Genomic DNA, 144,179 nt, shown 5'->3' on the forward strand with positions numbered 1-144,179 from the left:
ATGGTATAGATGCACCATTGGACTTGAATGGTTACATAGATGTAGATTAGACTAGTAATATTTCAGATAGGAGATCTACAATTGGTTTTATGTTTTGCTTGGCAATGGTGCTATTACTTTGAGTAGCAAGAAACAATCGACAGTTGCCTTGTCTAGTATAAGGACAGAGTACAGAGGTGTTGCAATTGCAGCATATGAGGCAGCTTGGTTACACAAGTTACTTGGTGCTTAGCTTTGGGGATGCAGGTGGATAAGAAGGTTATCATCTACTATGATAAACCTTAGTAGCATTCAATTAGCTAAGAACCCAATGTATCATGCGCGGACCAAACATATAGAGGTCCATTACCATTTCATTTGGGAGCGAGATCTAGCAAGTGATATTGACTTGGTTTATGTTAGCACAGAGGATCAAGCCATTAACATTTTCACCAAGCCTTGGGAGTTGAGAAGCTTTAATGCTTCATGACTATGCTTGGAGTTTACGAGCTCATGCTGAGCTCGTGGAGTGTTGACACATTGAGCTCTATATGAGCTAGCATCCACTAAATGGCAATGTGGCACCATATTATTCATTGTCATGTTAGGTGACGGACATAAGAATATGCCAATGATTCTACAGCTGCACTACACCCACATAGTTCATCCTTGGTTATGGCACATTCATTGTGCCACCTCTTCTTTCCTAGCGGGTTCACACTTAGTGACCACATATACAAACATTATGGTACTTACATATTAGTCTTTGTCATATTGTTGACTCAACCCCTTTTGAGCAAAAGAAGAAGAAAATTTCAACCCTATCTCTTTGTGTTCTCAAGTCTCTATTACTTGTGTGCGTGTGCGTGTCTGTGCGCGCGCGCGCGTGTGTGTATGTGTGCGCGCGCGCTTTTAGGTGCTTCATCTCTCCCCTCCTCTATTTTCACCCAAAAAACAACATAATAAAATCCACGGAATCACTAAATTTAACAATTAAAAGGCTAAAAGAGGATAAACAAATACCAATAAAAACACATCAAGACCCAATGTAGCTTCTAGTGAAATCTCAAGTCGTGATCATACTTTTTCAAATACAACCAAAAAGGTTTGGACCCACAATCTCTTCACAACTATCAAGCAACCCCGTTGGAATCAAACCATTGAACTAGGGTTAGCAATGGTCCTATAAAAAAACATATGTAACTCAACGTGAATAATTGTTATATTCAAAAGAGCATCTTAAGCACTTCTTCTTGAATTAGTACTATGCAATGACTCAATGCAACTACTATAGTCAAGTACAATGAATGAATCATGAGTGACTTTATTTCATTTTCCTCAACTTATATCACACCATGGGTCACATCAATACACAAGAGATTGAGATGATGATCAAGATGGAGAAATTCAGACATGTGCATGCATAATCTTTTTGTGGAAAACTGTATTTCAACAATCTAGTTACCCTCACGTAGAGGAAAACATATCAAAGGCCTGAAAACAATCAAAAGTACTTCAAATTGAATGTGTGGAATGCCTCTAAGGAAAAGGAAATTCCAAAGAGACTAGAGCTACAAGACCCAAAGAAGGCATATGATCAATGGAATGCCAATCAAAGAGTTGAGTTTGGCAAGCATGATTAACATCCACAAAGCCCATTACCAATATTAAAGTCAAGAAGTTACTATAAGCAACATGTGATATATAGCATCCTATCATCCAAACTACCAACAAACAACACAAGCCAGTGAAGCAATGCCCCAAGAGTGCTCCAACCATACACCATAGAAAACTTTTTTACTTGGAAAGCTTACTTTTCCCAATGATGAGAGGATATTTCTTCCACCGTGCAAGAGGCTTATGTGAATGCCATGGGTGATCACAATGCTCCTAAATCCATGGCCTTTTAAGTACAAGCCTTTTAGCAAATAACTTGCTAAAGAAAACGATGAAGCAGTTGATATGTCACATGCTAGCTTTGCTTCATTGGGAAACTTCTTTTCTTCATCGAGAAGGGATTGTGTAACACTTGGAAGGGTGCAATTGGGAACATTCTTCATATTGTTACAAAGGGTCGAGTAAACATTTTCTATAGCTCTAAGTAAGATTGCTATGGAATCTTCATTAACTACAACATTTACTAATGCTAGATATACCATTAACACCTTCATGTGTGATATAAACACACCAAGAGAAGTCCCTTTTCAATAGTTGATTAAATAACTCTATCTTTAAGGAGATATTTGAGTTTTTCCTTTTGCATTATTCAATCTCCCCCTCAACGCCATCCATGAACAGCTTATGGAAATGGATGTGCATTGCCCTAGACTTCAGTTACAAGAGTAACATGTTCAACCTCTAGAAAAGGTTTTATGATGTTAAGGAGACTACAAAGTTGGCTTGGCTTGATGCTACATTCGGACATTTACTAGTAATATGATCAATTTGCTTACCTTTGTTACACTTCTTATTGGGATATTTTTCCCAACAATCACTTACAACATGCCCTTTTTTAATGGCAGTTGAGTGCTTTACAATATTCTTTGCTACAATGTCCTTTTCAATTTGACTAGTTGATATGTCCCATGCCAACTTTGCTTCATTGGAAAACTTCTTTTCTTCATCGGTTGTATAACACTTGAAAGGGTGTAATTGGAAAAATTCTTCGAATGGTTACAAGGGTGGGGTAAACATTTTCTATAGCTCTGAGTAAGATTGCAATGGAACCTTCATTAACTGCAACATTTACTAATGAAAGATATACCATTAACCCCTTCATGTGTAATATAAACGCACCAAGAGAAGTCCCTTTTTCGTAGTCGAGACTAAAGAACTCCATCTTTAAGGAGATATTTGAGTTTTTCCTTCTACATTATTCAATCTAGTGAGTTCTTCCCACTTAGCTTTGGCAATTGAGAGTTCAAAATGATGAATCAATGTTTTATCCAAGTGTAGCATAATGATTGATTGGGCTCATTCATCATCTCGACATAGGAAAAATTAATGATACATGTACAAGTGGTGACAAGCTAAAGACCTCAACATCAAAATTTACTAGGATTTGTCAAATATGGAAGCCTTCACAAGCAAATTTTTCAATTTCCACATTCTCCTGGAATATTTCCAGAGGGGTCTTATCACTGTTTATGCATACACAGCAATGTATACTCGTTTACAAATTGGCTACTAATGAAAATACAAATAATAAACCTATTTTCTTGGAAGAAAGTGTTTGGTTAAAAGACCACCAAAAAGAACTTTGTTTAAAGTAGGGCATACACAATTCCCCCCCTTTCTTCGGCAATAACTTATAACCTTATAATCATTGCACGTACTACTACTACAGGCGCTCTTAAGCCAGTTGAGGCCACCACTACATGCTGCTGGCGTTGATGAGGACAACGTGGCTATCAGATGATAACTATGAATAGGCCATCATATGATAACTGTGAATAGGCTCTCCGCTTCACAACTAGATGGCTTGATGAGCATGAGATGGCTACCAACTGAATGACAACGGGCCAGCCAGTTTTAAGGCATGTTGGGGCTGATACTACGCTAAGCCACCACGATACATGATGTTGCTACCTGCGCTACCCAACTTGTTGGAGCTAATGCTGCAGGACGACATGGCTGCCAAATGGTAACTGTGAATAGACATCCCTCTTCACAAGTATACAGCTTCATGGCCTAGTAGGATAAGCAGCTTGTTGGAATGGCAGAGACACTGATATAGTTGCACCACATAGCCCAGCAAAATGAGAACGGTGAGGAGCAAAGTTCAAAGCCAACATACAACTATGGATGAGGCACCCCCACCCCGTCTCCCTTCCCCCGCGCCCCCCCCCCCCCCCCCCCCTCTCTCTCTCTCTCTCTCTCATGCAAATAGGAATCTCAAATGTGTTTCTAATCTCACATAAGAGTGATTAATAACATAACACTTCTATGGTGTAACATAACTGCAACATACACCTCCTTATATACATATGAAATGTACTCACTATATGATAGAGTATGTGAGCTACAAGGAGAGAGATGCATAGGAAACACAAAATCTCTATCCACTTAAACCTTGTTAAGCAAAACCTCATACATTCAATTGAAATATACATGGTGAGTAAACTTGCTAAAGCACTAAAATGCTTATGATGCGAAATGAGAAGACACAAATAGGATCATCGCTCTGATACCATGTAACAATTTTGTGAGTGTGCTTAAGGACACAAGGAAACAAACCAACATGACAAGCTCAAGAAGACACTAATCATGCTAGAGATCAATGGACAACGTACACACTCAGAAGAGATTGGACTTAAAGTTGGTCAAATACAACTAAGCCATCTCCACTCTTTATGTGAGATTCACTCTTGGATCCTTTATATAGGAAAGGAGGAAGTTTAGATTACGTTCACACATGCCCTTGAGAATAGGGCTTCATTTACATACACACGTACCCTTAAGAATAGGGTTTCATATACATGTCCCCTCCTATCCACAAGCCTAAATAACAGCAGTTTCTATGACCACTTTCAACAAGTTTGAGGCAAAGGGGATCAAATACCTTGCTCCCATAAATACTTCATGTGAGCACTGAAATGACATAATCAAAATGACAACCTGACCATAAGAGTTGCCAATCCTCAAGCAATCGTGTATTAAATGGAGAATATGGAATACAACCTGAATTTCCACACATGCTCACACAGAAAACCTTCAACCTGCAGGGTCCATAAGGCTGATTTGTCTGTGCTTACGGCAACATGTGGAAATAACTTTTCATAAGACAATCAATGAAATATCTCCATCAATACTTGATACTTCAACAGTTCAATGCCTCAAGACAATACACAGCACAATGTTAGTTTCACCTTACAAACTGATGAGTGGACCTGCAAGTAGGGACAAGCAATTAGACACCAAAAAGATGTGGACAAGGGCGAAGCTGTATGGCTCCCATGTAGCCTGTTTCAACTGAATGATCACTATGTTCTCACCCAAGTACAGCATAGAATCTCATAAAGACCAAAAGACCCAAGTATAGAGTTCAAAACATATCACCCCTTACCATAGCTAGTCCACCCTTTCATTCAAAGCCTTCCATACACCGCTTGCTACTCGACAGAAAACATAAACCTTAATTAAGAAAATCGTGTTCCACATTTCATCTAGCTGATAACATATTTAAAATAAAAGTACAATGGAAGCTTCAAGAAAATCACACCGTCACCATTTTTCTTGAAAGTACATGCAGTGAAAAATCGCGGTGACATTAAACTATTTAAAGCCATCAACAAAGACCATGGGTGTTCTCTTTGGAAGATAACTTTGCAATCTTATGCCCATGCTTAAATATGTCCATTACGAGGGCCACAAATACTAAATATAATCGTTGCTAAAACTCGAGTTGTATCTCAAAATTCTGTTCTATTCTCACATGGTTTCTACTCACACCAACAGCCTCTACTGTCAACGTAACATAAGAATTATAATCACCAATGAACAATCTCAGCTTTAATTGAGGTGAAAATGATACAAGCTAAAAGTGGTCCTACAATATCTTTTAGCAAAAGGACCGCCCGCACAAACTGTGCCAGAAACATCAAGGTTGAAGACTCCAACCTCCACATAAAATTGAGGTTTATGCACACAGTAGTTTTTTCAGCTAAAGGATGGGTCTAGGATCCTGATAAACTCCAGAAGTCCAAACATTTGGACCATCACCACCTGGGAAGAAAAACATTTAGCAAATGCACTGTGGATTCTCCACATCCTTTCTCAAAAGTGTCCCTTACAATGTAGACCCAGCCTAACATGGGTAGGAGTAATACAGTCCCAACTTTATTGTAAAGCAGTTGGCATATCACCACAGCCTTCCTGTGGTGCCAGTGATACGTAACTAAGAAATTTACAATCCAAATTGATCTCCGCATTTCTATCTACCCCAAGGCACATAATCAAAAGGAAAACATAATACATACAATGGCCTCTGCTTAAGCAACGAAATAGAATCATGTGCGGGGCAGTGAGTTGTCACACAATTTTGGAAACTAAGAAAGCGTAAGACCATCCACCCTGGTTGATCAACACAAGAACAAGCCACCCTGGTAGATCTACTGCTTCCTCATGAACAGCCCACAGAAAAATTGCAAGGCAAGTACTGCTACCGAAGTGGCCGAGGTTTGCAACGAAACTGTGCAAGCAGTGCAATATGGTCAGATGACCATTCAGGAGATGGAAGAGCTGTGTCCCTTCTTAAACTCTCTTCATCAAGCAGCTCCAATAATGACTCCACTGTCAAAGAGTCGGCTGTCCAGGCCATGTTTGATGTTAGTCCTATATACTACAGAGAATCTGAGGTTTGAGAGATTTTAACCTAATTATTATGTAGTGCATATCAGCAAAGAGCCACAGATATATGGAAGTAATTACCAGTATAAAATATGTAATCTAGGGTGCCTAAGAAGTCACGGGTACAGTTTGTAAACAGAGGTTCATCACTAGCAGTGTCCATATGTCGACGGTATCGCTCAATAGCTGATCCTCCTGCCAGTCTGGCAAAATATGAATATGCACTAGCCTGCTCAGAAAAAACACCAGTTTCATTAGATTTTACTGATAAATCCATTCAAACAACTATTGACATACACATACAAAAATCTTCAACTGCTTTACCAATGGTAATTGATGGCAGAGTCTGCTTGTTGGTCGTAGAATTCCCAATGGGTCAGTTGCCAAATCTGGATGTGATATGTCGACTCTCCCAGAAGCAAGAAGAACATGCGGTGCACTGTTTCAAAGGGCTTTAACTAAGTAAACAAGTAAAATGTGTTAATAAAGCATAGTAGACCTGTCATTTCCATAAAAGCCGCTACTACCTGCCAGGAACAGAGTTGAAGTCACCACACACCAACATAGGTATGTCTGCACTCGCTGCTATTTTCTCCAATCCTTTGAGAAGGGTTTGGACCTGGGACCAGATACAACAAATTTGAACGACACACTACCCAAAAAAGTGTGAACTGCAGCATGTCAGTGTCATCAGTTGTATATATTGTGTTAACCGTCATGTACTAACCTGCCACAACTTGACATCCTTCAACTCTGGGTTTGCATGAATGTGGGTGTTGGCCTGGCAACAAAGAGCAATGTTGGTTGTTAAGTCTTGAACACAAACATGCAAACTATGTCGAGCTTGTCAGATTTCCATGAACAAGAGCTGAGAGATCTAGGCAACCTTTTGCCTATTCTTGATGACTATACACTTCACGTGACTCTCCTTGCATTAGAGGACAAACTATTCTGCATCTGCCAGATGCACCCTCACCCCTCTAAACTAAAAAACGAAATATTGTCAGACACCAAACAACTATTCTGTATCTGTCAGATGCATCCCCACCCCCCAAACAAAAAAAAAAAGACAAAAAAATCAAGTTAAAACAAAAAATTTGCACCCATTTGTTATGCAGCTTGAAGTGATCAGCCATTGTCCAAACAAGGCTGACTCATCCAAAGTTGAAGACCCTAGATCTGCCCAGCTATGGCAATAGCCCTTGTTACACTTATTGTGTTCCTCCATTCTTCTAGCTCCCTTATATGGGATGGGCACTTTTTATCTTCAGGCAGAATGGTTTTCCCCCCATGTGAATACCAACTTTGGGTGTGGTACTATAGTACATCAGGCCTGTACTTTCATTTGATCATTCTCACGTTAGTGGATGTGACCTTCCGGCAATCTCTTCCTCTCTTGCGGTCTGCTGTGACTCTGTGCACGCACACGTGCTTGCACATGCAGCTGAGCATTGACCCTAAAGTGGTATTAGAGCTTCCTCTTGGCTCATGGCTGCTGCCTCCACTGTTGCCACTCAGCTTCAAGCTCGGTTCCATCCTTCTTTACCTGCTGATGTTGAGACAACTGCACCAGTTCATCAACCAGCAGTTACTTGCCCCTCCTCCACTCACCCCTGCTGCATCAGTTTCGCCAGGCTGCTCGCCTGCTGCAAAAATCTGCCTGTGTGTCACCTCCAGCCCTGTCTGGTTGTGTGGCACATGCTGCCCATCAGGTCTCCAGTCCTGCCTCCACAAGCTGCCTGTCCAGGCACCTGTTCTGCTTGCACATGCTGCCCCTACCCGTATTCCACAATCTGCCCAGCCAGTTCAGCCATGGCACAGCTGCTCCAGCCACCAGTCTGCAGATTTCAGCACCTGTTCCAGTAAAAACGACCTGCCTGCCTGTCACCTGGTTGCACGTTCCTGTGAACAGCACGTTTTTCACCTGTCCACTGTGTCTACAACATTGCCCTACTCCTATTGCCCCGTGACACACTGGATTACCGTGAACAAGTTCAAGGGGCCTGTTTGCGTGCAACCTCCTCTTATGCTCAAATTTCAGCTGTTTCATCTCACATCAAATTTCACACCAATTTCTTCCAAAATTTTGGGGCTTCTTGTCAAAACCCCTAAATTTCATCAAAAGTTGAAGGGATTTACGGTTCTATGCAAAATTCTCAAATTTTCTTCCTAGGAATTTGGGGGTTTTGCTTTCAAGCCACAATTGCACTGCAAATTTTACCACAAAAATTTGCAACTTCATCCAGAATGGCTCGAGAAGAACGAGAGGGCACTCACCATCATCGGGCTCGGCCTCTTTGACAACCCTCTTCATCACCTTGATCTCACAAAAATGGCAAAACAAGTATGGGATGGTCTTCTAGTCACATTTGGGGAAGATATTAATAATTCAAAATTACTTTTAAAGATGCGATTGTTTATTGTCTTCTACAATCCTTAAGCATCTCAATCATTTAAGACTCTTTCACCAACAATCGACGCTCTCAATAATCATCTAGATAACGACAATAAAAAGGCTTTACTTCTTAATAGCTTGATGAAAGCAGCACAATTCCATGAAGCCGTGACAGCCCTCAAAGTGACTCGGAGATGAAATATAAGAGATGTCGACAAGTGTCGATATTGGAAGCGTATCGGTCACCTTCTTGACCAATACTGCAAGAAGAAAAACAAGCAACACGCCCAATATGCCGCTGCTAATACCTTATCTGATAGTGATCTTGACGAGCCACCTACCACTTGTAACAAGGCCCTTAATGTATCTATTCAGTCATTGTCTCTTGGCAATGATGAAGCCTATCAATATGCATTTTGAATTAAATCATAGATAAATAAATAAATAATGTGTTTCAGAATTAAACACTAACCATGCCAATGCATGTGTTAAGACCTTTCCAAACACATCTATTTATTGAGTGGTACTATATTGGATACTTTGACAAGATTTTTATCCAAAAAAGATTTGTACTTTTGTTTGATGATTCTATTAGGTGTTCTATTTCAAGGGGTTTTGCAACCACCTTAATTATGACCTCTAAGTTTGATCCTGACAGCCATACCCATATATTTGACCTCTTGTCATGTGCCCATGTGCCCATTGCCTCTGAGCCAGCCATGCACACACACACACACATCTCAACCATGTCTTACTTTGACTCCCGGAACTTCTCAGTAGACCATGTCATCCTCATGTTACACCTCTCTCACTTATGTATGTCCTTTTCCAAAATAATTGTATAGGACTACATATTGCCTATTTGCGGTAAGACCTTCCCATTTTCGTTTCTATGTGTGTTTCATGTCACAGGTTCAACCACTCATGAACCAAAGGGGAGTTTGTTAGTTTTATACATGCCCATTTGTGTGAACACACCTTACGTGTGTAAGTGTGTATCAAAGGTGTAAACTAGCATTTAATAAGGACCCTAGGCTTATATAATGAAGCCCCAACCACTATACTTTCATCAATATCTATCACATCAATCTATTCAACTTGTGTACTTGCAAGACTCTCTCTCTCTCTCTCTCTCTCTCTCTCTCTCTCTTGCCAATGCTGAGTATCCTCTAGTGAGGCGGTCACGAGCTGCCTGTGTCATCGAGAAAGTCCCTGAAGCTGCTGTAAAGGTGACAGTGTTATCAGGCACATTTCCAAGAGCCCCGCACCAAGGGGTGGCTCTTTGATACTCTAGTCACTCCAGCACTGATGTATGGAGCAGCTATATGGGGGCCAGGCCTTGCCGATTATGTATGGACATTGATGGAGAGACCTCAAGTGATCATGATATCTAGATTGATTCGCAGCAAGGCCTCAGTCCCACATGACATTGTGCTAGCAGAGCTTGCCACACCGCCCATGCTAGTGGAGGCATTATTTCAGACAGTCTGCTTCCTACACAGATTTCAGGATATGGACAGAGATCGCATTGCATATAGAGCATATATGGCATCTCACGAGATGGCTCGAGCGGGGGATACCACATCATGGTATGCACAGACTAGAGCTTGGTTTGACAGACATGGGCTGGACATTGATAGACTCCCACCTCTTCTATATGATACTCAGGCTCCCACTTACACCCTCTCTCTCTCTGAGAGGAACAGAGTCATCAGACAGGAGATATGGCATATTTATATACAGAGGACATGGGTCAGCCCTGCACAGCCACTGCCATCGAAGATGGCACATTATTATACACAGTTCTTGAGCATATCAGAGCAGGGATTCATAGAGATTCCGAGATATATGCAGATCTATATGCCACATCGATTGAGAGTTCTTATTGGACAGCTCAGGGTATCATCACATTAGCTTATGATTGAGAGTGGCAGAGCCAGTGGCATCCCACGGGAGGAGAGGATATGCCCCCTTTGCAGATTAGAGGTGGAGAGTGAGGAGCATTTTGTTCTCAAATGCCCGGCATACTCAGAGTTGAGATCTAGATACACATTGAGCAGCTCACTTCAGGGATGTATGACTGATATGGATCAGAGATCATTTGGCCGTTTTCTGGGAGAGGCATGGCACATCAGAGAGCAGAGCACACAGCGGGTCCCAGTCAGAGAGGGGCCCACCCAGACGACTATTACACAGTTCTTTCAGACAGACAGAGTGAGAGCTACTATACCAGCCTCCAGCCAGGCTCACACTACAGCAGGCTGAGGACCAGCGTACCCGACGCCGCACGAGGATCCGGGGGTTTCGAACCCCACAGCCACACCGACAGGAGATCCGGAGGATTCTTGATCTACATCGATAGCAGACTGAGATCCGACGACACTCGACACATTGGATCTCAGATCTCCAGTTTGCTCTTTCTCCACCGCCAATGTACCACATCCTGCATCCAGGAGGGATCACCTGCTATTAGCGACTTCGACAACTGCTACTACACCCAGGATAGTATATCTCCCTGCATCTGTTACATATACACATCGCACCACTTTATCACAGCCGACAGTTGTTCCCCTATCACAGCCGACATTTGTTCCCCTTTTGTAGCCATTATCTGGAGTACCAGAGCTACATACGCACATACACATATACGACACTTATCACACTCACAACACCGTATTTTCAGTTTTCAGTTTTTAGCTTTTCATTCAGCACTTTTATTTTGGATAGCTGGACCTCATCAGTTGTATCACAGTTTGTCTCATAGGCCAGTTTTGGTCTTTAGAAGACGTTAATATAACTTTCTTTCTTTCTTTCTTTCTCTCTCTCTCTCTCTCTCTCTCTCTCTCTCATGCTGCTGAACCCAACAGTTTTTGTTGCACAAATTCACCAACATTGAGGCTCAATTCATCATCCTACGCAAACATTAAAGGACAATGGAACTAGCTTTGCTTCAAAGTTTCAACATCCTCTTTAACATTCAACTTCGCATCATCATATGAGCCCCAAATTGTAAGTTTTCTAGCTCCTCTTTACTTTTATTTTGTATTGCACCTACAATCGTACTTTGGACACCAACTAGATAAAATTACCAACTATATATAGCAAGCAATGGTTTAGGGTTTAGGGCTTAGGATGACTTGTTAAACATGTTTGGAGACTCTTGACAAATCGGATGGGACCAACAACTAAAATAAGGATGATCGTTCGCATGCCTTAATTGCCTAGTCGCGCAAAATGCAAATTACCCTGCTATATTACCATACACAACCACCAAATAAGTATGGAAGAAGCTATGCTTCTCCCAACGAGGTGTCTAATAGGGTGTGTGTTGCTTACTAATTGAGCACATGACAAAGGGTGACTATTGATACATATAGCACTCGTATCCACAACTTACAAATATAGATGAAATTATACCAAATGCATTGCAAATGTCTACTATATTGGTTGGTTTGCCTAACTCATATCACATTTTTTCCACTATTCATTTATTATCAAGAAATAATGCAAACTCCTAAATTTTTATGACATGGTCTCTTTGGTATTGCAAGAAGAGGAAGCTCGAGTTAATCATATCATGGATAATCAAGCATTCACAACTGACCATAAAGGCAAAGAGAAAACATAACAACAATCAAATTCTAAGGGTAAATGGAAAATGGTCTCTTATTCTAACTCTCATAACAAGTTATTGTATACGAAAGGGATACGAAGGAATGCAAGAAGCATATGGATAATCAAGCATTCACAACTGACCATAAAGGCAAAGAGAAAACATAACAACAATCAAATTCTAAGGGTAAATGGAAAATGGTCTCTTATTCTAACTCTCATAACAAGTTATTGCATACAAAAGGGATATGAAGGAATGCAAGAAGCATATGGCGAGTGATTCAAAAAAAGAGAAAGAAATTGAGCATTAATGAGGCTGAAAATTCAGCCAATGTGAAGCATGCAACATCATACATGGCCTGGTGCGTTTGGACATACCTCCATCATATGTGTTTGTGGTGTGATGCACTAATGATCCTTCTTTATATGCGCAACGTTTATCCATGACGAAAGCCAAGGATACATTGTACTTTCACAATGGAGCTACTAAGCACATCACTTCCTTTGGTGAGTTCTTTGTCTCGCATGGCTACATCACCTAAACCCATTGCAACATTCTTCCAAGTTTGTTCCTCTTGTCACAAGAGACCTTTCAATTCCACAATTGTGAGGGCCTAAGGCCGCCCCCCCCCCCCCCCCCAAGAACAACATCAACAAGGTGGTGTCCAAGATACAACTCAAGAAGTGTGTCAACCTCATCAACATTCAACAACTATTCGCACAAACCTTGTATGTGTGTGACATGATCTGTCATATTGTCACCCTCATCCATATTTGCATTAGCCAACTCTCTATGTAAATAAGATATCTTCACTTCATTAGGCAATGCAAACATACATTCTAGCACATCCCAAGCTGCTTTTGAGGTCTTACAAGACCGAATATGCGAAATAATTGCTCTCTTTACTGACAAGGCAATCAAAGATAGGGCATGTGTTCTCTTAGCTAACAAGACAAGGCCACCAAAAAATCATAGTCACAAGTAATAGGCAAGACGGACCCTTGGGACACCGTCCCCATAACGGATCCATGACGAGACGCGTCACAAAAGTAACGTCACTTTAACATATGTCACAAAGTAACGGAATGGGAACACAAAATGTGACAGGATGCTTGTTTGTGACAGATCCAAGACAGCATTTGTGATGAGCACATCATCATCATCATCATCATCATCATCTTCTTCCCCCTTCTCACTTTTGTCATCGTCTTCTTAATCCTTACCCTCTTCCTCACCGTCTTGCTCTTCTTCAAATAGTCCCTTCCATAGTCCTTTTCAAGGTTGGCAAGGCCTTCTCTATTCAGATTGTTTTAAAATTATTTGAGGGGAAAACCACTCAACCTAATCTCGTAACGGGGATGGGGACAAAGACACTCGTTTTTTAGGCTGTTAAGGCTTTGTCTATTGAGATTATTTCAGAACTATTCGAGTGTTGTGACCTTGTCTATTGGAACTATTTCAAGCCCCTCGAACAACTAGGGCCTTGTCTATTGAGACTATTTCAAGGCACTTTGAGAGTTGATGTTCTTTGGGTGGCTTTTGAATATTGTAGCCTAGTTTACTAACTCTTGGAAATAATTCTTTGCATATTTCAAGAACTTGATTCCAAGCTTGGCTACAATTGTTGAAGTTATGCCTTTGTATGTTACTTTGATGATGCATATTCCGAATTTCAAACGCAAAAAAAAGGTTTAATCTTTTAAATATATTTTGAATTATTAAATGTCGTCATAGTCCCCTGCCTTGTGCCCCCTATTTTTGGCCATCCCCATTTGTGTCACTATACCCATCCCCTATCACTAGTGACTATGCACAAAAGAGATGTCCAACGGAGTGTAGATCAGCCAAATTAAAGAGCCATACAAAAACCTATAATGACTAGCATCACTAAAGGAATCCCTTGCTACTAGAAGCTTGGACTCTGGGTCCATAGGGCCAAAAATAGGCTGTCACTCACCCATACCAAACTTCACAAAAAGCTCCGAGATGTACATGTGCTGGCAAATAAATATGGTCTGCCCTAGCTGTCCACATCCAACGGACAGGTCAACTCGTCCGATTCATCCTGTCTAGTACGACACGTCTCATCATGTCCAATGAAAATTGTCCAACTATTTTAAGTGCTTTTTTGTGACCATTTGGGGTAATTTGTAGGTGTTATTTAGGCTTCCTCTCCACAACACACTTGTACATACCCCAAATCTCTCTCTCTCTCTCTCTCTCTCTCTCTCTCTCTCTCTCTCTCTCTCTCTCTCTCTCTCTCCTAGCAATATACTCTCTCCCTCCCTTTCCCTCTCTAAATTCAAATTCAAATTTCAAGCTCAACTTTCAAGCTCTCTATTCTCAAACGCTCTCTCCTCAAGCTCTCTAAGCCCACTCCTTAAAGCTCTCCTTCACCATATCTCCACCTTGCCTCCACTTTCAAGCTCTCCATTGGCCATCCTCTCTATCCTCAAGCTCTTAATGTGTCAACTTCTAGTATAAAGTCTCTAAACGTTTGAAGAATATTACTTTGAGTCCCCACATTCAGTATAGGTATTAAAATTACATGTATGATTTTTTTCATCAGACATAGGTCCAAGATTGAATAGTCCGATTCGTACTATACTAGTATCGAAGATACTAATCGAATGCCATCAAACGTGACAACCCTGGTCTATCCCATTTGATAGATCTCCAATCCAAGAAAGAAGTGAAGGATCCCAAGATTCGTCATGCCAAACTCCCGACCCGAGGTCTACTAAGTCCGATCAACATCCTCTATGCCACTCTCTGTAATGATGAGGTCATTAACATAAAAGATTACCAATATAGACCTATCCTCCACAACCTTATAATAAAGGTTGGGGTCATAATCTAAGCGATGGAACCCATTGTCCGAGAAGATTTGATCAAACCGCTAATACAAAGCCCTAGGAGCTGGCCATAGAGAGCCTTCCTTAACTAGCAAACATAGTTCTCCTTCCCCTACACAAGAAAACCAAGAGGATATAAGACATAAATCTCCTCCTCGAAGACACCATTCAAAAAGGCCGATTTCACATCCATTTGATAAACGAGCCAAAAGTGATAGCGGCTAAGAAGGTCTCCAAATAACTGTAGTGACACGTTAGGCACGAAGATCGTGACAATAGGATTTCCTTAGACGCGAAGATACAGAGAGAGTGGAAGAGAGCAAAGCAAAGAGTGTGCACGATTTTAGGTACAATGACAAGTGTGTACCTTTTGGTTTTTAGATAGATATATATATATATGTATAAGTACAAGAGCTAAAAGTGTGTTCACATCCAAGCACATTTGAAGACACAAGGCCTTTATTCCCAACAACCTCCCACATATAGACAATATGCCTTAAGAGGAGAAAAGAATGAGCTAAGCCTAGGTATGTACAAAGCTGAAATACATATATCTATCCAACTCCCATCATCTGTTGGCAATGAGCAAACTGCTCTGCTAGAAGACTCTTCGTAAGAATCGTAAGAAGGTCTGCTGGATTATCATCTGTATGCACTTGGACAAGCTCAATGTTCCTGCTGTCAAGTACATCTCTAATGAAGTGATACTTTACCTGTATGTGCTTTATCTTTGCATGAAAGACAGGATTCTGTACTAGCATGATAGCACTCTGACTATCGCAATGGAGAACAGGTAACTCTGAGATGCCGAGCTCTCCTACTAGACGCGAAAGCCATAAAGCCTCCTTGCATGCCTTAGTGGCAGCCACATACTCTGCCTCTGTAGTAGAAAATGCAACACAGTTTTGCAACCTAGACATCCAAGAGACTACTCCTCTTGTGAAAGTAAACGCATACCCATAAGTGGACTTTCTACAGTGAATGTATCAAACTTATGATACCATTCTCTTGGTGCTTGTCTGGGCCCATACAAACTCCTTTTGAGTTTACATACTATCTTTTATTTCCCTTTTTCCACAAACCCTTCAGGCTACTGCATATATATGTCTTCGTGTAGATCACCATGTAAAAATGCAATTTTTACATCCATCTCTATGAGTTCTATATCTTCAACTGCAACCAAGCCCAAAATGGTTCTCAATGTAGTCATCTTGACTACACGAGAGAAAATCTCATCAAAGTTAATTCCATGCTCCTGCTTCTACCCCTTTGCAACCAATCTTGCTTTTTACTTTGGTGAGGAACCAGAAGTGACCTTCATCTTGTAAACCCATTTGCATGGAAGTGTTTTCTGCCCCTTAGCCAACTGCACCAAGTCCCAAGTGCCATTTTTCTCAAGAGATTCTTTCTCAGACAGCAAGACTTTATACCATTTCTTGCTGTCCTATCTGTCCATTGCTTCCTTGAAGCAAGACGGTTCACCATAGTCTATTAACATGACATAATCAGCCACATTATTTGCACCAGAAACAAATCTATCAGGTTGTCTAGTAACACTAGACGATCTCCTAACCCAATGGTCATTGTTTGCTGGCTGTTCCTGCAAATTTCCATTTTCAGCATACTGTCCTGGTAATTCAGCCTGCAAATCAGCATTAATTGCTTGTTGTCTTGGTTGTTCCTGCACATGTAGTGGCTCATTATTATGGGCAATAGCTAGCTAATCAATTCCAACATCATTTCTTGCATTTACAGGTTCATTTACAGTAGGCATTCGTTGTTTTACAGCGAGCACATTTTGCTGTCCAAAAGGTATTTCTCCCTTGAATACAAACCTATGGACCTCCTCAGTCTTTTCGGTTTATTTGTGCATGCAATCTTCCCGAAAGATAACGTCATTGCTGCGTACTACTTTCTTTTTCTCGAGATCCCACAATTTATATCTCCTTTCACCCTTGTAACCATATCCTAGGAAAATGCATTTACAGGACCTTGGCTATAGTTTGCTGCGTTTTTCTTTACGAATGTGCACAAAAGCCTCGCAGCCAAACACTTTCAAGTGAGCATATGAAATTAGAATGCCCGACCACGCTTCTTGGCGAACTCCTTCCCCCCAAAGACATGTTTCGTGACCGATTAATTAAGTGAACGGCTGTCATGCTAGCCTTTGCCCAAAAACCATGGGGTGACGCAGTATGAGACAGCATCGTACGAACCTTGTCCTATATGGTCCGATTCATACGCTCTACAACTCCATTTTGGGGTGGATTATGAGGGGCAGTGAGCTCCCTCCTTATCCCTTTGTTGTCACAAAATGCCTCAATGGCCTTGGACACATATTCCCTACCATTATCAGATCGAAAACACTTAAGTATCTCATTTGTCTGGTTTTTTGCCAATGCCAAGAATTTTTTAAACTTATCAAGCACTTCATCCTTGCTACGAATAGGGTAAACCCATACCTTCCATGTAGCATCATCGACAAAGGTGACAAAATATTTCTTTCCCCCTAAAGATAATCCTGGCAATTGACATACATCCGAATGTACTAACTCTAGAGAAGACGATTTCAAAGAAAGAGATTTTTTATGAGACGTCTTTGCATGTTTTTCATAAATACAATGATCACAATGCTCAAAATCAACATAACGAACACAAGGCAAGTAACCCAAACGAGAAAGCATTTTCATTCCTGTTTGACTCATGTGTCCCAACCGACCATGCCACAAAGAAACCCTTGGCTGCTCGGTCACGGCAACAACATGGTCACGCACACTAGATACATGAAGTGGATACAAAGAATCACTCTTCCAATCTCTGGCAATAACCCTAGATTCCTTACAGATCTTCCATTTTTCATCACCAAAGATGATATGAAAACCATCATCATCTAGCTGGCATGTCCTAATCAAGCTCTTCTTAAGCTCAGATACATGCCATACATGCTGAAGTGTAAAGACAGAGCCCTGCTAAAACTGTAACTACAAACTGTCAATACTTGCAATCTCACATACATAGTTGTCCCCAAGATGGACAACACCATGTCCACCCCCTGTATAGGCAGAGAACCACTCACGATGAGGGGTGACATGAAAGGAAGCACCTAAATCGAGAATCTAGGTATTCGTGTCATAATCTGTATCTGCAAGTAAAGCATGTGCACCAAAGTGTGAAGAGACAAAGAGTACGTCACTCCCACTATCACTGTGACGAGTAACTACATTCACCTCTCCAATTTTTACACTGCTCTTCTTAGGCTAACTATCCTTCTTCTCTTCCTTGCTATCATCTATCTTTTTGCCTTTTTCTTTCTCTTTCTTCCATTTGTAGCAGTCACGTTTAAAGTGACTCTTCTTGCCACAATGATGGCATTCAACATCTTTACCATGTGATTTATTGCGTCCCTTGCTATCATATATGTCCTTTAGCTGTGATCTGGCCCTAGTATGCAAAGCACTGGAAGACTTACTGGATGCATTGTTCTGCCGATTTATTTCTTCCATGAGTAAAGCACTCTCTACATCAATATACAAAAGGATTACATTAGAATTGCTCATAGCAGTTCTGAATGTATCCCAACTCTCTAAAAGAGTGCAAAGCAATAAAGTAGCCTTAAATTCCTCATCAATCATGAACTTCAAGGCAACTACCTAGCTGAAAATTGAGTTAAACTCACTCAAGTGAGTAGGCGTTGCTGTACCCTCTTTCATACACAAATCCATAAGCTTTTTCAACCAATACACTTTGCTTACAGCACTCTCTGTGCATCTAGTTCTTCCAATCAAGTCCATATAGCATATGCACAATCCAAAACCTTCAATGTTGAAGAGCAAGGCATGAGAAATCGATAGCTCTATGGTTGAGCGTGCAAGCTTATTTAACTCATCCCAATCGTCCTGTTCCATATCTGCAGGCTTGTCCCTTGTGTTTTGATCGGCTTTGCCTGCTTCTTTTGCAACAGGATATTGTAGCACTGCTTTTGCCAAACTGCAAAGTTATGTGCTCCTTCAAGCTTCTTTATGTGCATGAGATTACTGCTCACTGCTGGCAGCCATGATTTTCAGCCCAAATGTGACCAAAAAATTCAGCAAATGCAGACCCAAATTGTCACTCAAGTGACCAAGGTACAAACAAGTACCAACCAGCAATAAATGACCACGTAGAAGCACAGATTTCAGATCTGTAATTAAATTTTCAGAAGCACCAAACCATGTGCTACAGCATTCCACAACTGATTACAGCTGTTCCAAGGGCATATACATCACATTACATGAGAAATCCCAAAATTTTAGCGGCAATTTCTGTTGTACATGTACCCACGGGAATAAAATTTGACACGAATAGTAAAAAGCCCCATTATTTTTGTTCTCAAAGCATCAACCACACATCTGCATTTTCCCTGTCATTCATAGAACAGGCCAATTTTGCCAAAATAGAGCAATTTCAGCAAAACCCCCAAATTTTATCAAGTGTTGATGTCCAAATTGCATGGAATTCAACCTGCATGTACATAAAATGACCAAGAGCTGCACAGATTTTGCACAAAATGTGCATCAATGTCGAGAAATTGGGTAAATTTCAGCCCAATTTGTGCATGTACATGAAAAGCCCCAAATGTCAAGGACAAAATGTCACAAATTCCTACAATTTCTGAGACAGAAATCACTGTTGCGTCTTTCTCACACCAAATCTGGACAAATCCCCAAATTTTCCAAGTCGTGCGTGCACTAATTTTAGTGAATTCTAAAAATGTCAAAGACCCCAAAAATTCCCGACTTTCCAATTTATGAATCAGATTGTCCAATTCGGCATTGAGATCCCCAAATTCGGGAAAAGACCCAAATTTCTGGGCCTAAATGTGCACAGATTAGCACACTGTGCTTGCGCACGCGAACACCCAGAGGAGAGAAGGCAAATTCAAAGGAGATTTTGAAGAAAAGATTTTTTCTTTTTTTTGAAAGGTGTGACGAGGGGTCCGTTGACCCCGTGCAGGTCGCCGCTTCGTTGTCGCCTGCGCCTACCCGCCACGAACCCGTTGTCGCCTGCTCCTACCCACCGTGAGCTAGTCGTGGCTCCCTACAGACGTGGCTTGTGCTGCCCGCTAGTCCCACCGTGAACCCCGCTACTGCCGGTCGCTGCCCACTGGTCCAAGCTGGACCTACTGTCGCCTACTGAAAGTGCCGTGATCCTGCCTGCATGGCTGGACCTATCGCTTGCTAGCTTGACTCATGCCGTCAACTATCTGATGTCTCCCGACGATGCCTGCAACTGTCATTGTCCTCACTGCTTGCGACTGTTGCTTGCATGTGCCTTTTACCTGCCAACAACTGCCGCTCGTAACGGACTGCCTTCGGACGCTTGTCGAGTCCACTTGGGACTCCTGTAACACTTGAGTTGTCTCTTGTCTGCTCTCATACTAGTTTGTAGTGACGGGTTAGGCATGACGATCGAGACAGTAGGAGTTCCTCAGGCGCAAAGAGACAGAGAGAGTGCACAATTTTAGGTACAAAGACGAGTGTATATGGTTTGTTTTTTAGATAGATATATATGTGTAGGTACAAGTGCTAAGGGTGTGTTCACACCCGAGCACATTTCAAGGCACAAGACCTTTATTCCCAACAATAACCAACCTTGTTCCCCAAGAGAATCCCTTGGCAACACGCCGTGTCTTATACTTGTCCAATGTCCCATCTACAAGATACTTGTTCTTGACGACCCACTTCGCACCAATCTCCTACTGCTTCTTCGAACAATGAACCAACTCCCAAGTTTGGTTCCACTCGATAGAATCGAGCTCAACCTCTAAAACCAGTCTATGACTCACATAAAGCAGTAGTCCCTTCAAGTAATACCTAGTCTTTTCACATACATACAAATAAAGACCTCACTCCCTCGCTCAATACCAGATTGGCCCCAAAGACCGGTGCCCCTCTCAGTATTTCTTTATCAATTAAAAGATGGAAAGTTACAAAAATGAAATGTTCCAAAATACAAAAACTGTGAACAGTTGGCTTTCATCTTTTCTGAGTAAATCTCAGCTGCATAAGAACAGTACAGCATATCCAGAACGACATCCCTTTTAGGAAAACGCTTTTTTTGACCATAACTCAATAATTCAAGTGCAGAATCGCAGTCACCCAAACCCTATATTTACCATTTTTACTATCCAGCATATCCAGAACAACATCCCAAGTAGAAAAACACTTTCTCTAAAAATAACTCAATAATTCAAGTGCAGAATTGCAGTCTGAAGAACTCTATATTTACTGTTTTACTTGTCCTCGGCCTTATTCCATTTTAGATCTGTTCCAAGCCAGTTGAACTACAAATTCTTTGACCTTGGCATCATTCCAGCAATAAAATAGTCCCACAAACAGTATTAAATCAAAGTTGAAAACCCTATTTCTGTGTGACGAGGTCATCGCTTTCTTTAGTTCCTACATTAGAGAAGCAATTAGTTGCTCCTAAACTTGGACAGAGAGGCTCTTGCCTCACTAGAAGTGCAAAGAAAATATAGAACTGTACATTCAATGGAATCAGCCCATTATGCAAAGCATTTCCTCTCAGAATAGAGAGAGTTGACGAAAGGGAGCAAGCTCTATCTCCGTACATGAGTCAAAGATGATGAAGTACTTTCCATAGCTAATGTACTTGCAGCAATTTGCCCTCAATCCCTGAAAACTTCACTCTCAAATCTGCCCCTCCTATCTATTACGTTTTTTTAATGCTCTCTTTCTCTTTTGGGAATTTGTGCCCAAATTGTGACACCTAGCATACATGTAACAATTTCCCCGTTTAAATCTTCCGGTCTGAAATTCTCCATGATAGGTGCAAAATTTGACCTCAGCACAGACTAGAGAATTAATCCTCCCACAAAAACGAAGATAACGCCGTAAACAAATTCTGGGCTCCAAAAATAGTAACTCCCTAAATTTTAGGAATCGTGACCCCTACATTCCTCAAGTTATTCTAAGCAACTTTTATCATTGCAACCACACCAAAAAGTGTAATGTGGCTCAATTACGGTGACTTTTTTTCCGTGTGCATTCTTACATGTGCATCTTTTGCCTTGGCCTAGCTCATTGTTCTGCACCATCTCCAATAGCTAAGCACACAATCCCAAACCACTGGCATTCTATTCCTCAATGCCCATTCAATCCGGTCCCATAGCTCAAACAAACCATTAGTCCAACTTATTCCAATGGTTGCCTCTTCTGGCTATGCAAAGATCCTGGCTTAAGCAAAGAGAACTCTAGGGGTAAAAAGCAACAACTAAAGAAAAGAAAAATAAAATATTTATATAAGTAAATAAAAAAACCAATTGTAAAAAGTATCACCAGTTGGTGACAACCTCCATGGCATTGTGCCAAGCATCTTGTGCAAGAGCCTCATCAACTGTAGTAACAGAGCACGAAGATTGAGACAGGCAGTGTTCGTTAGTAGCAGAGAGAGACCGAGAGTGAAAGCGACCCACGTAGAGAGTGTGCAAGATTTTTAGATACAATGATGAGTATACCACTTTAGGTTTTTAAATAAATATTTATATGAATGTACAAGTGCTAAGAGTATGTTTACACCCGAGCACATTAAAAGGCACGAGGGCCTTTATTCCCAACAACCTCCCACCTAAAGGCAATGTGCCTTAAGAGGAGAAAAGAATTATCTAACTCTAGGTATGTACAAAGCTGAAATACATATATCTATCCAACTCCCATCATCTGTCGACCATGAGAAAACCGCTCTGATGAAAGACCCTTCGTGAGAAGATCTAGAGAATTATCATCTGTATGTACTTTGACAAGCTCAATGCTCTTGTTGTCAAGTATATCTCTAATGAAGTGGTACTTTACATGTATATGTGCTTCATCTTTGCATGAAAGACGAGATTCCGTGCTAGTATGATAGCACTACTATCACATTGGAGAACAGGTAACTCTATAATGCCAAGCTCTCCCACCAGACGTAAAAGCCATAAAGTCTCGTTGCATGCCTCAGCGGCAGCCAAATACTCTGCCTCCGTAGTAGACAATGCAACACACTTTTGTAGCCTGGAGATCCAAGAGACTGCTCCTCCTGTGAAAATAAACACATACCCAGAGGTGCACTTCCTAAAGTCTGTATGACTAGCATAGTCTACATCCGTAAAGCCGACAACAAATACCTTCTACTTTCCAAAGCAGATGCATAACTCCGTTGTGCCTTTGAGGTATCTCATAATACCTTTCACTGCTTCCCAATGCTTTTTGCCAGGGTTTTCCATATATCTGCTAATCACTCCCACTACAAAGGCAATGTCAGGACGTGTAGCAATCATAGCATACATCAAACTACCAATAGCTGAAGCATATGGTATCTTGGCCATTTCAATCTTCACATCATCAAATGTAGGGTTGTCATCTACACTGAGTTTCACATATGAAGACAATGGAACCCCGATCGTTTTCCCCCCCTCCATATTGAAACACTGCAAAACCTTGAAGATATACTCTTGCTTAGATAGATAGAGTAATCCTTTTGATAAATCTCTGAGTATTTGCATGTCAAGAATGTGATTTGCATCACCAAGATTCTTCATATCAAAGCTACCATGCAGACTTTGCTTCAATGAGTTCAAGGCATGAGTATCCCTACCAGCAATCACCATGTCATCTACATACAAAACTAAGATAATCAGGCTCCCATCTGCTCCCCTCCTAGTGTACACGAAGTGATCCACTTGACTTATATGGAAACCTTGAGATTGCATGAATGTATCAAACTTATCATACCATTCTCCTGGTACTTGATTCAGCCCATACAAACTTCTTTTGTGTTTACATATCATCTTCTCTTTCCCTTTTTCGACAAAACCTTCAAGCTGCTACATATATATATATCTTCATGCAGATCACCATGTAAGAATGCAATCTTTACATCCATCTGTATGAGCTCTATATCTTGAGCTACAACCAAGCCCAAAATGGTTCTCAATGTAGTCATTTTGACTACAGGAGAGAAAATTTCATCAAAGTCAATTCCACGTTCCTACTTGTATCCCTTCACAACCAATCTTGTTGTGTACTTTGGTAGAGCACTCTCTACATCACCATACAAAAGAATCGCATTAGAATTGCTCCTAGCAGTCCTAAATGTATCCCAACTCTCTGGAAGAGTGCAAAGCAAGAACGTAGCCTTAAATTCTTCATCAATCAAAAACTTCAAGGCAACTAGCTAGCTGAAAATGGAGTTAAACTCACTCGAGTGAATAAACATTGTCGTATCCTCTTTCACATGCAAATCCATAAGCTTTTTTAGCCAATACACTTTGCTTGCTGCTCTCTTCTATGCATACAATTCTTCCATTCAAGTCCATATAGCATATGCACAATCCAAACCTTCAATGTTAAACAGCAAGGCATCAAACATCGATAGCTCGATGGTTGAGCGTGCAAGCTCATTTAACTCATCCCAATCGTCCTATTCCATATCTACGAGCTTTGCCCCTTGTGTTTTGATCGGCTTTGCCTACTTCTTTTGATATTGTAACACTGCTTTTGCCAAACTACGAAGTTATGTGCTCCTTCAAGCTTCTTTATGTGCATGAGATTACTGCTATCATTGCTGCCAGCCATGATTTTCAGCCCAAATGTGACCAAAAATTTCAGCAAATGCAGGCCCAAATTGTCACACAAGTGACCAAGGTACAAACAAGTACCAACCAGCAATAAATGGCCACGTAGAAGCAATGATTTCAGATCTGTAATTAAATTTTCAGGAGCACCAAACCATGTACTACAGCATTCCACAACTGATTACAACTGTTCCAAGGACATATACATCACATTACATGAGAAATCCCAAATTTTAGCTGCAATTTCTGTTGTGCATGTACCCACCGGCATAAAATTTGATATGCACGGTCAGAAGCCCCAAATTTTTTTGTGCTTAAAGCATCAACCACACATCTGCATTGTCTCTGACATGCATATATCAGGCCAATTGTTCCAAGATAGAGCAATTTCAGCAAAAACCCCCAAATTTTCCAAGTGCTAGATGTCCAAATTGCATGGCATTAAGCCTGCATGTACATAAAATGACCGAATGGCGCACAAATTTTGCCCAAACATTGAAAGCCCCTAATTGCAGGGGGTCCAATGTGCATCAATGTCGAGAAATTGGGTAAATTTCAGCCGAATTTTGCACGTACATAAAAAGGCCCAAAGTTTGCTAGCTCAAGCATCATCAAGCCTCCTCCATCTCCAAGCTCCATCCTCCATAGCCATGCGCGCAAGAGAAAAAGAGAGAAGAGAAGAGAAGAATAGGAGAGGAGATGGTGAAAAAAATTCACCCTCTTGATCCCTCACTCTCACACACACTCACTCCCTCACACCCTCACACTCCTCTCAAGAGCACACACAAGCAAGGAGAAGAGAAGAAGAGAAGAAGAAGAAGACTCCTTTTGCCACACACCAAAGAATGAGCTTCTCATTCACTTTTCAACTTTATATACATGCCCTAATTTCCATGGGCGGTCATCCCCCTTTTTTACATGGCCGGCCATTAGCCTAGGCCCCTTTTCTCATTGTCCTTCTATCTTCCTAGCTTCCTTTCCGCCGCCTGTCTACATTTACAAATTGCACGGGTGAGAGCCCGGCACTCTTTTACAAGATTTCAGGGTGCGCCTTTTTCCCCTTTTGTATTTGCCTTGGACTTTTAAGGTTGCCCTTGCGCTTTTGGTCTTCCTTCCTCTTCTTTCTTCAGTCGGGCTACCTTTTTTCCGCCTTTGCCCTACGTCCTTCCCACTTTCTTTTGCTTTCTTCGTATTGAGGTTAACATTACCCCCCTCCTAGACGAGTGCCAGTCCCATGGCACTGCGGTGGGCCATAGTGGCTAGTTACGTCGGCCTTTAGGCGGAACAGGCAGGCCGGGGTTGGGAGGATTGAGAGGTGATGGAGGTTGGGGATGAGGACCAGGAGAGATTTCGGTGTGCTTTAGGCTCAAGTTTACTTCTCCACGAACGCCTTCCATTCATAGAAATAAAAGTACGCCTTGCTCTTATACTCCAAGAAATAGAAGCGCACACAACTACTAAAGTCGTCAACAATCAACATAAGATACTTGGCCTTCCCAAGGGTGGTCGTGCCCATAGATTAGCAAAGGCTTGTGTGAACCAACTCAAGTGGGGTGGATGCCCTTTAAGAAACAACCTGTGGATGAGGCTGCCTATGTTGCTTGCCCCTCGAGCAACTAGGGTAAGAGTGTGAATGGAGGGAAACCTAGAAGTCCCTCCACCATCTTCCAACGCAAAGCGTGCCGAATAGCATAAAGATTCAAATGCCCATAACAAGCATGCCAACGCAATCCAAGCTCATGCGAAATCCGCACACCAAAAGCTATGAGCGTGTAGAGTCCACCCTCTTGTATACCTATCCATAGAACAGCTCTTGAAGATGCATCCTCCATTGTAACTAATCCTAGATAAAGATGATTCCATTATCTAGCTATGTAAGACCGTAAACAACTAGAAGGTTAAAGCCTAAATTTGATACATAGAGAACTTTGGCTGAAGGAGAATGTCTATTAGGAAACAAGGGAACAGTCCCCACTCTACCTACAGAAACTAAAGAGCTGTAGCCAACGGTGACAGATCCCCCTCTGGATCGCATGTCTGGAAGCTAATCCTAGCAATAGGTCATGTGGGAAGAGGCCCCACTATCCATGAAGCAAAGCATCTCCTCCGAAGTAGTAGCAAGGGCCGTATCCTCTACCTCAAACAAGTGTACAAAGACCAACTCTGTGCTAACGGGTGTGGCATTTAAAACCTTAGGCCCCTCCTTAGGCTTCAAATGGGGATACTTCTGCCAACACTTCTCCTCAAGATCAATGCCCTTGCCTCTTCTGCTCATCCTTGGAATCGTCCTTCTTGTCCTTTTGTTTCTTAGCCTAGGGCTTCCTCCTCTTCCCACCCCTGAACATACAATAAAAGCCTTTGTGGAGCCAAATCCACTAGTCTCCACCTCTCTCAGACAATCATCGTGCTCAAAGTCAAGCAATAAAAGCTCTTCCCATAGAGACATATCTCGAGTTCTCGATGTTAAAACATTGCTGTACAAAATATCGTACTTAGACGATGGAATTTGAATCACTAGAATCATGGCCATATCCTCATGTTTCTTGATGTCAAAATGTTAGTGTAGAAAGCATTGTACTTAGAATATGCCCAAAGAAGAAGAGTCATCAACATTGAGCATCCGAAGCTTCTTCTCCAAGGAGGTCCTTGTTAGAAAATACCCTAACACAGAAACATAAATAGAAACCGTACAACAAAGCACAGACTGATAAAAGAACACAATTAGGATTAGGGTAACTCAAAGACAATGAACACAGTGATCCAAATTCTAGAGCTGGAGAGTGTGTTGAACTCCGAACGGATCCCGAATTGCAACAAGGCAGCCTTCGGATGTCGAACACCAGCAAACGCAACAATGAGAAGCTAGATCTGATGCAGACAGCAATCGGGAGAGAGAAAGACTAAAAACGCAAGCAAGACAACCTGCAAGAGGGAAAATGACTGAAAACGTAGGCAACAGGACTATGATGGCATGGCTAGCTGTATGGCAGCAGATCTCCATAAGAACAGTAGTCACTTGACTGAAATCAGCTCCAAACTACGTGAACAGGGCTGGAAATCAAGCGCCAACTGATGGAGACAGCAATAGACAGCTTCAGCTGAGATATCCTCCGCGAGAACGAGGTGTGGGTAGCAAGCTGTAACACCTAAAATCTGCAAAAACGAGATTAAGGAAAGAGTGGAGGACTAGTTGCCAATTTAGAGAAAATTAGGATTCTAGATCCCCTCCCACTTAACTCTCTTGATCCGCTCCCTAAATTATGGTTTTGGCTAAAATAAGCCTAAAATAAGCATGTTTTGGGACTGTTTAAGTGACTAATTGCATTTCTTAACACAACACCCCATGTTAAGAAATATCTTAACACAAAAATATAAACAAAAACCGTACAACAAAGCACGGACTGATAAAAAAACACAATTACGTTTAAGGTAACTCAAAGACAATGAACACAGTGAATAAATGAAGTGATATAACTACTGAATAATACGATGCTCACGCAACAAACACACTATGCATTGAATGAATACTGAAAGTCGAACTCTTGTATCTTAAGGATCAAGACAGGAGTAATGAGCTAGAGAGTGTGTCGTACTCCGAACGGATTCCAAATCGGAGATAGCAACCTCTGAATGCTGAACACCAACAAATCCAACAATGAGAAGCTGGATCTGATCCAGACAACAATGAGAAAAATAAAAGACTAAAAACACAGGAAGCATATGAGAGAAAGACTAAAAACGCAGGCAGGCAGCATGTGAGAGAAAAACAAAACGCAAGCAATCAGTCTGCATGAGAGAGAAAGACTGAAAACGCAAGCAGGATAGTCTACAAGAGAGAGAAAGACTGAAAATGTAGACAACAGGACTGTGATGACGTTGCAGGCTGTACAGCAGCAGTTCTATACAGGAACAGCAATCGCCTCACTTAAATCAGATCCAAACAGCGTGAAGAGGACTAGAAATTAGACGCCAACTGATGGAGACAGCAATGGATAGCTTCGCCTGAGATGTTCTCCACGAACGTGGTATGGACAGCAAGCTAAAACACCTGAAATCTACAAAAAACGAGATTAAGAGAAGAGTGGAGGACTGGCTGTCAATTTATAGAACATTAGGGTTCTAGATCCTCTCTCACTTAACTCTCTTAATCCCCTCCCCATTTTAGGGTTTTGGCTAAAATAAGTCTAAAATAAACATGTTTTAGGGCTATTTAAGTGACTAAGTGCATTTCTTAGCACAACACCCCCTCTCAGGCCCAAAATAGGGCTAGAAAAGTAGGCCAACCTTAATTTTGATTTATCTCAAGGCGTCCCACCTCAAAGTAGCCAGGGCATCGGACAAAGAATGGCTTACCAAGACTACAAAGGCAATGGTTATCTTACCAAGGGAGCCCAAGTCATCACCCAGAGAGCCTAGGGCATTGGACCAAGGATGCACGTCGGTTGCCTCAGGGCCTACCAAGTCCTACAAAGGCGGATGGATACAACAATGAACTGTGTTGGTTTTTTTTTTTTTTTGGAAAAGTGTTTTGAAAATACATAAGGAATATAGAAAAAATTGCCGATAAAGTAACAGATAAAAAAGGATAAACAGAGTTTTAAACCCAAGTCATTCACAAAACTAGCAAGCCAATCCCTCACACTGACTAGAATAAGTCTCTAAGAATGATAAAAGTATGTATGTGTACCAATCATATGGTGAATATATGTAGAGGCAAAAAAAATGATGGTGGACTTGGAAAAACAAGCAAAGCAAGCAAGGGTAGGAAAACTGCCTTTTAGGAGAACTACCATGTGTTATGCCATGAATATGGTGGATCCTAGAGTCGACCACTTCAAAAGACCGAAGAGGGATAAATGCATACAGATGCATGTTTACATGGACAGAATACCAATGCATGGGATAATGCAAAGGGAGATGCAAGATGACATGCTCATGCAATATCCTATGCAACGGTGCCACTTGGACAGTTCCCTCGCAGGAGAATTGTTCACTTGTCCAAGTGCCCTTTTACAATCATGCAATCTTGACAGTGTGGATGAAGTTACAAATGTCCATAATACAATACAAAAGAATAAATGAATGTAATGTCTAAAAAATGTAAGCATCATCACTGTCACTATCAAGAGTAAGAGTCACCCCCTCTCAAACTGAAGGGAAAGCAAGAGGGAAGCACCCTCTCCCCGTCAAGCTGAAGAAGTAGGGAAGAGTGTACCCAAGCCAATCCTGGGTAGGAGGTAGTGAAGAACCGAGCGGTTGACCGCTTTGGTCAAAATGTCTGTAAAATTATCTAATGAAGGCACAAACTCTAGGTGAGTAGTGTCTAGCTCAACCTGCTCTCTGAAAAAGTGAAAGTGGACTCCCACATGTCGTGTCTGTGGTGTGATGATCACATTGCCGCCAATAGACTTCTTAGATAGATGGCCTCGATAGTGCCATCAAAGAGAGCCCGGTACTCAGCCTCGACCGTGAAAGCCGCTACTGTCTCCAGCTTACCGTTGGACCAAGAAATGGGAGCCGTGCCCAAGATAAAGAGATAGCCGCCATGCAAACGCCGGGTGTCACCATCTCTTGCCCAATCAAAATCAATGTACCCTGCAAACATAAACCAAAACGATATGTCAAGCCATAAAAAAAAATACACCGCAAATAACGCAACACACGAAGACATACAGTCTAACGTGACATCCTAGGTGCTGTGAAATACTGACTGAGTATACTAACTGAGTAAGCTAAATCTGGCCTAGTGCGAATTAACCAAAGAAGTTTTCCTACAACACAGCGATAGGTATGGTCATCGAAGGGCTGTCCTACAATATCCTTCGATAAGTGGACAGTAGGATCAAGAGGCATGGCCACTAGCCGTGTCTGATCCGTAGTATACTGATCCACGAGCTGAAGTGCGTACTTCTGCTGTGACATAAAAATGTAGCCCCCAGAACGAGCTACCTCCATCCCCAAAAAATAGGACAACAAACCAAAGTCTGTCATTTCAAATGTAGCTTGAAGCTTAGCCTTAATTTTTGCTATGGCAACAGAATCTGAACCTGTGAGGAGTAAGTCATCAACATATAGCAGGATATAGCTAACCCCCTCTGCAGTAGATCGAATATATAAGTTCGGATTATAAGGAATAGAATGGTATCCACGAGTCTGTAAGAACTCATCCATCTTATGAAACCAAGACCGCGTCGCTTGCTTCAGTCCATAAAGAGCTTTATGCAAGCGGAATACCTCATTCCTCGAGTTGCCAGAAGGAAAGCCTGGTGGCTACTCCACATAGACCTCCCCCTCGAGAAAACCATTTAGGAAGGCACTCTTGACATCCATCTGATGTATTAGCCAACCGTCGTGAGCAGCTAGCACGAGTAGCAACCGAAAGCAAGTCAACCGTGCAGTAGGAGAAAAGGTCTCTACATAATCAATCCCATGCTTTTCTCGAAACCCTTGCACTACAAGGCAAGCCTTGTACTTATCTAAAGCCCCATCAGCTTTTAGCTTAGTCCTAAAACTCCACTTTGTCTCGATGACTTTCTTGTGGCTCAGACGATCTTCCAATGTCCAAGTCGCGTCTCGGTCAATACTCTCAAGCTCCTTCTCCATGGCCGCTCGCCATTGAAGGTGCTGAAGAGCCTCTTGCCATGTATCCGACTCAGAATGCACTATATAATCAGCTGTAAACAGCGACGCAAATGATGCCTGAGGAGCAAGCCGAGCAAATCTTCTAGGTTCCTCCCTAGTGGAATCTGGTGGTAGGATCCCCGAATCCTGCAAGGTCTGCTGGTATCAACGAGGTAATGAATCTCACCAAGGGGACCTAAGAACTGGAGACTCTGTGGGGAGATCAAGAGCGGGAAGTAGACCAAGCTCAATAGGCACGATCTTCGATAATGTGGATAAAGGAATCGGATCGAAATCCGGTGCAGAAGATTGCACAATATTGCTCTCATAAAAAACGGCATCCCGCCTGACGATCACCTTCTTTGTCCGAGAATCGAACAAACAATAGGCTTTCGTCTCAAAGGAATATCCCACAAAAATAAGAAGATTAGCTCGAGGAGTAAGCTTTCCTATCTTGTCGTCAAGCATATGTGTGTATGCGCGACACCCGAAGACTCTAAAGTGAAAAATAACAAGCTGAAAGCCAAAGAATGCCTTAGACGGGGTCTTCTGAGAAAGAGCCACAGTTGCGCACCGGTTAAGGATGTATACCGAAGTGTTAACAGCCTAAATCCAAAGGCGCTCAAGAAGCTCTATTGAGAACATTATAAAGTGTGTCATTTCCATGACTGTCCGGTTTCTACGCTCTACAACTCCATTCTGAGAAGGGAAGTTGGTAGAGGTGAGCTGGCGAGAAATGTCATGCTGCTGTAGAAACTCGAAAAACTCATGGGAGATAAACTCACCACCGCTATCACTCCTCATGCAACCGACACGATGATTGGTCTGCTTATGAACCAACAACATCCAAGTAAAAAAATATGTGAAAACATCGAATTTATGCTTAAGAAAGTACACCCACAAGTATCTAGAATGATCATCCACAATCAAAAAGAAGTACAATGCATCATTCAAGGCAACAGTGGATGTCGGCCCACAAAGATCAACATGAATCAATCTAAGAGGCGCCTCAGCTGTATGATAGTACTGCTGAGGAAATGGGATATTGTGTTACTTCCCAAGCTAACAAGCTTTACAGACATCTCGAGCGAGCTTCAAGCGTGGAAGGCCCTCAACCAGCTCATGGCGTGACAACTCATAAAGGGAGTCATAACCAAGATGCCCTAAGCGAAAATGCCAAAGACGCTCATTGTTTGTAGCCTCCCGAGAGATAGCTAAGGCCTGGAGGCTATAGAACACTGAGCCCTCGGCTATCGACTCGGTCAGAAAGTGTGTCCAGGCCATTAGGCTGTGCCTCACCGCGAGCAATCACTAAACCAGTCAAATAGTCAAGCATCTTGACTATGGTCGCTGTAAAGAAAACCGCTCGCCCCAACCGGCAAAGCTGCTGAACAGATAACAAGTTCACACCAAGCTGAGGGATATGATATGCATTGTCCAACGTAATCAGATCCGTACCCTTATCAGTGGCAAAACTGATGCAATCTTATACCCGGGGAGTTGTTTCCTACGCAGACCCGCCCGACTGCAGCGGCTCGGGTACGGAAGATGTCCTCTATAGGAGTCATGTGATGTGTAGCTCCACTGTCCACAATCCAAACAAGAGCCAAAGTGCTTGGCTGTGTCGAGTAGGCCTCTGCGGTAACCTCGTCGGGAGGCAACTCACAAATATGGACGAGACTCGCATCAGATGTCTCTATGGAGACAATCAAGGCCTCTGCAGACCAGTCAAACAAGCTCTCTGGAGTTGAAAATGTTGTCAACTGAGATGACTGTGCGGTGGCAGTGTGAGTCTAACCTTCAAACTAACCCTTGCCATCACCCTGCCTCCCTTGCAGGGGGTTGCTCGACTGAGTGACGGGGGTCTGAGAATTGGGTTTTAGTGTTGTGTCTCTTGCATTTCATCCACACTCATCGTCAAAATGACTAGCCTTTTGACAATGTTGACAATACCTATTCTTTTTAGGTACATTCAGCCACCCATGTTTAAGAGATTGGGATGTTCCTTGTGATTTTTCGGATCCATTTTTCTTATGATTTTGATTTTGAGTTTGAGTAGAGGTTTGATTTTGTTTTCCCTTCCCTTCTTGCCCTTTCTGAAAATGAGGGACAAGAGCCCTTTGTGAAGAGGAATTCATATGAAACTGATCGAACCACCGTACGTAACGCAACAGCTGACACTCAAATTCATAGAATGTAGACATGGTAGGTTTTAAAATTATGTCTTCCACAAAATGGAAATATTTCCTAAGGAGTTTGTTTAGGAACAATGTGACCTAATCGTCAAAGGACTTAGAAGTTCCTGTAGTGGAGAATTCAGCAAGGAGACGCCGAAACTTAGCCTGACTTTCAAGTCATCGCGGTAAGTGATTTTGAAAAGCTGAAGCTCATGGTCAAGATTAATACGACGGGTCCTATCCCGAGCCGCATAGCAGTCAGTCAAGAGTACCATCGCTCTGACGCTAAGTCAAAATGCTAAAGCTGAGAATGAAATTCAAGCATTAAGCCCTGCATTAGCTCGATGATAGCGGAGGCATTCCTAGCCTTCCATGAGCAGACAACCTCGTATGGAACAAGTGCGGGATCAGATTGGGATTCCAACCCCTGCACAAGATCCCATAGGTTCTAGGAATCGAGGACATGTCTCATCAAGTTCGACCAAGTAGTAAAGCTTGACCCGTTAAAACGTGTATTGTCATTAAATGCATGCTTGGCAAAAGACGAGCTACAACCGTGAGGTGTCGAGTATGTAAGGTAAAATGGATGTGGGGGATAAGATTGTGAAGGATAAGGCGTTTGAGGTGGATGTGTCTGATAAGGAGAAAATGGGTAGACAAAAGTAGGTTGTGAGTGTCGAATGAGTGCCGATTGAGACAAAGGCACTAAAATATGAATGTTTCCATAAGATACCGGTGTATCTGAAGGCACTAGGACACGAAACCCTGTCGAAAGTGAGGTTGGGAAACAACAGTATGACCAAAAGGTCTACTAGGGAAAGCTATGGAGGCAAATTGTGGAGTCAACTAATCCACACTCGGGAGAGACTGGGGGGGATACCCAAGCTACAATGATTCCGAAAGTGTATGTGAAGTAGGTGGAACACCACCCGACAGAGATAAGAATAAGGTCCTAAAGTAGGTGCATATGTTTCCATAACCCCCTGGGGTGATGTACAGTGTGATATAAGATGTCTGGAATGAAAAAGTGAATGGTGTGAATGGAAGTGGAGAAACAGCAGATGAATGTGGTGACATGGGTGGATTTTGAAAATGAGGTGTATCAAGTGCATATGCATTTTGTTCATTTTTATCATTTAACCATTGGAAATGAAAATGTGAAGATGATGATCCACCATGCAATGAAGAAAAAAAAACACCAAATTCATTCTAATTTTGTGAAGTAGACGTAAAAGAAGAAAGGGTAGAAGAAAAGGTACCTGGATTTTTCTTATAATCCCCACAATGTGTGTTAACATACAAGAATTGATCCTCAAGAGGACCTTTTCTGTAGTCAACAGACTACATACTTTCTTCCACGTGATCTTTACCAGAATATTGCAAAACAGAAGAAGTAAAAGAAGAAGGCACAAAAGATGAATCTAACGTACCTTGCATCGGAGTGGATGGAAGTGGATGAAATCAATGAACATACTCCGTGTCTTATTTTTCAAGAGGGGGCCCTATCTCTGATGGAGATCTCGACGGCCCTGCAACATCATCAGACTTACGCACAAAATCTGAAGAGAGAAATTCATGCATACTTTCATTTACGAGATTTTCTTGAAGGGCAATCCTTCGATCAAGCTCCTTAATCTTCTTTCGTCTATAAGCTATAATCAATTTATATTCTTCAAAGGTTAACTTGCCTAGTTGTTCTTCCACATAATCAGAAGTATCATCCACTATGTCGAAACTTTGTGAAGCAAGCTGATCAACCCACTCTTGCTCGATTCTCGGCATAGTTGGTCTTGGAGACTGAATAGGTATTGTGTTCATAGTCATTTCAACCTACTGTTGTTCTTGCTTCTTGTGTAGAGCTTTCAAATCAAAGGCCTAGGTTTCTCAAAGAATACCAAGCTCTGATACCATGTTATAAAAAACCCTAACACAGAAACATAAATAGAAAATGTACGACAAAGCACAGACTGATAAAAGAACACACTTAGGATTAGGGTAACTCAGAGACAATGAACACAGTGAATAAATGAAGTGATATAACTACTAAATAATACGATGCTCATGCAACAAACACACTATGCAGTGAATGAATACTGAACCTCAAACTCCTGTATCTCAAGGATCAAGGCAAGGTAATGAGCTAGAGAGTGTGTCGTACTCTAAACGGATCCCAAATCGCAGCAAGGCAACGTCTGGATGTCGAACACCCGCAAATGCAACAGTGAGAAGCTAGATCTGATGCAAACAGCAATGAAAAGAGAGAAAGACTAAAAACGTAGGCAACATGTGAAAGAAAGACTAAAAACGCAGGTAGGATAGCCTGCAAGAGAGAGAAAGACTGAAAACACAGACAGCAGGACTGTGATGATGTGGCAGTCTGTACAGCAACAGGTATCACAAAAACAACAATCACCTAACTGAAATCAATTTCAAACTGCGTGAAGACGCAAAAACACAAAAATACAAACTACAAGTGAAGGGTGAAGGGTTTCTCAACAGTATGGAGTGATCATAAAAAATGGGGTATCATCAACATACTTGTCTCATATACACTTGGTACTTCCTTTTTGCAAGCCGTAGATACTGTTAAGAGGTGAAGGAAAACAACCTACGCATTCATCTACTATCACATTCCACAAGCTATTATTGAGATATACGTTGCCTTTTAAATTTGTTTCAATTTCTTTCGTTATGATTAATGCATAACTGCCTATCTTCCTATTCTCTCTAAAATATCTATCTCGATCCTCTCTTTCCCCTCGGGCCCCAACCCCCATCGCTCTTCATTCTTGAATCTTGAAAATTGAAACTTGAAAGGCTTAACTCTCTCTAACCTCCAAGTATTATTACTTGTAATTTGTAAATTGTGGTTGTAGGTGGGCTCCTTGAATGTGGTGCAAGTTGTTACCGACAATGCATTAAATTGTCGATGCTTGGGTCATTTGCTTGAGGTCGAGTTTCCCATGATTGTGTGGACTCCATGTGCAAGTCATTGTTTCGACTTGCTCATGAAGCACATTGGAAAGCTCAAGTGGGTGAAGAGGGTAGTCCACAAAGCTATATCAATTGTCATCTTCTTCATGGTAAAGGTAAAGGTGCTTATAATGTATCGTGAGTATAGCACACTCAAGTTGAAGAAGGCTTCTCTGACTTGCTTTACTTATATGTGGTTATTGCTGAAGCGCCTTTATGAGGTGCGGTTCGCCAGACAGTGGTGTCCACTCTATGGATAGAGTGGAATGAGCAAGAGATAGACAAGACCAAAGCCACGCAATACTTGTGCCTTAATGAGCAATTTTGATAGAAAATCTATGTCGTTATTGTCGTGACTCCGTTCACTTCTTTAGAGCCGCATTGGTAGAGACATGTGGTTATACAATGATCACAAAGACACAACGTCCACATGTTTTAGAGATAGCAAAGAGAAGATGGGCATGCACGCATGAGCCCATCCATGGTTTTGCCACATTGGTACATCCAACCTACAAGTCGTCGACGTTCATGGATGATAGAGAGCTCCATTTGAACCAACTTGCTTATTTGACTCGTGTGGTTCCTTTGGATTATCACAATGCAGTGCTAGAAGAGCTAGGATACTATGCAGATCAAAGAGGGCATGTGGCGTTTGTTTCTCCATCTTGTTGGAGGATAGAGTCACTTATGATGCCTTTATTTTAATGGCAAAACTTTGAATATGCATTGGAGACCCTTCAGTCCTTCGTCATAAGAGTCATTGCCCACCATTGCTCTTCAAATGCATATAAGAGAAACAGGAGTGCCTATTCTTCCACTCACACATAGATTCACAATCGGCTTAGCACACGACAATTAGAGCAATTGGTCTATTGCTACACTAACTTACAAATGATGAGAGCTATGATGATAGTGGATAGTCTGAAGCATGTAAAGTCTAAACACTTTGGCCATAAAATTTAAATTTTGTTATTTTAAACTTTGAAGTTTATACTTAACAAATTAGACTATAGCATTTACAATCTTATGTGCATTGTGTAGGTGAATGTTGATACATTTAAGACAAGTTGACGGGCAACACTCATTCAAGTGTACATCAAGAGGTTGACGAGGAGTAGATGATTTTTACAGAGCTCTTATAAAGAGCCTATAGCAACAAATACTTGTGACACTCACACTCAGTGTGCTTGTGAGCAACGAGTTTTGAGTAGATGATAGCAAGGGCATGGTCATTTGGTGCCCTCCAACATCAAGAAGGGGTGGTTCAAGTGGCTTGCAAACATATGTAAGGTGGGGCTCTAGTAGCTCACATCCCGTGCCTCATGATGACATCCCCCCTTGCCTACACAACCGCCACCTAGGAAACCATCATTCGATGATGATGAGAATATCAATGAGGATGAGTATGAGTGTGTCTCATTATCTGATGCTAAGGAGTTATCTTCAAACTCTCTTGAAGAGCAGTTAGATAGTTCTGATGATGATGATAATCATAGCGATACCCCATCATAGATTCATAGGCCTCTCTCTTTCTTGTATCTACTATCATTGTATCCACATGCATGATATCACTATGATGCATCATCCATGGACCATCATCCATATGTATACTAGATTTTAATTGTATCGCATGTTGTGCGCAGCCATGCGACCACGATGGCCACCCTCATATATTCATCTTATTTCCACTTAAACATATGTTCTATCATTTAATGATTTAAGGTTTTTTTAATCATGTTGAATTCTGTTTTGTACTAATATTGTACCGTATCTTATAAAATCATAAGGTACCATTTAGTATCGTATTTTATCGTACCGTACCGTAACATACTTTTCCTACCTAACAATTATTCCCCAACCTCTACTTTTGGTTGGATGGTTTGGAGTGTGTTCTTGTCATCCTTGATGTGGATGATCCTATTCTACTCAATAGCCACATGGAGGAGACGGACGATACACATGACATTTCATGCCAAAAGTTTAATATGATATATTCAAGCACCCTCAACTTCTTCCTCAAATCAGATATCTATTAATTTTTGCGTGGCATTTTTACCTCTCACCACAACTAAATCTCTAAGCTTCTAACAAACTTTGATATGGCTTCTTACAGGCTGATTTCATTCCCCATGGACCTTGAGCACAAGATTTCTATACCAAATGTTCCCCTTCAAAATGCTACTACTCTATTGTCTCATTTCATGAAGACTTTGTTGCAAGCTCATTGGACAGCCACACTCTGTTTTGCAATATTTACAAGGGATTTAATCCTACGAGGCCATGCATGGAGAGGAAGCCACTCTTCCACATTGAAGTGACTCTGATTGGGTTGAAGATATCAATACTCGACATTCAAATATAATTTTTGCTCTCTCTCTTGGATCTCCCACATTATGTTCGACTGCACAAGGAACAATATGGCTCCACCGCATATTAACAGAGATTGGTTTTCAACAAACAAGTCCTACAGTACTAAGTTGACAACCAAAGCGCTCTCACTCTAACAAAGAACCCTATGTTTTTTGCTTGCAAAGAACACATCAAGGTTCCATACCATTATGTTCAAGAATGGATCATGGAGTCAAAGTTAGTGATGGTCTATTGTCCCATGGAAGACAATGCAACAGATCTCTTCACAAATCCTTTGTCTCAGGCCTCTATGCTCCATCACATGCGTTTGTTAGGCCTTCGGCCACTCCCCATGGTTTGAGAGGGGGTATTTGCATTTCATGTTTTTCTTTTTCTTTAACTCCGAGTTGTGAGCTCCGTTAAAGTCTGATGGAGACATTGAAGCTCTAACAGTCGATGCATTTCATTTTCCAACCTATCAATTTGTTTTCACCTTTCATGCTGTCCGCATCGTTCAAAATGAATCCATTTCGTGCTTCAGCGATTTTATGCCTGCTCCACATTGGCGCCAACTTGTTTATTGAGACAAAAGCATTTTAGCGCAGGTCGGGAGCATTAAATGTGGCTGACTACCCCTTCCCAGCTAGTTTAGGGCACCAGCAGCTGTATATAGCTTCCCACATTGTTGCCTACTGACCTCCCATCTGCCTGATCCAGTGCCCTTAGTGACAAGTATCAACTGTGTGCAAGGACTGATCAATCCAGCCTTGTATTCAACACTCTATTTCAGATCAGTTCAGTCCATCCATGAATTTTTCTCCATTCTTTGCAGTCCATCTCTTCCCTTCTCTCCCTGCGTTTGTGTTTCTCTTCCGTTGTGGACTCTCATAATATGTATAATACCCAGACCATGTATCACAAGAACAATTTGTGACATGGCAAATCTGCTCCTCTATATGCTCATAGTCCAATCCAACCACGATCACATCCATGTACGTATATCAGATAGAAACTTGCCAAGTACCATCAGAATCCAAAAGCATGTGCATGGAAGCATAAAAGCACAAACATCGCTGACCAAAAGTTTGCCTATATCTGGCATCTTTAGTCATAAACTGCACCTCACAAGACTAGGTGAACCAAACATTGGCATATCATTTTTTGCAGGCACAAAATTTCTCCTAAGATGTTTAAAACCTCACAACCAATCTAAGAGGACTGGGATAAAGAGATCACAAGGACATCCATACTCATGACATACAATGGAAAGCATAGTGTGGGCTTTAAAGCAGCAGCAAGACACAACTTTCAAGAATTGCAGAGAGCTGCTTAGCCAGCATTCCTCAATAAAGTAGGCTTTCTAAGGGAACAGGTTTTAATCTAAGCCAATTTGCCAACTGGCTGATCCTGAAAACTACATCAAAATTCAGAGTCAAACAATCCTACCACGCAGAGTAATTGCCGCTTGCCGGGAGCAGAGCCTTCAATGCCATGAGTTGAATCACGAGCCTCAAGAACCACAATTAGGGCCACATTATCCTGCAAGGCGAGAAACAGTGACATCTTGATTCTTTGAAAGTTGGGAATGGGCTAAAAAAGTAAATTCAAAGCATTTAGACCTTCAAAAGGCGACTCAACGCTGCCTTTCTCTGAGTTGGAGCAATCGCACTTTCAGTCAGTGACTGTGCAGCTTTGTTGAATTCTACCTGAAAGGAGTATATGGCCTATAAGACATTGGACAGCTGCAAGAAGGAACCTGGTCATTGAATCATTTAGAGCTGAGAACTACCTCATATTTCTTCACCAATGAGAAGCGATCCCTACGGAAAAAGGTGGCACATCCATCAATAGCATAAGCACTGCCTGTGTAAACCTGTAAAATGAAAACATATATGTAAAGTCAATACCATCGGCGGCACAACTCCAACTTGACTTACAATGTTTCCACAAGAACAATTCTCTGAGGTGGTAACACAAAATGTCAAATGATCAAAACAAGCATTATAACACCACTTGTATGGTATAATACAAGCAACACAACTGACTATGTGATATGTTTTTGAACCCTTAGCCACTCCAATCATGTGCCTGAATGCAAGATAGACAGCACATGCACATTCCCATCTTTATTTTTAGATGACCTCCTTGTTAGATCTAAGATCATTTATAGGAAAAGGTCCATTGTTAACTGTTACAGCCCTTTAAGGGCCTAATTAGCATACAGCAAATATAATTTTCCAAGCTACACAAGGATGTTGACAATGCCCACAAACCATGCACTTCACACATATATTTTGGTTTCTCACTACACATCATTCTACATACACCTCACTACTCCTATGTTATGCTACACTTCACAAACGACATTCAATTTGAAGGTGACCTAGGTGAAAATTTCAAGCAGGAATTGATACTGCAGAGATCACAAAACCAGCTAAGGAAGACCAAATTAGCCCCAGTCAGAGATAGTTGATCAGACAAACAATGGATCTAAACCAGATCCTTCTTCCAAGAGTTTCCAAGGCCTTTTATGGACTCTATGAATGCCCAACAAGCTCATGGGAGGTAATGTTATGTATGCCAATTGGAGCTTTTGCCACACAAACATGTTCACTGAAACCAGCCTGTAGATCTGATCTATAGGGCAGTGAACATAAAATTACAGCACATGTACTGTTCAATTCAGCAAAGAAAATATATGGCACAAAGGACCGGAGAGCTAGAGCACTCTTGCATAGTAGACAACACTAGATTGGCCCTCAAGGTGAGGACCCCTTACTGTATATCTTTGATATTGAAGATAGAGCTTTACGTGAACCACTTGTGACCCACCCATGTGATCAACGCAACTATCACAGATGAGCCCTCCTTTTGCTAATGATTCCTCGCACATCTAGCTCTTCAATGGACATCATCCAACTACTATGTCCTTAGCAGCCCCATATGGACACATGTCAAGTTTCATCATATTTGAGTACCCTTTACTAATAAAAACTTGTTTATCTTGTTGAGAATCATTCGTGAGTAAAATCAAAGAATTAACCTTGGCACAGTGACCACTAAATGATTTTACACTAAGGCATGTGGTCGATAAGTATGCAGGCTATGTGGCATAGGCGAGGGCAAAGTGAACAAAGTGCAATGTCAAACTTTCATTAAATTGAAAGTTTACACCTTAGAATTGAGTTACATTGAAAGTTTCACGAATTGCAGTGGTGGTCCTCGCTCTTGATGCAAGGTAGAGCACCATCCACATGGGTACAATTCAAACAAATGTTTGCATCGAATTGGTTGACTATTACCTTTGAGGTGGACATCATGACAGCTTGGAACAAGCTTGATGCAAAGGAATGCAAGAATTTAGAGCAATACAATAAGAAGTTTTGGGATGTATTGCTCCACGTCACTTCTTATCGGTTAGTTCCCCTTCATGAGCAGGTGGAGAAGTATGTATGTGGTTTGTCTAAAGGAATCAGGGATTTTTGCATTAAATCCACCGTTTCAAGCATGTCTCAGCTTATAGAAACTGCTACTACAGCTGATACATTGCTGTGTGGAAAAGATGCCAGCTTTCAAGACCATGATGAGTCAAATGTCAAGGAAATGAAGGCTGAGAAAAATGGCAGATCGAAAAATCAGGCTGAAAAGAGGTAAAAACAGCAGCAAAGACCTTCGAAAAGTGTGGCAAAGCATAGAGAATTGAGGACTGCTAATAAATGTTACATATGTGAACAAGAGGGGCACATTGCTAGGAACTGTCCTAATCAACAACAAACTGATAACGATGATAGCACATGAGAGAATCAATGACGTATGGAATATCACACTGGGTTCCATGTAATGAAAGATCGGACATGCATTGTATGTTAGCAAGTGAAGCATGGTAGGCAAAAGATGCCGCAGTTTATTACAACTTATGTAAGGATAAAGTATGCGTTTCAGAGAACTTAAGGAACGTAAAAGGGAGTGGCTGATCGCCATGGATGTGTTTTGTATTTTCCAAAGGGTGATTATATATTGCTGCGTTTTGAAAAGGCAAGGATGAATAAGATGAAAGGGCAAACGAGAATGTATCTGCAGTGCAAAACAAGGAACTATGGACATTTCCAAGTGTTACAGAGGATCAGCAATGTGGTATATCGGCTGAAATTGCCTCTACACTAGCGGATACACTATGCCTTTCATGTGAGCTTATTGAGCCCTTTTTATGGTGATGTGCCTAAGGATGTATCTACTGAAATTCAATCCAATGTAGAGGAGCTGAATAAGATATTGGTATCTAAGCAGATTTTGGCACATAAAGAGGAAAGGTCAAAGGTAAAGCTTCCATAAGCTATTGGATAAAGTTTCACAACTGTTCACCAATGGATGCTAAATGGATGGAAGAGGATGACTTGGCAGACCATCCTCAGTTGTTGCAGCTTTACCTTGATGCCTTTCAGTTAGAGCCGACTTTGGATTGGGCTCTTTTAGGTTCAACAAGGCAAGGGTCCAGAGTACCACCTGATACTCAAGGGGAAGTTAGCACTTCCACTCCTCTAGGAATGGACAACTCTCGTGTATAGTGGATCTCGGACGTATTCAACATGCATCCAAGGTACTGTGCTAACAGTATGTCTCCCATGAGGTCACTCTTCAATGTACTAGTCACTGTGGTATGTATGTAGATGGGTATGGTTTTCACTGCAGCTTTGAAACTGTACATTTGCATCACATTATGATCATGAGAGACTGATTACTGAGTCCTGGTTTTCAGTGTATGATCATTAGTTCCAGTGGTATTCAATTGGTTCTATGGACAGCAGCATATGTATTGAATGCCATTGACAATTCAGCCATGGTTTTGGCTCGATTTATGCTTTACTATGGTTGTGTAGTCAACACTGTTGAGAAACAAGAGTTTGGGATGCATCTGATGAGTTTCTAGCAACAGTTCTGGATTATTGTTAAGCATTATGCTATGTTTATGCTGGCTGGAAATTTTCAGCAAATGGTGGACATATGAGATAGTTAGCCAACAGTGGCCAATGTTGTGTTGACTATGATGCCTTGTGGAAATTCCACTGCAGTATTGTTTACTTTGACAAATTACAGTGCAATCGAGGACGATTGCAAGGATTTCAAGGGGGTGGTCTATCACGAGGATGTGAAAATTTGATGCTTTGCTTATGTTTAATTGACACTTGATTAAAGGATTAATCAAATGTGCAATTAAAAGATGCACATGTAAGGTGCAAGCTACTTTTTTTTTACAGTTGAAGGCCCAAGGACCCTGTGAAAAAGATGGGTGTCAAAGGCAAAAGTTGTAACAAGTTACACTTGTTAGATTCTAGGTGAATTTTGGTGTCAGTTTGCCCCTAGGACCATTAATTGGCCATTAAGTGTCAGTGGTGACATTAGAGACTAGGCATTAATTAATGGATTAATGCTTGTCCAAGGGTCAATTAATGCATGGGACCACTTTGCGTTGCAAATGGCCAAGCCAATTAATTTTTGGATGGGCAAGGTCAATGTTTTGGGCATGGATTAAGGGCTGATTTAATTTTCAAAATTAATTAATTCTAAAAATTAATTAAATGGCTGAAAATTGCTGAAAATGAATTAAGAAAGCTACCACTTGGCAAAACTTTCTCATGCAAGTGGGGGAAAGGCTAAATAGGGCTAAAGGGAGAGGGAAATCTCGTTTTTTCATTTTGGAGCTATTGGAAAGAGGGGTTGGACTGTTGCTGCCAGCTTTTGGGGCCATTTCCCAACCATTGGAGACCATTTTGGTTATGGAGATTGCATATTCTTGACCTTGGGAAGCTGGCAATTGCTGCTAATGCATTTTCTCCTAAAGATCATAGTCTCTGATGCTCCTATTGCTGTTGGTGCATCCGTTTGGGGCTAGTACAACAGGGCAACAGCTGATTTTGATAAGTTCTTCGCAACAAATCTCAAAATTTTCTCTCTCTATGCTCAGCCATTCTCAGCAATTCTTAGCCATTTGAAGGAGATTTCAACCATTTTTGGTGGGCTGATCTGTAATTTCTATAGTAAACCCTAATTTACAGCAGAAATTAAGGTTTAGCAGCCACCTTGGGAACAGTGCTACATATTGAAGGCTCAAGGGATTAAAACCAACAGCTAATAATTGAAGATTATCAAGGGATTTCAAGAGTCAGCCCATCCCAAATTGATTTGGGGCAGCATTTGGCCAACCAAGGGTCAAATTGGAGAAGAAGTCCTGTGTGAATCAAGGGGCAAATGACCCAAAAGGCTTGCTAGTCATTTATGATAGTAAGAGCAATTGGTGAGCAAGAGGAGATTGAAGAATCTCAAGTTGTACTCCTTCCAATTGAATGAAAGCTTAAGAAATGCCGCAAGGGGCTCCAATTTTGGGACCAACAGGATGTCTACTGTCCAAGAATGTTATGGTAAAGTGTGTATTTCATTTTATGTGGATTTATTTATTGCTATAATTAACTCTTAAATCAAGTTATCACCACCCATTTCAAGAAGAAAGGCTGGTTTCAGTGGAATTGCTTGTTGAAGACATTCCAACCAACACCCCCAATTCCCCCTTTTTTTGGGTCACCAAATCATTGAATATTCAAGGCAGATATCCGAGAAAATATATACAAAACATGAGGTTTGATTTTCGAACTATTAAAATCATTAAATTAAGCATCCAATCTTTGAAAAAATGCATGCTAGAGATTAGAATTTATGGACATCAGATTTATGGCCTGAATCACGACAATTTAACAATGAATTGAAGGCGCATTGATTAGGGCAAAGCTCTAAGATTGTTGGACAATCGGAGCTAAGGCATCATTCAATGAATCGGATCGGTTTGAGATTCATGGGAATTTCTCATTGATTGCAATGTGGCAATAGTGAGAAACCATTGATGCATTCCTCAATGTCACATTGGTCAATGTTGGAGTAATTGTTGTTGTGTATGGTTGAAGACACACTAGTTTGAGAGTGTAATTGAGATAGATATCAAGCTCATTGGTCAAGGCTAATATTAATTATTTGACTTTTTTACAATCACAAAATTATGAATAATATGGTCAATGTACAATTATTCCTACATGTTTCCAAGTGACCAAGCATGTTGCTCCTATCACTCCATTTTTTGGCAATATACATTTTTCCAAGAAGATAGTTACTACACTAGTGTACACCCAATGTATAATTATCCATACCATATTTCCAAGTAACCAAGCATGTTGCTATTACTTCATTTTCTAGCAATGTACATTTTTTCAAGATGATAGTTACTATATTAATATATAATCAATCACAATTGTACATATCCATGGCTATCAAAGTGATACTCACTACACTAGTGAAAAACCAAGCAAAGCAATAGAAACACAAGTATCAACCATACCAATTATAGTAAGTCACAAAGCTCACTATCTATTATGTGCAACAAACCCAATAGCTTCATTTAGGCAATGTAAATTCATTAGAAAACCAACCATCTTTTGTCTCAAAGTTAGCCAAATACAATTTCAACTATTTTCTAAATAGCGTCAATATATCAATGCTCTACAACTGCAAAGTGCAAATTCCTTTGACACCAAAGACAACAATACATTTTAAAGTATACATCTCATTCAACTGTTAAACTCAACATAGCATATGCGTTCCTTGCTAGAGATTTGTTTTTGTTTTTGTTTTTTGAGTCGGGTGCCTAATTCCTTGCTAGAGATCCAAATACACCAACTACAAAACAACAATTCATGTCATACCATTGCTTTATCCTGTGGACATCCCAAAGCCATACTCCATGCAAACACACACTTACCGACAACACAAAGAAAAGCAATATCCTCAAGTGCATTCCAAAAAGCATCACAATGGTCCACGAGCAAAGAAATATCATATGACAAGTGTCGCGTTACTCACATCTCTTGCTTGTTCAAGAACGAAGAAAATACAATCCATGAATGCACATGCCACACTCTAATGCTTTCGCAAGTACTATCCTCCACCAAGTACCTCCGTTTATACATAATGACTACTTTATAAGACTTACGCCCACAATCCCAAGTACTTAACAAGACTTATGCCCATGGTCATCCCTAGAGATTCATGTTGCTTCACAAGACTTATAGTCATAGCCATCCAAAGAGATCCGCACTAGTAACACATCTTGAGCATAAAAGCATTCCCTTCAAGGTAAACAAACATGCATTTAGTGCCCTACACTCTGGATATCAACCAAAATACACTAAGATGTAACACATAATGGCCTAAACCAACGGGTGTCCTACTCATAGTTGCCTAGAAACCCGTTTCATGACGTTAGAAAACCCGTTTCATACCTAAAGTTTCATAAACGTATAAAAGACCTGTTTTAAACTTTCACAAATACCATACTCTAAATGTCTTGGGACTTTTGTAAACATCGTTTCTCATGGATTTACTTAACACGTTTATATGGATATTAGCATCAATTGCTAGAGTTTTGTTTTACATTGTTATTCATGATGATTGCATATATTGATGGCTCCTTTTATAGCTAAAATTGATGTTGGGTGGATAGTGAATCATGATGCATGCAAATATTGATGCTATGTTGAATGTTCATTGGCATTGTATAAAATAATAAATAATATCAATTTATATTTTCTACATCACATCAGACATACAATGTATGTATATAAACTTTCATATTTTTTTATATCTTGAATAAAACCCATTTCTAATATTTTATGAAACTCGTATAAAATCTACGAAACCCATTTCATACCTCCCATTTCAAAAACCCTTGGCAACTATAGCCTTACTACTACCATATACATATTTGCAAGTGTAATCCGAACCATAGTCACCCAAAAAGTATGATATTTAATGTCATGGAAAGCATCCGCACACAATTGCATAACAACATTCATAGTATCTAGAACATTGATCATAGTAGGTCCCAAAGCAAAAATATTCTTAGCACGCAATATACCTCGAATGAACAGAAGGTACATCAAGCGACCACTAGATATCGAGTGCATCTAACTAGGAGTTGAGCCACACCCCTCTTGAGTATCAAGCAATGCTCCAAATCTATGTTTTGCTCAGCTTGATGGAGCTACAATCAAGCCTAGCTCCAATTCAAATGCCTCCAAGTAAAGATGCAACCATCTCGCATCGAATGGTGCATAACTATTAAACTTCACCAAATAATGACAGAAAACTTATCTTTAACCTTCCTTGTAATCTTTAGCATTTTTTCTTAGTCATGGGATTGTGGTAAACTAGCAACTAATAATATAGAGACATAGGAGGTATCACTCCTACATTTGCATCTATCATAAGTGGGTTCAATGATGGAAGTGTAAAAGACTCCTATAATAGACTCTACAACACAAGAGGAAAGGGAAAAGAAAGATATTGCAAAGAGAGAACTCAGAGATATGCTCAAAAAATGGAATCCATACACCAAATACAAGACAATCACGTATAAGAGCGTGTCATTGGCTCTATGGACACCAATATCATCTTTCTCTCTTCAATCAAACTTCTTATGGATGTCTATGAGTGAATGATAATTGAGCCAAAGTGTTCGGCTAAAACATGCTTTACAACTTATTAGCATCTTTAAACAACCCCAAAAACACGCTCAATTAATAAAAAATGCAAAATTGGTGCACGATTCGAGACAATTTTAGTGGCCCCCCAAAACCCTAATTTTTTGGACCACCTTTCAATATCTATAAATAGACAGACTGCCCACCATTCAATCTCATCCCATTGGTGTGCATTCCCACCCCTCAGCTACGTTTGGTCAATCTACCATCGCCAGCCTACAAACTAACTCCTCCTTGCATTCGACTCTCCATCAACAAAGCAACAAGCGGCAACCCTCCCTCTACATCAAGTGTATTAATGCAATTGGAGTAAATTGGTTAGCGAAATTGTGGGGCTTTTGCTGAAATTTGTGGATTTTGGCAAAGCTGATGTGTGAAATGCACTTTGGAGACATTGCTAAAGCAATCTTCGTAATGTAAGCAATGTAACTTGAGTCTTTTATTTCACACTTGTGACATTTTAGAGAAATTGCAGAGAATTTTTGGGTATTTTGTGTATCAGAAGTTGATTCGAATACATATATATGCAGTATACATGTTAGGCAACTCCCATTAAGTTGATGTATTGCTTGTTAAGAAGACAGCTAGGGTTTGCACTGAGGACACACAGAGTGTATGACCACGATAGAAACACAAAGACACAGACACAAAGGGCAAAACTCAAACCCTAAACGCAAAACGCAAAATGTAAAACTCAAACCCTAAATGCAAAACTCAAAACTCAAACACAAACAAAAAAAGGCAGAGAGAGAACACAACTCTGAAGTGAATGAATGTTGTAAATCAATGTAAGAGTGTACAGTGTGCTCAAGGGCAGAGCAATGTCGGAGTGTGACGTCCATCGAAGACGAATCCCAAGTCTACGACCACCAGTCGGAGTGTAAGAGTGCTGAACAGTGAATGGCAGCAGGCTAGTCACCAAAACGCAATAGTATGGAGGCTGGAAACTGGTAAACACAGCAGTGTACCACGGATTGAGGGCTTGAAACTGTGCACAGTCTACTGTAAACAACAGGCTGAAATAGTGTGTGAGAGTGTCAGGGCCTACAATGCTGAAAACGCAAACTGGCTGACCCTGGAGATGATGGACAGCAGGCTGAACAGTAGTCTGGGACAGTTTGGAGCAGTCGTCAATAGCTGAGAGCTGTCACCTACAGCAATGGACAGGCTGAAGATGATGTGGCTGCAATCGATGATGGTTGGACAGCAGATGAAGGCGGGCTGCAAGCTGGAAACTGGGCGCCAACAACAGCAAAGGGTGTATGGACTGGTGTAACTTGCAAACAAGGATGATGGCTGACTGGGGGCAACCTGTCTATTTATAGATGTGGAAGGGCGCCCCAAAAATTAGGGTTTCCACTAAACTTTCTCGAACCACTCCCCGTTTTAGGGTTTCCATTGAACTCTCTCGAGCCACTCCCCATTTAAGGGTTTTAGGGTTTTACTCTAAAAGAGCATTTTTAGTGTATTTTGGGATTGTTTAAGAGGCTAATCATTAAGTAATGCATATTTTAGCTCAACATTGCTGAATAGTCATGGTGCAGCAATCTCATAGATCATTTGTAGATTTGGGATTTTTACAAATGTGTTTTTGGTAACATTGTTGTAGTGGGAGTCACCTAGCAGTGATGTATGAATGTAATGTATGCTAAAATTTCAGTTATATTGCTGAAAGTCGTTCTTTCTACTACTTTACTTGTATTTGGGCACTATCTATAATATAATGGCACTAAATCTTGCTCTTATTTCTTGGCAGTGATGTATGAATGTAATGTATGCTGAAATTTCAGTTATATTGCTGAAAGTCGTTCTTTCTACTACTTTACTTGTATTTGGGCACTATCTATATAATGGCACTAAATCTTGCTCTTATTTCTTGAAATTTTGGGCTGAAATTAGCTGAATATTAAACATATTGTTTATAGTCATAAATTACAGCATTGGTCCTTGGTACATTGCTCACAAATGACCACTAATGCCTCTAGCAGCAATGACACTAAATCCCTCCTTGAAATCAAGAGGTTTGATGGCACTAGCTTTGATCTATGGAAGGACAAGATGCAAGGCATTTTGTTTCTCAAAGACTATGATGATGCTCTCTTGGAAACTAAGCTTGTAGCTATGGTAGATGAGAATTCGACTACACTCAACAAGAAGGCCATTGCATACATTAAAATGGTTATATCTGATGATGTACTTACAAACATTAAGCGTCTTGATACAGCTTATGTTGTATGGAAAAAGTTAATGGATACTTATGAAAATACAACTCCAAGAAATCAAGTGCATCTCATGTGCAAGCTTGTGAACATTGAGTTAGATGAGTCTAAGCTAGAATTTGAGAATTTGAGTGCTTTCACAGGGATTTCAAGTCAATTGCCGGACCTCGGTTTGCATCCCTTCAATGATAAACTAAAGGCTATTTTCTTGGAAATGACTTAACCTGATAGCTAGGAGGCTTTGGTTGTCTCACTTAGCAACAATACTGCTTTAACCTTTGATGGTGTTAGGTACTCTATTCTCAACGAGATTGCAAGAAAGTCCAATGGAGAAAGTAGTGGTTCAACCTATCATCTTAGAGGTAGGTCAAAGAAGAGGGGGAATGCAACAAATAAAGACAAAAGTAGAAGTAAAAGCAAGGGCAAATAGCAATATGTTACTTGCTGTCAGTGTGGGCACAAAGGACATAAAAACCCGGAGTGCCGGTATTACAAGAAAGAGCAAGAAAAAAAGAAATGGCAAGGAAAGAAATCTCCCCTCAAAAAAAGTTGAAAAGGCAAATGTTGCATCCAGTGTGGTCATTGAAGAGCTCTCTAACACTAGAGAGATACTTCTTGTAGCCTCATGCAGTGATGTAGACATTCTGGCAACAGCATGTGATATGCACATCACCAAAAAGGAGGTAATTGATGCCTTACTTTCAGCTCATGATGGGCTGTCCCAATTATGGATAGTGGATAGCGGTGTCTCTTTTCACGTTACTCCCTCTTTGGAGTCATTTTCAGAATACACTACAGGTTGTCTAGGCAAGGTTTACTTGGGTAGCAACTATGCATGTGAGATAGAGGGTGTTGGTACCATTCACTTGGTCCTTGAAAATGGTCAAGAGCTGATTTTACAGAATGTCAAATCTGTACTTGGCATAAAGAAAAGTTTACTGACAATTGAGCAACTTGATACAAGAGGGTATTTTACAACCTTTGGTGGTGGATCTTGGAAGGTCCACAAAGGACCTATGCTAATTATTAAAGGCAGCAAAAAGGATACTTTGTATTATTTGCATTGTAAAGCATTACCTGGCAAGTTCCTGATAGTGGCTGAAGTTCATTCACAGATGGAACTTTGGTACGAAAGACTTGGTCATATGAGCCAAAAGGGCCTTTAGATTCTCTCCTCTTTAGGGAGATTTGATGTAAAAGGCTCTCGTCTCGAATTTTGTAATGATTGAATATATGGAAAAAATGTTAATTCTCCTTAATACTCTAGTGTCGTTCAAAAGTCTAATGCTCTTGATCTAGTACATTTTGATGTGTGCAATATGCCTATTAATTCATATGGGGGAGCACGGTACTTTGTCACTTTTATCGATGATTTCAGTAGAAAATCATGGGTATATGTGTTAAAGAGCAAAAAGGAAGCGTCGAATACTTTTAAAAGGTTTCATGCTTTTGTTTCCACACAGAAAGAACTTAAGTTAAAAGCTATAAAAACGGATAATGGGGATGAGTATGTTTCAAATGAGTTCAAAAAAGTTTTGTGAGATGCATGGCATTAAGAGGGAGTTGGCAGCCCCTTATAATCCTGCATCAAATGGCGGGGCTGAAAGATATAATCACACACTTTGTGAGAGAGTCAGATGCATGCAGTCCACAAATAATCTCCCGCAGTAGTTCTGGGAAGAGACTCTTAAAATTGTAGTTTATGTATGCAATCGCTCTCCAAATCGTGCATTGGAAAATGGCATTCCTGAAGAGGTTTGGTGTGGCAAACCTGCTTCATACGACCATTTGCGTGTCTTTGGTTGTGATACCTCTGTGCATGTATATGTAGAACAAAGGACCAAACTAAACATGAAAACCGTCAAGGGCATCTTCATGGGATATGGAGATAAGGATGAGATGGGTTATAGAGTTTGGCGGCAAGAGATCTTGACACTAGGAAATCTACCAGTGGGCATGTCTTTACTTGGACTGGTGGTGCTATCTCTTGGTGTTCAAGGTTGCAGAAGATTGTGACACTGAGTACTAGAGAGACTGAATATATTTCAGCCACAAAAGCTTCTAAGAAAGCTATCTAGCTTTGCCATCTAGTCAAGGGTTTCGGTCTTTCTTCACATACTCCAATGCTTGGATGTGATAGTCAGAGTATACTATGTCTGGCCAAGAATGCCATGTTCCATGCATGTACCAAACACATAGATGTTCGATACCACTTTATTCGACAAGCCTTGGATGATGGTCTTGTCACACTGACAAGGATCAAAACCCAAGATAACCCTACAGATGTTCTCACTAAGAGTCTCTCAAAGCCTCAACTTGAGCATTGCATCTGATTAGTGAAAGTTGGTTAGCTTAGAGTTACCACTATTGGGCTTTAAGCGGGAGGTGGTTGGGTGTAAAGTCCCTTCGTCTCCCTGTAAAGTTATATGGGTGTGAACACACCCTTATTTGTACCCTAATATATAAATACATTCTTTTTTCTTTGTGTACCATAACAATCTATACACTCATCTTCGTGTTCACTCTCTCTCACTCTCAACATTGCTACACATTTGACTCACATTCCCATTCCCCGCTCTCTCCCCTTCATAAATAGCAAGTCATCCATGATCAATCCAAGCTGCCCACCCCACTTGCCAATAAAAAAGAAATGCAATGCTCGATATAAATCCAAGCTCTCTCCCCTTCATAAATAGCAAGTCATCCATGATCAATCCAAGCTGCCCACCCCAGTTGCCACTAAAAAAGAAATGCAATGCTTGATATAAATCGCAACCAATGTGAATACACCTAGAACCCGACTAAGAAAGAAATGCATGCTCTAGAAAGAGCTGCCTTCTCCGCCGAAACATGTGACAAATTGAATGTCAAAGCTCCTAATGTCCCTGTCTAAACTAATGCTCACAAGCAAGAGATGATAGTGCATAGCAAACATGACTGCTAATATCATCGTTGCCCATACAACAAAGACTACCAAAATAGGACCATAGATACCCAAGTGGGTGATCAAACCACCACCAATGTGCCTCAGAGAGAACCTAATGTCAATGTCAATCATACTAGCTCCTAAAAATAGTGAAGAATCATAAGAGCTCTCTGTGTCTATCAACAATGCTTGCAGTAGCATATGTGACCAATCTACCAACAATGCCTCTAAGCATTCGTAACGATGGACTCCCTCACCCCCTTCAGCCCAGACTACCAAAGTTTCCCCCACGTGAGCTTTGAAAGGGAACCAATGCTGCTCTCTGTCAAGAAACATCCCATCATGATCATGGATATCAATCCTAGCTCCACGATTTGAAACCTACCAAACTTCAATCAATGTGGAAGAAAAGTCCCTCTCTAGATCCTTTACACCTGTACACCTGTATAGATGAAGCTCACGTGCCCAACCTCACCACCCCCTCACTCCCTCTCTATCACTAGAGAGTCCTAAGAGATGACCAAATCACCTACACTAGAAAGCATCAAAAGAAAGGGCAGCCAACCCCTTCCGTTCTCTGAAGGAGATAACCCCTTTCCGCTATGAGTGAGCAACAAAAGAGAATCACAAACACAAAGTGAAAAGGAGACAAGAAGAAAGAAAAGAAAGAGAAGAATGACCTATACTAAACAAAGATGAAGGGTGAATTATGAGGACTAATCAATCGCTACATGCAACCCAAGGCATCTGTGAGGGCATCAAATCAAGTAAAATAATGACGACAGCACCTTCGATGGTGATAGTGATGAAGACAATGAGTGTGCAGCCTGCTCTCCACTACAAAGACGGAGAAAACTGCAGCTATCTTAATGAAGCACTTGTGAGACAGAAAAGCAAAGGACGACCCCAACCAAGTGGTCTGGTCAACTATATATAGCTGAAAATCAGCCAAATTGGCTGACCTAGCCTGGCCAACAACAATTACAACCAAGAGATGATAAACTAACCAAATAAGGCAAGCTAACACCCCCTCTCAGATCCTGGAAGAGTTTGAAAACCCAACAATCTCATATGATGAAGCATAGAAGCCTTGGGCAAAGGCCTTATAAAGAGATCCGCCGCATTGTCCACCATAGAATAGTAGACCACAGCTAACTCGAAATCCACAATCCTCTATTGTACATAATGATACTAAACCTCTATGTGCCTCATGCAAGCATGAAACACCGGGTTCTTGGCCAAAACTAATGCACTCTGGTTCTCCACGCGCAACTGAGTGGAACTTGCTTGCAGAAAGCCAATCTTCATCAGCATCCAACAAAGCCGAACTTCCTCTATAGCTATGGAACAAAGAGCACAATACTCAACCTTTGTAGAAGAAAGTGGCACAATAGGCTACTTCATACTACTCCACGAGATAGCTCTCAAGCCAAGGAGAAAGCATAACCTCTCAAGGATCATCTCGAAGCCACATCACTTGCCCAATCTCAATCACTCCATCCAGAAGAGCAGCCCCCTCTCCGTACATGACCTCGTGATCAAATCCTCTATAAATACCGCAAAACGCACAAAGTGGATCTCCAATGAGCCTGAGTAGAAGCCTTCATAAAAGAAGGCAACAATGCCACCACGAAGGAAATATGTGGCCAGGTTTGAATAAGCTATATCAACGAACCAATAAGCCACATGTACCGAGTAGCATCTAGAAGGGGATCACCATTCGCCAAAAGCTTGCAACACTCGATCGTACCAAACTTCAAAAGTAACTTGGAGATATATCTGTGCTAGAATATAAAGATGCCTTGTGCCATCTGATAGATCTCCAAGCCAAGGAAGAAGTGTAGGATCTCTAAATCCATCACGTCCAACTCCTACCCCAAGATCTGCCAAGTCTAATCAACCTCCTATGAGTCACTTCCTATGATAATCAAGTTATCCACATACAAGATGACAAGCATACACCTGTCGCCCTCAACCTTATAGTAAAGGTTGGGGTCATGATCTAATCGATGAAAGCCACTCTACTATGAAAAGATCCTCTAGTACCAAACTGGAGGAGCTTGCCTCAGGCCATAGAAGGCCTTCTCTAACCTGTAAACCTAGTCCTCCTTCCCCAGCACAAAAAACCAAGAGACTAAGAGACATAAATCTCCTCCAAGATGCCATTCAAAATGAAAAACTTTACATCCATCTGAAAAACAGGACCATGGTGATGAGTTGCAAGAGTCAAGACAGCTCAAATAGTAGATACTCAAGGTATAGGTATGAAGGTCTCTAAGAAATCCAACCCTGCTCACTAGGAAAGCCCTTGGTAACAATTGTCCAAGGATCCATCTGCAAGATACTTAATCTTATAGACCCACGTCATACCCATCATCTTCTGCTTCTTGGGATGTGGAACCAACTCCCAAGTCTGATTTCGCTTGATAGAATCAAGCTCCTTCTGCATAGCACATCGCCAAATATCCTGTGCAAGAGCCTCATTAACTATAGAAGGCTCACGATCTTGAAGAACCTATGACATAATGGCATAGTTCACACAATGATCTATTCCACTAGGCCCGCAATCTAGCTAGCCAACGTACACTTGCAGGGGTAGCAAGAAAATGGAAAATATCTGACTCCTACATAAGCTATCAGCATCTATGGAATGGTAATAGGGTCATCTTGTTGCAAAGGAGATCAAGTAGCCTCCAATACTTGTAAAGCACTTGTCTAGGATAGCGACTCCCCCTCCCTAGGTGAAAGAAAATCCCTCTCATCCAAAAAAGGAAGGCTCCCTTTCTAATGGCACACTTGGCTCCCGAACCTACTAGGAAAGCCTTGTGGAGTCAGATCCACTCGCACCTACCTCTCTGAGCCGCTCGTCATGCTTCAAGTCTCGTGAGACAAGCTCCTCCCAAGAAGAGTCTCTTAGGTCCTCAATGTGAAACGTTGGTATAGAACACATCAAACTTTGGAGATGGCAACTGAGTCAAGAGAATCATTGCCATGTCCTTTGAAGATATAGTCCTCCCAAGGGATACAATCTCATTTCTCATATCCTCCATTTTGAATATGTAATCTATCATGGAATAAGAGTCATCAACGCTAAGCATTCAAAATTTCTTCTCAAGAGAAATCCTCTAAGCAAACATCTTTTAATGATACAAAAACGCAAGCTTCTTCCACACTTATGCCACTATCTTCAACTAGCGAACATGTACTAAGACAAAATTCTTAGAATTTGCCATTTCTATGGGCACTGCCCAATGTTTTAGTCTTTAGTTCTTTTACTATTTTTAGTGTGAGCACGACTAAAGTTATAAGTTGTCACCACTCTTAGAGTTAAGAGTTAGAGTCGGTGAACTCTAGTTGAGTCAAAGCTAGGTCTATCTTAGACCTCTCTTGTACCTTTCATTCTTATTCTTTCAGTTCAGCAAGTACACTCTAGTCTTTTGCTTCAACACACTCATTGTTTCTCTTTCCTCTCCTCCGTAGCTGGCTATCCTTTTCCAACATTTGGTATCAAAGAAGGTTCTAAGCGTGGATAAAATACAACCAGCATCAGCTAGTGCCGTCCTGCTTAAGGTCTTGTTGCCATCAACCAGTTCTCTGCCCGAGAAAGGGAAGGACAAGCTGTTGCTGTTTTGAGCCTACACGCAGCCCTATGCACAGTCTCATACACAGTCCGCACACAGCCTGAAGAGCTACTGTTGTTTTCAGCTTTGCCCCTTACTTTCTCCCCTCTAGCCACCATATTCTCAGCTTTGCCTGCGATTTTCTGCAAACCCTAAAAAGCGCAAAAACCCTAATTTTCAGAGTTGGGGTTTTCTCAAAAAATCTGTAATTCCCCACGCAATCTCAACTTATGTCACCCAAAATTTGAGGCTTTTGTCAATTTTCACTCCTAAAGTTCAAATTGACAACCAATTCGCATAAATTTCACAATTTCTTTGAGATTCCTAGTAAAAATTTTGGGGCTTTTGCCTGATTTGCAAGCCCACGTGCGAATCTTCATTGGAAATGCCAACACTGCACAATTTCATCAACATTTGTGCAACCAAAAAAAAAAAATGGAGCTTTTGTCCTAGAGGCTCCAGCACGCATCTCAAGGCAAATTCTAGCTACTATTGCTGCTTGGCACACACCCTGAGCTTACATTACTGTAGAATTCAAGCTATAAGTTACAAATTTCTTCAATTTCTTTGAAATTTTGGAAGAAGTTTAGTTCTTTTGCCCAACACGCATTCCAAGGTAGTAAACTACATATTGAGTAGAAAATTTAAAAAAAAATTGTAAGAATCAGCATTAAGTTGCTATAATTTGTACTTTTGATGGCACACATTACAAGGTAGGTGTGGTACAACAATGCGTTGCTGTTATTTCTTGGTTGAGTGCTGATTTGAGTTAAATTGGGCACACTTTGGCATTTGTGTGACAATTTGGTACTTGTTGCATAATCTCGAGGGGAATTTTGGTACTCTAAGGAGTACAATCTATACTTTAGCAAAGAAGTATTCAGCTGCAAATTTTTGTCCATTACTAACAGTATGGCACGTCAAGGGACTAATGATCATAGCAACATCCTTGTTATCCTCACTCAAGAGAACAACTTTGATGGATCAAACTACCTGTTGTCGAGTTTTATGGTCCACAACATTTTTATAGCAAAGGACTTGCGGGACTATGTTACATGTGTTTTGCAACGACCAAGAGATCTTGCACCTCAAACACCTCAGCGTAATGCTAGAGCACAGGCTATTGGTATTGTTGCCCCTCCTACCAAGGATTAGAGGAGATGGGACTCAAAAGATGCACAAGCACTTTCTTTGATTGCCTCGTGAGTAGAAAGATCAATCATTCGACACATCCGGTCTTGTTAGACATCAAAATCAGCATGGGATATACTTGCGCGTATGTTTGCAGCACGTAACAAGGCCAAAATATCTTATCTCCCTAGAAATTTGGCCAATGTGAACATGGGTGCTGCTACCCCTCCTACTGAGGATTAGAGGAGATGGGACTCAAAAGATGCACAAGCACTTTCTTTGATTGCCTTGTGAGTAGAAAGATCGATCATTCGACACATCCGGTCTTGTTAGACATCAAAATCAGCATGGGATGTACTTGCGTGTATGTTTGCATCACGTAACAAGGCCAAAATATCTTATCTCCGTAGAAACTTGGCCAATGTGAACATGGATGAGGGTGATAGCATGACAAATCACCTTACTCACATACAGGATTTGTGTGAGCAGTTGCTTAATGTGGATGAAACCACTTAGGATGCTGATTTGGTAAATATGACACTAAACTCTCTTCCAAAGTCATATCTTAGTTTCCACACCTCTTTGATGTTGTCTTTCTGGGGGGGGGAAGGCAGCCCCTTACATTTGTATAATTGTGGAGTTAGGCCTCTTGTTGCAAGAGAAACAAACTCGGAAGAATGTTGCATTGCATTCAAGAGATATGGCTATGCTTTCCAAGTTCAAAGGCAAAGAAAAAGTTAAAGCAAAATGCAGAAAACCAGCAAAAGGGTGATGCTAGACACCATCAAATAAGGCTGTCCAAGACATAGAAAACTCTAAAAAGAAAGGAAAATGTCATTCTTGCAAGAAGCCAAGTTATTATATTGATGAATGCCGTAAGAGATTAGCCAAAGAGAAGAAAAAAGACTCCGGATTGGCAGTCCAAGAGACAAAAGCCAGCAAATCTATTGATGGTGATACTTCAGCCAAGACTATGCATTTTTTACTTGCAATTATGATTCTTCAATGGCTGATTCAGCATTTAATGCTGCTGAAATGCAGTAAACATGGTATTTTGACAGGGAAGCTTCAAAGCACATCACTTCTAGGAAGTGTTTCTTTTCCTATTTGCATTCAACCCCTACTACGAAGGGTGTTACATGTGCGAACAGTAGCAGTTATGATGTTTGTGACATCGGAACACTCACTATTACTGCTACAAATGGTTCAGATGTCTTGTTTATGTCTCGCATTACAAAGAACTTGTTGTCTATTTCTGCTTTTAACAAGCATTGCTTTCAAGTCATCTTTGAGGATGACAAATGCATTGTCAGAGACAGGGAGATGGATTATGCACTCAAGTTGCCTAGGACCCTATATAAGGGTTTGTTTCTGTTGGATACCTATGATGCACAGTCTCATGATGCTCTGGCAATCACTACTCTATCGCCCACTAGGCAGAATGGGGAGCTATTGCATGTCCACTATGGACATACGAGTTTTGGAAGTTTGATGACCCTTCAAAGGTGTCAAATTGCCTCCTCATACATTGAGAGGGATGTATTTTGGGCAAGATGTGTAGATTTGCCTTCAAAAAGGATGGTGCAATACGTGTTGTCCGGAAATTGCACCTTATTCACTGTGATGTTTATGGTCCCATGAGGATTGGACTTGGAGGTCATATTTGCTTTGTTACATTTATTGATGACTACTCTCGGTATACATGGATGTCGTAGTACCCTGAAACGGCATCTTGGGGCTGCCGAAATAGACCGGCGAAACAAAAATGGCAAAGCTGCGTTTCAGCATCCTGCGGTCTAAAACAACTAGTGGCCCATGGGTTATCCTAGGAGAAAACACACCTAGCATTCTTCATCTTTTGTGTGTTCGTCTTGACTCTCTCAAATCTCCTCCTCCTCCTCCTCCTCCCCCTCCTCTTCTTCTTCTTCCCATCACCTAATCATGGCGCCAGATCCATATTGGAGGCACATCACTCCAATCACAGAATACAAGGGCTCTGACGGATCAAAGAAGTGGTGGTGCAACTATTGTGGATTAGAGAAAACATAACGCGCGTGAAAGGCCCCTTGGTATGCATTCCCAACAAAGACATCAAGCCTTGCACAAATGTGCCGGCAAAAGTAACAGTAAGTCTCCATCTTTGGCGCCGAAAGCATATGGATATTGAGCTAGAAGAGGATGAATCCTCTCATCCGACACCACATCGAGCTAATGAAGCACAAGTGGGGCAAGGAGAGGCTAGTGGGCCTAGTGGCACTAGCCAAATAGGAGGTGCCAATGGCCCATTAAAAAGAAGGACATCCATATCCGCATTGGGTCCGAGTGCAAAAAGGACCCCGTTGCCATCTTCTGATGGTGGTGGGAAAAAGGGCTCCTTACATGGTAAAGGCTACCTCATAAATTTTAGTTAGAAGGCCTTCGATGTGCAAATCATGTGTTGAATCATGCACCCACTAAGGCACTAAAGAGAAACACCCTACTTGAAGCTTGGAATTGCAAGAAACCCAAGGTTGACTACTTTCGAGTGTTTGGTTGCATAGCCTATGCACATATTCCAAAAGAACTTCATGGGAAGCTTGATAACAAGGCTATAAAATGCATAATCACTCGCTACAGTCCGGAAAGCAAGGGCTATTGCTTGTATGACCCATGCACAGAGAAAGTTTTGTTAGCAAGAATGTCAAATTTGTTGAAAATGTTGCAGTTTCACATGATCTGTTTCAAATGCCAACCACCATGGCATTGGTGATGTCTTTGAGAATCTCTTGCAACTTTCTTTGGAGTCCATGCCTACTATAAATGGCCGGACAGACATAATTCAGTAAGTTGTTGATGCATCATATGCGCCTGAAGAGCAAGGTATTAATGATCGTTTACCACGTGCATTGGAAGATGCAGTACAGCATGAAAGGACTGCTGTAAATGCAGTAAAAACAGTCCCAAGATGGCTATTACAAACTCTCCAAGAGAGTAAAATGGATGCTCCTTTAGCTCAACGCACTACAAGGGCTGCTACACATGCAGCACATATGCACCGAGATTTTGGTTGATTTTACAAAAGTAGATGATTGTGATGAGCATGTATTTATGAGCTCACTATTGGATGATGATGAGCCTACTTCCTTGAACAAAGCTCATCAAGATGTACATTGGATGAAGGCCATGAAAGATGAGTTAGACTCTATTGCCACTAACTCTACATGAGATCTTGTGGATTTACCACTTGGCAAGAAGGCCATTGGCACAAAATGGGTTTTTAAACTCAAACACAAGGCTAATGGTACCATTGATAGGCACAAAGCACAATTGGTAGCAAAAGGCTATGCACAGAAGAAGGGCATAGATTATGAAGAGAATTTTGCTCCTACATCCCGTATGAGTCCAATGAGATGTGTAATTGCTATGGTTGCAAATTATGGTTGGAACATACATCAGGTGGACATTAAGACAGCATTCTTGAATGGGGATTTGCATGAGGATGTTTATGTGTCACAATCTCCAGGGTTTATGGTTAAGGGGAAAGAGCACATGATATGCAAGCTAAACAAAGCTCTTTATGTCTCAAACAAGCTCCTCGTGCATGGTACTCTAAAATTGATACATATTTGGCCAACAAAGGATACAACAGCAGTCCAACTGCTCCCACTCTATACATTAAGAATCAAGGAGGAGACTTGCTGATTATCATTCTTTATGTAGATGACATGCTGCTCACTAGACCTTCAGAAGCAAAAATTGTAAATTTCAAGGCTAAATTGAAACATGCATTTGCTATGTCAAATATGGACTGTCTGCACTATTATTTGGGGATTCAGTTTACCCAAAATCAACATGGTATCATCATGCCACAGTCACAATATGTGGATAAGCTGTTACATAGGTTTAATATGCAAGATTACAGACCTGTATACACTCCTATGGAGCCAAGCTTAAAGCTGTCTATGTGTAATGGTGAAGAGATGTCTGCTGATGCAATTTACAGCCTAGCTATTCGTTGACTTATTTATCTTTGCAACATACGCCCTGACATTCAATATGCAATATCGCACGTGAGCAATGTAAGCATAGCCCACAAACCATACATTGGCAAGTTGTTAAGCAAATTTCCAGATACTTGCAAGGTACTCAATTACATGCATTATTATTTCCCAAGGGGGGAGACTTGCAATTACTGACTTACAGTGATTCAGATTGGACTGGCGATGCAAACACTAGGCAATCTACTAGCAGACACTATTTCTTTTTAGGTCATTCATGCATTTCATGGCTAAGCAAGAAACAGCCTACAATGGCTACCTCGTCCTGTGAGGCTGAGTACAAGGCAGCCTTCATGGCAATAGTGGAATGTATATGGTTGCACAAATTGTTGGCCGATCTACATTTACCATTGGAGAATCCTATACCCATTCTTTCTAATAATCGGAGTCCTATTGCAATGGCACGAAATCCTATGTATCATACTCGCACAAAACATCTTGAGGTGCATTATCATTATATCAGAGAGAGATGCTATGCAGGAGAGATTAGCTTGATGTATGTTCCTACACAAGAAAATGTTGTAAACATTTTCACCAAGGCACTACCTCATGAGAAATTTGAGGCTTTTCACAAGTCCTTAAACTTGCTACCCTTTGGTGATTGATCATTCATGTACTTTACTACATTGGCACTCCTAGGGGGTATTAGAATTTGCCAATTCTATGGACAATGCCCAATGTTTTAGTCTTTAGTTCTTTTTTAGTTAGTGTGAACACGACTAAAGTTATGGGTTGTCACCACTCTTAGAGTTAAGAGTTAAGAGTCAATTAACTCTAGTTGAGTTAGAGCTAGGTCTATCTTAGACCTATCTTGTACCTTTCATTCTTATTCTTTCAATTCAGCAAGTACACTCTACTATTTTGCTTCAACACACTCTCCTTGTCTCTCTTTTCTCTCCATAGTTAGCTGTCATTTTCCAACAAGAATCCTATAAGCTTATGAAAAGGAAGGATCAAGCTTGAGAGTTGAGCCAATCCCATAGGGTCACATGATCCAATGTTGTTCCCTCACGAGGATCCTCCACGACACAGGGTATAGGTAGGATAACAAGCTCCAAAAATCGAAGGTGTCACATATGCATTCCACCTTATAGGCCCAAAGCGAATAGTTAGAATCATCTAGTCAATCCTCTTTGCGTAAAAAAGGGAGAACAAGCACCTGGACAAGTGGTGCCATGTTAGTTAATTTAAAGCCAATAGAATGGGCTCTCTATGGGAAACATAGAGAGGGGGGCAAGGAGAAGGCTGCTCTAAATTATAAGACCATATAAAATGGCTTAGTGACCTCCGATAACCATACCACCATTCAGAGAAGCGAAAAAAACCCTCCTCATCCAAATCATCAAAGCCTATAGACCAACAATTAGACCTCTTCATATAACCTGCAAACACACAAAGGCTGCTACTGTTTTGTTGTAGGAGAGCCCCAACCGAGGGAAAATCAGCAACACTTGTAAGAACAAAGTTATGGATGTCTCGCCTTTTTTAAATGTCACCTCTAAAATGCAAAAAGTTCTATTTACACCAACAAATATCAACCTAAAATTTAAGTTTTCAGCAATAACGTGATCTCCTCTTTGGCTAGAAACTCAGTGTCCTCACATAGGTGATGATACCATGTAAGAGTGCACAACGGAAGAGAAGCATGAACACAAAGAGAAAATGAGAGAGAGAAGAGAATAATGATCTGCATTGAACAAAGAAGAAGGTTGAATACAATGAGGAATGATTAGTCTCTACACACAGCCCGCTGCCTTAGGTATCAGTGAGATCACCAGATCAAGCAAAAGAATGATGACAACACCTGCGACAGTGATGGAGACGATGATGGTGACATAGACGGAGAGAGTGCAGCCACAAATAAGGTTTGCAACCTACTATGTGATGGATTGGTCCTTGCTACACATGGAATTTTCTACTAATGTTCTAATACGCCTTTCATATTCTTCTTGTGATTGCCTCATTCTAGCTTCTAGTTTTCTCCATTCCTTTCTTGACCACCTTTTAGTAGCATGAATAATCAATCACTCTTCTTCTATGTCCCCTTCGTCAGAGTTCTTTGAGGAACAAAGAAATAGGAAGGTGCCATTTGGAGAGAATAGAATGAGAAGATAAAGAAAATTTAAAAAAAATAGAGAGAGAGTACAGCCAAACACAGCGCACATTGCACTGATTACAAGTTTACACGCAATTTAGAGACAGTTGATCACAAAACAATTGCTGAAAAAAATAGATAAAAGTACAGCTAAGGTTTAGGTCTAGGATTGACCTAACCACACTTCCACCAACTAACGAGAGTTAGGTTTATTCACTCTTGAGCCTAGTGTCACTACTTTAATGTCCTAAGATACTAAGTGTACACATCATACGTTCACACTTTAAATTTCATATCCACACCAAACAAATTACATAGGGCACTACCCAAAATTGGTAAATTCTATCACGAGGACATGAAATTTAAATGCTTTGCTTAGCATTTGATTAAAAGCTAATGAAATGTGCAAAGGTGGCTTGCACATGTGAGGTGCAAGTTAATTATTTCATCACGTGGGATAAAAAACCCCAAGATATTAGTCGGTGCCAAAGAAAAAAGTTCTAATAAGTTATTCCTGATAGGTATTAGATGGTACACGATATGTGATTTGGACCTAGACCAATTTATTAGCCACTACTATCAATGGTGACATTAGTAACTAGGAATTAATTTATTAATTAATGCCAGTTTAAGGATCAATAACTGCTCATCGATGCTTGGGAGACAAATTGGCCCAACCATGTTAATTATTGGCTGGTGAAATTATTTTTCTATGTTGGATAACACTAAAAAATGGGATTAGAAGACTGTTAGTTAGCAAACCTTACCCGTGCAAGTAGAAAAAACGTTTTTCAAGCTTTAGAGAGAAAGAGACGACTATTGTTGCTACAAGAATTGACAAGCCATTTCTAGCTAGTAAGAGATCCTCCAAGAGCTAGTGACATGCCAAAAGAGATTACAGCAGTAGATGGCAACGATTTGAGGGTTATTTCAACTAGGCAACATCAAATTCAAGGTATTCCATTAATGGAGACGGCTTTTATGGCTATCAAGACACGGCAACGTCTAATTTCTTCCATTTTCTTGCAATGAAAGTCCAAATTTTCTCTCTCTTCAACATTTTCTCATTCTTCAATCATCTCTTAAATCCTCTCAACAAAATCCAAGAATTTGAGTAATCAAAGCAAAGGTTTTGGTCAAGCTCTCCTATAAACCCTAATTATCAGTTGCCTTGGGATGCAAGCTCAAAAATTGAGGGACTAGGACTTGAATTCCAACAGCTGAAATTGAAGATTTTCAAGGAGATTTAAGAGTTCAACTAATTAATATCAAATTAGGGGCTAAATCTATCTCACAAGGAGCAAGGTAAAGGCCAATCCCCAAGCAAATCAAAGGGCAAATTGGTTTGAAGGCTTACTAGTCATTTATGACAAGAAGAGGCACTTGAATTAGCAGAGGAGATTAGTGAATCTTAGTTATACTCCATCCGTTTGCAATCGAAGATAAAGAAATAGCACAAGGGGCGTCAATTTTGGGACCAATAGGCTATTCATAGTACAAGATTGAAGTATTAAAGTGTGCATTTGAATATATGTGATTTATTTACTTCTTGTAATTATTGTTAAATCAAGTTATTACCACCCTCTCCAAGGAGGAAGGCTAGCTATAAATTCTAACCACCCCCCTATAGTGCCAATGTGATGAGGTACAAGAAAGATCAAGGACTTTTAAAAAGACTCAAACTTATCACACGGTAACGCTTTGGTAAAAATGCCTACGACATTTTCCTATGCAAGACCATGCATCAAGCAAATCTCTCTTATATAACATCTTTCTCTAATATAATGATAGTAGACCTTAATGTGTTTCGTGCAAGCATGAAACACAAAACTTTATGATACTACAATATCACTCTTGATTGTCAAAAAAAAAAAAAAAAGTATAGGAATCTCCAATGAGATCTATAGATAACCAACAATCTGTGCAACCATACACGTTCAATTGTTGCTATGAAAGTTGCCCTATATTCAACCTCACAAGACGAGATAGCCACTATAGGTTGTTTATTGCTAAGCTATATTATGCATTAATGGCCCACAAAAAAAGTGTCCACTAGTAGATTGCCGAGTATCTTAGTCATTTGCCCAATTTGTATCTTTGTAAGCTTGTAGTTCCAAGTCTCCCCTTGGGAAATAATAATGCATACCTTTGAGTATCTTGCATAGTGAAAGATCTACTTAATAGCTTCCCAATGGCACTGTCTATGGGTTGTGTATAAACCTACTTACCAAACATCTCACTACCATCATGCATGGACAGCTTCAGCCCTAGCTCCATCGAAGTGCTCACAAGTTTATAGCCTTGCATGTTGAACCTATGCAAAAGCTTATCCACATACTGTGATGGTAACATGATGATACCATGTTGATTTGGGGTGAATTGAATCCCAAAATAATAGTGTATGCAGCTCATATCTTACATACAAAAGCATGGTTCAAATCAGCCTTAAAATCTGCAATTTTATCTTCTATAGATCCGATGAGCAATATATCATCCACATAAAGAATGATAACCAACAAGTCCCCCCTCCCCCTTTTCATTCTTAACGTAGAGCATTTGGACTATTTTTGAAACACCATGCACGAGGAGCCTATTTTAATCCATAAAGAGCCTCTTGCAACTTGCAAACCAAGTGTTATTTTCCTTTCACCACAAACCCTAGAGGCTATAAGACATAAACACCCTTGTGAAGGCCACCATTCAAGAATGTTGTCTTTATGTACAACCTGTGAGAGTGCGCAACGGAAGAAGAAACATGAGCACACATAGACAAAGAGAGAAAGGAAACAAAAGATGAATGAAGAAATACTCCACTAACTAAAGAAGAATGTTGAATACACTGATGAGGACTGATCAGTCCTTGCACGCAACCCAGAGTATTAGTGATGGCACCAAATCAAGCTGAGATGATGAAGGCAACACCAATGTCAAAGAGTATCGAAGAAGTGTGCTGAAGACAACCTGCAGAAGTGAGTGAGTGAGTCATCAATGACGTGGCTATAAATAACCAACATCCTCCAAATCTAGCCAACTACTGCAAGAGGCCCTAAATCTGGCGGACTGCAGCAAATACACAAAAAAGGCTGCAATAAATGCAATCTGACTACTGAAAAAAATGGAAAAAATGATGACAAAAATGTCCAGCTTTCGTGGAGCAGTCTAGCACTAACCAGAGGGGGAAACATCTTAATTGACTAGGGAAACGCACAAGGAATGTGCCTAAAATGGGAGAAATACATACTTAACTACTAGAGCTCCTACGTCTCTGTCAGACTCTGACAGGAGCTCACAATCGGGAGATGACTGACTGACATGACTAAATCAAGCAGGCCACCAACCCCTCTTAGATGGTCTAAAGACCCAACAACCTCATGTAATGAAGCATAGAAGCCTGAGGCAAAGGCTTCGTGAAGAGATGAACGGCATTGTCCTCTGTGGAACAATAGGCCACCGCTAACTCGGAACCCACGAGCCACTCCTGAACATAGTAATACTAAACCTCAATGTGCTTCGGGCAAGCATGAGACACCAGTTTCTTCGCCAGAGCAAGGGCACTCTAGTTATACACACACCGCTTTGTAGGTCCTATCTGAGGAGAGCCAATCTCTGCCAACATACGACGGAGCCAAACTACCTCCATCACAGTAGAACAAAGGGCAGGATACTCAACCTCTGTAGTAGAAAGAGCCACATTAGGTTGCTTCTTATTGCTCCAAGAGATAGCTCCCAATAAAAGGGGAAAGTATTACCTGTAGTGGACCGTCTCGAATCCACATCACCTACCCAATCAAAGTCACTCCATCCGAAAAGAGTAACCCCCTCTCCATACATGATCCCGTAGGATCGAGTCCCCTATAAATATTGAATAACACGTAAGGCTGCTCTCCACTAATATTATGTAGAAGTCTTCATAAAAGAAGTGTAGGGACCGATTAGGCACGAAGATTAAGACAAACTGTCCTACGCACAGTGAGAGCCAGAGAGAGTGAGAGAGAGCAGAGTAGAGAGTGAACACGTTTTCAGGTACAATGACGAGAGAGTACCTTTAGGTTTTTAGATAGATATATATATGTATAACTACAAGTGCTAAGGTTGTGTTTACACCCAAGCACATTTAAAAGCCACGAGGCCTTTATTCCCAACAACCTCCCACCTAAAGGCAATGTGCCTTAAGACGAGAAATGAATCAGCTAAGTCTAGGTATGTACAAACCTGAAATACATATATCTATCCAACTCCCATCATTTGTCGACAATGAGCAAACCGCTCTGTTGGAAGACCCTTCGTGAGAATGTCTGCAGATTATCATCTATATGCACTTTGACAAGCTCAATGCTTTTGCTGTCAAGTACATCTCTAATGAAGTGGTACTTCACTTGTATGTGCTTTGTCTTTGCATGAAAGACAGGATTCAATGCTAGCATGATAGCACTCTGACTATCACAATGGAGAACAGGTAACTTTGCGATGCAAAGCTCTCCTACCAAACGTGAAAGCCATTAAGCCTCCTTGCATGTGGCAGTCACATACTTTGCCTCTATAGTAGACAATGCAACACACTTTTGTAGCCTGGAGATCCAAGAGACTGCTCCTCCTGTGAAAGTAAACACATACCCAGAAGTGGACTTCCTGTAGTCCGCATGACCAACATAGTCTGCATCCGTAAAGCCAACAACAGATGCCTTTTACTTTCCAAAGCAAATGCACAAATCCTTTGTGCCTTTGAGGTATCTCATAATACCTTCCACTGCTTCCCAATGCTTCTTCCCAAGCGTTGCCATGTATCTGCTAACCACTCCCACTGCAAAAGCAATGTCAAGACGTGTAGCAACCATAGCATACATCAAACTGCCAACAGCTGAAGCATATGGTATCTTGGCCATTTCAGCCTTCTCATCATCAGATGTAGGGCTGTCCTCTACACTAAGGTTCATATATGGAGGCAATGGAACCCCAATTGTTTTCCCCCCCATCATATTGAAACGCTGCAAAACTTCGGAGATATACTCCTGCTGAGATAGATAGAGTAATCCTTGCAACCTATCTCTGAGTATTCGTATGCCAAGAATGTAATTTACATCACCTAGATCCTTCATATCAAAACTGCCATGAAGACTTTGCTTCAATGAATCGAAGGCATGAGTATCCCTGCCAGCAATCAGCATGTCATCAACATACAAAACCAAGATAATCAAGCAATCAGCATGTCATCAACATACAAAACCAAGATAATCAGACTGCCATCTACTGCCTTTTTGGTGTACAAGCAGTGATCCACTTGACTTCTATAAAAGCCTTGGGACTGCATGAATGTATCAAACTTATGATGCCATTCTCTTGGTGCTTGTTTCAGCCCATACAAACTCCTTTTGAGTTTACATACCATTTTTTATTTCCCTTCTTCAACAAACCCTTCAGGCTGCTGCATATATATGTCTTCATGCAGATCACCAGTACAAACGCAGTCTATACATCCATCTATATGAGCTCCATATCCTCGACTGCAACCAAGCCCAAAAGGGTTCTCAATGTAGTCATCTTGACTACAGGAGAAAAAATCTCATCAAAGTCAATTCCATACTCTTGCTTATAGCCCTTTGCAACCAATCTTGCTTTGTACTTTGGTGAGAAATCAGAAGTGACCTTCATCTTGTAAACCCATTTCGATGGAAGAGTTTTCTGCCCTTTAGGCAACTACACCAAGTTCCAAGTGCCATTTTTTTCAAGAGATTCCATCTCTAACAGCATGGCTTTATACCATTTCTTGTTGTCTTGTCTTTCCATTGCTTCCTTGAAGCAAGACGGTTCACCATAGTCTGTCAACATGACATAATCAGCCACATTAATTGCACTTGGAACAAACCTATCAGGTTGTCTAGTAGCCCTAAACAATCTCCTAACCCAATGGTCATTGTTTGCTGGTTGTTCCTGCAAATTTCCATTTTCAGCATGCTGTCCTGGCATTTCAGCCTGCAAATCAGCATTAACACCTTGCTGTCCTAGCTGCTCCTACACATATAATGGCTCATTTTCATGGGCAATAGCTGGCTGATCATTTCCTGCATTTCCAAGTTCGTTTACAGCAAATATTTGCTTATGTACAGCAGGCACATTTTACTGTCCAAAAGGTATTTCTTCCCGGAATACAACCCTACGGACCTCCTCAGTCTTTTCAGGCTGTTTCTCCATGCGATCTTCCCGAAAAATAACGTCATTGCTGCGTACTACTTTCCTTTTCTCGGAATCTCACAATCTATACCCCATTTCACCCTCGTCACAACAGCAAAATACTTTCAAATTAGCATATGAAGGTGGCTTGCCCCACTACACTGCTTAGGGAACTCCCCCCGCCCCCCCCCGAAAAGACCTATTTGGTGACCGATTAATTAAGTGAACGGCTGTCATAACAACCTCTGCCCAAAAACCATGGGGTAATGCAACATGAGACAACATCGTACGGACCTTATCCTATATAGTCTGATTCATACGCTTTGCAACTCCATTTTGAGGTGGATTATGAGGGGCAGTGAGCTCCCTCTTTATCCCCTTGCTATCACAAAATTCCTGAAAGGCCTTGGACACATATTCCCCACCATTGTCAGAGCAAAGACACTTAAGTGTCTTATCTGTCTGATTTTCAACCAATGCCAAGAATTTCTTAAACTTATCAAGCACTTCATCCTTACTACGAATGGGATAAACCCATACCTTCCGTGTTCCATCATCGACAAAGGTAACAAAATATTTTCTCTCCCTAAAGATAATCCTGATATTTGACATACATCCAAATGTACTAACTCTAGAGGAGAAGATTTCAAAAAAATAGACTTTTTGTGAGACGTCTGTGCATGTTTGCCATAAATGCAATGATCACGATGCTCAAAATCACCATAACGAAGACAAGGCAAGTAACCCAAACGAGAAAGCACTTTCATTCATGTCTGACTCATGTGTCCCAACCGGCCATGCCACAAAGAAAGGCTTGGCTACTCGGTCACAGCAACAACATGGTCACGCACACCAGATACATGAAGTGGATACAAAGTATCACTCTTGCAACCTTTGCCAATAAACCTAGATCCCTTACAAATCTTCCATTTTCCATCACCAAAGGTGGTATGAAATCTTCCATTTTCCATCACCAAAGGTGGTATGAAACCATCATCATCTAGCTGCCCTGTGCTAATCAAGCTCTTCTTGAGCTGAGGAACATGCTGTACATGCTGAAGTGTAAAGACAAAGTTGTGCTGAAACTGTAACTGCACACTGCCAATACCTGCAATCTCACATGCATAGTTGTCCCCAAGATGGACAACACCATGTTGGCCCCTTGTATAGGCAAAAAACCACTCATGATGAGGGGTGACATGAAAGGAAGCACGTGAATCAAGAATCCAAGTATTCATGTCATCATCTGTATCTGCAAGTAAAACATGTGCACCAAAGTGTGAAGGGAAAAAGAGTACATCACTCCCACTGTCACTGTCATGAGTAACTACATTCACCTCTTCAATTTTTCCACTGCTCTTCTTAGGCTGACTGTCCTTATTCTCTTCCTTGCTATCATCTGTCTTCTTGCCTTTTCCTTTCACTTTCTTCCATTTGTAGCAATCACGTTTAAAGTGACCCTTCTTGCCACAATGATGGCATTCAACATCTTTGCCACGTGATTTGCTGCGTCCCTTGCCATCATATTTGCCCTTTTGCTATGATCTGCCCCTAGTATGCAAAGCACTAGAAGACTTACTGGATGCATTGTTCTGTCGATTCATCTCTTCCATAAGTAGAGCACTCTCTACATCAGCATATAAAAGGATTACATTAGAATTCCTCATAGCAGTCTTGAATGTATCCCAACACTCTAGAAACTCAAGTGAGTAAACATTGATGTACCCTCTTTCATACGCAAATCCATAAGCTTTTTTAGCCAATACACTTTGCTTGCAACACTCTTTTGTGTATTTAGTTCTTTCAATCTAGTCCATATAGCATATGCAGAATCCAAACCTTCAATGTTGAAGAGCAAGGCATGAGAAATCGATAGCTCTATGGTTGAGCGTGCAAGCTCATTAAGCTCATTTAACTCATCCCAATCGTCCTGATCCATGTCCGCGGACTTTGCCCCTTTGGTTTTGATCGGCTTTGCCTACTTCTTTTGTAACACGATATTGTAGCACTGCTTTTGCCAAACTACAAAATTGTGTGCACCTTCAAGCTTCTTTATGTGCATCAAATTACTGCTGTCATTGCTGCCAGCCATGATTTTCAGCCCAAATGTGACCAAAAAACCAACAAATGCAGGCCCAAACTGTCACCCAAGTGACCAAGGTACAAACAAGTACCAATCAGCAATAAATGACCACGCAGAAGCAGAGATTTCAGATTTGTATTTAAATTTTCAGGAGCACCAAACCATGTGCTACAGCATTGTCCAACTGATTACAGCTGTTCCAAGGGCATGTGCATCACATTACATGAGGAATCCCAAAATTTCAGCTGCAATTTCTGTTGTATATGTACGCACGGGCATAAAATTTGACACGAACGGTCAAAAGCCCCAAAATTTTGTGCTCAAAGCATCAATCACACATCTACATTTTCTCTATCATACATAGAATAGGCCGGTTTTGCCAAAATAGAGTAATTTCAGTAAAACCCCCAAATTTTACCAAGTGTTGATGTCCAAATTGCGCGGAATTCAACCTGCATGTACATAAAATGACCAAATGCTGCACAAATTTTGCCCAAACTGCAAAAGCCCCAAATAGCACGGGGTCCAATGTGCATCAATGTCAAGAAATTGGATAAATTTCAGCCCAATTTGCACATGTACATTAAAAGCCACAAATGGCGGGGACAAAATGTCACAAATTCCTGCAATTTCTCAGACAGATTGTCCAATTCTGCATTAAAGTCCCCAAATCTGGAAAAAGCCCCAATTTTTCCAGGCCAGATTTGCACAGATCTGGAAACTGTGCTTCCACGCATGAATGCCGTCAAAGGAATGGCCGTGAAAGAAAAGATTTGGGAAAAAATTAAAAAATTTAAAAAAACGCCTGACGTGAGGTTCGTTGACCTGCCGGCCCATCGCATGGCCTGTCTACCGATGACCTCGCCGTCACCCTCCAACACGGAGTCAACTGCTGCCTGGTTCCCCCCACAAGCGCTTGCTAGGCCCATCACGAACAGCGCCGGTTGTCAGCCTGTTTGGTCCTGGTGGCTCCCTGCATGCAACCACTGTTCCTGCCCGCCTGGCAGCGCATCAGCTACCTAACCCGTCTATCGACCTGTCCCACGCCATGCGACACCTGCAACTCCTCTGAGCCTGCCTGCGACACTTCCTGCTCGCCTGCGACACCTGCAACTTCCTCCTCGCCTAGCTCACGCTTGACACCTCAAGAAGCGTGCAAAACCTGATGGCTCTGATATACGAGTTTGTAGGGACCGATTAGACACGAAGATCGAGACAAACTGTCCTATGCGCAATGAGAGCCAAAGAGAGTGAGAGAGAGCAGAGTAGAGACTGAACATGTTTTCATTTACAATAACGAGAGAGTACCTTTAAGTTTTTAGTTAGATATATATGCATAAGTACAAGTGCTAAGGGTGTGTTCACACCCGAGCACATTTAAAAGGCACGAGGCCTTTATCCCCAACAAGAAGGACAGCAAAGCCACCACAACAGAGATGTCTGACCAAGTATGAATATGCATGATCAAAGGGCCAACAAGGCACCTGTAACGGGTAGCATCTATAAGGGGATCTCCTGTTGCCACAAGCTTAGACTCAAGGTCCATGGGCAAGAAATAGGCCGACACTCAACCATATCAAACTCCGAAAGAAGCTCAAAGATGTACCTGTGATGGGAAATAAAAATGCCCTATGCCATTTGATAATCTCCAATCCAAGGAAGAAGTGAAAAATCCCAAGATCCGTCATGTCAAACTCCTATTTCAAAACTTCCTGAGACCCATCAACCTCCTGTGTAGAGCTCCAAGTGATGATAAGATCATCCACATACAAAATAATCAAAACACAGTTGTCACCCTCGGCCTTGTAGTGAAGGTTGGAGTCATGTAAAGATCAATGGAAGCCACTCTATGAGAAGAATCGATCAATCCTCTGGAACCAAGCCGTGGGAGCAAAAACAGGCCCGACATTGGCTCTCTAGCACTAGTCGGACCTCTAAGACACACAAGACGCCCCACACAACCTCACGGCCAGGAGCATCTAAGGCTCACACTACACTAACTGCTAATACCGATTTTGTGTTTGTAACATAACAGTCCATATAGGTATAATACCTCATATCACATACACAGGAGGCAACCTTTCAACTAAAACACCACAGCCTCACTACAACTCTCCTACATCTTGGGGATTGGCCCCAAGATACGTGCTTCAACATAAAGAACAACAGTACAAGCTCCACTCTTTGATTTATTGAACAAGATACCTCATATCACATACACAGGAGGCAACCTCTCAGCTAAAACACCACAGCCTCACTACAACTCTCCTACATCTTGGGGATTGGCCCCAAGATATGTGCTTCAACATAAAGAACAACAGTACAAGCTCCACTCTTTGATTTATTGAACAATCCAAGAGTTGATATTTCCTCACTGAACTTACCCCAAGGAACCGCTCATCTAACCTACAGCAAAGGACCTCCTCACACTCTCAACGTTGGTCAATGTTTAGCATACAAGTGCTATGCATCCAAGATTTCATACCATGTGGCATGCAAAATGCAAAAGTGGATGCCTATTGTGCACAAACGTTTATCATTAAAAATCAGCAAAGTGGAGTGTAAAAATCAGCCCTTCAATGATTTTCAATCTATTGGTTGTTACTGCGTTGCTGGAGACTAGCACCGAACTTAATTGTGCTATATGTTTGATGATTCTATGTCAGAAAAATCAGGATACATAATGCCGTAATACTGAAAATAATTTTCTAAAACCCGAAAACCACATTTTATAAAGAAAAAATAAGATTTTGCATGTTTCGGGTGGAAATAAATATGCACATGGGCTTGAAATTTGTTTGAACCTTGCTTGCATCATGTTTGAGGGTTGCACATGGAAAAATGCAGAACCTGTAATAATCTATGGTCATGACTAATATTTTAATATTTTAAAACCCGAAAAACACGCATTTTTCAAATAAAATGGGATTTTTTTGTCATTTTGGGTTAGATAAAAATTATTCATGAGGGATGAAATGTGAAAAATGAGTGATTCTCAGTTGTCATAATCAGAAAAACCAGTAAAAGCTCTATTTTCTTGAGAATAAATAGGAAAAAATGATAAAAATTAGATTTTTTGCAATACATAAGAAAGAAAAATATGATCCATGTTTATGGATATGTGACAAGGTTGAGGCATGAGGTTAAGCCTCAGCTCACCCTTGTTTTTATGTTTTAGTGCGTTTTATTGCTTTATACATCAAAAATGACAAAAAATAAAACCCTACACCTATGCAACAATGCAACACATAAGCGGTAGGGGGAAAGAAGGGTTATGGAAGCTTTTAAGTACTGAAAATGACATAAAGTCTGATCTTTTGTTTGTGCAGGTCATATAGGACCATAAAATTTTAAGTTTTAAGGGGCTAGTAGCACGATTAAGTTCGGTGCTAGTGTATTTTGCATGCCACATGGTATAAAATCTTGGATGCATAGCACTTGTATGCCAAACATTGACCAACGCTGAGAGTGTGAGGAGGTCCTTTGCTGTAGGTTAGACGAGTGGTTCCTTGGAATAAGTTCAGTGAGGAAATATCAACTCCTGGATTAATCGATAAATCAAAGAGTGGAGCTTGTACGCTTGTTCTTTATGTTGAAGCAGTGCATCTTGGGGCCAATTCCCGAGATGTAGGAGAGCTGTGGTATTTCAACTGAGAGGTTGCCTCCTGTGTATGTGATACGAGGTATTATACCTATATGTTATGGAATTTCCCTCTGGGGAAGTTAAACATTGGAATGTGTCCTCTTACAAACACAAAATTGATATTAGCAGTTAGTGTAGTGTGAGCCTTAGACACTCCTGGCCGCCAGGCCATGTGGAGTATCTTGTGTGTCTTACACGCCCGGCTAGTGCTAGAAAGCCAGTGTCAGGCTGGTTTTTGGTCTCGACAGGTGGTGTGTTTGCTGAAAGCTGCCTATAAGTGGCGGTCTTTGAATCTAGGTCGTGAAGGGACCTATGTTTATTATGTCCATTAGGAGTGTGCTAAGCAGCCCATAAAATCGAGTTCGTTCAAGGATGGAAAACCTTGGCTTTCCCTATAGAAAACTTAGTGATAGACTTAGTCAGTTATGTAAAGCATGAGTCCTCTACAAAAGATAATTTAGGTGATGAGAAGAGTAACCAGTTAGTGGTTACCCCATCCTCTAATGCGATGACATGGGCCGAGGTTCGCCTTGGTGTGGTCTCTACCCAAGGGCAATCAAGTATAACCATCCATCAATCTAGAGGGTATGGAACAAGTATGTTGGAAGCTATGGCGGTTATGGCATCAACAAGTGATTATGCAGCCATAGTGCCATGGGAAAAACTCGACATGCAATGGAGTGCAGTTATAGCTAAAACATTCCATGTGGTGGGGCATCATGCCGAAATTTTAAGTATCACAAAGATGTTAGAAGCCTTAGCTGTAAAGGAAAAACCGTTGCTTAAAAGGCACGGTCCACAAGTCCTAAGTGCTAAGGATGAGTTTGCTTTTGATGAGGGGCAGAAGCTCCTAGATAAAGCCATCATGGAACTGCTTAGGAAGAGGCAAGATATGAAAGAACCTCTAAGAAAGGATCAAAATGACATGCTAAGAACTATAAGCCTCCCTAAACCACTTTGAGTTGATAGAAAGCGGCATTAAGGATAGTATTAACCTTCCTACACCAGTAGAGGTGGAAACAAAAGAGGTCAGAGACCCTAAAAGCTGGAACTAAGTCAAGATGAATACGAAGATTTTAATGACCCAATGCGAATCTCCAAGGAAAGGACTAAATGCCCTTCTCCTTATAGTGATCTCCCAGTGTTTCATGGGCTGGTAAAGGGGGATCCAATATTGCACTTAAAAGAATATGGCCTAACTTGCCTTGCAAGTGGGTTCAATGATATTTATCAGATGCTTGTATTTTCTAGCACCCTGAAGGGAGAAGCTAGGAAATGATATTGGAGCATCCCAAGAGGGTCAATTAAATCATTGGAGGAGCTACACGATAAATTTGTAGATGAATATGAAAAGAAGGTGTCTATGATCCAAGTCTTAGGGCAACTTATGCAGATAAAACTCTTAAGAGTCTTACCCTTCTACTAAAGAATACGCTAGAGCCTTTGACGATATCCTGAGACTTTGGCCAAGAAGAGCTACTACGTTACGTAAGGATGTGCTATGTGAGCTCTTTATGAGTGGCTTAGAGATTAATACGCAAATCCAAGTGAGAATATGAGATCCTAAGTCATTAAATAAGGCCAAGAGACATGCAATTGACTATGAGTAGTATATTCGAAGATGTTGGAAAAACTTTTGGAGTTTCCCCCACTTGTTGCCAGTGCATCCAAATCTCTAGTCTTTTCTACAAGGAGAATATTCATTTCCTAATACCAAGGCAACCTTGGTAGGGGATCTTGGTAGCCAGAATCTGCAAATAGGAAATGGCAATCCTATGAGCAATGATAAGCTACCTCTTGGGGACAAAAAAGATTCCAAGTCAAGTAAGCCCCATCACGGTTTGCAACACTTCCATGAGAGGTAGTTGCAATAGCGGCATTGATAGGACCATCGGACCTATGAGTATGGATAAGTGTGCTATGAGTGGTCCTAGCTGTGCTACTAGTAAGGCTCTTGAGAAGCCTTTTCAATTTAGTGATGAATCATGCTTTGGAGTAGATGCTATTCCTTTTAGTAAAAGCATGGTTCCTATGGCTAAGCAGTTACAGAGTGAACAAAGAAAAGGGAAGACATCTCATATGAAGATGTACCATACCCAAGGTCCACCTATGCTGAGTAGAAGCCCTAGGGATGTGAGGCCATTTGGCTATAGCAATAAGTCCACTTTGAGTCCATTAGACCAATGCGGCAAAATGAGGCAATATAAGAACATAAAAATAAATAAGAGATGGGTTTGGAGACCCAAAATTTCTAAATGTGTGGTTGGTGTGCCAAAGAAAAGGCCAGGAATTCCATGTGGATATGCCTTTAGGATTTCCCAAGTGTATGAGATCAACGGCCATAAGGACACATTTGACAATATGCACAGCCCTAAGTTGCATCTAGGTGATGGACCTAGGGTTAAAGTTCTACCTAGTTTGGGTTGCAACATTGACCTATGCCAAAATCCAAATAGGGAAGGTTTGAATGAGCACAAAGCTGTGATTCATGAGCCCAATGAGATCATTCATTTAGCTCATAGTATCCAAGAAGAGATGGCCCTTATTACTAAGATATCAGTAGAAAGGCTTGGGCTAGTGGATCTACAAAAGACCAAGATCAAGCTTTGAGCTAACTCACATAAGTAGTATATGGCTAGCCCTTACATCTCGTGATATCTTTGGTCTCGGCTAGCCAAATAAGATGTAGTATATATAGTAAAAAAACCATCCATTAGATGCAGCCAAATGAGCTATTTTCATTAGGCCAAGAGGGCCAGTTTCATCAAGTCTGAATGTTTTCTTTCATTAGGCCAAGAGGACAATCTATCTGTTAGGTGCAGGTACGTTTAATGGTTTTTTGTTTTAGTGATTGCATTATACAAGTTGACGTAGTCACTGGAGGGAGCCTTTGTTGCAAAGGAGCTTCTCATGGCCATTCCAGGTGGTTTCGTCTTCTTTCCGAGTCTTTTCCCTTAAGCAAATAATAATATGTGTATGTAAGGGTTACTTTCTTTTGTTTGTTGCGAACCGGCAATCAAGGCATGAAGTCTCAGGTATAGATTAGTATGTCTGTGGGAAGTTTGAGTAGTTGTTGCCTCCTGCAAAGGCATTGTCAGGTACTAAGAGACCTGTTTTAGAAGGCAATCCTAGTGACCCATCCTATGACCCTGTTCTACTGACTTGCTAGGCGACCATTCTAGGAGTTTCTATTAGTTGTGAGGCAGTTAGAAAAGCCCACCAAACAAAATGATAATACAAAGAAGAAAAACCCTAAATATCTGAAAAAAAATCTATAAATATACAGAGGTGTGTAAAAAGGGATTCTAACTTCTCTAAAAATAAAAAAGGAAAAAAAGAAAAATCCTTAAGCCACGATCATCACCTTGCAAAGGCCTGGTAGGTTCCTAAGGACGAGTCAGACCCGAGGCCAATGCCTTATCTTCCTAGGGGTAGCATCTAGCTCAAAAATAAGAAAAGGAAAGGAAGGTTGAGTGAAAATAAAAGTGAGTGTTAGAAAAGGATTCAGTGTCGCCTTACGAGGGCTTGGTAGATTCTTAGGTACCAAGACATGACTTGAGGCTGATGCCTTGTTCTCCTTGGGTCACTACGCTCAGCTCCCTTCTTTTTACATGCCTAAGTATGGAAAATAACGGCCTAAAAGAACAATGTGCTAAAAGACTATATTTATTGATCACGCTATAAGAATCCTCACCTAGAAGGAGCTCTTGGTTGAGTTATCCTCAGTTAGCAAGGTAGTTCCAACCACCACTTAGGATCACCCCTTTGATAGTTCTTTTTAGCTTGGCTGTGTTGGAGCAGTTGGTTAGTGACTAGCTTTGGGCTTTCTGTCCAATTGTGCTAGGCCTACTCCTCGTGGATTTCATGCCTTGGTTTTGACAAGGGGTAGAGTGAGAGTTGAGATATATTTTGTTGTGTATCTACTTTGTATCAGCTTTACGCTCTTTATTGTTAGATATGATCAATGCCCCACTCTCATTAGATGCTACCAATGATCCATGGTGCTCAAAGTTGTAAGGCCCCCATTATGAGGAGAAGCCAAATGTGAGCCCGGACATTGGTTGAGTCCTGACTTGTATATCAGATGAGGTCTATGTGACCGGATGGCAAAAAGGTGACCATTGTGAGTCTAATCTTTGGGTTAGACGGAGTGGTTAAGCCGATAGCAACTCGAGGCGCATTGCATCGAGTTGCGGGGTAAGGGAGTTAAAAGGGGTCCCTATTGTGGGGTCCGAGGGCCACGGAAGCGGCCCCTGGCTGAGGGGGTCCCAAGGGGACCAACGGCCCCCTGGCGGGGGGTCCGGGGGCAACGCCCCCAATCCGATGGTAAAGGTAATATTCCCTGGCTGACTAGTGGAGGCTTATATGGTAGGTCGGTCAGGCCAACCTCATGGCCTTCGCAGGCTATAAAAGCTAAACCCCTTCACAGCCATCGATCACTCATCTTTCACCTAGTCAGAGTCGTTGTTCCAGCTAGCCTTAAGCTCTTCACCTATCTTCTGTCTAGATCGCCATCTAAGCTTCACACAGTGGAAGCACACGGGTGGACAGAGCCATCTTTGTATCAGTTGTTTGAAGTTAAAGAATTTACTAATTCTCCTCTTATCTGTTGTGTACTCTCTATCTCTTTCTCAGATTCTGTTCGCTGCGCCGTGTAATATTTTACATTTATGATTGTGCATGTACAGATCTATTTATAAGATTTGACGGGCTGAGTCGCCCTATCCCGTGGTCGCCAATGAGAGCTGGATTTTACATCTCCAACATGGTCTGATTCACCCGCTCTACCATGTAAAATATTACATGGCACAGCGAACAGAATCTGAGAAAGAGATAGGGAGTACACAATAGAAAAGATGAGAATCAGTAAATTCTTTAACTCCAAACAACTGATACAAAGATCGCTCTGTCCACCCGTACGCTTCCACTATGTGAAGCTTAGATGGTGATCTAAACAGAAGATAGGTGAAGAGCTTAAGGCTAGCTAGAAGAACAACTCTGACTGGGTGAAAGATGAGTGAGTGATGGCTGCGAAGGGGTTTAGCTTTTATAGCCCGCGAAGGTCGTTAGGTCGGCCTGCTGACCGACCTACCATATGAGGCTCCACTAGTCGGCCAGGGAATATTCCAGGAAATATTTCCTTTACCATCGGGCCGAGGGCGCTGCCCCCGGACCCCCGCCAGGGGGCCGCTTGCCCCCCTGGGACCCCCCAACCAAGGGCCGCTTCTGCGGCCCCCGGACCCCACAATAGGGGCCCCTTTTAACTCCCTTACTCCGAAACTCGATGCAATGCACCTCGAGTTGCTACCAGCTTAACCACTCCGTCTAACCCAAAGATTAGACCCACAATGGTCACCTTTTTGCTATCCGGTCACATAGACCTAATCTGATATACAAGTCAGGACTCAACCAATGTCCGAGCTCACATTTGGCTTCTCCTCATAATGGGGGCCTTACAACTTTGAGCACCATGGATCATTGGTAGCACCTAATGAGGGTGGGGCATTGATCATATCTAACATACCACACCATGCTCAGATGGTGTGTTCAAATGGGAGTACTCAACCCAAATCCCGTGATCCTTGTAAAACTCAAAAAAGAGGTTAGAAGTAAACTCGCCATTGTGATCCGCTTCTATGCCTCGGACCTTGAAAGTTGTTTTCGTCTCCACAAACACCTTCCACTCGCATAAAAGAGCATACGCATCACTCTTGTACTCCAGAAAATAAGATCACACATAACAACTGAAGTCGCCAACAATCAGCACTAGATACTTGGCCTTTCCAAGGGGGGTCGTGCCCATAGGTCTGCAAGGGTCGATATGAACCAACTCAAGCGGTGAAGAAGCCCTCCGTGTAGCAACCTGGGAATGTGGCTATCGATGTTGCTTGCCCCTCAAGCAACTAGAGTAGAGGGTATGAATAGGAGGAAAATCGAGAAGTCCCTCCACCATCTTCCTCCAAGAAGCTCGTTAAATCGCATCCATGTTTAGATGACCATAATGAACATGTCAAAGCAGCCCAAGCTCATGGAAAGATCTCGAGGCTAAGGTTGTGAGCATCTAAAGCCTACCCTTCTCCTATGTACCAATCCAAAGAGCTGCTCCCATAGACTCATCCTCTACAGTCACTGCATCTCTAGTAAAGACCACACGAGTACCTAGCTAGGTAAGACCATAAAAAGATAAGTTGTTAAAGCCCAGCTCCTGAACATAAAAAATTGTGGTGGAAGAAGATTATCTATCTGGTAATAGGGAAATGGTTCCCACTTCATGAACTGGAACCGTAGAGTTGTCACCAATGGTGACAGTGCTCCCTATGTATCTCAAATCCTGAAGCCAATCCTGCCTATAGGTCATATAAGAAGAACCGCCACTATCCACAAGCCAAGGCTTCTCCTAGAAAGAAAAACTACAAGCCATATCCTCCTCGGCAAAGACATGCATAAAGACTGACTCTATTATAGTTGGAATCACCTTCGAATCCTTCTCCTTTAGCTTCAAATGGGGGCATATCTGCTAGCACTTCTCCTCGGGATGAGTGCCCTTCCCACACTGTAGGCACCTTTGAATCCTTCTTATCCTCTTCCTTCTTCTCCTTGGCCGCCTCCTTTTGCTGTTGCTTCTTTCCACCCCTTATACCTACAGTAAATGCCTTGGTGGAGTCAAAACCACTAGACACCACCTCTTTGAATTGCTCGTCATGCTCCAAGACAAACGGTGAAAGCTCCTCCCATAAAAGTCTCTCACGGGTTCTCCAAATAATAAGGCTGGTGTAGAAGACATTGAACTAGGGAGAGGGCAACCGAGTCAAAAGGATCATAGCCATATCCTCAAAAGAGATCTTCTGTCCAAGAGAGGCAAGCTCACCTATCATATCCTCCATCTTCATGATATGCTCCTTCAAAGAAGGAGAGTCATCAAGACTAAGCATTCGCAACTTCTTCTCAAGGGAGATCTTGTGGGCCAACGTCTTGTGCTGATAAAATGACACAAACTTGCTCCACACGTTTGCCACAATCTTCAACCTGCAAACATGCACAAGAACAAAGTCTTGCGTATTCATAAAGAGAGAAGATCTGGTTCGAGAGTTGAGCTGATCCCATAAGGCAACATGGTCCATAGAGGGCCCATCAGCTAGATCCTTCTAGGGACCAAGAATGAACTCCCAAATATCAAAGGTATCGAGTATACACTCCACCTTGCAAGACCACAAGGAATAGTTGGAACCATCCAATTTGTCTTCTGAGTATAGAAGGAAGAACAGGCACCTAAATAGAGGGTATCAAGGGAGGCATCTTCACTTCGAATGGAACCTTCACTTTAGATGGGACCCGCTATGATAGATGAGCAAAAGGAGGACGGGGTCGAGAAGACTCCTCCCATCGTTCGTAATCACGAGCCTCTTGATAATCACGTCTCCGCTTAGACGAGTGGTGTGAGATAAGCTCCTCCTCTAAGTCATCAAAGCCTTGAAACTGGTAAGACATCTTTCAAATTTGCAATCACCCAAAAAGCTACAACAAGATAGAAATCGGGTAACAAAATGCGCTACCCTGCACACAAGGACTATCACTTGCACCAAAGATGCTATCGCCTGAGGAAGGGAGAGGAAAAGTTAATACATTGGGAAAAAAAGCTGCACCCAACCCACCATATGATATTGCCTCCTCCTTAGATGATGTTGCCTCCTCTTGGATGGCTGCGTTTGCAGCAAAACGCAGACTATACCACCAAAAAGCCGACGCCACCTCCATAGAATGAGGTGTTTGCAACAAATGCAAGGGTTGAAGGCTCTGTTTGATGGCTAGGCTCCTCCTCTACGAGAGATCTCACCTCCATGCTCTCAATTAGGCTCTAATACCATGTGAGAGTGAGCAACGAAAGAAGAAACACGAGCACAAAGAGAGAGAGAGAGAGAGAGAGAGAGAGAGAAAGGAAACAGAAGATGAAGGAAGAAATACTGCACTGACTAAAAAAAAATGTTGAATACAATGATGAGGACTGATCAGCCCCTATACACAGCCCAGAGCATTAGTGAGGACTCAGGGCACCAAATAAGGCTGAGATTATGAAGGCAACATCAATGTCAAAGAGTATCGAAGAGAAGTGTGCTGAAAACAACCTGCAAAAGTGAGTGAGTGAGTCATCAATGACGCGGCTATAAATAGCTAACATCCTCCAAATCTGGCCAACTATGCAAGAGGCCCTAAATCTGGCAGACTGCAGCAAACGCACAAAAATGGCTGCAATAAATGCAGTCCGACTATTGAAAAAAAATGGGAAAAGTGATGACAAAAATATCCAGCATTCGTGGAGCACTCTAGCACTAGCCAAAGGGAAAACCTTCTGATTGACTAAGGAAATGCACAAGAAATGTGCCTAAAATGGGAGAAATGCATACTAAACTACCAGAGCTCCCATGTCCTTGTCCGACCCTGGCAGGAGCTCACAACCAAGAGATGACAGACTAACATGACTAAATCAAGCAAGCTAACACAACCAATGCACTTTCCAACCATAAAGCACAACCATCGCAATAACACACCTCACAGTACTCATGTAGGACATAGGAACAAATGTCTCCTCATAATCGGTGCCTTTCTTCTAGGCATACCCTTTTGCTACCAAACGTGCCCTCTACCTATCAATGGTGCCATCAGCCTTGCACTTGAGTTTTAAAACCCATTTGGAGCCAATAGCTTGCTTGCCAAGTCACAACTCAACAAGATCCCAAGTATTGTTAGTGGTAATAGAGTCCAACTCTTCTACATGGCCTACAACTAATGAGCTTCTAGGTTCATCATCATCCAACATTAAGCTCATAAACATATGCTCATCGAAAGGAGCTTCTACTTCCATACTGTCAGCTAAATATGTCTCCCTCTGTATTATGTGCTACCTATCTAGTAACCCTTCTAGTGGGTTGAGGTAAGGGAGCATCAATTTACTCTCCTAAAGAGTCTATAATAGCCATCTAGGGACTGTTTTTGCTACATTTACAGCAGGCCTCTCTTACTCAACTGCATGTTCCACAGCTAGAGGCAAACCATGATCAAATAATTGTGCATGAGCGCCATGTGGAGCAGCACCAGCTTGCTGTAATACATCTATTCGATCATTTACAGCAGGCTCAAATCCCAAAGCAAGCGATAGAAGACCTTTGAAAATATCACTTGAATCATACTGGCTAGCATTTCAAATTGGTTATGCGAAAAGGCTGCATTCAAGAAGTATAACATCCCTATTGCAAAAATTTGAGAGTGGATGCATCATATAATCGATAGCCTTTGCTTTTTGAATTGTAGTCAATAAAGAGACATTTTAAGGCCTTATCGTCAAGCTTTCCACAAAGCTCTTTTGGCATATAAGCATATGCTATGCATCCAAACGCAAGTTTCCTCTCATGTCGTGTCAAAAGGAGTGATTTTAAATGCCTTTGTGAAAGTACGACTCAACACATGATAAGCACATCAAAGGCCCTCAAGCCAAAATTTATGTGGCAACCCCTTACTTTTCAGCATACATCTAGTCATCTCCAAGAGTGTCCAATTTTTTCTTTCAACACCACCATTCTATTAAGGTGTCATCCTCACAATGGCCAAATATGTAATAACATTCTTAAGCAAGAATGCCTCAAATGCACAAGACATGTATTCCCTCCCTCTATCTGTACGAAGTGTCTACACTTTTAAACATGTTGCAACCTCTAACTTTGCAACCAAGTGTTAAAGTGCATGAATACATCAAATTTTACCCTTAGACCATACATCCATTCATATTAAGAGCAATCATCTATGAAGGTGACAAAATAGATATGACCCCCGAAGCTCATTCGGCATGGGATCACACATATGAAAGCGTATAAGCTACAACTTACATGTTAGAATTGGTCAATTATGGGCAGTGCCCAATGTGACATGCAGTTCAAACACTTTAATAAGTGTCAAAGTATGGTGAATAGAGGACTTTAATAAGTGTCAAAGTATGGTCAAAGTAGTGATACTAGACTCAAGAGTTAAATTAACTCTAGTTGAGTTGAGGATACGTCTAACTTACTTAAGATTTTTTCTTTCATTCTATCATTATAGTACTTGCATCTTTAGAGTGTGAAAATGCTGCCCCCCCCCCCCTCTCTCTCTCTCTCTCTCTCTCTCTCTCTCCATTTCCAAAAGTTGGTATCAAAGCTAGACATGTGGATTCCATCTTGCCACCACTAAGCTGATGCCACCCACGTGAAGTCCACTTAACCGACAAAGGAAGAAGAGCTATGGTTTGGAAGGGAGGAGCTATTGTTTTGGAAGAGAAGCTATTGTTTTAAAGGAGATGCTACTTTTTTCAGCCTACACACAATCCTATATGTAGTCTTGCACGCAACCTTATATACGCACTCTCTCTCAACCTTGCTCGTCATTCTCTCAACTTTGCACACCATTTTCTCAACCCTACCCACCATTTTTTGCAAATCTAAAAAGAAACGCAAAAACCCTAATTTTTGAATTCAGGGGTTTTCCAAAATTTGTGCAACTTCTCATCCATCTTGCTCGTCTCATAACCAATTTAAAAGAAATTTTCAATTTCTCGCATTGTGTGCCAAGAAATTTGGGAGCTCTCGACCAACTTTGCCAATTTTTACAATTTTTTAAAATTCCTTTGAGGGAAAATTTTGGGGTTTTGCCCGATTCAAGCTCTAGTGTGTGAATCTCCTCCAAAATTGCCAGCATTACACAATGTCCTCGACATTAGTAAGAGAATTTTACGGCTTTTCTAATTTTTGTCTCCCACAAATATCGTAAGGTGAAGTCCAATTGCTGGTTGCTCTTTGCGCGTATCCAGAGTCGACATTACACCAAATTCTAAGGCTGTAAATATAAAATCCATTCTATTTCTCAAAATTTTGTCAAGAAATTTTGGGGATTTGGCTTTGCACACATCCCAATAAATTGCTGAAATTTACTTTTGTTTTCAAGGTATGGTAGTGTGCTGCTGTTCTGAACAGTTTTGGCACACTTTTCAAGGCATTTACAAACAAATTTTGCTTTGAAACAATTTTGAGCAGTTTTGTGATTGCATAATCTATCTTGTGTTGGGATCTCAGTACTCATGTGAGTATATTTTTCTGGAAGTGTTTGGTTGCGGTTTGTGCACTTTATTGCAGCAATGACTCAGCAAGGTCATAGTGACCATAGCGATATTTTCACTTGAGAGGATAAATTGGATGGCACCAACTACTCCTCGTGGAGTTTCATGGTGCACAAATTGCTTGTTGCCAAGGGTCTTTGGGATTTTGAGATAGGTGATTCAGATAGACCAAAAGGATTTGCACCTCAAATACCTCAATGAGGGGCTACAGGTCAGCAAGTTGCCCCTACTACTGCCTACATTCCTCCTACAGAAAAACAAAGGAAATGGGACTCTAAAGATACACGAGCCTTACCCTTGATTGCTCTTTTAATCGAGAGGGCAATTATACCTCGTATCCGGTCATGTAAGACCTCAAATGCACCTTGGGATATCCTTGAGCATGCAATGAAAGGTTAGAATCTCTTACTTGAGAAGAGAATTGGCAAATGCACACATGGATGGGGATGATGCTATGATAGAGAACCTTCCTTACATTCACGATTTGAGAGAGCAATTGTTGAATATTGATGAGGTGACAACCAATAAGGAGATGATCAACATCACCCTGAACTCTCTTCCAAAGTCTTATCTTGGTTTTCATACTTCACTTGATTTGTCTTTGAGGGGAGCATAGCAACCCCTCATATTCGTGGACTTACCGGCCTCTTATTGCAAGAGGAACAAACTTGAAAAAACATGGCTATGAGATCACATGATGTAGCTATGCTCTCCAAGTACAAAAGCAAGGGCAAAGGCAAGTAACACGGCTGACAAGTTTCAGAAAGAGAAGTCCTCAACAACATGTGCAGTGATCCCATTCCGAGGCTCTGTTGTGATTCCCCTTACCAAGCGCATCTTTTCGTGCATACATCAAAAGTGAATACAAGGACCAAGTCTGCTCAGACTTTTAATTGCTTATATCAGGGACAGTCCACAGCCAACAATGTAGGGCAATACAAGATCCGTGCTGACCAGTCTCATGGACAAAAACCCCGCTTCAGTGTGTTGATTTTCTTCACCAAGATTCGCCAAGGAAAGAGTCAATTTCAAAACAGTGTACAGTATAGCAGCACTACTAATTTGTCACAAGATTGCTTCCAAAAGTAAAGGTGCAACTTTATTTCTTAAACCGAGCTTGGTTGCATATATCAATCACACTCCAAAACAAAAATCCATTCTACATTTTTACCTCTGTAGTTTTCTTCTTGTAAACAGCCATATAACCGTGTTTCTCTAGCTCTGGGGCAAAAAATTCCTCAAAATGGTCACTTTGGACCTGCACAAGTCTCGGCTAATTAAGTAGCTTGCCAATCAGGGTGGAACATGTGCATCAATAAGAAGTATATGAAAAACTGTTGCATACCTCTTGCAGGCACAAAATATCAGCCCTGTAACCCACGATTTCACGAAGTAAATTTTGCCGCCTGTAAGGCCAAGACAAAGCCCAAGGAGGGCAATAGCTGTACATCTCATTTGTAGTATAAAGGTCCGCAAGAACATTATAGGAAAGCACTGTGAAGGTTCCTGCAGTAGGACGATTATCTGATTCTAAACCTGACATTCCATCCATAGGATTCACAGATATCATACGCCTTGGAGTTGGGGATGGCGCAGGGATCACTCTGGCAGTCAAAAGAGTGCTTGCAGGGGCTACTGCCTGACCGGTATTTAGGTCCACTGCAGTGCATTCAAACTTAAGTACATGTCCAACATCTTCTGCCGTGGGAGTGTATGTTCTGTTTCGACCAACTTCATACCATGTCTCACCACCTCCACTTCGGTCTGAGACGATGGCTGGGATAGAACCATTGCTGAGACCTGAATTGGCAGCAGCTGCATTGATTGCAGATCCACTAGAGAAACTTCCAAACAACTCGTCATCCTCGGTCCCATTCTCATGCGAGGCATTTGCTGCACGAGCATGTATGGACCTGTGCTGCCTCCAAGAGTCCGCAAAACACTCAGGAGAACAGTGGTAACTCTTGCTGACTGTCTTTGCTTTGACACATCCTAGGCATTGAAGGGTAGCTGGCTCTGAGGGGTGCACATTGCAGACTGCAACCCTCCTATCACTTTGAATTCGAAACCTGGCAATAACATATACCAGAATAGTGAACTCAAAAGCACAAAACTTTTATCTCAACTATTCACAGGTTTTGTGCACAATATAAATGTTTGCAGAGCGGGAATTGCAGATAGCCCCGTCACAGTAACAACTTGCAGTTCCATTGGAAAACACACCAGCAATTTGAAAAAGAGGAAATTACCAATGTGTCTCCATTCACAATGTTACAAGTTCAACTTCATGCTATGTTGTGTATCCATTGACAACTTTAGCCAGAGAAACATCAGGATAATTGCAAATTTGAAGTTCTTTTGCTTGAAGAACACGACAGTGATTAAACCAGATCACTTTAAGTGACAAATGGTGCGGGCAAAAAGGCAAAACACTTATGAGTATACAAACGCACCACACATATTTGAGATAAAAGCCATCCACAGGTGCTGTCTCAGGGACATCGTCTGGAGTAATGGAACCATCTGGACGGCGCAAGAGGACATAGGGAGTCAGCTCACAGCCCACGATAGGAATCTCCGAGGGCAGGTGCACTCGCAGCACACTCAGCATACTTCCCACTCCCTCAGCCCTGTGAACCTGTAAATTTCTGTGGCTGTGAACAGCAACGCTCTCGTTTGGCGATCTCGACCAGCAATATCAGGCAGTGATTCATGTACAAACTTGTGCCTTCTGTGAGGAGCTGGAGGTGGAGCTGAAGACAGAGCTGGGGAAGGGCAGTTGGGCACATCCGCCATCAGAAGACTACCGCAAGGTCTGCCAGGGTGTTCGCGCACCACAAGCACGTGCGTTCTGGCCTCTGTTTGTCAGTTTTTTAACTCTCTGCTCGATTCGGCAGGCAGCAGCTGTGATGCCATTGGGAGAGGGGTACGCAAGGGTATGCTTGAGTGCTACATGGCCGTTCCCAAGCTCCACAGTCCCTAAACAATAAGGTAAAAGAGTCCCAGAAAATAAGAAAAGGAGTTACTGATGAAGAAGCGGCATCAGCAGCAGCAGTAGACGCAGAGGCAGGAGCAGGGGACAACGGAACTGCAAAATCGATGGCCGCAGAAGTCGCTCGATCACGATTGATGGTGGCGACGGGGGTCCAGATGGCAGTGGGTGTTATTTTCTGTGTGTGCGCAAGGCAGAAGATCTGCAGGGATGGGCAAAATAAATATAGAAGAGAGTGATATGAGACACACTAAAAAAGACTAAAACGCACACAAACCACAACCAAAACAGCACCTCACAAAAACCAGCACATGTAGCCTGTGTATGCCTTTCGCTCCCTCTTTACCATTTTATACCCCCCCCTCCCCCGAAACCTCCCCTCCGTTTAAATCAATCGTACACTACCAAGCTTTTCTTAAACTTAGTTAGCCACCTTCTCATTCAAGTCACCCCCAAAAGTCTCCACCAAAATCACACTCCTCTTAGTTGTGAGTCGAGGTGGTGCCATGCAAAGTTCAAACTAGACTTTGTAGGAGTCTCGCGACTAAAGTAAACGTGATGTGCCATGTTCTTTTACCTCCTTGCTTATTACTAATAAGATGCATGCCTGACTTCCTTATAACAATCTAGTTAAAAGTGTAGGCATGGCATTGTGGGGGAGTCACTATATGTAGACCCTTCTTATCACGTGCATTCGAAGAGTCTTTTTAAAACCCCTTATCTGTGTCTTTTTCACAAATAAAAAGAGTAGGCCTTTCATATTGAAATCTTTGAATGGCATCCTATTGTGGGTTTAAAATGCATTCGAAAAATACTTTTTGTTGAACCCACATGCTACCCTCACATAATTACAAGTGAACCTCTCTCTCTCTCTCTCTCTCTCTCTCTCTCTCTCTCTCTCTCTCTCTCTCTCAAAATTCAATTTAAGTTGGAGTGAGAAATATTATTAACAACTTACATGTTGAATATATTATACATTTTCAACATATTGAAAATGCATACTCAAATTAAACTATCCAGATGTATATGAGACTAATAGTAAGTATTATGCTTAAGCATTATATACTTTATATTTTTGTATTCTCATTGCCTTCTTTATTTTCTCCAAGACAGCAATCAAAGTCTACCCATCTCGTACATTTTTGTTTTATCCTTTGAGAAAATAAATGGAGAAGTTGCTCACCTATCTTCCACTATGAGATATAGGTCTTATACCGACATTAAAAGCGACGAAAATGCAAATAACAAAATTTTCCTCCGTCATCACAAAAAGTGTCGTTATTGGTGACGCCATAGAACAGTCGATATCAACATCGCTATTAGCATCGGTATTGAAGTCGGTATCAGCGTCGCATACCGATGCCAATAACGACGCGAGCAGTAAAATTTGCGACGCTAATAGCGACAGTAACAAGGAAAAAAATAATTTGTGGCAGGGCAACTTGCACTGTGTGCTTTATTAGAGCCATACAAAATAGTTTTTGCACTGTGTACAATGCGCTTGCAAACAAAAACAAAGTATACTGAAATCATAATACTACTACATGAAATAAATACATGATCGCATAATAAGTGATTGGTACAATCATAACAAGATATCACTAATACATAGAAAATGTTTACATAGATCAGGCAACCAAAAAACAAAGGTGTGCGAGCTCCTGGGATCCAAGGGCGAGCTACATATCCTCGCCCTTCGAAAGCTCGTCCCGCCGCAAAGGAGCATCAAACGGACTCTGCAAAAAAAGAAACAACAACACATCAATCCACCATACAATAATGCATTCTAATTAAACATGGTAACTACCGACAAGAAAGATGAGTGACTTACAGGGTTGCTGCGTCTATACAATCGGTCGATCCATGAAGTGAGACCGTGTCTCTCTGCATATTGAGTCTCAAGGCCAGTCGGATCGCGATTTGTAATGGAGTGCTGCAAAGAAAACAAAATGCTAACTGTTAGAAACATGATTGTCATTACAAATGATATTGCAAAAAAATAAACAAGCAAAACAAAAGAAAAACTTACAAAGTCCTCCAAATATATCATGATGGACCACTCCGGCCTCGAATCGTGCCCTCGCCGCCTCGCACTGCTGTCTCCAACGTCCTGGAGAATCTGTAGCCTCCTCCCTCAGCCGGCGCCAGTTGTCTGCATCTAACCACTCAGGCTTTGCAGCCCCACTCTTGATTGCCTTGCGTGCGTCAGATCGTCTGTGTGACATATATGCACGCATGCAATCCATCATCTAGCCCGTAGAAAATCTATCTACTGAGGCTGGAACCGAAAACTCCTCATGCAAGGATGCTACTATGTAGTCCTTGCTCCCCTTCGGTATGTTCTTCCAATGATCTAAGACGTTGTGTCGAAAAACTTGTTGGCACAACTCTCTCATGCGAGCCATCACCCTCCTCCCCTCATCATTCATGATGATGGCTCTTGACCTATCATCAACTAGATATCCATATTTCCCTGGGGTCTGCCTAAGATGGGTCCTCTCCCATCTGCGTCCATGCTCCTTGGTATATCCAGGAGACCTCTGTGCATCCAGTGTACCGACCAGGGTAATATCTCTTGAAGTGGCACCCATAGGGGTACTACCTGCTGACGGCTGAGCAAAAGCCGGAGTAACTGGAGTAGACGTCCCCACAGGTGTGACAAATCCTGGAGGTGATGCAACTCCAACTGAACGATGAGATGGAGACACCGCGTCCGTGCCTCCACAGCATCCACCTGAGCCTGAGCCACGCTCCCTGGAACCACCACGAGAGCGAGGAGTCGCACCTGTATCCCGTGTCGACCGCGGGCTCACTGCATCCATATCTCTACAGCATCCCTCTGACCCTAAAGCACTCCCTCCCTCTGGCCCAAGTCTAGAGCGTCAAGCTCATCTGCTCGAAGCTGAAGCATCCGATTGCGCTAAAGTAGATCTAGCAGAGCGCCCTGACGAAGACCGAGACAGCTCCTGGTCTGCCATATCTCTGAATCTCACGATCTGGTCTGGAGACATGCGTGTGAAGATATCCTATAACTCCTCATTGCTCATCCCTCAACTCATCCTGAAAATATCACTTGCATAAACGAAAAATGATGTTAGAATAATCAATTTAAATCATACAAAGCACAGTAATATAAATCCTAAAAAAAGATCTCACTTAAAATGCATATCCTATGTACCCTTATAAGCGATTGGCCAACGAATTGAGTAAGTGGATGCTCCAAGTATGAAGTATCATATGGTCCCATGTCAATCTCCTGGCACAACTCCGCATACACTGAAAGGTCGATAGACATGTCACCACAAAAGGATGAATCCACCTCGTTCTCAAAGAATTCTTGGACTCCTATATTTCCATCATTGTTAGCCGATACTGACTCCAAGCTTTAGGTGGCCTCCACCCCTTGCAATATCGACTCCTCTATTTGTATATTATCTTCATATATGCTCGAAATATCATCGCTTTGATCATATACTCTCACACTTCAGGGAGTTGAAGGTATAGCATATCACCATCGAGGTTGTCGGGGGTTTGGATAGAAGATTACCTATTCACAAATACGTACAAGAGAGTTTAAACCATTGTAACATGCACCATGTCGTAATACAATTAACAAACAAATGAGTCCATACACCTGTTCACAATGGGCCGGCAACACAAAGGTGTCGCGCAAATCCGTTCATTTTTTTTCGGAATCTATTTCGAGAAATCCAGATAGACCTCGTCGAACTGTTGCTCCAGCTCCTCCAAGTACCACTTTGAACCACTGCACATCGAATAGTATCATGGAGAAGCTATGGTAATCCACCGTAACAATACTTTGCAAGTTCCCATAATACTCCATCTCATCTACAACCGTGTTTGGATCTGTTGCTCGTCATCGGCTCTCTTACTCGAACCTTGCCATGATACCACAGTCCATTGTGAAGCGCATTTTGTCAATACGCTCCACGCGAAAATGTTGTCCGCGCGACCAAGCTGCACTATATATTTTGTATTGTACATTGAAACACTCAAATTAGATGTCGCATATAAAATTTAGATATGACAAATCCTAAACACCTCATCACCTTTGGACTACATTCCCTCGAGAATTCCTACTCCTCAATTGAGACCTTTGCCCCTTCGCGAAATGCTGCGGTCAAAGCTCCATGCAACCATCGTGTTGACATGAACCGCGGCATCTCCTCCATGCCCTCGGGATATCGAATCAGTCGATGAGGTGATACGTCAGAATTCAGCTTGTGGTTCCTCTCGATCTTGCCTAGCGATCTGGTACTTGGCGAGCCACGTCTCCATAGAGGCATGGTGCAACATACAAAAGCGATTCACCTTCTCCTCCATTGAGGCATCCATTCTTTTTTCTACCCCATTTCCAACCACCACATCTCTAGTCAGTCTATCATCGTCCTTCAGCGACCATAGCATTTTGTTGTCTGGATCCACCGTTGGTAGCCATTATGAAATATGCATTAGTGCCTCTGACACCAACCAACCTTCAGCCATGCTACCTTCTGGCCGAGCTCGTTGTCGCATAAAGGCTTTCAGGGTTTTCATGAAGCACTCCAAGAATAACATCCATTGCATATGGACAGGTCCAGCAATCTCCACTTCATCTACAAGATGCACAAGAAGGTGGATTTGTATCATGAGCATGCTGGTGGGCAGGTATTTCTCAAAGAGACAGACCGTCTCCACTGCTCCCCGTCTCGCGGATTCAATAGAGGACATCTTAATCTCCTTCTGTGAGATCCATTGCACCAAAGTCGACAATCTGTAAATGGCCCCACGTATTTCTAGAGTAAGACATCCTGCGATTTCGATCGGTAGTACAAACTGCGATAAATGAGAAAGCATTATGAATAATGGCTATACTCCAAATAGCAAAATGCGCACGCCAATTACAATCCATTCGTAGTACAAACCTGACATATTTTATGCCAGTCATGGGATTTTAACCCTGATAATTGGTCGTCTTTAGAAAATGCAGACCTGAGAGAACGCATCATACCCATCAGAGTGCGGATAGACTTGGCTACTTGCTTCACAATGCGCTCTTCTTTAGTGGACAAAATCCAAGGAGCTCGAGGTAGCTGCACGCGACCATCAGCACTCGACTGCGGCCAAAGCGCCTCCATCTTACCTACCTCCTTCAAATCCATTCGTGCCCCTATAGTGTCTCTCTTTCCTGTGATGTGGTCCCATAGTAAGCTGCCCACATTCTTGAAAATATGCATGGGATCCAACAAGTGGTTGACCTGTAAGTGGGTCCAATATGGCAACTCGTAGAAAATTAAGAACCGCCGCATTCCGTTTGGATGTGATTCTGTGTGGACCATTTTCAGCTTGTACCAGCTTGCGGCATTCATACGTGTTAGAGGTCGTCCAAGAAAACCTTCCTTGAGTTCATGATCCTTTAGCAAGAAAGTAGCGTGTCCTTGATATATCATCTTCTTCATGGTTCGTGACCTTCGAGAGTCTAATTGTGGCCCGCGCAATGGACATGCATGATAACCTGAGGTAATCAGACCTGTTCCAACACCACGACCCAGTGAATATAAGCTTGAACGAGATAAAATATAGATATTACCAACGAGAACGGAGGCATGTTCACCTGAGCACTCTCTAAATCTCGGAAAGTCATGCATCGTCCACATGAAAATGGCTCGAATATTGGCTGACCGTCGACCATCGCCCCTACTCATCTTGCACGGTGACCCCCTGCTCCCACAAAATCTTAAGCTCATTGACTAATGGACGAAGATACACGTCCATATTTTTGACTTTGTAGCGACCGGGGACGAGTAAGCTAAGGATGGGATGTCCTTTCTTCGTAGAAAGCCATGGAGGGATATTATAGTTGACAATGACTATAGGCCACACACTGTAAGAAGTTGAGCGCAGACCGAATGGGTTCACGCCATCCATTGCAAGACCGAGCCGAAGATTCCTTGGCTCTTGGGCAAAGCCTGGAAAGGTAGAGTCAATGTGGCTCCATGCGCATGAATCCACTGATATTCGTTGAGCTCCATTCGTGGACCTATTCTGCGCATGCCACGTTGTCAAGCTCGCCATGCCAGACGTACGAAACATGTGGTTTATGCGAGGGATAAGTGAAAAGTGTCTGAAAACTTTTTGAGGGATGGTTTACCCTTGCAAGTCCTATCGATACCTGTGAGCACCACACTTTGGACATGTCTCCATAGTCTCATAAACAGTATGCAATCGTTAATACATGCATGGATGTTGTTGTAGTCCATGCCAAGCTTTCGTAAAACATGTCGTGCATCATCACGAGACTCAGGCATGGTATTTGCAGGTGGTAATATATGATATTTCAATAACCTGAAAAAAATCATAAACACCTTGAAAAAGCACAAATGCTTTTAATAATAGTGCCGAAAAAAAAATCAATGAAGCGTATGTACAAGGTATCTGAACAACTTGGTCACACTCGTATCGCTCCACCCGTATTTTACTTGCACGCTTAAGAGTGCAAGCAGTGTCTTCGGGCGAGATACTCAGCACCCATCATATAATGGTATGAATGCTTCCTCTCTAAGCGGATCAAAAGTCTCGATATCCATGGGAATCAATGTATCGATCATTGCCTCCATCTCAGGCTCCAAGATTGTAGGTAGGTCTGGAAGGTTTCCTGTCTCCTCTGGCATTGACGGTATAGATTGGCCTTGCAAGTGGTGGATTGGCTCATGCACTCCATCCAGTGCACGCCCGTGAAATCTTCTAATTGGCCGCAAAGGGTGAACTCCTCCTTGGAATGAGACATCACCTCCCTGGATAGAAAATTTGCCAGGGAGACCCAATCTTATTATATATGGTATTCAATTAGCTTGCGAGTATAATGCATGATTGATATTAACTTTTCTTACCATTTGCTGAAAATCCACAATCGCCTGATCAGTGATAGATTGAAACTCGCCAAATCATCATACGTATTCAATAGACAATCGGTGTTTTTGTCTAATTGCCAGCTTGCATTGAGAGCAAGGACATGGGACACGCTGATTAAGATATGCCTCGCGATCTTGAACAACAAGACCTTCATCGTTTTCTATTTTGTCTACGTTACAACAAACAATTTGTTTTTGTTATCATTCTTCTTTTTTTCTTAAATTATTATCCTCTCCTTCCATCTCTCTATTTTTTTTTCTTTCTTAAATTGTTATCCTCTCCTTCCATCTCTCTCTCTTTTTCTACGTTACGACTACGACCACGACTATGACCACCATGACCACGACTACGACCACGACTATGACTATGACCATGACCACGACCACGACCACCACGAGTACGATCACGACCACGACCATGGCTAAGACTACGACGACGACCACAACCACAACCACCACCACGACTACGACTACGACGACGACTATGACCACGACCACGACCACGACTACGACTACGACCACGGCCACGACCACAACCACGACTACGACTACGACGACCACAACCATGACCCACGACCACGACCACGACTACGACGACCACGACCACGACCACGACGATCACAACCATGACCACGACTACGACCACGACTACGAATATGACTACGACTACGACCACGACTACGACGACCACGACCACGACCACGACCACAACGACCATGACTATGGGTAGGTTGCACTCACGAAGAATAGGATTGGCGATTCACCTCATCTTCTCTCCATCATCAATAGAATTCTCCTTTACCATTTACAACTCACCCATCTTCTCTCCACACTATTGCACACTACAATCTTTATGAGGGTATGAGATTGGGATCTCCACATATACCAAAGCATGATCTCTAGCTTGATGGTTGCATATATACTACTACTACTCATGGAATAAACCTTAAAATAGTTATTATGCTCAAATATATGCTTGTTAGAGCATAAATTTGTTCCTAAGACTATTCTAAGGAATAAAGAGGGTTAATGATAAAAGAGTGTCATTCCTTGCAAGTGATTTTATATTATATTTATTAATTAAAATTGATAGTTGAAGATGAGTTTCCTAAGAGATCTTGTGGTGATGCTGTTTTAGTTTTGCGAAGCATATATATGAATGATGCTGTTTCAGTTTTCTGTATTTGTCTTTTTAAGAAGAGATTGATTTTTATGGAATATCCAAAGTCATTTTTGGGATTATGTTATGAAAAATGAATGTTTTTCATACTGATAGGCTGATTGCCTTCATTATATATTTGCGTGGTGGAGGCTAGGACAAGCCCAATGTATGAGAGGTCTCTTTGTAAGAAGAACATTATGCTAGGAGGCACAAGTATGCTAGGGCTCTCTAGCTATATATCCCTTAGGTTTGTTAGGATCATCCTAACCCCTATGAGCCTAGGATGAGCTTATTGTAAGGTCCTATTTACTTTTCTATCTTTCTCTCCCTCTCTCATTTCCTCTCCCTCCCTCACCCCGACCCTCTCTTTCTCTCTTTCCCTATTAGGTTTAATGATTTTTGTCTCTTTTTCTCTCTCCTCTCCCTCTCTTATTTCCCTTTCTCTCTTTCTCTCCCTCTCTCATTTCCTCTACCTCTCTCACCCTCACCCTCTCTTTCTTTCTTTCTCTATTAGGTTTAATGATTTTTTTCTCTTTTTCTCTCTCCTCTCCCTCTCCCTCTCTCATTTCCCTTTCTCTCTTTCTCTCCCTCTCTCATTTCCTCTCTCTCTCCCTCTCATTTTTTTCTCTCTCCTCTCTCTCTCTCATTTCCCTTTCTCTCTTTCTCTCCCTCTCTCATTTCCTCTCCCTCCCTCACCCTGACCCTCTCTTTCTCTCTTTCCCTATTCGGTTTAATGATTTTTCTCTTTTTCTCTCTCCTCTCTTTTTTTATCTCTCCTCTCCCTCTCTCATTTCCTTTTCTCTCTTTCTCTCCCTCTCTCATTTCCTCTCCCTCCCTCGTCCTTGCCCTCACCCTCACCCACACCCTCTCTTTCTCTCTTTTCCTATTATGTTTAACATATTCTCTCTTTTTCTCTCTCCTCTCATTCTCTCTTTTTTTTCTCTCTCCTCTCCCTCTCTCATTTCCTTTTGCTCTCTTCCTCTCCTTCTCTCATTTCTTCTCCCTCCCTCTCCCTCTCTCATTTCCCTATTATGTTTTCGTCTCCCCCCCTCTCCCTCTCTCGTTTCCCTATTATGTTTAATGTCTCCCTCTCCCTCCCCCTCTCTTTCTCTCTCCCTCCCTCTCCCTCTCCCATTTCCTCCCCCTCTCCCTCTCCCTGTCTTTCTCTCTCTCTCCCTCCCTTTGCCTCTCTCATTTCCTCCCTCTCCCTCTCCCTCCCCCTCTCTTTCTCTCTCCCTCCCTCTTCCTTTCCCATTTCCTATCTTTCTCTCTCTCTCCCTCCCTTTGCCTCTCTCATTTCCTCCCTCTCCCTCTCCCTCTCCCTCCCCCTCTCTTTCTCTCTCCCTCCCTCTTCCTTTCCCATTTCCTCCCCTCCCCCTCTCCCTCCCTCTCTCTCTCATTTCCTCCCCCTCCCTCTCCCATTTCCTCCCTCTCCCTCTCCTTCTCTCTCATTTCCTCTCCCTTTCTCAATATACACAAATTATATTAAAAAATAAAAAAAAGAGAATACACTCTCCCTCCCTCTCGTTCTCTCATTTCATCCCCCTCCCTCTTCCATTTCCTCCCTCTCCCTCTCCCTCTCTTTCTCTCTCTCTCCCTCCCTCTCCCTCTCTCATTTCCTCCCTCTCCCTCTCTTTCTCTCTCTCTCTCTCCCTCCCTCCCCCTCCCCCTCCCATTTCCTCTCTCTCCCTTTCCATCTCTTTCTCTCTCATTTCTTCTCCCTCTCTCAATATATATACACAAATTATATAACAAAAAGTAAAAGAGAGAGAGAATGCACTCTCCCTCCCTCTCCTTCTCTTTCTCTTTCTCTCCCCCTCTCTTTCTCTTTCTCTCCCTCCCTCTCCCTCTCCCTCTCTTTCTCTCTCATTTCCTCTCCCTCTCTCAATATACACAAATTAAACCCTAAACAAGTAAAAGAGAGAGATAATGGACTCACAGTAAAGATTTGCAGGAGGGTTTGGCGGCTCCTCCTCTCCTTCGCGAACAGCGGCGACGGCGGCCTTCTTCCTCCCCCTCTCTCACCCTCTATGCAAAACGGTCACTCTCTCTCTTGCTCTCCCTCTCGAAATGTTTCACGAATGCGCGAAATAAAACGCGCTCGGGTTTTGGCCTGATTTTTTTCTCTGTGGGGTGTCGCTATTAGCGTTGCATTTGCGATGCAAATAGCGACGCTGCTATTCCTGCGTCGCTACCCGCCGTCGCTATACCTGCGTTTCCTTGTAGTGTTCTATCATGGTGAATCCCTATTAGGATTATTTTGGCTCTCCACCAAATGGCATGGTGATATTGTGACAAGTCACCTTTTGTATAGTGCTCCAATGTAAGGTTTGTGCATCATCTTGTTTCGCCCTATATGTTGTCCTAAGCTTGGTTTTTATAGCAAATCTTCAAGTGCTTGCCTTTCAATTGATTGGGCTCATAAACAACTAAGTAATCTCTATAAGTATGGTCTAATGTTGTTTCCTATGCAATAGGAAGGGTGAGAGAGAGTCTTTATTGTACAAAGAGTGTCAATGATTCAAATATAATATTTATCAGATGCACCGATGGATCTTGTAAACTTGGAATTGCATATTGAGACACACTTGAAGTCTCTATTAAATCACTCCCCCAATATGTTTTACATTTCTTGAGATCGCTATGATTTAAAATTACAAAGTTGTTGTGCATTTATTAGTACATCGGAATGGGACCTAAATGTATTGTTCTCAAGTTTTATGTGGTATTGTTCACACAAAACTTCAATATGCAAAAATGCACATGGCATTAAAAGGTATTGTCATCTTGTTGCTATACCTTGTACATGATATGATAAAGGCCTTTACTTGAGTGCTCAAAGTTTGTGCTTGTAGATTTAGAAAAAAATGGAGAGTTAAATGATGCAAATGCATCCTCCTCTCGATCCATGTATTCAAAGTTGCAATATTAGCAAGGACTAGCATGGGACAAGGATGAAATATGTTACTGGAGAGATCCTTAGAAGTCTAAGGTTTTCCCATTTACCAGAGTATTGCAACAATATGGAATCCCTTAATGAGAGAAACTCATTAAATTTGTTTTTTAGGCATGATTTTCATTCCTCAAGAAGTGTTAGAACATTCTCATTAGGGAACCCTTACTAAGCAAATAAGCCTTTACTAAAATAGCATTGGATTGAATGGAGACTCTGGGTAGAATGGATGAGTACATTTAGTAGATTGATTGTCTATTGTCTCTTTAAAAATAGATATGTAGTAAGAAGGCAAGTACAACACATGAATATACAATCATAGCATAGCCACCTTGTCTATCTTTACATTCACATTAAAGAAGAGGGGTGGGAGGCCATCTTATAGGAGATGTGAGGCTCTTGCAATAGTGTCACTTATAAACCTGTAGGTAATTACATGTGGTGATGAAAGATGCATAATGATAGTTATTCAATCTTCTTACAAATTCATTGAATGAGGAGATTAATCCCTAGGTTGGAAACAGATATGTCTTCTCATAAACAAAGGCCTAAATATTAGGCTTCTTAGGAAATTTATAATTGCCATGCTTTTTTTCACAATGCTTATTATGTTTTTGAGGGTAAGGGTATATGTAGGATCAACTCATTGGGCCTCATGTGGATAGTAATAGATATCCCAAGCAAACTCATTTTTAAAAATAGCATAGCACCATTTTGGCTACCTTTTTTAAAAATAGCATAGAACCATATTGGCTACCCTAAAAATGCTTCTCTAGGCCATTGTTCAATGCAACGGACTGCTCCTTCGAGTACTTCTAAGTTTGTAGCTTTGTGGAGGAGTTTTGCATCCTGCTAGTCCAACCATCTAGGTTATTATTTCCTCTATCTTAATGAGTATATGCACTATTCTCGTGGGAAGCAGTTTTTTAACCTTAGACTTCTCATATACTTGAAAATCAATCGTGACTATAGCACTTTGTTCTTGCCTGTCTTTATAGTTATGCATAGGTGTCTCTGGGCTCTCCCCTTGCACTTCTGTCACTTGTATCTTTAAAGGAACATTTGTCACTTTTTATGGATAGGCTCTTCACACTTTCGGTATCCTCTTATTGGCTTCTCATTGCCTCCAATGGGTTCTAAGTCATATTTCTAGTGGAGCATCATAATCTAAAAGCTTAGCTAAATCCTCTGAATGAGTCATTATTGACAGTGGTTTCCATGTTTTCTCTATCGATAGTTGATGACCTTCACTTGATGATGAAGAGACAAATATCCAAAACCCATATCCTTCAATTCATGATTATCATACTCCGTGTGGTAAAGATAATGGGGGTAAAGGCACCTATGCCTATGCTACCTTGTATTTACTTCACACATTGTGACTGCACAAATATACACTATAAGGGACTGGCACCCATAACTATCACATTATTCTTTATTCTTTTAGTGACTATTGAATAAGGGATGGACGATCACACATTGTGACTATTGGAGTCCCCACATACAATGTCCCTCTCCCTTGCTATTTTGCTCCATCCACCATAGCTCTTGCTTTGCTCTTACTTTTGTTTGTGTACTTTCACTTAGGCTCTACCTTTCAACTAGTATCAAAGTGGGTATTTGAGGAGCTTCTTCATCTTTTGCTTTAGCCCAGATTTAAAGCTTCAACTTAGGGTTTCATAACAACCATTGTTTCTTTCTCCTAAGGTATGCATTGAGTTTTTCCTTCTCCTAGCTTGTTCCTGACTTGTTGAGGAGCTTCTTAGGGATTACTTGAGCCTTGTTGAGTGCTTATTCAATTGAGAAGCGGCCATTCTATCCATTTTGAGTGGATATAGAGCATGTTGCAGAAGTCATGGGCAACTATAGTGACTTGATAACACATTCATATTTTGGCTATAACATTCACATACGACATTGGATTTAGGTGTTCTATAGCTAAAAATGAATAGCATGTCAAGAGCTATAGATCTAAACACTCAAAAAATTGATTCTGTGTAGGTTCTTTTTTTAAAAACACAAAATATAATAGTTCTGGTTTGGATAACAAACAATAAATTCCATAATGCATGTTTGATGCTTTGGGGATACTATTTTGGTACCTATATGATATGGTTATGCTTTGGGATGCTATTTGGATTGTTTAGAGCTTGATTAGATCATTTTTATAGGGGTTTATTGTTGTCATAACAATTTGGATAGAAAGCATATAATGATGACTTCATGCTTTGAATGCCTATTATATCTACATGGTATTTCAGGTATGCTATACGCCTACGGTGATGTATGAGCCTACATATGGTTATGATATGATTTGGCACTTAGATTTGAGCTACATTTGATATACTTAGGCTTTGATCAATTGCTTTTAGCTTTTATGCTTACTCACTTACGAGTATTGAAGCTTCATTGGACATTTATACTATCGGATGTATTTTTGATGCACTGGGGCTTCCCAAATGCTTTAATGTATATGTCTTTTAACTTTACTTGCTCACTTTGCATTCCATATTTTCTTTCAATGGGAGATGATTATACTTACTTGGCACATTGAGATACTGCAACTCTTGGTTCATGTATATGCTCTCTTGTATGCTATTGGATGCAGTTTCCTCTACTTGTGGGATAATTTGATTCCGTATGCTTTGGACACCAACATATGCCTATGTCAACAGTTTATCAGTAATGCATATGAACATGGGATGTATGGCTTACTAACAATTTGAGTTCATGACAATCTTTTGGTACCATTGGTTTATGCTTAGTCACCTGCTAGTTACATTCTTTGTATCTCAATTGCTGCTCAAATATCCTTAGTAGTGGGAGATTTCTTTCTTGGCTATTTGCCCATAGTTGGATTGATAATGCTACTATCTTTATTTTAGCATTGTTGTAATTATATTTTTTAACTTTTTTCTAAAGAGCAAACATTATTCTTTGGCAGTTTATTGCTTACAATTGGTGGACAACTCTATACTTTGGTATTCTCTCCTATTTTACCCAAGTCAATTAGCCCTGAGGGTTCAAAGGGGTTTATAGTGAGGATGAGTGGAGAGTAAGTGTTAAGTTTTTGCTAAAAGATGAGTATCGATGAAGGTAGGTTGCTTGTATCTAGGGGCTACGACAATCAGTTGAGTAGATGCCTTTGTGATGTTTATGTGGTGTATTGGACACCTTATGTTAGGCATTCCTGCTTGGAGTTTGGGGCAAGCAGTTAAGAGAGTAGGCTACAACACAATGTGTTAAGGTTTAGTGAGATATTTCTTAGTCTATTGCCAGTCGCTCATGGTCCTAGGGCCATGGGGGTTAGTCTTGTCAAGTCAGTTAGTGAGCTTAATGTGTGAGAGTTACTATTGGTGGGCCCATTTTAGGTCTCGACAATATGTAATCTTAATGATAAGTAAAGTCGTGCCTCACAGATGTATTGGTTGAAATAGATCATGGACCTTCACATGAAGGAAGGGACTAGTATGTCAGCATATTTGAATGAATTTCATTCTTTTTTCAGCTTGTTGACTTCGTGAGGCATTAAGTTCAAGGATAACCTCCCCCCCTTGTTCTTGCTTGTGACACTTCTCGAGTCACGGGGTACTTTTCATATTGCCATGTGTGATAATATACGTAAGGATGGTTAAACTCCAGGATGTTGAGGTACCTTACTCATAAAGGATATAAATAGAAAGAATGTAGATGCAGCTTGTACTCCTCATGCATTGATAGTTAGGGGAAGATCGGTAATGATTGTCACTACAAGGATACAGAGGCATAGCGATGGCGCTTTTCGACACAAAATAGCGGCGTCGCGACACAAATAACGACAATGCTCAGATGAAAAAACACGGGCCAAAACGCAAGCGCGTTATTTTGCACGAACGAATGAAAGAGAGAGCGAAAGGGAGAGCGAATTCCATCTTGCATTTGAGAGGGAGAGGGAGAGAAAGAGGGAGAATGAAAGCTTTTCACCGCCACCGCCATCGCCGCCATTCGCGAAGAAGAGGAGGAAGTGTACGGAGGGTGAAGAGGAGCCGCCGAATCCATCCTCGGGCCTTTATGGTGAGTGCATTGTTCCTTCTTACCTTGCTTTTGTTTTTTCTCTTTTTCTTTTACTTGTTTTTGTTAAAAATGATGTGTATTGAGAGAGGGAGAGGAAGAGAGAAAAGGAAAGAAGGAACAAGAGAGAGAGGGGAGAAAACATTAAACATAATAGGAAAAGAGAGAAAGAGAGGGAGAGGGAGGGAGGGAGAGGTTGTTGTTGTTTTATTTTTTCTTTTCTTTTTTTCTTGTTTGTTGTTATTGTGGTAGTCGTAGTAGTAGTGGTAGCGGTAGTTGTTTTTTAATTTCTTATTTTCTTGTTTGTTATTGTTGTGGTAGTCGTAGTAGCAGAAGTAGTTGTTGTTTAATTTATTCTCTTCTTGTTTGTTGTTGTTGTGGTAGTCATAGTCGTGATTGTAGCAATAGTAGTAATAGTAGTTTTCTTGTTTATTGTTGTTGCTATAGTAGTAGTTTTTTTCTTTTCTTGTTTATTGTTGTTTAGTTTTCTTGTTTGTTGTTGTTGTTGTTGTTGTTGTTGTTGTGGTAGTTTTTTCTTCTTTTCTTGCTTGTTGTTATCGTAGTAGTAGTAGTTGTTGTTGTTTTTTCTTCTTTTCTTGTTTATTGTAGTGGTAGTGGTAGTGGTTTGTTGTTGTGGTTGTAGTAGTAGTAGTAGTAGTGGTGGTGGTGGTGGTCTTATTTGTTGTTGTTGTAGTTGTAGTTGTAGTAGTTTTTTTTCTTTTCTTGTTTATTGTTGTTTAGTTTTCTTGTTTGTTATTGTTGTTGTAGTAGTGGTAGTAGTAGTAGTTTTTTCTTCTTTTCTTGTTTGTAGTAGTAGTAGTTGTTGTTGTTGTTTTTTTTTTCCCCCTTTTATTATTGTTTATTGTAGTGGTAGCCATAGTTATCGTAGTTGTGATTGTAGTAGTAGTAGTTTTTTTTTCTTTTCTTGTTTATTGTTGTTTTTTTTTTTTTGGTAGTAGTAGTAGTTTTTTCTTCTTTTCTTGTTTGTTGTTATCGTAGCAGTAGTAGTAGTAGTTGTTGTTTTTTCTTATTTTCTTATTTTTTAATTTATTGTAGTGGTAGTGGTTTGTTGTTGTGGTAGTCATAGTCGTCGTAGTCGTGGTTGTAGTAGTAGTGGTTTTCTTGTTTGTTGTTGTTGTTGTTGTAGTAGTAGTTTTTTTCGTTTTCTTGTTTATTGTTGTTTAGTTTTCTTGTTTATTTTTGTTGTTGTAGTAGTGGTAGTAGTAGTAGTTTTTTCTTGTTTTCTTGTTTGTTGTTGTAGTAGTAGTAGTAGTTTTTTTTTTTCTTCTTATTTTCTTGTTTATTGTAGTGGTAGTGATAGAGAGAGAGAGAGAGAGATGTTTTGTTAAAGGAAATGAGAGAGGGAGAGGAAGAGAAAAAGGAAGAAGGAATGAGAGAGAGGGAATAAACATACAACATAATAAAGAAAGAGAAAAAGAGAGAGAGAGAGAGAGAGATGGAAGGAGAGAAGAGAATGAATGGATAAAAAACAAAGAGAGAGTGGTGGTGAGGTCCGGTGCAATACCACGAGACGGAAAACACTCTGACATATGTTAATTTGTGGGTGGGTGGAGACTTTACATACGTTAATTTTGCTGAGTTACAAGAGAAGAAATCCCTTCTCAAACAATTTAAGAAAGAAAAAAAGAATGATAACAAAAACAAATTGTTTGTCGTAACATAGACAAAATGGAAAACGATAAAGGTCTGATGTTCAAGATCACGAGGCATGTCTTAATCAGCGTGTCCCATGTCCTTGCTCTCAATGTAAGCTGGCAATTAGACGAAAATGTTGATTGTCTATAGAACATGTACGACGCTTCGCAATTTAAGATCATTGATCAGGTGATATCAGATTTTGAGCAAACGGTAAGAAAAGTATATATCAATCCTACATCGTATTCGCAAGCTAATTGATATACCATATACAAAAACATTGGGTATGGCTAGCAAATTTTCTATCCAGGGAGGTGACGTCTCATCCCAAGGAGGAGTGCATCCTTTGCAGCCAGTTAGAAGAGTTCGTGGGCGTACGATGGATGGAGTACATGAGCCAATCCACCACTTGGAAGGTATTACCCAATCTATACCGTCAATACCAGAGGAGACTGATAGCCTTCTAGACTTACCTACAATCTTGGAGCCTGAGATGGAGGCAATGATCAATGCATTGATACCCATGGATGTCGAGACATCTGATCTGCTTAGAGAGAAAGCATCCATACCATTATATGATGGGTGCCAAGTATCTCACCTGAAGACACTGCTTGTACTCCTAAGTGTGCAAGCAAAACATGGGTAGAGCGATGCGAGTGTGACCAAGTTGTTTAGGCACCTTATATGTAAACAACTGCTTGCACTCCTAAGTGTGCAAGCAAAATACGGGTGGAGCGATGCGAGTGTGATCGAGTTGTTTATGTACCTTGTACGTACGCTTTGTTGATTTCTTTTCGGCACTATCATTAAAAACATTTGTGCTTTTTCAAGGTGTTTTATGAAAATTTTTCAAGTTGCTGAAGTATCATATATTATCACTTGCAAATACCATGCCTGAGTCTCGTGATAATGTACGATATGTTTTACAAAAGTTTGGCATGAACTACAAGAGCATCCGTGCATGTATCAATGATTACATACTATTTCCAGGAGAATACGAGACTATGGAGACATATCCAAAGTGTGGTGCTCATAGATATCGATAGGACTTGCAAGGGCAAACCATCCCTCAAAAAGTTCTTAGACACTTTTCGCTTATTCCCCTCATAAACCACATGTTTCATACATCCGACATGGTGAGCTTGACTGTTGCCAGGTGGCACCTACGCAAAGGGATGAGTGTCTTAAATGGTTCTCCTTTGTGTGTACGTTGGCGGGATGAGCGCCTTAAATGGTTCTCCGTCAATGCGGGACACGTTCCTATATTATCTTAGGCGGAAGGTCGATGGGGATGCCTATCCTTTCCAGGCATCGATGCAAGTGTGAATGTGGGTGATACCATTTTATCCACACGAGTATTAACGTCTTCGTGAATTAATTATTGTATGGAATTCCAAATTAATTGATTTATGTGGCTAGTTGCAATTATTCAGTTGGTTATTATTCTAACATGATTTTTTGAATTTTTGGCAGCTAATGTGTAGAGCAAGGTGAATTGGAAAGGCCTGCCATGCGCAAGAATTTTAAAGATTATTTTCTCAAGAATTTATTTGGCAATTATTAGATTATTGTATTAGACGAATCGCTATTTCTTATAAAGCGTATGCATAGTCTCTATGTAAATATTTATTAGCAAAATAGATTTTTAGAAGATATGTCCAATAAAATATTAATGGTTCTAGAGAGTTGTGGGATGCACAATTGCTAGCATCCATTAATTCACAATACTCTATCTCTTTTCCAGTACACTCAAACTCTTTATGCAAAGAGTGATTGTAAAGGGCCTAAATCTTGGGCAAATAAGATTTTATAATATTATTATAAATACAGCATGAAGGGAGCTACCCACTTCATGTCGGGGGGAGATTATACCCAATCTTGTGTCACTTCATCTTACTTTACCCTCTCTTTTAGTCTATTTTTAATTACTCATGAGTCGTATGCAATTTGATGAGTAAAAGAGAGAAAGAGGGAACTTCTTCCATTCGCTATGCGCAAACCACGCATCCGTTGCTCGCAACAGTGGTATCAGAGCCCAGTCTACCTCTTGGGCTTCCAATCGCCTACCCTATGGCGTGAAGGCGAGCCCTCTGCTCTGCAAAGAGACTCTACAGTCCGTCTCATCACAAACCACACGGCTAGATTCCCAGGCCTTTAAAACCCCCAACCCCTTTATCATAGTCAAGAAATTTTGTTATTTTCTCAGACATTGAAGAAGACCCACTCCCACATCATGGCGCCATGTTTTGTGAAGTATTGGAGCTTCAAGGTGGTTAGTAAGCTTAATTAAAGCCTAATTAAAAGCTTTGCTTAAGCTTAATCAAGAGCTTAAGCTCAATCTTGATTTTGTTTGGGGGGGCCATTTTTTTTACCGTCACGACAACATTCACGACGTCCTTTTGTCCTAAATCGTCAAGTTTTTTTTAAAGGCTTAAAGCTTTATTAAGCAAGTTACATTACCTCTTTTATCACTTACATAATCAACTTCATCTTCTCTTACTCCGTGTCATACATAGACTCTACAAATCTTCACAAGTCACAGCTGACTATCTCTTCCATAGAGGCAATTCTCGCGCAGTTCTTTCCAGCTTCATAAATTTCACAAAATTCCCATAAAAATTTCTCGCCTTTCTTGCCTACTTCCATCCATAATTTCTTGTCCAAAGGCTACTTAAAATTTTGGTCTTACACACCAAAATTCATCAATGACAAGCAAGGCGTGTTTTCATTTGCAAGGTGTCCTAAATCTCCGGATTTCTCCATCAAGCAATCATGTCATGTGAAGGGCCATCCGACACTACCAATTTTGACTCTGTATCACCGCTTCCTAAGCCAACCTTGGAGCAGTATATGGATTTAATATCCATGCAACTTGAAGAAGAGCATCAACACCGTGTACAACTGGAGCAAGAATTGAAGTCCCTTAAGCATCCTACCACTGAAATTTCTACCAATGACGACAACCTAGTTCGCACCATCAACGCTACTTTGGATGTCCACGCTAGTTGAAAGGAGTCCAAGATAAGCAAGCGTACATTCAAATTTAATTATTTTGATGGTCTTAAAGATGGTCACAAAATTCTGTCATGGTTAAGTCAATTCGAAGTTTATTTTGACAATGAGAAATACTTAGAAAGTGATAAAATTAAATTTGCATCTCATTATTTTATTGAGAAAGTTGCATTATGGTGGGATGTCACGCATAAAAGTGTTGATCGTCCTTTCATATGGAATGACTTTCGCAAGAAGGTTCTTGCAAATTTTCTCCCTGCACAATTCGAGCTCTGTATGCAACAACAATGGGACCTATTCATGCAACGGGAACGTGAGTCTATCCCTCAATACACAGAAAGATTTTGGAGCATTCTCTTGCAGCTCCAAATGGTGGAGCTAGTGGTAGAGTCTACCTTCAAGAGAAAGTATATGTCTGCCTTAATTCCATCCATTTAAGCCGAAGTCAACATGTTCAAGCCCAATAATCTGGACGAAGCCATATCCCTAGCTCACGACGCTGAAAAGAAGCAATCTAAAGACCGAAGGGAAATTTTGGCATCCAACGGTAACCACATGGGTAACAACTTTCGTTTTAATTCTTTTCGTAACTTCAATTCTTAATATGGAAAGAATCGTTTTAACCGATGGCCATGGATGCAAAATGTTCTTAATAATCATGGTCAATCAGTTTCCAATTCTAAACCTCCCAATCTACCTTTGAATTTGCCTAAATCTGGTGAACCTAAAAATGTTAACCCAAGTGTCTCATGCCATTTCCAAAAATGTAATTTGTTATAATTGTAAGCATCCTGGTCATATTGCGAGTCGTTGTCCCATGGACAACACCCGTGATTGGAAGAAACCCACGGCGCATCTGAATTTTCTTGGAGTTGAAGAATCCAACAAAGACCTTGAAGTAATGCCCGACTTCAATGAGGCTACACTTATGGGTGAAAATTCTAACAAACCTGAAGACCTTGTTGGTAAAATTTCTATGCATGCCTTATTAAAGATGCAATGTAAAATCAATAATAATGATATGACTGTTTTGCATGACGATGGAAGCACTCATGATTTTGTTTCAAAAAAAGTAGTTAGAAAATTACAACTTAAAATTGTTCCATCTGCCTATAAGGCTGCATTTCTAGGACAACGATATAATGGTACTAAAGAAGTTCATAATTTAGAAATTTGTATTGGATCTTATAAGGAAAAGTGAAAAATTTTAGCAGCACCTTTGCAATTTACTGACGTAATTCTAGGAATGCCATCGCGTCACCAATTCAACCCCAATATAGATTACAACACACACCCAATGCACATTGAGCATAAAGGTAAATAAATTTTACTCGCAGGGTTAACAAAAATCGAATTATTTCCAATTATTAGTCATACATAGGGGAAGTGAGGTTTGCGTAAATAATCAAAAGCTTTCTTAGTATAGATTCATGAAGTTGATGTTACAAAAACTGAACTAACTTCAAAGCAACATCATTTTATTGCTAAATTTTCTGATTGTTTTTCTAATGATTTACCTTTACAACTTCCTCCATCACGACTCGAAGACCACCAAATTGATTTACTTCATGGTAGTCAACCACCTTGCAAAGCTCCCTATCACCATAACCAATTAGAACAGAAAGAGGTTCAGAAGCAAATTGAAGAACTTCTAAGTAGAAAAATAATTCGTCCAAGTAGTTCGCCTTTTGGAGCTTGTGTATTATTAGTTAAAAAGAAAAATCAAACTTATCGCATGTGTATAGGTTATAGAGCACTTAATAAAATAGCGATTAAAAATAGGTATCCAATACCTAGAGTAGGCGACCTTCTAGATAAATTACAAGGAGCAACAGTCTTTTAAAAAATTGATTTAAAATCAGGATATCACCAAGTTCGTATGTCTACTCTCTTAACATTTTTAAGACAGCTTTTCGTACACAATTTGGACATTATAAATTCTTAGTAATGCCCTTTGGACTTATTAACGCACCAGCTACATTTAGTAGAATGATGAATATAATATTTTTGCATTTTCAGCATTGTCTAATAGTCTTTTTTGATGACATTCTTGTTTTCAACAAAACTGAAAAAGAACACGAAGAACATTTATCTTTAGTGTTTAGTTTATTAAAACAAAACCATCTATATGCCAACCCTGACAAAAGTTCTTTCTTTCAATCTGAAATAGAATATTTAGGTCATATCGTGTCTGCCAAAGGCATACACGTAGATCCACGTAAAATTGAAGCAATTAAGTCTTGGCCAACACCTAAAAATGTACATAAAGTTCGTTTATTTCTAGAACTAGCTAGCTTTTATCGAAAAATTGTTAGAAACTTTTCATTGCTTGCTTTACCATTAACTCTTTTGTTAAAGAAATGTCTTGTTTATCATTGGGGTGACAACCAACAACGATCATTTGAAATACTACATGCACTCGCACATGCACTAGTTTTGCAGTTACCTAATTTCAATCGACCATTCTTTCTTGTGGTGACTGATTGTTGAGTGTTGAAATGACTTGTTTTTTGGCTGATTTTTGTTGTTTTTGAGAGCTGAATGGTTGATTTTATGAGATGATTGATTGATTTGGAAGTGGTTTGAGAGTGTTTTGGATTATATTGATTGTGTTTTGGAAGTTCATGATGTTTATTAGTGGTTCTGTGATGTTTTGATAGGTTCTGATTGGTTCTGTATACCTTCTATTTTGTTCTATTTTGGTCTGTTTTGTTCTGATTGTCTTCTGTAAGGAGGGATGGAGTATTGATTGATGAAGATTGAGATCTTGTGAAAGCTTATTGAATGGTTTGTGAGAGTTTGGAATGGTTTGAGTATGAGTTATGTGGTTTGATGACCTTCTGTAACCTTCTGTAGGTCTTCTGTAGAGCCTCTGTTTCTGTTCTGTACTGTAGCTGTTCTGGTACTTTTCTGTGACTGTTCTGTATGTGTTCTGTTGGATGAGAGTGTAGATTGGGAAAGTTTTCTAGCATTGGAAAGAGGTGAATACAAGTGCAAAAGAGCTGAAAGAAGTAGCTATTGAAGACTCAAGTGAAGACTAGAGTGAAGTGACAGTAGTGAGCTATGAAAGGACACTGTAGTGGCTCTGGTGACTCTTCATATCAGACATACCTCTTGGGAGGGGTATCCACGACCTAAGAAGGATTATTGAGAGTGATTTTTGAGAGATTGTAGTGAGGATATGATGTATTATTAATAGAGAGAGAGAGAGAGAGAGAGAGTCAGTGATAGCCAATTCTACAAAACAGAGTGATTGTATATGAGAGATTGAGAGAGAAGACTATGAAGATATGGAAGATGAATACTATGTGATGTATTTCCATTCAAAGATGGTGTATTCCTTTGCTTTCTTTGTTCTATTGATGGATTTTGTGAAGATATTGAAGAATATGGTTGATTCTATCAAATCCGTGGGAGATCTACATGATGCTGCATGAAGATTTGTTGTGCCTGGTGTTCTTTTCTTCATTGTGATCATATAAAACCTAATAAACAAGCTTGTTAATGTTACAAGATAGATTTTCTTGCAAGAGAATTCTCTTTTCCTTGGTGTTCCTCTTGGGGCTCCGTGTTTTTGGTGCGTAGCCGGGGAAACTTGCCATCAACAAGCACCAGAAGAGGCTGAAAATGAAGGAAATGGCATTGCCAAGAAGAGAGGAATTCAATGGATGTTTGTAAAGTTCCTTCTTCCACTGAAGAGTTGGAATTCCTCATAATCAAAGCCACTTTCCACAAGAAGTTCATCCCACAATGGTGGAAACACATCACCATCATGATGTATGCTCTATGTAGTGGACAGTTTCCTCTTCCTGTTGAAGCAGCAGAAACTTGCATCTTGGTGGCAAATTGTTTGGGAATAAACTGAAGAGAAGAAACAGAGAGAATGACCATCCATGAAAGATTTGGCATTCATTGAGAAGTTTCCAGACACAATCAAGTGGGAGATTGTGAAGAAGCTTCAGGAGTCTTGGTCTGTAGAGGTTCACAAAGACAAGAAGGAAAAGAGTTGGAATTTGTTCGTGGATGCTCAACAGCAAGATACATGGGATGCTTGGTGTACTGATAATCTTTTGTTTGTTCAATTGGCAACCCATTGGAAGTTGGTAGATAGAGTGTTTTTCACAACATACATTGTTGAAACCATCAGAAGCTAGCATTACTATGATGATGGCACCACCACAATGCTCAGATGTATGCATTTTGACACCTTTAGAACCGAATACCTTTCTCTGTGCAGTGGAATGAAAGCAGAATTCAGGGACATTGAAAAGAAAGAAGTAGAAGAAATGTTGGCAAGAGAGTCCTCCAGAGACTGAAGCCTTCTGTTAACCCTCTGTGGAGCACTAACAACATAGTGGAGCCAACCCCCTGATGAATGACGCAATAAAGAGGCAAGCATTAGAACGAGTCCAGAGGTACGTGAGAAGAGAGAAAGCAAAAATCAAGGCTGAGAACGAGCTCGCAACAGAAGCCGCCTTTGAGGCCCTTGCGGAACTCTTTACAGAAGTCCCAATGGCACATCAAGCCCTTCCTCCTCCTGCTGGAGGTCCACTTCCAAGCCAGATCCGTCCTGGAAATATTGATGATAGGCCAGCGAATGTAGTCCCATTGCCAGTTTTTAAGGGAGAGTACAATGAAGACCCCGATCTTTATGTAGCAGAGTTTATGGTAGCGTGTGTGGCTAACAATGCCAGAACCCTTGAGCATTGGTTAGCAATATTCCCCGCCACTTTCAAGGGCGCGGCGTTTCAGTGGTATGAGAGACAAGCAGCATGAACTTTTGGCACATGGGACGACCTGAAGTTGGCCTTCCTCACTAAATTCAGGCATGAAGGTTTTGAAGAGCAGATGCGAGAGGAATTTATGAATTTAAGTCAGTCAATTGGAGAAAGAGTAGAAGCTTATGTCTCACGAATGGAATCCATCCTGAAGAGATGGACTAACCATAATCTAGATGATGGCATTCAGAAGGGGATGTTTCTCAGAGGATTACAACCAGAAGTCCGTAAGTTTGTGGAGCTGCAAAGACCAGCCACACTGCAAGCTGCAACAGAAGGTGCAAGACTGTACGATGAAGTGGAAGCTAGATTAGCGATGAATACAGGAAGAGGAGTCCTACCTTCTCTGATGCCAGGAATGATGTATCCACCAAATGCAGTCCCAGGGACTGTTCCCTACCCCTACCAATAGATGCCCCCAGTATCACAATACAGCGCACCAAATCCACAGTGGCCACAATCAATGTCTCAAATGATGGTTCAACCACAACAACAATGGTCCCAACCAATTTCCTCAATGCCAAATCAACAGCAACAATGGAATCCTACCAACTAGAGTCAACAGCCAACAATTCAAACAGGAGCTCTGAATCAGAACCAGAACAGAGATTCCTCTGCACCAGCCCAACCTGTTTATACAGTGATTACAGAGACTCCTCAAAACCCTCCTGCTAGTACCTCAGGAGGAGAAAGCTTGAAGGATTACTTATCCAACTCAGTTGCAAACATTAAAAAGGAGTTGATGGATGTATTACAGAGCAGCTACAGACGCTGAAAGTGAATACCGCTAGCATATCCAATGTTGTAGGAGCAGGAAGAGATGTGATACGGTTAAATACTTGGTGTGGTAAGTGTTATCAAGCAGGCCATTTAGCCACCGAATGTACACGCAAACCAACCATCCCTAGAGCCTTCTGTTCCTACTGTTTGCGGAAGAACCATACAGAGGACATTTGCTCTCTGAAGGAGATGCATGATAGGAGAAGGAAGGAAGAAGATGCAAGATTCAACTTGCTAGAATCCAAAATGACAACACAGGATATTGGATCCAAGCCTAGAGAGTTTGGTCCTAATTTTGGTCCAAGAAGGTTTCTATCCCAAAGTTACAGAGGAAGACAGTCTGGTGGTGGTCAGAGATCAGAAGTGGAGTGTTACAGATGCGGAGAAAAGGGACACATCTCACCAAATTTTCCAAATCCTAGAAGGTCAGTGGATTACAAGCCCTTATGCAGTTGATGCAAAGGAGAAGGCCACACTGCAAAAGATTGTCCAAGCCCAGCCCCAGTGAAAAACAATGCTACTGATAGTCCGGCCAAGGCCCAAGAGCCTACCTCCAATTTAGTGGAATTGGAAGTTGCTGCCATCACACGTGCAAACAAGAAGGAACCACCTATCTAGAAAGAAAATAATCCTCCTGCCAGAACAGTGAAGTTCAATCTTCCACCAGAAGAACAGAATAGAACAGAGCCTGACAGTGCCGTACAGAGCACTACAGTGCCACAGAGAGTTACAGAGACATGACCAGAGGTCCAGGAGACAGAAGAGGAGGAAGTGCCACAAGTGGCAGAAGAAGTTTCCATGATGCCTCTGTTGGAAGAAAGAGGAAAAATGAAAATGGGTGTTGCCCCATTCCCTAACCGGTTAGAGAAGCCAGTGGATCCTATTAAGGAATACAATCTAGTCAGAGATCTAGATACCTTTAAACCAAACCTTACATTCCGACAATTATTAATGTTGTTCAAAAGTATACTGACAAGAAGATGTGGATTAAGGATTGCTCCCTCAATAGCAACAAAGTCCAACAAAACTCCAGAGCCTGTCAAAGAAGTGGACGTAGCTAACGCCTTCCTAGATCCGGGTACTCCAGAGACTGGCGTGTGGATAGAAGGCTGCTTCATTGCAAATGCACTGATTGATGGAGGTTCATCAGTAAATATTATGACGGATGTGATAATGAAGGATCTAGGCCTACAAGGTGTGCAACCCACCCAATGGCTCATCAGACTGGCGGATCAGAGTAGAATCAAGCCTTTGGGCATTCTCCCATATGTGAAGACTACAGTGGCTGGAAAAGATTATTGGCTAACCTATCTGGTGGTGAAGCCAAACTCTTATGGTACATCCTACCCTCTGTTATTGGGCAGACCATGGCTTTTTGAAGCTCGAGCAAGGACGGATTGGTTCAAAGGAACCTTGACCTTGGGTAGAGGACCCAATAAAGTGGTGCTGAAACTGTATGGTTCTCAAAAAGGACATGGATCCACCTCCTTGGAATTATCTTCTGACTCCCCTAATGAGGCTACAGATGGAACATCATCAGACGAAGATGCTGTCAAACAGATCCTTCCCAAGAAAACAGTGGCACGTTCCTTAACAGTGGATACTGTAAGCCAACTTCCAAAAGATGCAAAGTCATTATCAATGGGTGAATACTTCCTGCCTGAACTAGGAATGACTGCTGAAATCACTTCTGACAGTGAGATAGAAGCATGGATATACTGCTCTCCCTGTTACATGGCCATAGCAGAAGCCGAGACAGAGGCAGAAGATGAAATAGAAAGCCTGTTCTTCTCTTACAGAGCTCCTACAGAGGCAGAGACAGAGACAGAAGCAGAGACAAAGACAGAAGCAGAGACAGAAGCAGAAGCAGAAGCAGAAGCAGAGACAGAAACAGAGACAGAAGAGGATGGATATGATATGGACGAAGAAGGTTATGAAAGTGAGTTAGAAGAATCTATCCCACCTGCAGAGGATACATTTGAAGAAGAAGGTCTAGCAGCATCAGAAGTAGACGAGCTCATGCTATGGGACAGAATGGCGATGGTACCATTTGGTCTGGTAAATGGATCTTCTCATATGCAAAATCTTTATAAGAAATGGGTTAAGAAGAACAAGCCGTCTTTCAGCAGTGTCTCATGCCGTCCTCACCCATCCTTGCCAAAGAAAGATGATGATGATGCACCGTGCCAACAAGCACCAGTCCCACAAACCCAATAGAAATCAGAGGGTCCCTGTTATGTGACGTTCTTGGATGTGTCATCTTCAGAAGAGGAGTCTTCAAGCCAAGAGGTAATTAAATTTGAAACCAAATCCGAAACGGCTCTAATCCCATTTCAACATCTTAAGGAGCAACCTAAGTCTCCAGCAAAAGAAGAAGTTGGTTCTAGTGGGACATCAGAAGAAAATACCACTCCTTTGAAGGAGTCGGATCTGTACCCAGAAGCAATCCATGGGACCTTCATTCGTGAAGTAGAAGGTAAAAGGCAGTTAACCTTTGTGGATGCAGAAGGCACTGAACGCCACTTGAAGGTGGGTAGCAGCCTCCCAGAAGAGGAGTTGTCAACCTTGTACAACTTGTTGAAAGAAAAATTGGACGTGTTTGCGTGGTCCTACAAAGACCTAAAAGGGATTGATCCCACAATATGTCAGCATCATATTGACTTGGAGCCTGATGCCAAGCCAGTACGGCAACGACAGAGGCGAATGAACCCGAATTATTCCACATTGGTGAAAGCAGAGTTGCTGAAGCTTCTGGAAGCGGAGTTCATCTATCCAGTGGCAAATAGTGAATGGGTTTCACCCATCGTGATTGTACCAAAAAAGAATGGCAAATTGCGAATATGTGTGGATTTCCGCAAGTTGAATTCCAAGACGAAGAAGGATCACTTTTCTATCCCTTTCACAGACCAACTGTTGGACACAGTGGCAGGACATGAGCTTTACTCCCTTCTGGATGGATTCAGCGGATACAACCAAGTGCAGATAGCAGAAGAGGACCAATCCAAAACAACCTTCACCACTGAATGGGGGACCTATGCTTACGAGTGATGCCGTTTGGACTCTGCAATGGCCCTGCTACTTTCCAGTGAGTCATGATGGCCGCATTTCAAAATCATCTGCACGACTTTATTGAGGTATATTTGGATGACTTCTGTGTCTATAGTTTGATCTGTGAACACTGGGGACACCTGGAACAATGCTTTGACCAATGCCGGGAGTATGGGATTTCCCTCAACCCTGACAAATGCATCTTTGGGGTCTCTTCTGGAGTCCTGTTGGGCCACATTGTCTCTGCATAAGGGATATCAACGGACCCTGCAAAGATAGAAAAAATCGCAGCTTTGACAGCACGCACCAACCTCAAACAGTTGAGGGGATTCTTAGGCCATGTGGGTTACTACAGAAGGTTCATAGCCCATTTTGCAACAAAGGCAACCTCCTTGCACAAGCTTCTGAGGAAAGATGCAGAGTTTACTTGGACGGAAGAATGTGACAAAGTCTTCCACACTCTGAAGCAGTGTTTGATTGAGGCACCCATTCTACAGCCTCCTGATTGGACGAAGGAGTTTCATGTACACACTGATGCATCAATTGAAGGTTTAGGCGCAGTTCTCTGCCAGAAGGGTTCCTCGAAGCTGGATCAACCGATCTATTACGCAAGCCGAAAAGTCACTGATAGGGAACAGAACTATACAGTGACAGAGCTTGAGTGCTTGGCAATGGTGTTTGCCTTAGAGAAGTTTCGCCACTACCTCCTATCCACCCACTTTAAATTTTATATGGATCATGAGGGTCTGTCCTTCTTGATGAACAAAGCAGATGTGAAAGGACGAATGATGAGATGGCTCCTTCTATTCCAGGAGTTCGACTTTGAGGTGATTACTAAGCCTGGTCGTTCCCATGTTTTGGCTGATCATCTGTCGCGTATCCCACAAACTGCAGACGAGGAGCAGGATGATCCAGACCTCCCTGATGCTTCCCTATTCTTGGTAGAAACTGTAACTCCCTGGTATGCAGATATTGCCAATCTGCTGGCAACCCAACAGTATCCTCCTGGTATCTCTAGTCGAGAGAGGAAGAAGCTTATGCTAGAATCAGCCTCCTACACCCTGCTAGGCAGTGCAATGTACAAGAAAGGCAAAGATGAAGTGCTCAGAAGATGTGTTGCAGGAGATGAGATTGGGATTGTTCTGAAGGCTTGCCATGACGAGCCGTGTGGGGGCCACTTTGCAGGAGAAGCCACGCTAGGAAGGCTCTGTTAGCAGGATACTGGTGGCCTACCCTTTATAAGGATGCCTATGATTATTGTAAAATATGTGATGCTTGTCAGAGAATGGGGAAACCCACGAAGACAAATGCCATGCCACTGCACCCTATCCTTCCCCTGAAGCCGTTTGAGAAGTGGGGCATTGATTTCGTAGGTCCAATCGACCCTCCCACCAGAAGGAAACAGAACCGATACATCCTCGTATGTACGGATTATGTCACAAAGTGGTGTGAAGCTAAAGCCCTAAAGCGGGACGATGGTAACAGCGTGGCCCTGTTCATGTACGAGAATATCATTACCCGTTTTGGCAGTCCCTTAGAGCTGGTAAGTGACAGAGGTACTCATTTCCTTAACAAAGTCATGGAAGAGTTGACAGAGTTGTATAAGATCCGCCATCGCAAGTCCACTCCTTATTACCCCAGAGCCAACGGCCAAGTCGAAGTCACCAATCACATCCTCTGCTCGATTCTGATAAGAACGATTGCCGCACATCGTCGTGATTGGGACGATCGACTTACAGAGGCCCTCTGGGCGTACAGAACCTCCCATAGGCATTCGACCTCACAACATGAACCGACATGCTCACTTGGAGTATAACCCACATTTCTATGCTTGGCTTATACAAAAGTGAAGCATCATAACATGCGCTTAATGCCCTTAACCCTTCATCCTCCAATCCTAAGAAGGATTCACATCATTCTCAGAGGGGGGGGGGAGGGGGTAAGGTGGAAAAGAAGACATGTCTTAAAATCTCAACCAAATTTTAAAAGCTAAAAAGACAGATGAAGTTAACTTATGATCAAGGAAAAATATAGGAATTTTTGTTGGAATGTGTGCACTGCTCGAAGCAAAAGTTTTCATTCTAGACTTAAGCATTTCACATTTCCATAGCTTGCATTCATTATCTACTTATCTTGTAGCAAAGAGTTGTCTCAAGAAAACTAATGGTGAGTTGTGATGTCATGACAGGAATTCGACATGGCAAGTCAAGACAAAGGTAGCAAGCTTCCATTCACTGAAGAAGAGTAGGTGAAGTACAACCTAACAACACAAATAAGGGTCTTCAACTAGTTTAAGTTCAGGAACATCTTGAACTTGGAAGACATGGCCATGGAAGAACAAGCTATGAAGCAGATTGTTGACCAATGCAACTTGAGCAAGTATGTAGAGAAGTTCAAATAAGCTGTGGATTACAACAATGTGTGGAATTCCTACAAACTTTTGATACTAATAGGAACTGCGGCATTGTAGCGGTGAGAGAAGGAGAAGAAATCTGCAGGGTTGAAGTTGAACTAAGACCGGAAATGGTGGAAAGAGTGCTAGGCATGGTTAACAAAGTTGAGAGGCAGCCTAAAAGAGATGCATATAGCATGCTAGGAATGGACAAGGCCCTAGTTCACAACAACAATAGAGTTAGCCTAGCCAACATTCCAAACCTTGAGGTCAAGTTGTAGGCGAAGATAATCCATGCTCTGTTCTCCAGTCAGAGGTAGAACACTTTAATGAGCAAGATTGGAGTGCCATTGTTAGAGAGCCTCGCAGCCAAGTCCTTAGATGAAGTGAATTGGAATGGCTTTGTGTGAAAAACCATTGAAGCTTGAGAAAAGGCACTAGCCATAGATGCAAGACCAGCAAGTGAGGAGTCTCTAGCTTCCATAGTGGGGAAGGTAAGAAAGAAACCATTGGCCAAGGCCTCAAGCATAGGATTTGGAGGTGTTCTCATCACCACAATTATCCAAGAGGATGTTGGAAAAACTAGAAGTAGTGGAAAAGACTCTAGAGAGCTCCCTTGCCCATGAATCACCAGCTCAATCACCACTACAAATGCAAACTTTGATCTTCTTCTCCACAGGAAACCTAGGAGATGAAGAAGCAGTAAGGTTGCAAAGAGAAGAAGCTGATCAAGCTACAAGAAAGACAGAAGCATTGCTCTAGGCACAGCAACAATAAGAGGTCTCAAGTGAAAGGACTACTAGCGGGCATGGAGAGGAGGATTCAACTCTATCAACCAAGGAAAATGAAAAATAAAGGTGAAAATCCTAGGGAAGAAGAAGGAGACAACATGAACTAAAGACAAAGATTTAGAAGCTACAAAGAAGGAAGAAGAAGCTAGAGAATGAGCAACTGAAGAAGATTGAAGAAGAATCTCAAAAAGTAGAGGAGGAAAGAAAGATGAAGCAACTAGAGGAGGAGGGTAGGTTGAAAAGAAAAGATGATGAGCAGCTGGTTCACATTGATGCCTTGAAGCCAGCCATGGGGGCTATATTGTGCCGGATGGGTGAACACAATTTAGACTATTGAGTGAGCTTTGCCAGTAGATAACTCATGGATACTGACTCATAGAGCAATGAAAGTAGGATTGCAGATGCTGCCACAACCTAGCCGAGTTGGCCCAAGCTTGGAAGAGCAATGCCATTATCTCCTATTGGTAGGCCTGACCTCGGAAGAAGTGGTCGCACTCGGGTTCATCGAAGGAGAGTAGCAAGAGCCAGGCCAGGAAAGAGAGGTGGATGTGAACTTTGAAATGGGACCACATGAAGAAGAGCTTGTCCCACCATCTCCTTCCCTGCGGCTTGAAGAGCAGCAACATGCTGACACCTCCATAGAAAGAAAGGCGGCACTAAGGGAAAGAAGAAAACAAATGGTGGAGGAGAGGAGAAAATGGAACGCTAAGGGAGTGAGGGCACCCGATGCACCTAACCCACCACGTGAGGACATGCCATAGCAAGCTTCCACGCCGACCTTGTAATCTGGGAGAGGCAAGAAACGTCCAGAAGCCCCTTTGACCTTAACTTTCGATTCCCCAACACCTTGCGTAGGGTTTTGTCCATCAAGGTGGTGGAGGTCATCAACATTCGAGGCAGGCTCGGACAGAGATGGCTGGAGGAGAGAGAGTAGAGTGCCACATTATGGGCCATTCAAGATGCTGAATTTTGGCAAGATAAGGTTTTTGAAGTGCTAGGGTCTGTGCCTGGCTACGAATGCTAATCTACATGGGGAAGAAGGGTCTGCGACACCAACATGGAAACTTGGATGGCCTTTTGCAACACTCAGCCCTTCGAGCGGAATGACCCAACATTTATGCCTTACCCTCGAAGGGTGGGAGTGGATTTTGACTCTAGTGTCCATGGCTGCTACGACTTCCCTATAATCTATAATCCTCATTATACTACATACAAAGTTTCCCTCATCTTCACATAAGAAAACTTGTATGATACTCTAATCCAATTCACTAACGACTTCTCTTTATGCCCTGACCCCGCCTTTATCACTACTTGTAATTACCTTAGATTGCTTAGGATATTACTTAAAGAAAATTTCGATGATTTTATGAAATCACAGGGCTACAATCATAGTGCTATTATGGATTCATGCTTGTACATGAAGAAATCCCATGATGGTTCATTATTGAATTTGGTACTCTATGTGGATGACATGCTTTTGGCAAGAAAAGCTCATGATGAGCTAGATGCTCTTAAGGCTCAGCTCAAAAAGATATTTGAGATAAAAGATCTAGGATAGACCTCTCATATACTTGGTATACGCATTATATGTGATAGGTCTTAGGGACTACTCTATCTATCACAGAAGGAGTATATCCATAAATTCCTCAATTGCTTCCGTATACGCAAGATGCAAAGCCTATTGGTTGTCAATTGTCTTCTCATGTTAAGGTATCATAGGCCAATTGTTTGCAAACAAATGAGTAGAAGGTTGAGATGGCCAAGATTCCCTATGCATATGTAGTGGGGGTCCAAATATTGCTTTTGCAGTTGGTTTTGTGGCACGTTATATGCCTACACCTGGAAAGATGCATTAGGATGCCGTGATAGATATCATGATGTATCTGAATTGCATTGCTAATATGTGCATTTGTTATGGAAGCCAGGATACAGAAGTCAGGGGGGTACCCTAACTCTAACTATGCAAGACATGCAAATAGTAGGAAGTCTACTTCTAGCTATGTGTTTACTTTTACTAGAGGTGTTATGTCATAGATGTTCAAGGTGCAGAAATGCATGGACCTCTCCACTACAAAGGCCGAGTATGTTGCAGCCAAAGGGTTGCAAGAAGACCATCTGGTTAGGCTGTTTGGTTGTTGACCTTGGTATGATAGATGATATCCCTACACTACATTTGGATTCTCTGAGTGCTATCCAGTTAGCCAAGAATCCAGTCTTCCATGTGTAGATGAAACACATTGAGGTGAGATATCACTTCATTCGTGAGGTCATTGAGAATAGGGCTGTTGATGTTGTCAAGATCTTGACTCACCAAAATAGTGCAAACTTGCTCATGAAAAGTCTCTTAGTGGAGTGTTTTGCCTTCCTTAGATAGATGATGGGCATAGGATGAGATGATGCCTTTCCTCACTATGTTATACCTATGTACAATTGTACTTTTGTTTTTCTTTTTTCCCTCCTCACTGAGGTAGATTTGCCTTTAAGTGGGAGGTTATTGGGGGTAAAGGCTCCTCTGCCTATCTTTATTCTTTTAGTGACATTCGAATAAAGGGAAGGCCGGCAGCCATGCATTGTGACTATTGGAGTTTCCACATTTGGAGTCTCTCTCTCTCATCCTCCTTCCACCATAACTCTTGCTCTTGCTCATGCTTCCACTTCAGGGCTCAACTCCCTTTAACCTTCATGCTTGAATTTAGTAAGGAGGGCCAACTTCAAGTCATCCCATGTGCCAAAAGAACCTATTGCTTGTCTCTCGTACTATTGAAATGCAATGCCTTTAAAAGTGGTGGGAATATCTCCAAGGATTTTGGTATTGTTGGCTATACATGCTACCATGAACTCAGCTACATGAAGATTGAGGTCTTCATTGTACTCTCCCTTAAAGATTGTCAACAAGACTACATTTACTAGCATGTCTCATCAATATTTCCAGAATGGATCTAACTAAGAAGAGGACCTTGAGTCACCATGGGGACTTCTGTAAAGAGTGTCGCAACAAGGGTGTCAAAGGAGGCTTCTGTTGCGAGCTTATTCTCAGCCTTGATTTTTGCATTCTCTCTTCTCATGTACCTCTAGAATCGTTCTAGTGCATGATTCTTGACCACATCATTCATCAGGGAGTTAGCTCCACCTAGTTTGTATGTACTCAATAGAACTAAATCGAAAGAGCCTCAGTCTCTCTGGAGGACTCTCTTGCCAACACTTCTTCCATTTTTAGCCTCTATTGGTGCTTGTTAATGGCAGTGTTCCCTGCACACAAAAAACATGGAGCCCCAAGAGGAACACCAAGAAACGGGGAATATAATGCAAGAAAATCTATCTTATATCATCAACAAGCATGTTCTTCATAATTTAATTAATCACAACAAGAAAAACAATACCAATCTTCTCAAATCTTCATGCAGCTTCATATAACATTTTCCCATGGATTTATCACAACAAAACTTCAATATATTCTTCATCAAAAGAACAAGAGAACACAAAGGAATACTCCACTTTGAATGGAAATCATCACATAGTATTCATTTTCGATAGTTTCATAGTTTTCATAGTCTCTCTCACTCATAGATACATTGTTTTGGATGGAACATTGGCTCTCTCTCACTCTCTATCTCTCTTATGCATACTCTCTCTGAATAGTACATTGGAATCATCAAGAATAATAATCCATAACCTCTCTTTGGTCGTGGATACCCCTCCCGAGTGGTATGTCTGATATGAAAGGTCACTAGAGCCACTACAATGTCCTTTCATAGCTCAGCAATGTCACTATCACTTTAGTCTTCACTTGAGTCTTCCGCAGCTACTTGTTTCACTTTTTTGAGCTATTTTCAAATTTTATTAATCTCTTTTCAAGGTTAGAAAACTTTCCCAACCTACACCCTCATCTCATAGAACACTTATAGAGGTGTATAGAATAGAAATATAACAGAGACATACGATCTACATAAACTCAACAAATGGTTATGAAAAGTCAACATCAAGCATCCAACTCAACTAAAATCATTCAAAACCATCAAGAATCATTCAATAAGCTTGCAAAACCTTTTAACCTTGATATCATCATTCCAACATCTCATATAGAAGGAAAATAGAACAAAACAACCAATCACACACTCAACAAAACCTTTTAGCACATCATATCTCCACTAAAAAACATCATAAGCTTCTCAAAATTATTCAACCTTATCCAAAAATCTCTCAAACACTTTCAAAAAGATCAATTATAATTCAAATCATATAAAAATCACCCAAAAATTCAATTAAAAACAACTAAAAACATAGTCATATCAACCCTTAACAACTATAATACAAACTGCACTTCATGAGGCATTTAAAGAATTCTTTACACATAGAAATACTATGACTAAGGTTCTAAACCATGCTATGAGAAAACATAGTACGTTAGGCCAATGGCTAATACCTGACATAGCTTGATGGATGGCTAGCATAGCCATGATCCAGAACCCTTACATGTCATATCATAGTATCAAATGCCTTATCCAAAATTGACATGCTAAATGAGAAAAATTATGCCTTACTCACAACCTTGCACATGAAATAAGCCGCAAAGAGAAATGATAAGTAGAGCCTCTCTAGTAGGATACTTATAGCCCTCTATTGCAGTTGCATAATCCACTCAAGAGATAGTCAAGATAAAATAAAAGCATACATATGATAGTATGATGGAGATACAAAATCTGAGTGGGCTACCAAAACATTTCATGATCTGGGTTGCTCATGAGCATCATGAGACTCACTAGTAGACATCACATGAGATTGTTTATGATCATGTGATGTGGAAGGTACAACTTTCATTCGTTGAATTTTTTCTAGAGTAAGCTCTCTTATCTTGACTTGTTGTGATTAATATCCTACAAAACTTTACGAATATAAGATCTCATGGCATTAACTCTAGAAAATTTATTTTCATCTTTTTTAAAGGCTTCAAACCCTGAGACATTCTCCCTACGACGACAATCCACTGATCGTACATAACCTTGACCAAAGCATTCTTCATCATGATAATATCAATCTGCATAAGCATTGATCTATTAGGATCTGCATCCAAATCTGGTAACATGTGAATCTCTTTATCAATATCTTTACTTTCTTGCATGGTATTAATGGTTATTTTCTCCAAACAACTACTTTCCTACATCAAGTCACCACTTTCCTGTATCAAATTAACTGCCACATGTAATGGTGAACGTGTTGCCTCTGTAGCAGTAAACCTACTGCACATGCAATAGTAAACCTGCTACTTGAAGGGGTAAACTAGCTATTTGCAATGGGAACCTTATTCTCTACTACAATAACCTTGTTTCTTGCTATGGTAACCCTATTTTTTGCAGGGGTGTCACAATCTCTTACAGTAAGGTTGCAATTGCCTTCAATAAGATTGTAGTTTCCTATGATAGGAATGACATTTGGTTTACCCATTTAAGACAAATGAATACTATTTTTAACATTAAAATATCACCAACATAAGTTCAATGAGATATTTTCAAAGTTTGAGAACTATTTATTCCACAAAACTAGGAAATAACCATAATATACATGGAATTTTGCACTACTGTTGCTTCAGGCATTGCAGCAATGAATTGCATTAAATTGATTCTACTTGCTAAACTTGTGAATCCTTTTGTGGCTCATCGTAATCTACTTGAATTAGTATTTGGAGCCTAAATCCATTATTTGCAAGTCTAACAATGTCTCCTTGCATTATAGCTAGAATGAAAGTATTTGCAATTGTTGACACAAGTGACAAGCCATAGTTCTATAGTACAACCATTTCAATGAAATATGCCAGGGGCTGAGAACTTATCATATATAATGACATCCATAATATATAATAGAGAATGAGAATATAGAACCATAACAAAATAAGTAGATTGCCACTCCAATTGCAAAGAATAATTGCATTGACTTGAAAAGATGTCAATGATGCTCTAGTATTTTTATCATAATAAATGTATGGCGATGTACCATCCATTTTAGATCTTGAATTAGACATTGCATCCTGTAAGAAATATATAAGATAATCCACAAAAACTTGTATCTGTTGATTTTCAAGTTTTTGAAACCAGTGATCATCATGTGGTTGTCATATTTGCTATTTTTAAGGTTGTTGTAGCACTTCTAACTGTTTTTCAGCTTACTGTAGTACATTTTATTGATGTAGGAAGTGTGGGAATTCAGCTTTTGCTATAGGTACTATAGAAATTTAGCTTGTTGTTGTAGTACAGGGAAAGTGCAAACTGCTATTGTAGGAATTTTGGTTGCTATTGTAGGAAGTCAAGATATTACTGTAGGAATTCAAAACCCTACTGTAGGAATTGCTAAAATTTAGGTTCTTCTAGATCATTCCGAAGCTTTCTTGATACAGAAAACTATAGCATATTCTTACTACAAGCATCCACCGCATATAGCATCAGCACTTTCATGCTTGTTATGGCCTCCCAAGACCACAATTGGAATACAACAAGATACAACAATCTACCTGAAAATAGTCCTATAGTAGTAACTAACTTTTTGAATCCATCTATAGTCATTATCATCATTTAATATTCAAGAAAACTACACAAACCAAAAATATATGTGATGATTATTCAGGTAACACCACTCTCCTGAAAGATAAACAACATTTTACAATCCTCACAACTACTCCTAATCACATAACTCAAAGTAGACAATATAGATATTCAGGATATAGACACAGATAAGTAGGATTAACATCAATAACCATCTTATGACACTATCCTAAAGAATATTTCATTCCTGATCATACAACCTTTGATCCAATACAACTTCCTGATGTTTAGGACACGCGCCTGAATTTCAGATGAAACATCATATGAAAGCTAAATTCACTTTACACATGCTGACCCCAAAAGCTTACATGCATATAAGTAGTAATGTATGAAATAGTACTAAATAGACAATGGAATTCGAGCCCTAGCAATGCTAAAAAACCAATAAATATGAATAACATCAACCATTCATGTTGCAATATGAATTGAAATACCAATGTAGGTACTTGCATACTTGCAGATACTTCAACTTCAGTGATAGACTGATTTGAGTCCTCAAAGACTTTAGAAATAACAGTTTGAATTGGAACATCAACAACGTAATCACTCAATACATAGAGATCCTCAAGAATAACATCTTGACTTGAATTAGGAGAAAATACCAATTGTGTATGCAAATCAACAATTTCATTACCCTTTTGTAGAACAACTTCCTCAAGAGCATTAATGGCTTCAAAACAAATAGAAACTCGGAAATCCATTGCATTCCTTAGTTGAAAATCCTCCTGGTGTAGTAATACTTTCTCCTCTTGAAACCAATTGATAACAAACAAAGCTTCAATTGCTGCAACATTGACCACATTTATCTCCTTTTCAAGCTCAATAGAAAACCACTAAGTCATCCCAATTGGAGATTGAATCATAGAGTGTACCTCATGTAGAACTTCAAAAAAACCATACAAAGTGACTACAGTTTGCACTTCTTCATATTCAACCAACTCTTGCAAAGGAAGTGCAGTGTCAATCTTGCAATCTTGCTCTTCCTACTATAAAGGAATTACAATGCTAATCTTGCGATTCCACAACACTAACTTTTTCTTCAAATCGAGCAATGCAATGACCTGAAATATTATCTTTTATGCTAGAAACATCCATATCCTGAACAAATACATCCAAAGATGGTGCATTTTGCACTACAAGTAGTGGCACTTCTTCAACTTCTTGCAAAGTATTGAGATTGAGAGAGGCAGAGACGGAGTGAGGAGCAAGTATACTCTCATCTTCTTCATTCATTCATACTTAACCACACACATAGAGTAAGTGTATACAATAGTACTAAGGTCCGTAGGACCATTCACACTGGGTCTAAGACCACCGACTTATTTAATGTCCCACACTTGTGCTGATACAGCTGGACACGAGGCTATTGGGAGTTGGTGACTGGAGCGGAAGCTGAACCTGAGCTCCCAGATCAACCTATGGCTGATCAGAGACGATTACACCGAGCTTGGACAGAAAGAGCTCGTAGAGTCTTGCACTGGCTCTCTTTATGTATCTTAGATGCCATGGTAATGCAGATAATGAACTGCAGCTCTCCTAAGGATACATGGGACATTTTGGTCAAGTATTATGGCACAACCACAAGTGCCAGGAAGATATAGTTGAAGCAGAAGTTCAACAATATGGAGAGGAAGAGCAGATCTATACAAGATTATGTCACGGAGGTTAAGACCATTGCGTATCAGTTGGCATCTGTTGGTTCACAGGTTGAAGATGAAGACATGGTTGCTGTGACTTTGAATGGCTTGGGGCCCGAGTATAAGTCTTTTGACACTTCTGTGTCTGTGCGGGCTGAAATGCTTGATTTCAATGAGCTGGTTGCATTGCTTATCCATGAAGAGGTTAAGCTTGGTTTGGCTACAGGATCTAGCAATTCTAAAAACAAGGATGCAGTTTTCTATTCCAATCAACGCGGCCGTGGAAACCGTGGTAGAGGCTATGGATTTGGCAGAGGAGGCCAACACAATGCATCCTATGGCAATAACAACCAACAAGTATCGAATGCAAGAGGTGGTGGAAACTTTGGAGGAAGGGGGAGATCTAGCCCTAGAGGTAGAGCCTCCTAGCAACAACAGCGTCCATTTGACAATCCAAACAAGGATAAGGATTGTCATTATTGCGGGAAGTATGGGCATATTGCCAAGGACTGCTGGAAGAAGCAGGGCAATCAGAAAGGCAAACAACATGGGCATTTTGCTACATCTAGTTAGGCAGATGATACTTCAGGAGATAGATTGTTTGCCATGCAGTATGTAAAAGACAGAGTTGCTGAAAAATGCACTGATGATGCAGTTTGGTACATTGATTCAGGGGCATCGAACCATATGACTCCTCATGGTGATTGGTCCACTGATATGGTGGCTGAAAAAAATGGCTATGTATGTACATGTGATAACATGCAACATAGCATTGAGCATAAAGGCAAAGTGCCTCTTGTGGTTCATGATGGCAGAAATAAAAATTTGCATGATGTATTGCATGTTCCTTCGATTACGAAGAACCTACTATCTGTTGGTTAGATGATGAAGCAAAACTTGCAGGTTAGATTCAACAAGCATGGTTGCTTTATTGAAGAGTTTGGTAATGGATGCAAGTTGATAGCTCGCAGTCACAGGAATGGCAGAATGTTTATTCTTGATGCTACCTTGCCAGAGCTGAATTCAGCTATGTTTGCCCATGGTTCTGGCACTATTAGAGACTTGGAAATTTGGCACAAGAGAGTGGGGCATGTAAATTTGCAAAGGCTGCAAATTATGCAGAAAAAACAACTTGTTACAGGTTTACCCAAGTTTCAATATTCAGATATTGGTCATGTATGTGATGCTTGCCAGTTTGGTAAGCAGTCAAGGTTGCCATTTGTGAGGCATGTAAGGCAGAGTACATGTCCGTTGCAGTTAGTGCACTCTGATGTTTGGGGGCCAGCCCATAATGCATCCATGGGAGGCTTGAAGTATTATGTGACGTTCATTGATGATTACAGTCGCTATACTTGGGTTTATATTCTGAAGACAAAGGATGAGGTGTTTGCTTTTTTTCAGCAGTTTAAAAAGCAGGTTGAAAAGGAATTTGACTGTTATATCTCTTGCTTGAGATCAGATAGTGGTGGGGAGTATGTATTAAATGAGTTTGACAACTTTTTGGCTCAAAGTGGCATACGCAGGCAGCTTACCTGCAGCTACACTCCTCAGCAGAATGGGGTAGCTGGAAGAAAGAACAGGGTCTTGATGGAAGCTGCTCGTGCCATGATGAATGAGAAGAAGATGCCGCTCTATTATTGGGCTGAGGCTGTTATGACAGCCATGTATATCTTGAATCGGACTCCCACTGTAGGTATTCATGAGATGACACCATTTGAGAAGCTGTATGGCTATAAGCTAGATGTAAGTCACGTGAAAGTCTTTGGCTGTCTTGCTTATGTGCATATTCTAGATGAAAAAAGGAAGAAGTTGGATCCAAAAGTGCATAAGTGTGTTTTCATTGGATATTCGCAAGAGAAGAAGGCATACAAATGCTATGATCCCTCTACCAAGGAGACCTTGGTGAGCAGGGATGTTATTTTTGATGAGATGGGTTCTTGGAATGTATCATCGGCTACAATGCTATCAGATATGCCTTCTACTCATGTATCCACAGTTGATATGCAGCAGAGCACTGCTATGACAGGACCTAGTAGTCAAACAGCATTCCCATGGACAGGGAGATTGAGGAGCTCACTGTCCACTGACACCAGTATGTCAGTGAGGGGGAGATATGATGTCGCGGACAAAGGAAAAGAGAAAGTTACTGAGGATGTATCTGGGATGATGACACCTGGTAGAATGACTTCTGGATATGAGTCTACTGACACTTTAGATAGTGAACTTGGTATTCCGACTATCTATACGCCTAGCGCAAGGCAGAGCAGGTACATTCCGCCTCATGAGAGAGGGGAATCGAGCTGCACCACAGCTTAGACGCTCACAGAGGGTCAAATACCCTGTTTTGCGAGGTTGACATATAGTGGCTACACTGCAAAGTATTATGCTTACATGACAAAAGTGATGGAGATCAAAGAACCAGGTACATATGCTAAAGCAATGGAAAATGAGAACTGGTGTGCAGCCATGGATGAAGAAATGAATGCCTTGGTTGAAAATAAGACATGGGATCTTGTGCCACTGCCTGATGGAAAAAATACCATTGGCTGCAAATGGGTCTACAAAATCAAATGCAAGTCGGATGGCAGTGTGGAAAGGTACAAAGCCAGGCTGGTCGCTAAGGGGTATGCCCAACAGTATGGACTTGATTATGAGGAAACATTCAGCCCTGTTGCCAAGATGGCAACCATATGCACTGGATTGCCTTGGCTGCTACTAGAGGCTGGAAATTATAGCAGATGGACATTAAGAATGCATTTCTTAACGGTGAATTAGTAGAGGATGTCTATATGGTTCAGCTAGAAGGGTATGTTCACCCTGATTTTCACCATTATGTATGCAAGCTGAAAAAGGCATTGCATGTGCTGAAGCAGGCTCCGAGAGCTTGGCATGCTAGGATCAGTAACTACTTGCAGACGTTGGGATTTACTGTTGGTAGGGCTGATCATAGCCTATTTACAAAGAAGACTGACAATGGCTTGGTAGTACTGGTCATATATGTTGATGATTTGATAATCACTGGTGATGATGACTTGGGCATACAGCATGTAATGAAGATGCTGAAATCTGAATTTGACATGAAAGATCTCGGTGAGTTGAAGTACTTTTTAGGTATTGAGGTAATCAAGGCTGAAAATGGTTTATGGCTGATGCAGAAACATTATGCCATGGAAATGCTGAAGAAGTATGGCATGGCTGAATGCAAACCATTGGATACACCCCTTGATCAGAATGTCAAGTTGGACATTAGCACTAGAGCTGAAATTCAGGATGTGACTATGTACAGGCAGATGGTTGGAAGTCTGATCTACTTGACCATCACCATGCCAGATTTGAGTTATGCAGTTGGGCTCATAAGTCAGTTTAGCATAACCATACGGGCACAAAACAGTGCATAATCAGCAAATATAGGTGTCAAACTTCCTGCTCATAGATTGCATTCAACAAATGCTCAGTGAGGTCAGCCTTTTTAGCTCCAAACTAGCTCAAAGACATGCCAAACATCCACTTTAAAGTGTCAAGGTCACTGCATGACCATATGGGCACCCATAAACAAGATGTCTTCAATAGCCAGTTGCATACATTGCAATTACAGTTTGTGCCCAATCAAGACAAGTAAATGCATTCAATTTCAGCTTCAGATTTCAGTTTTAAAAGCCTTCAATGATTATTTTAATCCCCAACACATTCAACATCCATATCCCATACCATACATCTTCCTGAAGCTAACAGAAGGCATGTATTTCTTCAAGACCAATGAGTATATATTGATGACTGTTTATGACAATTTTCAGCCTATCATAAACTCACAGATCTCAAATAATTCCAACTCCAATGCATGACATCAAGTCAATATGTCTTCCTGGCATATACCTGTGCTTCAATGATGCTTCTGAGCATGTTTGAATGCTCTTGTCTCATGTTAGAGATGCGTACCTGCTATATGTTACTTGTATACAGTAGTCCATCATTTATTCCAGATCTGTGAACAGTCCTTCAAGCTCATTAATGAGTCCATGATCAAGTACTGACATATCCAAAACTTCAATGACCTTCCAAAGAGCATAGACAAGCTATGTGTCAGTCCATGGATGATGGAGTTGATGATTTGCAGACCATGAAGGCAGCAACATAAACAGGCGCAGTCACGCTATTTTTAGATCCTGGACCAGCATCTACTATTGATGATAATGATGATGATGAGCACTCAAATGTGCTCAAGGATGCTCCCAAAAACTCCCAGACAAGTCTTCACTTCTGCCACGAAGCATAGAGTCTCACATGAACAAATGCATACCTTGTGTTAGAGCAATGGAGGAAAATGACAGTCACTCCTTTGTTCTCTTCAACCTTGACAGTTTAATCTTCATGTCTTCTTCTTCCCATATGCACTCCACAGAGCCCAATCATGGGTGCTCTGATACCATGTTGAGATTGAGAGAGGCAGAGACGGAGTGAGGAGCAAGCATACTCTCATATTCTTCATTCTTTCATACTTAACCACACACATAGAGTAAGTGTATACAATAGTACTAAGGTCCGTAGGACCATTCACACTGGGTCTAAGACCACCGACTTATTTAATGTCCCACACTTGCTGATACAGCTGGACACGGCTAATGCCGATCATACATACTAACAGGAGAATAGTATGAGCTTGATATGCTAACACAAAGTTCTTTCATTGAAATCCAACTTAGTAGTTGCATTATCTTCCTTGGCATCAATAAGAGAACCAAGAAAATCATGGACAAGGACATCTTCATTGAAAAAACCATAATCCTCAAACATCATCCATAACAACATCATCTTCTTGAATATATAATTGATCTTCTTGATCACCAATTCAATCATATTATTTGTTCATAAAACTGTTGGCTTGTTTTCTTCTTGATTAAAGATCTAACTGGAGATTAATTATGGTAGTTTGAAAAACACCAAAATATGGAAAATGCCTTGAGATTATTGATGCAAAGTGTGTGATGATCCACTCTCCTATTGGCAAGTTGCTTGGGGCACTCCAGGATTCTTGGTTTTTTCGGCTCTTGTCCTCTCTCGCTCCCTTTACCTCAATATTTGGCAAGACCATGGGTAAAGAGCACCAATCATCATTATCATCACTTGAATCAATATCTGAATCAGAATCCAAAACATCGTCATATCTTTCCTTCAGCTTTTCAACTGTTGTAAGAAATCTCCCAATGTGCTTAACACTTGAATAAGACCTGACTTTCTTGCCTTCATGATCATCATGCCATTCATAAGTATCATGAAGAATATCCTCAAAAGAACCAACTTTTCCCATGCTTTATACATCTTTGAACTTGAACCCTTCTTTGCTACTAATGAAAACCTCTTGCGAATACCATCAAACTCATTGCATAATTCAAACATACACAAATACTTGCAGGATGATTTTCCTTCTTTACAAGACCCATGAACATAAGAATAGCACTTTAAAGTATGTCTAGACTCAAAACAAAGTTTGCAGCTATTTTTCTTCTCCTTTGATTTACCCATTGCAATTAATCAGATTGAAATTTTAAACATCATAACTGAAAATGAAATCTGAATGCTTTTTCCTTAATCCTCTATAGGCTTTTTGTTAGTAGGCAAAAGATAGTGCATTCTCTTTCTCACTAGATTTAGCCAAAGTTTGTTAAAGAGATGGTATTCCTATAAGAGTGCTTGCATTTTGAAAGTTTTGTATGAACAATCTATCACCATTTTCATCCAGGATTGAAAATATTCATGATTCTCCTCCTACAATTTTGAAACTCCTGATGATGTTGCTTTGCTAATAATTTTTGCAATTCTCAAAACTTGCTACTAGACGAAATAACATAGTAATAATCCATCATGTAAGAAGAAAGACAAAATTAACCTTGTGAAATATATAATCCTGCTTCAAGTAATAAAGCACTACTTCAAACAATTGTCACTACTTTAGGGTGACAACAAAAATGGTAGATTTTTAGCATAAAACAGAGATGTTTTTTGAGTAGGGTTTGAAATAAGTGATGTAGGGTTAGAACGACGAAATTGCATCATCTTGCTATATGAAATGTATCACTATTTTATATAGGAAATCTAGATTTCTGCCATCAAACAAAGTCATTTTGGTTGGTGTTTTAAATCAAAGATACAAAGAATCAATGGCATGGTATACACATATTAAAAACCCTTTGAACTCCATACAAAAAATCCATTTTTTGTCCATAAAACAAAGTCATCTTTCACAAAGCTTCATACCAGAGAGTCATGATGACAATGGCGGCAGGATCAAGGAAATGATAATACGACCTGCAGAAAGAAAACCTTTCAAATTACAGATAGGAAACTAGGTTTTCTTCCCCAAAACATGGTCATTTTTCATAGAGCTTCAAATTTTAGGCATCAATTGGAGTAATTTTTCTATTAATCTTCCACATATGAGGTTCAAGAAAGCATGGCATGATCGCCAAAGTGTTTCATCCCCAAATCTATGCCGAATACATAATAGGACTGAACTGTCTCATACAGGAATAGAGTAAATTGCATCAAGTAGTGTAGAAAATACCTAATACCTCATAAAGTAACTAGTAAGAAACTCTGAAATAATGACATAGGAACATAGAGCTACACTCTACAACACTCAATGGCAAATCAAAGATAGAAATCAAAGTATATGTGCTAAAAATAAGACAAAAACAGAGATATGAATCATGGTGCCCACTGTCATATTGTACTGCTAAATAGGAAACTCCAACATACAACTAGTCATGATCAAGAATGATGATCCACATGTGAGAAAAACACACAATACCTCTTTTTGTCATGTTTTTCGACTAACTACAAGTACAACCCGATGTATGGATGGCATTGCCATGACCCAAACCCTTACATGTCATATCATACTGTCAAATACCTTATCCAAAATTGACATACCAAATGAGAAAATTTATGCCTTACTCATGTCCTTGCACCATGGAATAAGCCACAAAGAGAAATGACAAGTAGAGCCTCTCTAGTAGGATACTTATTGCCCTCTATTGTAGTTGCAAATTCAGTCAAGAGATAGTCAAGATAAAATAAGCACATACATATCATAGTATGATGGAGATACAAAACTTGTGTGGGATATCAAAACATCTCATGAGCTAGGTTGCTCATGAGCATTATGAGAGTCACTAGTAGACATCACATGAGATTATTCTTTCACATTATGATTATGTGATGTGGAAGGTACAACTTCCATTTGCTGAATTTTTTCTAGAGTAAGTTCTCTTATCTTAACTTGTTGATTGATATCCTGCAAAACTTCACTAATATAAGATCTTATGGCATCGACTTCAGACAAAAAATTTTAAGCTTTTTTTAAAGGCTTCAAACCCTAAGACATTCTCCCTATAATGGCAATCCACTGATCATACATAACCTTGACCAAAGCATTCTTCATCATGATCGTATCAATCTGCATAAACATTGATCTATTATGATCTACATCCAAATCAAGTGCCATCTAAATCTCTCAATCAATATCTTGACTTTGTTGCATGGTGTTAATGGTTACTTGCTCCAAACAACTACTTTCCTACATCATCAGGTCACCACTTTCCGGTATTAGGTTAATTGCCACATGCAATGGTGGACGTGCTGCATGTAGTAGTAAGCCTACTACCTACAGTAGTAAATCTACTACTTGTAGTGGAACCTTATTTTCTACTTCGATAACCTTGTTTATTGCTGCGGTAACCCTATTTCCTATAGTGGTGGCATGGTCTCTTACAGCAAGGTTGCAATTGCCTTCATCAAGATTATAGTTTCTTGTAATAGGAATGACATTTGTTTTGCCCATTCAAGCCAAATAAATACTACTATTAGTACTAAAATATTACCATCATAAGTGCAATGAGATATTGTGAAAGTTTGAGAACTATTTATTCCACAAAACTAGGAAATAACCATAATGTCCATAGAATTCTGCACGACTGCTGCTTTAGGCACTACAGCAATGACTTGCATAGAATTGATTCCAACTACTTCTTGCTAAACCTATGAATCCTTTTGTGGCTCATCATAATCTACTTGAATTAGTATTTGGAGCCTAGATCCATTAATTGCAAGTTTAACAATGTCTCCTTGCATTATAGCTAGAATGAAAGTATTTGCAACTATTGGTAACAATTAATGAGCCATAGTTCTATAGTACACCCATTTCAATGAAATATGACAATCTGGGAACTCATCATATGCAATGACATCCATAATATATCATAGAGAATGAAGATATAGAACCATAATAAAATAAGTAGATTGCCACTCCAACTACAAAGAATAATTGCATTAACTTGAAAAGATGTATAGAGAGATGCATAGAGAGAGGAAGGAAGAGAGGGATAGTGATAAAGAAGAGGAAGAAAGAGGGAGAAATAAAGGGAGGGAAGGAGAGAGAAAGATGTAGAAGAAAAGTGGGGAAAACACACACACATGTAGAGAGAGAGGGGGGAGAGAGAAAGGCAGGCTGTGGCAAGTGATGATGGCCTGAGATCTCAACATGGAGCTGCAAGAAGAAATCATACTAAGGTGAAAGTGGGAGACTGACTTTGGATCCAAAGAAGCCAATGAGTGGGCCAAACCATACTTGAAGTAGATGAGAGCCTAAAGCCTCCAAGAGCTAAAGAATGGAGTGAAGCCGACCAAACAAGAACCAAGGAGCCAAGAAAAGAAGAAATTGATGAAAGAAGAAGAAGATTTTTTGGTCAGATGAAGATGACAAAGAAGAAAATTGAGAGGATGAGCGAACACCTCATCCTCAACCTAGATCTTGGAACACCTCATCTTCAACAATAAGCAGTCAACTGCTACTACCTTTACTACCAAGAAGGCTACCCTGAAGACCAATACACACTATCACATTTATTTAGGACGAAAATAGATGCACCTTTATTGATGACTAGGATATGCTAATGTTTTCCACAAACATCTCTCAGTGCTAGCCAAAGTTGAGCCCAAGAGTGTTGTTGATTGGTCCTAGAGCAACACGCTAGGACTACGCAACAACAATCTTGGGCTTAACTTCGGCTAGCACTGAGAGATGCTTGTGGAAAACATTAGCATATCCTAGTCATCAGTAAAGGTGCATCTATTTTAGTCCTAAATAAATATGATAGTCTCTCTTTGATGCTCAGCTTTGAGAGAAGTGAAGTAAAATTTATATGGAGCGTCTCTTAGGAGGTCCCACCTAACTTAGCAAGAGGATCCGAATCAAAATTTTGAGCTGCTAACACACAATGATAAGTAACAATGTCAATCAAGAGGTTGGGACCCTCAAGGTGGTTAGCTATGTGCAACTCCTTCTCGAGTAGGGTTTCATACAAGAGTGGGGGATGCTCTAATTCTGGGTATAGACTAGGTTACATGAGATAATGATGGAGAGAAGAGAGACGTTGTTGTAGTGAGTTTGATTCGATTGAATTTTTTTTGGTGGTACATTGCTCATGATTTGACAATCCCTACAGGCACTATCAACTCAATGCATATACGATTTCTTCTAAAACAGGCATTGAGAGTTGCATTTTTATTTGATTTCATTGACCTGGGATTGATCCTCAATTTTTGTGGCAAGTGCACAAACAAGCAACATATTTAGTATGACTCATCATGACTGCTGTTGCATGGGGCATCCTTCAGTATGTATAGGCATGTGGTTTTCAAGCAAGCACATGAGGCCTTGATTTTTAGGAAGGATGTCCATCATTTTTTCCACATTGGCCATTTGGATTGAAACAAACTTTTGTGGAGTACTAGGGAACTGCCTTCTTAGGCACATACTTCAAGCTAAGTTAACACCTTAGTAGGATCAAGATTCATGCTCTATGCTAGGATGATAGTTGTGTGAACACAAGCATTTGTAGTACATGGTGCAAGTGAAATTCACAAGTCACTGCATGGTCTAGGGACTAAAATAAATGTAGCCAGTTTTCCAAGCAGCTCAACAAGATAGAGGTACTTTGATATTACCTTTTTCAATGATATTTGTATACGTGGTGGTATTACTTTTTGATTATAAGTTGCTTGTGGATGAGGGAACGAGAATTTTGACACAAAAGAAAAAGGCTTGTGGGTGATAAGTCTAGCAAGAGATGTTGAAGACTTTCAAAGTTACCAATGCGGATCGAGGGCTAGAAGTTGTACTTTAGGTGCAAAGCACCGATCTGGGTGCATAGAGCCAAGTAAAAGCATTTACAAATCTAATATTTATGTAAAAAAGTCTTGCATGACTATTAATTAATATGTGTGTGCACCCATAATCTTCTCCTAATGATAGTAACCCCATGGCTTCTTTGTGATCAAAGGCAGAAATATGTTCTACATATGCTTCCAATGGGCCTTGGAGTGTAGGAGCTCATTTCCAAGTGAGTAATACTTATACATGGCAAAAGCAATGATCATTGTGCTGCCATTTTCAGATCATCTTGAAACGTGGTGTACTCTCTCAAGTGCCTCTTGTTGGATATAAGGAATGACAACAATAGCAAAAATGGCATTTGAAATGTTTTGTAGTTACTCCAAAGCAACATTGCACCTTATTTTTCAAAGAGTAATGTTTATGTAGATTTTGATTATACAAATGGAAATGATGATAGGAAAGGGAATGTTATGTAGATTTTGACTATACGAATGGAAACGATGATAGACACGAGAATGTGGGTGAGTTCAAAGCTTCACAAGAGACAAAGTAAGCATTTTATGAGCTAGATTGCTATTTCTGGATTATGCTAGCACAAAATTTTAAGCATTTCTCTTGAGATAATGAATATTCCCATGTAGTGTTGCCATCATACTTTTATCTAAGTGTGAGTTGATAAGGTTTGATGTGGATATGAGATAAGTGTGATACAAGCTAAGGTTCATAGGTTGGGGCTAATAGAAAAATAGTGATTTTGTGCTAGGCATTGCATTAGAGAGCATGTATGCTAAGTGTGCTACGCTTGTAAAAGTGCAAGAAGTGTTGAAAAAAATATTATAGCACCACATGTGGTCTCTTGGATTGTCCTAACTGCTCCATATCTAGACATGGACATCATGATAAAGCTTTGAAATGCTTTGGGCACATCCAAGATGAAGGTGTCTATAGTATAAGCACGATGATTTGCTCGAATTGGATGTATTTGCCATCTTTCCTCAATGGTGGAGGAATTGTGTTTCCTCCATAGTCCTTTAGCCCTTTGCTCTTGTGATATTCACAATCCTTTCAAATATATATGAACATCATTGCACCAAATTCAAGTCCATCAAGGATGGTTTGATGGTACATTGAGAAGAGCAAGACCTTTCATTAAAAGTAGTTATACTTCAAGGATAAGATGTACACTAGTTAATGATAATGCCAAACCTTTCCCCTGTATTGTAAAAAGAAAAGAGTGTATACATTAGGGGTGGCCCCCTATTAATTTCCCTCCTTAAGCTTAAAAACAAGGGAGGGGTGGGGTATAAGCTCGGGGGGCGGGGGGGAGGCGGGGGTGGTGGAACACACATACAAATATGTATATAGAGAGTTGATTAATGGTATAACTCAAAGCGGTTACATGCACAATAATGGTGACAAGCAAATTGAAAGATAAAGTGGATAGGTGCATATTGCTTGAATGTGCTTCTAGTAATATTGTGAAGAAAGTAAGACCATATTGAAGTAATATATGCCTTCTACATTTTATTCCTAGTCTTGAGACAATCACTATTGCTTAATATATATAATCAAGTATGTTAACGACCAAGTGTTTGATGATTAGAAATTCTATGTAACTATACATATTTAGGGATGAGATCTCCCCTTAAGTGTACCTGTATATTAGGTATTCTGTTATTCTTCTATATATACCTATTGATGTTCCAACCTTAGCTCATGGACACACACATATTTACATGCGCATGTGCACGCACGCATGCACACACACACATGCCCCTATGCTATAGATGCTCATACACCTTCGCATGTTCACCCTTACACATAAGTATTAACATTTGATTTTAAACTTTCTATATACGCATATATGCTACATCACACTTGGATTGGAAGAACTCAATTCCCAAGTCAATGGAAATACTAAAAAAAGGTGTAGAAACCTTCCCACCTCTAAGTACACACCTTTATCATTCTCACATCTAATATCTCTTTGATTCCATACCATTAGAAAGTCTATGTATAGTTAGTTGCACATATTCTTACAAGAATTTTCATAATAGAAGCTAGCTTGCTTACCTTGTAAGGGTCAATGTTGGATGCTTTCTACATGGAATTCTACCTTTGTGACTTATATCACATTTCCATGAAAAGCATTGACCTCTTTTAGGTGCCAATCAACATAGGCTTGACATGGAATTCTTCTACCTTTTTGACTTACTCACATTTCCATGAAAAGCATTGACCTCTTTGAGCTGTCAATCAACATAGGCTTGAGTGGGAAGGTAAGTGATTTAAGAGCCTTGCTATGCTTTACTACTTTACTTCTATTATTGCAAAGAGATAACACATGGGGATGATTTATACAGAGATCCTTGAGCTTGAAATATAGGCTAGAGTATTGTTAATAAACCAATCCAAATGAGCATATTTTTGCCTTAGAGCTAGGGGCATATAGATATGGCACTAAATAGGAATACCCAGTTCTGACTATACTAACTAGTTTGGACGTATGAGTTTGATGTATTATTGTTTGGCATGAATGCATATTTTATCAGGGTTGCTAAGTATGGCAGCAAGACCATGCCCACTAATTGATATGTCTCATATGGCCATAAATGCGAGTTACTATTGCCTACATACTAACTATGAAATTCAACATGAGGACATACTCCTTACCTTGCTGATCTATTATGGTATCTTGGTGCTTTGATATCATGGTTACTTAGAAGTATCAACTTGGTGAGTGTAATGGACTAGTAGCTTTTTGTAGCAAAAGCATATACTATGACTAGTAATAGTGATGACCTGTACATCAATAATCTGAGTTATGGTAGTTTTGGCAATATATGCATGTGCCATGGATGTAAGCGTGCATGCATATTCTTGATCTTTTCTTCTTCTTCTTCTTCTTACTCCTCCTCTCCATTCCCTTTCTCTCATTCGCCCCGCCTTCCTTCCTTCATTCCTTCCTTTTTTAAGCTTTTGTTTTAACTTTCCATAGGGGAAGGCCATTGTGATCATTCTCTTGCCCAGAGGGGATTGAATTTCTCTTCTAAAAAGGGAAAAAAATTTCAAAATAAGGACAACATTGTTTGGGTGGGACCACTAAATGACATGTGACATGCTTATATTTTACACTAAGACTATGAACAATCTCAACCACCATTCCTTGCAATATTCATTCTTTAAAATCCAATGTATTGCATACTAGGGAAGAAGGAAGGGGCGAGGGGCAGAATGGATCTGACAACCATGTAGATATGATGCACCTCTCTCTATTGCTTGGTAATCGAACGCATGGAAACACGTAATCACTTGAAGGTAATCACATTCTCCACAAGTGTAGCACAATCCATTGCAAAGGAAATAAGGCTGCTGGTGCTTATTACTCGAGCACAATTTTTTCTCTCTATTGTGTGCAAATGGTGCAGGGGATGAGGGGATCAGCTGAGAGACAAGGTTATGTAAGGGTATGGTTCCAAAGGATGAATCCAGGCCAAATGCAAAGCAAAGCGATAGTTCTATGGTTAGTGTATATCTAAGTCAGTGAAAGAGTGCTCAAGGCTTCCTAGACCACCAAATCCTGACTATATCCATCATAGAGAAAGAAAGATCAAGCAACAAAAAATCATTGTGTAGTTGAGAGGTAAGCATAATACATGTAGCTTTAAAGTTTCTTATCAATGTTTTATG

The 144,179-nt window shown here is 40.9% G+C and overlaps 1 protein-coding gene across 1 annotated transcript; it reads right to left on the reverse strand.

The window, feature by feature from the left end:
• Nucleotides 1-5,449: 5,449 nt before the first annotated feature.
• Nucleotides 5,450-90,863, reverse strand: LOC148030738 (DNAse I-like superfamily protein). The gene is made up of 11 exons (XM_087684247.1): nt 90,017-90,863; nt 88,909-89,632; nt 88,735-88,821; nt 40,710-40,793; nt 40,540-40,626; nt 40,367-40,459; nt 7,055-7,108; nt 6,855-6,946; nt 6,652-6,766; nt 6,409-6,556; nt 5,450-6,285 (listed from the first exon to the last, which is right to left on the reverse strand). The coding sequence occupies exons 1-11, from the start codon at nt 90,172-90,174 to the stop codon at nt 6,140-6,142; spliced, it is 1,788 nt and encodes a 595-aa protein (XP_087540373.1). The 5' UTR covers nt 90,175-90,863; the 3' UTR covers nt 5,450-6,139.
• Nucleotides 90,864-144,179: the final 53,316 nt, after the last annotated feature.

This window comes from Lygodium microphyllum, chromosome 9 (assembly GCF_053477565.2).
Source record: "Lygodium microphyllum isolate KBCC chromosome 9, Lygodium_microphyllum_v1.1.10, whole genome shotgun sequence".
Lineage (NCBI taxonomy): Eukaryota > Viridiplantae > Streptophyta > Polypodiopsida > Schizaeales > Lygodiaceae > Lygodium > Lygodium microphyllum.

Coding starts and splice junctions, on each gene's coding strand:
- LOC148030738 (XM_087684247.1), bottom strand. CDS start 90,174: ATGCTGAGTGTGCTGCGAGTGCACCTGCCCTCGGAGATTCCTATCGTG. Junction 6,767..6,854: donor TTCAACTCTGTTCCTGGCAG/GTAGTAGCGGCT, acceptor CCTTTGAAACAG/TGCACCGCATGTTCTTCTTG. Junction 6,557..6,651: donor TCTGCCATCAATTACCATTG/GTAAAGCAGTTG, acceptor TTTTCTGAGCAG/GCTAGTGCATATTCATATTT.